The following is a 144179-nucleotide window of genomic DNA, read 5'->3' on the forward strand; positions in this document are numbered from 1 at the left end:
TTTGAGAGCCCAGGTGGTGGTGTGGTCTAGCGGGACGGCTGCAGTGCAAGCGATTTGGTGTCACGATATCACAGTAGCATGGGTTCGAATCCCGGGAGGGAAGAACCAAAAATTTGCGAAAGCAAATTTACAGATCTAACATTGTTGGGTTGATGTTTAGACGAGTTATATATATATATATTAGTAATAAAGTGTTCCGTTTTGATAAGTACTGAGGGCACTGAATAAGAACATGTTTTTCATCTTCAACTGCCGAGGAAGATTTGCATGCTTTACAAGAAGTCTGTTAGCCAGGGTTCCACTGTATCGTCCTTTTTCAATCTCCAATGTATATGTTCCACTTCTCATTCTAGCAATTGCAGAACGTTGTTGTCTTGACAACACTGACCTGACATACGATTGGGCTTCGCTTTGAGTGTAAAAGTTTAAATGTTCTTAACTTTGGCATATTGCTGACATTTCTTTTCCAATTTTTGAAGAAATTATCCATCATCACATTTTCGGCAAAATTAGCTAAGAATTTTGTGCTTAGTCCATCAGTTGTACTAGTATGATTATTTAGTTCACAATTTGCCATCAACTGTTTTAGATCGTTATATCAAGTGTTTTGGAAAAAAGCAGAGTCCCATACAAATATTTGGTGTGGCAATCTATTGGAATTCATACTCATGATTCGAAGTCTAATGATATTACACCGCCTACGAATATAGGGAGGTGTCACCACAAATTGCTGGATTCGGTTCACTTTTTCCGACACCAAGAAAAGTTCTAATAGCCCTGTTTTGAAGGGTTCTAGTTTATCATATATCTTGTAGCCCCACACTCCCGATGAATAGTCCATGACTTGGGTCACCATACTACTGAAAAGCTTAGTAAACGTTTCATAAGTCTAATAATATTACACCGCCTACGAAAATAGGGAGGTGTCCAACCCATGTCACCACAAATTGCTGGATTCGGTGCACTTTTTCCGACACCAAGAAAAGTTCTAATAGCCCTGTTTTGAAGGGTTCTAGTTTATCATATATCTTGTAGCCCCACACTCCCGATGAATAGTCCATGACTAGGGTCACCATACTACTGAAAAGCTTAGTAAACGTTTCATAATCTAGTCCATCCATCTGGTAATATTTTGATGTTAGGGCGCCAAGAGCTCTGCTACTTGCAGTAACCAATTCGTTTGCACTGTCTGAATAGCCTATCGTTTCTGTTATCGTAAATCCTAAGTACCTGTATCTCGACGTGTAGTCAACAGTTGTATTGCCAAGGACAAACTTGTAATTTGACCGTTCATTTCGAGCATGCATTATTTTCGTTTTATCGCAGTTCACAAATAGATTCCATTTAGCGGACCATTCCATAAGCTTCGACAATTGACACTGTAGACTTTCCTCTGTGTCAGAAATCAAGACAATGTCATCCGCATACATAAAAATACTGATCTCTAAGTTTTCATTAAGTTTGACACCGCAATGTAATGAGTTAATATCAAGCGATAAGTCATTTATAAACAGGGCAAACAGTGTAGGTGCCATATTGTCCCCTTGTCGTATCCCCGAATCTACGGAGAACCAATCTGTCACATTTACGTTCAATCTTATGCAACTCTGCAAGTATGCATACATACTTTCGATAGTCTATCCCTCTTAATCATATTCCCATGTATCCCTGCGCAAAGAAGCTGTTGTGCCATAAAAATGTGTGATTGACAGAGTCAATATGCCTTACTAAAAGTCTACGAAACAAAGGTAAGTATCTAGTTTCATAGTTTTTCTATTCTTAGAATAGTACAAAGCGTGTATATATGTTCAAGACACGAACGAAGTTTTCTGAATCAGTTTCTGTTTTTCACAAAGAGTGTTGTTACGGTCAAAAAATGTTACAAGTCTTTTGTTGAGGATAAAGCAGAACATTTTTGCAACTGTCGACATCAAACTTATACAACAGTAACCCAAGGGATCTCTGTAGTCTTTTCCGTCTTTTAATATTGGGTGAATTATACTACTGCACCACATTGATGGTACTATACCGTTTATAAAGTACACCTTGAATAACGTTTGAAGCACGCTTAATAAACTTGTGTTTCGCAATACTTCATTTGGCAAGTTGTCAATACCTACAGCTTTTCGTAGTTTGGCGTGTTTCATAGCTGATTCAATTTCTTCTAAGGAGATGTTACCTTTCATATCGTCCGGTATTGATATTTCGTCATGAGTCGTTAAATTTTTATATTCACTTTCCAACTTGCGGTTGTATATTTTTAATGAAAGCATCGTCAATTAGTGTTGTATCTGATTTGAAGAGCTTTGAGTATTCCTCTTTCCATCGTTCTCGTATAACTTCTTGGTCGTAGCTGATATCACCATCCTCTTTTATAATACTGTCAATATTTGTAATTGATTTTTCCGGACCTAGCTTGTTAATTTCACTCCAAAATACTTTCGGATTCGAACTATTTAGCATTTTAATTTTGTTCCTTATTGATGCATTATATGTACGTTAACAGCGTCTTAAATGTTTGTCAAATTGATTTCTATTTTCTGTGAAAGTGCGACGCAGATATGCTCGCGTCCGTTCATTACCCTTGAAACTAAGATATACTTTTTTCCGATTAATTCACTTTCTTGAGCGATTCCGCCATCTCGTTATTCCAATACGGTCTATTCGAGTTTATATCTATGCCAAATTTCCCTTCTGATTCAAAAATTTCTATGCAGTTCATGATGAAACCTTTGTGTAACAAGAAATTTGGTATTGTTAATGTTATTGTAACTGGATTTTCGACGAAAATGTTGGTTATTGATTTGGGGATGTATGGCTGTCGGGCAGGGGTCAATCAAATGTCCATGCATTTACTCATGAACCAAAGCTTTTAGAATTTAATATTTTGTTACTGATGACAAAATGGAGGTCAAGTTCTATTATGACTAATTTGACTTTTACTGTTCAAGAGTTATGGTTCTTGAAAGATTAAAAAATGGTCTTTCCAGTCATGTCCGTGCTTTAACTCGTGAACTGTTAAACTAAGCTTTTCAATTTTTATTATATTGTTACTGTAATTGATAACAAAATGGAAGTCAAGTGTGATATTGACGATTTCGTTTTCACCGTTCAGGAATTATGGTTCTTGTGATATTGAAAAATGCCAAAACACAAATAAATGTTAATAAATCCGGTTAGCTGTCGTTCTGACAGCCTCTTGTTTAACGTCCATTGTTGCCTTATCTGAACTAGATGCGCCTGTTGTCAGGTTCGGCTTAAAGGATTATCTTAGTAGCCATTCAGACCAGACCTGTTTATGTTTAGTATATTGATTGCTTGTGTGACATACATCTCATCTGTGTCATTGTGAAGTTTTTGCTCTGACTTATTTAATTTACGTCATACCCCTAATTTCTCTTAATTTATAATAATAGACCTAGACAAACATATTTCATATCTGGATAAGATGCAAAGACCATTTTCCCTAACATGTCATATGGTCTTTTTTTCCAATGGTAAGGTTAAATTTTAGGATGAAGTCTCTTCCCCAGTGATAATTCCGATGTGGTATGTCTTTTGGGAGTATATATTGGTCTGATATATGTTAAAGGACCATGAAATTATTTTGTCTAAAATCTTATATTTAAGCTGATTCAGTGTGTCAAATCATGCGCTATGTTGATTTATTTCAAACCTATTCTGTGTATCATGCACAATGTCGGGTTTTTACATTAGCCTATAATTGTTGGAAAATTTGTGTTCTGCCTCCCACACATCTACATACATACAGTAGATCATGATTCAATACTTGCCAATCAGATTAAGACAGGTAAAAATTATATTTTTGGTTTTATCTGTCAAATTTAAATTGATCGGCACAGTCAAACACTGATTGATTTTGGAATCATGACATCTTTCCTTAATTTCACAAAGAGTTTACAATTAATCTATAACCAACATGCTACCATCATTATATTGCAGTCTATTTTACCCTAAATCATAGTTTGACAAACTGGGATCTGTATCATGTAAACGCTGTTTGGGGATTGAGGGTGAAGATAAATAAAGACAACAATATACATCCTATAATGGACGACGTGGCAGTATATACGTCACTTCCTGCCATGGTATACCGTTGTTCAATAGTCATTAAAGTTTATTATCACAACCGATGGAAAACTTTACAAGCAAATCATTTGTTTGGTCTGTTCCTGCTTTTGATTTTGCCGTTTGATAATAAACTCTTTATAGATACCAGGATTGAAACTTTGTATTTGTACATGAAAAATAAATAACAAAATAAGGTACAAAGTTTGAGAGCATTGCGGACCGAGCATTCCTAAACGTTTTTCCAAATACAGCTAAAGTAATCTATTCATGGGGTAGAAAAGAATGAGAAATTAAAAAAAGGAGTGTCTGATTTGAAATTTCCTTGGATTTTGGTGCATTTGTTATTTTACTTTTTTCATTTTCGAATTGAATTGTGCAATAGAAAATCTGACAATAATTTCAATTAAAAAAGATATATAGATCTACAAGGTTTTAATTTTAAGACACACATAGGCCAAAACAATTAGTTCTGTATAGTAATTACAAATATCACAGAAACCGAAGTACAGAGGGGGGAAATCCTAAAAAAATGCCTGGTCATGAAATTTATTCGAAAACAGTTGTCCAATGTTTCAATACCCATATTATAACAAAAGATTAACACAACCCGTTACTATTTTTGTTATAATAACAACAATTGTGTTCAGAAACAAAATTGTCACATTTAAAAGGCTTTTTTCAATATATTACTGATTTAATATTGTAAGTAAAATAATAAGATCAGAATATGTAATATTTCATCAATTTTACAGATTTTGTTTGGAGAAAAAAAAATCAGGGTAGAGGATACTCTTGTGCATTCTGCAAGACGGAGAATATAAGCTGCAGAACAATCTTAGATATTATATTTTATAATATAGTCCAGTCAATCTAGCATAAATTTGACCCTAGCCTGAAAGTAATTGCAACAGAAGATCTTATTTGAGGAAGACTAAAAAAATCACCATTTAAAATTCCTATGGAGATTTGCATTGAAAAGGGAGATAACTCTTGCAAAAAAGGCAGAAATATCAATTCAAAATGATACAAAATTATAACTTTACCGCTTCTATTCATCAGAATGTATTGATTCTTGTTTTTTAGCAGTCTTTAGGGTATAACAAACAACTCTAAAGGTGTTTGCATATCTTTTATCAATAGTTATCAAAGGTAACAGGATTATAATTATTTAGTACGCCAGACAATCAAGCTATAATCTAGATTTCGTAATTCATTAGTTGACCATTTATTGAATTTTTCAACATGTCAAGGTAAGAATCTCAAATTTGATAATTAGGCATGTATTCTTTTTGTGGTTTAAAGTTCTTTAGACAATTAGATGCTGAAAAAATATAATATACAGATATAAACAATACCAAATTGTTACATTATTTTTTCAAAATGACCACAAAGCTTCAAATTTGCGATTTCTTTAATGAAAAATGCACACACAAAAAAAATTACCCATAACACATCAGTTTTGTACATTTCCATAGGAAATTAAAAATGCTGATTTTGAGTTTTCCTCAAGTTAGATTTTATGCGATTTTTATCTGTGCATATTAAGGGCATAATGCTTTAGAACTCAAACATTTTCTGTTGCAATTATTTTGAGGTTAATTCTTAGATTGACTGGACTAATAGGCAATTCAAATCTAAAACAACAAGAGACAGTTTCTAAATAATAAAATGAAATTTTTCTGTCAAATGTGAATTTTAAAGATTATACATTGTAAATTAGTAATTATTGGTCCCTACAATTCAACATAGTTCCATCGAACGTTTAACAATTGACATTTTATCGTTAGACATACCGACAGATATAAGTACGGTAATACTCTATAAAGATCTAAATGAAACAACAAAATGTCTATCTTCATATAGGAGGATTCTTACAGATTTATATTTCGAAAACTACTGCACATAAAAAATGCAAGTTCTCAAACAAAATTTGACATTTCTATAAATGTATGAAAAATATTGTTAGAAATCCGCATTTACGAGAAATATTGGAAAGGTTATTTACTTATGTATAATAAATCCCAGGAGAATTTCAGATGTCACAAACTGATTATATCCGGCATATTACAACACTGAGCATTGATACAGACAATAACCTAATAAAGCGCATTAAATGTATGGAGTGGCTCTCTAACCTCTATGATTATTTTTTTAGTTTTAAAAATTACAATTCAGTCCTAACATGAAAAGCTGAAATTTGTCCAGTTATCAGACTACCCCAAACAGCACTGGAACATATTCAAAGCTTGCTTAAAAAGCTTTGTGTTATTTATGGTCAGAACGCATAATTGCTATTTGTTTGAAATTCGCTTTCTACATATAAAAGGTGGTTTAATCTACCAATTCTACAAAAAGTCAGGAATATGACAGCTATTCTTTTAATGTGTTTTGATTTTGCTATTTGCTTAAGTCGTATGAAATGAGTGACCGATGAAAAATAATGTTTATCCAGTTCTTGATCCAATGCATGTATATGTTGTGTACAAGTTATCATTTTGTACAAATTATAATTTGTACAAAAATATTGTACAAATTATAATTTGTATTTTGACTTTGTACAAATTATAATTTGTACAAAACGTGCCTGTACAAATTACAATTTGTACACAATTTGACCAAAATTCCCTTATAACTTGTACAAGTTTTAAATATGAATTTTTGGTGAAAAATGCATTGATTCACGCGATAGAATTGTAATTAACTGACCACACACTTAACCTAATTAACAAAATACACCGTTTTTAACTACTAAAGGCAGATTGATCTTCGAAATAATTAAAAGATAAAAAAGTAAACAAACAGGATTTTTTTTTCAAATTTTTAATACATATACTACTTTTTCTTAAAAAAAATATCATTCAATAGTAGTGTTTGATTAGCAAATGATTAGTTCTTATCGTTATTTTGAGGAATTTTTTTATTCATAAACTTTGCAAAAACGATTATATTTGTTAAATTTGATATTTTGTATTGTGAAAGATCGTGTACAGCATTTTGATGATTGTGAAAAGGATCTCAAAAGATTTGTTGCCACTTATTCGTTATTTCATAAAGTCATGAAAACAATCAAATATTTATTGATAATTTCTTGATTGACAATTTAGTGATAATTTAAATTTGTAATTGGTACATCAAAAGATTGGATTTAGATGAATAATTCCGCTTCACTTTTGTTTGTGAAAAGATTGATGGTTCAATGCCGTTGGGTCTGATGTTTTTATAATACTACACCAACTAGTTTTCTTATAAAATAAAAGTCTGTCTGTTCTGCATAAGTTTTATGTTGTTTTTAAAGTTTAGATCGTCTCAACTGATTTCTGTTAAGTTTTATGCACAGTCATAGATATTTATAAAACAAAGATCCTTGTTGAAAAAAAACAGTGAAAATAAAACGGCAGAAAAACAACTGACATATTTCTAACTTTAGCATAGTCATATTCCTAACCAAATGGGGTGTTAAATCTCGCTTTCTGTCTGTGATATTTATTTGACTAAAAGTCTAACTGAAGCAGTGAAATACACACATGTTTATTCACAGCAACAGTTCCTGAGCTTCAACGTTCGCTATGTGAAGCAGTTAAAATGCTTGTAAAACAGGTCGTCATCGATTTGAGAGTCAAAAGATGGTTTGCAATACCCGATTCCATAAATCACTAGATCACCTGCCCTAACTAATGATAAAGAACTATGATTAAAAATTGTGTAACCTAGGTGTACTATGTTACAGGTCATTTAATAGAAATTCAATAATGGGTATCAATGCTTTTTGCACCAAAATCCATATGATAAATTATTGTACAAGTTACAAGTGAATTTTTGTCCATTTTTGTACAAATTGTAATTTGTACGTCAAGCACTTTTTGTACAAATTACAATTTGTACAAAGTCAAAATACAAATAATAATTTGTACAGTATTTTTGTACAAATTATAATTTGTACAAAATGATAACTTGTACACAACATATATATCATAAACTCTTCTGTGCATGATTTTTTTTATCATTTTTTTAATTCACAAATACTGTTTAATTGTAATTTGTTTTTATCATTTCGGTCTGTTATGCTGTTAAAATATGGCAACTAATTAATTATCGTGTTTTAAAGAAGTAGTTGGTGATTGTCACCTTAGTAAACAATCAACACAGAGGAATGCATATTTAGCACGTGTATAACATGTACATATGATAATAGTTTATTTCAATAACAGATCTATGCGTATTGCGATCACCGGACTTTTACAAGAAAGATCACGTTGAGTTCACTGCATACAGAAAACGTATCGGCGAATTGTTTACTGGAAATTAAAAGCAAACAATTGAAAAAAGGAAATTTCTTCTAATTTGTACAAACTATATAATTTTCTAGAGAAAAAAGTATATGAACATAAGTTTTATAATAAAAACTAGCCATTTAGTTATAAAAATGCATTAATTTTTTTAATCTGAAGTTTCATATGACTTTAAGGGACTTTCCGTTTTGAATTTTGAAATTCTGTAATTTACCTATTTTCCCTTTTTTTGACGAAACAGACATATCCAGAATAAAAATTTTCACACAAAAAATAATTATATTGTAAACAACTGTGTTTTATCAATAGCAATAATATGATTTAAATTGGTATTTTGTATAATCTAACGATGATATTATTAATAAATTTTCATAACTGCACATTTACCTATTGTGTCTGTTTGTTTTGTTCACGCATCGGTGACGATATAATGGAATTTGATACGACTGTCATACAAGTGAGAGGTTTAGCTAGCTATAAAACCAGGTTCAATCCACCATTTTCTACATTTGAAAATGCCTGTACCCAGTCAGGAATATGACAGTTCTTGTCCATTCGTTTTTGATGCGTTTTGTTAAATGATTTTGCCATGTGATTATGGACTTTCCGAATTGATTTTCCTCTGAGTTCAGAATTTTTGTGCTTTTACTTTTTAGGGCAGATAAAGTCTCGTGGTTTAAACATAGGACGAGTAACGACTCTTTCTGTGGTAATCACAAATCAAATTTCCAGAATCCAACATCAAATGTCGTAAGAAGATTCAATTTTCGCTTTTTGGATTCCCTAAAGATCAAAATGCAATAAGAACTCCTACACAATTAGTCATGTCTTGATGTGACTTTTGGTTCCAGTTTTAAACCCAAATGCGTTGTAGCTCAAAAGTTCACTTACGTTTCGATTATTATATCGCAATTCCAAAACATTTGATTCTATAATGTGACTTGTGAATCGTGCAAGTGTCGTTTTCATTAATAGCTTTCTAGCAAAAAGTGAATTAAAATTAAAGACAACAGTAGTTTACACATGTTGAAATCTAATAAATCCATTTAAAAAGTATAAAAAAAAAGGGAAACAACATAAATTCTAAAGTTAGCGAGACCATATTCGTCGAGAGAGTAAGCGACCGCTGCTATCTTTGCATCACCTGCAATGTAAGTCCACAATTAGCTAAAATGTCATAGGACACATTTGGAAAGTTTGCAGTTCAGACGACAATTCTAGTGACTAAAGAAATACGACAGAAACATGTCGTTTATATATACGTCGAGATACAGACAAATTGTATTTCAACCAATTTGTGAAATGTTATTTTCAGTCATTCGTTCTCATAACCATATATTAAATTAAGTTCATATAAACTGACCATTCACGCGCGTAAGCAGGTATGAAATCAGAGATCGTCAAGGTCAGATGATTCTGCCAAACGGACATGTACACCTTACAATCTTTCCAAACACCAAATATCTTTGCCATTTTGTATATGAAAAACAATAACAATCAAAACCAAGGAGTAAGCAAAGACTCACAAAATCAAGGGACATCATCATTAACAGTTATAAATAATAAATAAGAAACGACACGAACTCCACAAAAAAAAACGGGAGTGAAATCAGGTGCTCCAGAAGGGTAAGCATTTCCTGAACCGTATACGTATATTTCTTTGTTCAGTTCGGTAATGATGAAAGGTTATTATAACTGAGGAAGAATATCTGATATGATTTTTGACACACTTTTGTCAAAAAGGCCAATCAGCTCATGATGGCGACCGTAAAATTTCTCGAGTGATGACCTTAATTTGATTGATTCATAGCCCCGTCTTAGCAACTTTTGTCATTGAGATAGCAGTATTCCTCGTTCAACAAAATCAACGTACTTTGAGCTAGCTTTAGAGTAACGTATCAATTGAGACACATATACTCCATATGCTGGTGCCGCTGGGATGTTGCTACACAGAAATGGAAAGTTAACAATAGAAAAATTTAAATCATCGCGTTTGTCATAAATTTTGGTATTCAACCTACCATCAGTAGTCATTTCGAGAAAAAGTCTAAATATGAAGCAGATAAAATAAAAAAAAAAAATAACACTGGCCAATAAACTTTTAAAATAAGGTCAAGGGCAGCTGAAATGTGCTATTCTGACGTGTTCGTGTTACAATATTTTGTTACACCAAATCTAGTTGACCTGCTGCTTATTGTATCTAATTTAAGACTTGACTACGTAAACTAAACATTGACCACTGATACATTAAATGAGGTCGCGTTCAAGGGAAACATGTGTGACGAACACATAGACGCCTTACTCATAATAAATAAGGTGATGAAAAACACATGTATTAAACGCGCGTCTGGCGTACAAATTTTTAGCCTGGCATTTCTATTTTTCTTCATTTGACTGTGATTTCATCGAATGAAATTTATCATCAGATTTGTACTTATCATTATCATAAACAACATGTCGGGTTTCCTAATGGAGCAGGGTCTGCTAACACGTCAGAAGAACCTGATTTTTTCTTAGTTTTTGATTGGGTTCTAGTTGTCCTATCTATAGCGTTATATGTTTGTTTTTTTGTGTTTTTTGTCGTATTACTTTCCTTGAAGTAGTCATGTCAGTTTTCCTTCGAAATACTTATGAGAATGTCTCAATGATATTTTTCGGTTTTTTATATTTTAAAAATTGTGAGGCAAGGATTCCATGTATAGTTGGGGAAAAAAAGAATTATTTAGACCTCTCAAACTATCATAGAAAGAAATTTGATACAGTTGTTTATTCCTGTCTTGATGTTTGCCTTCGTAGGAGAGAGAAAGACGAAATGGTATTTCAAGTTATCCAATATAGAAGTTGACAGGATATGAAGTTGATATTCGAATCAAAGCTTAATTTACATTTTAGAATTTAATTTAATTTTTGGTACACACCTGAGGACATTATCTCTATGGGGTAGATATATACCAACTTCACCTGCATATGGGATATATATTTCTCCACTTATTCGGTATTCAAGAGCTTGCAGCTGCTACTCAGACTTTTTAAAACATCACCAGTGTCTGTGTAGCAAGTTGACGAACTAGGGGTATGGAAAAAAATATCATCAAAAGGTACCAAGACATTGCTGCTATAGATACACCGTATCAACTTCACAAATAATACACGATGGTCTTGAAGTATAGATTCTTGGTACTGAAAGTTGTTCGTCATCTTAAAGAAGTGTTGTAGTATTCTTTTACTTGTCTTTATGAATATTACTTTTACTGTTTTGGTCTATTTTTTTGTGATATCCGTTTGACGTTGCTATCTACTTATGATTCCTGTCATTGTGTTAACGGCGATGGTAAATTATCATCATAATTACGTGTTACTAAGTATAGTATTTTTTATTTGTTCTTATGAATATTGGGTTTTGTTTTGTGTTATCCATTTGACGTGGCTCTCTAATTATACATCCCATCATTGTGTTAGTATGCTATGGTAAATTTTTGTCTTCTTGTCTTTCATTTTTACTAATGTGTTGTTGTCTATTTACAGATTTTTTTTTTACAGTGATTAAGATTATAACACAATACTGACTGATGTACCCATATTTTTGACATTTCTACCTAATATGTCTGTTTGTTTTGTTCGCACATCGATTCGTTGTCAATGTAATTGATGCGAAAGTCATACAAGTGAGGGGTTTAGCTAACTTTATTAATATCTTCAAAAAAATGTTAACCGTATTGATAGATCAGGTATGATATACAGATAAATGCTTTTATCCTCCAATCAGCCAACTGTTGTACAAATAACAGGTGCACAAATAAATTTTTGCTTTAATTGTACTTGTACACAATGCAGTTTAATTTTTCTGCGCTTCCATGTTGAGGTAACGGCAATATGATTAATTAATTTTGCGTGACAGTTCACTATAAGGTCCTCTTCGCGGTCCGCAATTCAACTATGACGATTTCTTATAAAAATCAGACATTTTTGGAGATTTTTTAAACATCTTAACCTTCAATTGCGGTTGTAAATTACAGTATGAAATAGTATAGGTATGTACATTGTCAGAAAACATAAAATTTATTTGTACTCGATACGAAAAATGAGAAAAGCTCTGTGAGACACGCCTTTCTTCTTGTTTCTAAAGCTCATACAAATATATTATATATTTTCCAACAATCTTGCATATAATAATATTGCATATTTATTTCCATCGACAGAAATAAAATGCATATTCCTCATATCTTAAACGAGTACTGGTCAATAAAGCAATCGAAAGAGAATCTATCTAAGATCTTAGAGCTATTTAATGTCAGTTACTTTTAAGTGAAAAATATGTTGTCTTTTGCTCTTTAGGTTGCCTGATATCCATACTTGTTTATGTGAGTTTGTATTGCAAATTAGTAAGTTTAAGCAGTTAGTTTTAGTCCTATTACTAGTACTTGGTCATGATTTGCAAACTTGCAAAGACATGGTTTAAGTTCTATTCCGGTATTTTCCTATGAACTTTGATAATCTTTTACTATTATAATTGCAGTTATCTTCAATTATATGTCAACATGGTCGGTTCCTGGATCAAATCTCTTGTCGTCTCCCTCACACAATAATCCATCAGATATACTACAGTAATAATTCTCAATTATTTTTTTTGCTCCTTCCATCTGATTTCTCCGTCGAAAGAACAACGTGTTCCTTAAAGACAATGTAATGCAATGAAGGGTTAAGAAAAATATCATTATAAAGGTCATCAACATTTATATAAAACAATGTCAGATAAGTATTTTTAAGCCTACTAATCAGTGTTGTATAACAGTATTTGTCCAGATGCATGACTTAACAAAATTAAAAATTTAGTCCTTAACATCAAATCAAAATTAAAGGGGATTATATAAAGGGATCATATAAGGGGCAGAAATCAACAAACCAAATTAAGTTTATTCTTTACTTAAGTAAAATACCTGATTTTGTATAAACAAACATAAGGTCTCAAATGTAACCTATTTGTCTTGGAACCATATCATTTTTTCTTTCATTCCTCTACATGTTCTTATGAAGTTAATGAATGATAAATGACAAAACATTGATAATTTTTCTGACCGGTGTCAAGTTTTAAAAGATGACAATAATTGATGCTTTTTAGTCTATGTCCTGTGTTAAAAGTTAACAATACATATGATTCTATTTTAGTCCCAAACGTTTCTTTTCCTTTTCCTTTTTTCGTACAATGTCTATATTTCTATCTTTCCAGTTACTTTTTCTGAGCTTGATAGGTCTATTTCCAACGTATTTTCCTGAAATATAAATTAATAAGAATATGATCTATTCATCCGACAGATAATCAAGGAGTGTATTCTATTTTTTATACTGTTTAAACTTGTATGTATCTACAAAATGAAGCAAAATGTTCTTGATAGGTTTACTCATAAAAAAAATACACATTATTTTGTTCGACCAATTTTTGAATATTCAGACGTCGTATGGGACTTCAAAATGTGAATACCACCCACTTGATAATTTCCAGCTTGATTTTGAGCGAATTGTCACGGGGTTACTTAACTCGATATTACTAATATACGATATAATGAATCTCAAAAGGAAACATTGTCCGAGAGGCGTCGCAACCTCTATAGATAAACTATTTTTCATTTAATCTTAAATAACAAAACTCTAGAGTATTTTAAAGACTGAATGCCTGATTCAGTGGGTGATAGATAAGATCATGAAACTTGACAGAGAATTAATGTTGACTAGAACTTTCTAATATACGTGATTTAAACATCAAAAATGTAAAGCTAAAGAATGGCCTCGGGTTCGTTGAATTCTCCACCTAGACTCCCCCAAACTGTCGTTGTGGTGATTTAAAACAAATATTTTACTTCCTGTTATCTTATTTATGATAAATTAAAAAAAATACGCGTAACAGGAATAAAAAAAAAACAACGTTTTAGCCCTTGATGTTATAGACACATCATCCCAAAAAAATCCTATCATTATATTTGTATACATTAGTTTAATTTTAATTTTATTTGATTAAGGCTGAACTCAGAAATTAAGTATGATTCAGGATATCATACAATATAATAACGAAGTGTCAATTCGTCTGGCTAGCCGAATGAATAGTTAAAAATCTTTATTTGTCCGGCCTTCCGTTTGCGGATGCACAAATCTTTAATATCAATAAAAGTGTCATGTAGCGCTGAAAATGTCCCGGATGAGGTGTCGGATAACAAACGCGTGTATGCAATGGACGTTTGGAGATCGTGATTTATATTTAAAGATGCTTAAAGAAAACTAGATAGAATGTGATTGCTTTAAAACATTTTTTTTTATATATTAGTGAATACAGAACAATAGTGTACATAGTATACATGTAAACTGAGAGGAATAAAGCCTGACATCAAACTGAAATTGCTCAATTATCCCATGGAGCGGGCAAAACGCATTTCGGATAATAACTAAATCAAATGTGCTTGGATGCATTATTTTTAAGTTCTACTACAACGGAGATCTATGAACATGCACTGATATAGCTTGACTCGGAATATGATACCAGGGTTGGGGTAACCCCCCTTTTTTAATTCTATTTGTAAAACTTAATAAACATTATTTTCTTCTTTTTTGGGGAAGGTTGCATGTGCCAACCGTTTTCTCTTATTTTCTGAGTTAAAAATCCCTGAGCATTTTAAATTAAAAACAAGAATGTGTCCAAAGTACACAGATGCCCAACTTGCACTATAATTTTCCATGTTCAGTGAACCGTAACATTCGGTAAAAAATATAATTTGGCATTAAAATTAGAAAGATCGTACCATAGGGAACATGTGTACTAAGTTTCAAGTTGATTGGACTTCAACTTCATCAAAAACTACCTTGACCGAAAACTTTAAGATGAAACTGGCACTTCCATTTTCTATGTTCAGTGGACTGTGAAATTGGGGTCAAAAGTCTAATTTGGCTTTAAAATTGGAAAGTTCATATCATAAGGAACATGTGTACTAAGTTTTAAGTTGATTTGACTGCAGCTTCTTCAAAAACCACCTTGACTAAAAACTTTAACCTGAAGCGGGACAGACGAACGAACGAACAGACGGACGAACGAACGGACGGACGCACAGACCAGAAAACATAATGCCCCTCTACTATCGTAGGTGGGGCATAAAAATCGTGTCTGAAAATCATTTGACGACCTGATTTGAACCAAACTTCAAGAAACAATAAATTCAGAATCTTCTTTTGACATCATAGATGTTTATTGATGCCAATAATCAGTGGTCAGACTCTTGACCTTACATGAAATAAAGGAATTGTATATATAAAAGGTAGAACAAATAAAAAGATGAGTCTTTTTTCTCCTTTAGAATAAAACAAATCTGAATAAAAATTTTACTTTGTAGTATATGCATTTGCATTTTGATTTGTTTTAGTGAATGAATGGAAATATTTTGCACAATTTTTTGCCAAGACTATAGGTAACTAATTCCGGATGAATAGACATTTTTGACTATTTGTCCGGCTAGGCGGACGAATAGCCACTGCCATAAAATAATCGATCCCCCTTTTTATCGATAAAACACCGATGCTACATAATTCACTAATTTTTGTTCGACAAAAACGAAGACCAGTCTACAGAACTGTATGATACAGACACGATATCAGGAAGAAAGAGCACATGGGGTTAATAGACCATAATCATCAGCTAAGACCACCAAGTTTGATTTTAATGGAGTTTTTATTATGTCTGATAATGTCCTAATCTACTATCCATTATGATACATTCCCCTAGGATGATACCCTAATCATCTGACATACAGCTATTAAGTAGTTTGTAATACTACCTAACCGATGAATGTATAAGACTGGAAATTTAATTTGTAAAGCACTATTCATATGATCTGTTTATTAATAACTTTGCCTTCCCATTCCGAATATTGGAAATTACATTTAAAAGTACCGACGAACTGATTAATTTGAACGTGTTATCCAAGACAAATATCAAAAAAGCAAAGATATTGTGGTGTCCTCCGACGCAACATATAATTACTGTCACAGCGTCTACATTCGACGTTAATTCTTAAAATCAATGTCAGTTTACTCATATATTCGTTAATTACATGTGAATGATGCTATATAAAAACGCTTTCCAGTAATTGATATATTTCAATCTATTGTTGGTACCTTAATGTTACCAAATTTAAGAAATGAAGGCTTCATAATGAACTAATTTTGCAAATTGTTTTATCCTTAGAACAACTTATATGTCTTTGGTGTACGACAATTTTTAGGATAATGCAATAGCGTTATAAGCACAGAGACTTCTCTTTGCAAAGATCACAAGGAAAAAAGATCAAGGTCATGTGATGCCTGACAGACAGACATGTAGAGCTTATAGCGGTTTTATAGGTCAAATAAAGATTAATATATTGAACCATTAAAATGAGGGCTAAGGAACATGAACATTTTATCCACATAAAATCCTTATATCATGTCTTGTCATTCTGGTGGAAAGGGTTCATTAACAGACACCGGTGACTGTGCATTTTTGGCAAGTTTGCATTTCACGAGGCCGCAAATCTTCGTGTGATAAAAACACAAATATTTGGCGAGAGACTTCAAGAACTTATGATTGATATCTGCAAAATTTAATAGCATGTGGATATCCGAAAGATAACTGATTCATCATAACACTGAAATGAGACTAAAACGAGGGCTGGTCATAATTCCTTTGTTTAAAACGAAATACGGATATAATGAAAGTGTGCACTCGTATCATTATAAATACTGATTTTTTTTGTCTATTCGTGTTTCATATCTCGCTATTTCTCACATGTTTATGAATCAATATGTTCTAGACATTTTTCATTTTGAAATCTTGAGATAATGAACTTAATATTCGGATCTTCGTTAATGTTCCTTTAATACTGAGACATACATCGATTCATGATGGTAGACGGTAAACTTGTGAAGTAAATTTGTCAAAGCAGTTCTTGCTGTACACACGTCTCTTTCTTCTTTCCCATCGCCCTAATGAGAGCTTGCTTTGGCAAGTCAAAGGAACTGAGAAACGTATGCACTCTTGGATGGGGAGATGTTATTTCATTCATCGAAAATAAGAATTTTGGGAAAAAATCATATCGTAGTGATCGTCATAGAACATTGTTTTAAATCGTCCTCATTGTCAATAAATACATTTGATTTTACAATAAAGGCAGATGTCTCGACACTGCAACATTACTGGAATCAGTTAGTTTCAAATATAGTAAATTTCAATGATTAAGTTTTCTTGGAATATCAATATGTCTATCAGTGTTTTAAGATCATAGACAAAAGGGAAGTCCTATTGAAATTAGTCCATTTTTTACAAGAAGAGAAGCGCTTTGAAAAAAATTATTGATACGCATGTAAGAAATATAACGATTCTATATAGCATTCAATAACAATGTTGGCAATTGTTCTCCATAATGATTAAGATTTTAACACAATGTTGACTGTTGTACCCCTATTTTGACATTTTTACCTATCATGTCTGTTTGTTTTGTTCACAGATCGTTGTTCATATAATGGAATTGTATGCGACTGTCATACAAGTGAAAGGTTTAATCCACCATTTTCTACATAAGAAAATGCCTGTACAGGAATATAAAAGTTGTTATCCATTCGTTTGATTAAATTGAGCTTTTGAATACATCATTTGACAAAGGTCTTTCCGTTTTGAATTTTTCCTAGGAGTTCAGTATGTTGTTTCTACATGCCATATCTATAATTATCAGTTCAATGAATAAACTATTCACTCCACAAAGTTGCCTCAGAGCTAAAGTCAACGGGTTTTCAAATATATTTTCAATTATTAAATATCACTGACCCATTATCTTCTTGTCATAACACCATCACTATGTTATAACTTCGACAATGGTAAAGCCGGTTGTAATGAAATGAACTAATATACACATGGGACTTGTCATTTGACATCTCAGCTTATTGTTTTTCATTTCTGTTCACAAAAACTGACCACAATTGAAAAAACAATCTTAACTACAGAAATTAGTAAGTATGGTTAAAAAGATGTGCTGTTTTTTTATATATATATGAATATCGAAACAATTTCGATGTCACTCATGTATACAAAATATACATATATATTTTTAAAGATTAATAAATATGAATATCTGAACTTATATTTGGCTTATTTGTCATAAAAGAATGCTAATATATTTTGGATGACTATTCATTTTTCTTCGTCAAAGTCTTAATCAACATGGCTATCAACATTTGCAAAGTTTAAATGGAACCTGATTTTATATAATTGATAAAGAAAATAACTTGATAGGCGTCAAAATCGGAGAAAAACCAAAAAAAGACCAAATTCACTTAATATTTACAAAAGATACATATATGAAAATCTTAGGGACAACATTAAATTGTGACGATTTCAAATATATACATAATAAATAAACAAGAGAAAAAAATTCAGATGACAAAAATAAATTGTGACAACTCATATAAACAAACATGACGGACAGACAGACATACACATAATGTCATGTTTGCAAGATTTGAAATCATAAAGTTAGTACAAAATTCAAAAGTCAATATAAAAAGAATGTCAAAATAGAACAAATTACAAAAAGATGCAGTATCAAAAGAAAACTGTACCAACTAGCATCATAAGGAAACAAGAGGTCTGCAAAAACGTCAGAAAACGTTAGAAATCCAGGTCTACAAAAATAAATGTCACTCGAAATAAGTTATAGTTTTTCAGCAATCTAGACCACGACTTTCTAAACTAAACAGAGAAACAGCCAATTACAATATTCAATCTTAGATAAACTTACAACAACAAAAACGTCAAAATCAGTAATTTAGGGTAAAAGATACAAAGTGAAACGAAGATTGAAAAATATTAAAAATGGAAATAAAATACATTTACAAAACTGAGACCATCACAATAAATAATGAGAGATAAACACCATGCATTATTTTCAGAAGTCACTGTATAAACCATAACGTCGTCTGGTTAAGACTTCTCGGAATATCTAGCCAACTAGAATAAAATATTTTGTTTTCCAGGTAATGTAACCATTCCTTCAAGAGAGAAAAAAACAGAGGATGGTTACAAAAATCATCAGAAAGGTATTTGTAAAAGCGTTTTCTGTAATTCATCATGTTTATAAAAAAAAAAAAAAAAAAAAAGTACTTTCTTCAATTTATAACAGCAAAATTGGTTAAGAATAATAACATATTTTATTTCATAATGTTGCAATAATGCGTAACGCTGAATATCAATTCAATTTTTAGAAATATACACTATGTTAAAAAGAATCTGTATTTTTTATTATGCTCAGGTCCAATCCACCATTTCCTACATTATAAAATGCCTGTAACAAATCAGAAATAAGACAGTAATTATCAATTCGTTTGATGTGTTTGAGCTTTTGATTTTGCCAGGACTTTCCGTTTCAAAGGATCCTCGGCTTTCGGTATTTTTATTAATTATCTTTTTGGACTATTTAACATTGAATTTCCAGGAAGTTTTCTACGACCTCCTATCTTTGAATCTTTTAACACTGAATTGTTTTTTTAGTTATCAAATGATTTATATGACATGATAGTTTAGATAAATGTATGTAGTGCGCAATTTAAAATTCGAACATTAAAGGCCAACTTAAAACTATACAGAAATTTATGGAACTATTGTTAGTGCAGGTTTTCTGGCATACATTTAGTAAGTCGATCAACTAAAGTTTATCTGAACTTTGCAGTGATAGTATTCTTCCCATAAATTATTTTGATTTGACATATTTTATAATCATTTATAAAAGGTTTCTTATTCTTGACTATATAAGACCTGAAGCGGATTCTACTCCTCTTAATTTCTTTCTCAATTTTATTTTTATAAAATCGCTTTTGAGATCAGGATGTTCCTGATGAAAGGTGAGCTAAGAAAATATATCCAACGCAACAGTTCGGATATCGGACGATTTATAGAAGTTGTGTGAACAAATATTGTATATGAGTTTTGCCTTCCAAACTGTTAGCCTCTAACGCAGAATAAGTTCATATAGGAACAAGTCATGACAGAGTAAATATAAACCTTCTATATATTACTGCATATGATTCCAGTTTTAAAAGAAGCCTAGCAAATTAATAATGTCCTATCAGTAGTGTGTTTTAGTGTTACCATTTCCTGTTTTCGAAAGATTCTAAATATAAAAAAATTAAATACATGCAACACAAATCAGGAATATGACAGTTGTTTTTTCGTTCATTAGATGTGTTTCAGTTATGATTTTGACAATTGATTAGGGACTTTCAATTTTGAATTTTTACTTAGAGCTTGGTATTTTTGTTATTTTTCTTTTTTACCTACATGCATGTACCCTAACATAGCATTAAATATTTCCTGGATAAGGTACGGAAATTTGCTCGACACATTGTTTATGAAAAGATTTCAATTATTAATAAAAAAAAAATAATAACTATTATAAAAATACCAATAAAAATTAGTTATTACATTAATAAAATTATTAATATAATTATAATATTTGATATCATATTGTATGTAATTGTTGTTGTTGATCAAAGTAAATCTTTCTAGAACTAAGAAGAAGTAATGTAAAGGTTAACCATTTGACGATTGGTATACTTTAAAATCGCTTTTATCACTTATTGCTAGTTTAACGTTCCGCTAACTACCAATATCAAATGGATACAGGAAAAGTAAACGATTTTTGTTAATTGCTGTATTTATATATAATTGATTATAGAATTATTTAAGTAATAATTAGTGGTTTTAAATGTTGTTGACAGTCGTATCAGCCTACACAAATAAAGTCATATAAAGATGTTCACTGATCTAATACATTAGCTTCAGCTTGCATCTTTCAGGAGTTTATTACAAACGTTTTCAGGTAAGTAATCGTTAAAGAAAATAATTTATTACTGGTAATACGGGTTTATACTTTATATGCTTTTGATTTTGCCATTTGAATAGGGACTTTTCTTTTTTAATTTTCCTCCGAGTTCTCTCAGTATTTTTGTGATTTTACTTTCAAAACAATTTGTAATATTTTACAAAACTTAATGTTCCGGTACTTTATGGTAATTGTTTTCTTGATTTTCAAATATTTTATTCGTGAGTCCGTCAGAATTTTGTTTGATGCAATAAATCATTATTGCTAACTCCTCCGTATATGTTTCAATTACTGCATAAAAATCGGAAAGCTGTATATTTCTTCGTGTTTTTGTAATATATTGTACCGGAGGAAAAGTAAATCTCTCTGAGATATATTTTGAATAAATATTATTATTTTACCAACATGTATCAAAATTGAGCTATCTTCAGGAATTTTTAATTAATTATATGTGTAGAAATAGGCCATAATCTGATAGAAACTTAAAAGTTTGCACAATCAGCTGTAAGTTTTAGTCATTACATAGCAAAAAAAAAACTTTTTGGAGCAAATTCGGGTGATACTGGTTTTAACTCTTTAATGTCTTGTTTTCATTAAATAACAAAGTTAGTTTTTTTTTCTTTCAATTTAATCGTCATTGTCAAACTTATATTTAGATATTGCAATTAATAATGTTTAAAATTGTATAAAGTCTTTTCATTCGAGCGTCACTGGTAAGTCATTTGTAGACGAAATGCGCGTGTGGCGTACAACATTTGGGATGAATTATGTCCCCTTTTTCACTCACAAAGTCAAAATTAAAATGTTGATGACACCAAAGTGAGGTCGAAATTTGAAGAGTCTACATAAAAATTAATATTCTTTAACAGGCCTTCATCCATTCACAAATGTCCATATCATTTAAATGATATTCATTACCGAACATTACTGTCGAAGACAATATAATGTATACGGTTGATACATTACTATTCGTTGGATACCAATTTTCGTGGATTTCGGGGGTATATATGAACCAAGAAATTAAATATCCACGAACATGCTAGTTTTCCTTAAAGTTATTCCACGAAAATAAATGAATCCTCAGTAAATTGTTTCATCTAAGGACATCTATAACCAAATTACGATAACTTATATCTGTAAAACAGTTTGAGTTTTGGTTTGAAAACATTTTTTTAACCAAATTACGTCAACTTGTACCTGTAAAACAGTTTGAGTTTTGGTTTGAAAACTATTTTTTAACCAAATTACGACAACTTGTATCTGTAAAACATTTTGAGTTTTAGTTTGGATTTTTTTTAACCAAATTACGAAATCTTGTATCTGTAAAACAGTTGGAGGTTTTGGTTTGAAAATTCATTTTTTATACACATACTTTTTTTCTAAAGAATTACTTAAAGTAGCAATGTCTGAAAACTGCAGCATTTACAATTTTGTCACGTGTTCACGAACACAGCTAACTGTAAGTGAACCCTGGAAGTACACATTTGAATATATGATACTTTGAATTTTTAGTAAAGTAAAAAGAGGAAAGTACGTTTGGTAAATCTATCTGCTTTGGAATAAATTCAGAGCAAATAAGCCATTATAAGTCCTTCATCCAGTCTGCATGCAAAAGTCCTCGTATCAAATCCATGTTGTGTATGGACATGCCAGACTGTGCTTGAAAGTTTATACTTTTACTTTTTACATTAATTTAATACGAGGATCTGACAAAATAATTGAAAATTGTGATAAATATATAAAATATGCACAAAAATATGCGTTGAAGAAGGCACTACCGCGTCAATTCATTTTCAAAATGTGCGTATTTTTACTGACCACATATGTATCATTTCCCAAAAAGTATAATACGTTGATCCTGTTATTTATGTTTCTTTTCTTTTATCTGTCAAGGCTTTTAATTTAAAAATATTTACTAACGAAAGTGACAATTGTTAGGTATATTAACTTGCTTATTAATTATAGTAAATCTTTAGAACAATGGTAAGCATCCATTCATTGTTTCCTGGATATTTTTGTGTGTACGTTCACGAAATATTCCAACATAGATCAGCTCTTCGGACGACGACATTTAGAAAGTGTTAAATATCACGTAAATCACATTTTTCTTTCATTGTCTTTGATGATAAATTTTGTAGGTTCTATTTGCTTTATAGGCTGTAAGATTTTACATATAATAAAGTAGAATGCCTATAAGTCAACGCCTTTTCAAATGAACTTTTATAACTAACTGTGGAACTATTATCATAAACTAATTAGTACAACATTCAAGAATACAGCTGTTGGCAGTTTGATCCTTTCTATTATTTCAATATAGGGTGACGTTCATAGATTAAAAATTTATGATTTGCCAAGAAACTCTACACTATCGTAAATCAAAGAGATGAAAAGTTTCCGTGATTTCTTAACGTCAGAACCTTCAAGAGGTTATTCTCAAAAGTCATTTTATTTATTCGATACTGTCTCAAACGTACAATTAAGGAGCAAACATTTAGGCGTGCAACGACATGAACACAGAATTGACCAAAGGGTTGAATACAGAATTCCAAATCATCACTGAATAACGAGCATTCCAGTATTGCTTGTCTACAGGGTATAGTGCTTCTAATATTTGGTATGATTTGGTTTATAAGCTTTCAGCAAATATCAATTTAAAACATTTTTATTGTATTTTTAAAAACACACAGTCCGTGATCGGTAAGAACAGGGAAAAAAACAAACTTTAAAAATAAATTTAATCATAATACTGATGGTTTATCGAAAAACCTAAGCAATCAACTAGCAAAACTACTTCAAAAGTATGAGGCCCTTATGTTCTCTGTGAAGCAAAACTACTTCAAAAGTATGAGGCCCTTATGTTCTCTGTGAAGCAAAACTACATCAAAAGTATGAGGCCCTTATGTTCTCTGTGAAGCAAAACTACTTCAAAAGTATGAGGCCCTTATGTTCTCTGTGAAGCAAAACTACTTCAAAAGTATGAGGCCCTTATGTTCTCTGTGAAGCAAAACTAATTCAAAAGTATGAGGCCCTTATGTTCTCTGTGAAGCAAAACTACTTCAAAAGTATGAGGCCCTTATGTTCTCTATGAAGCAAAACTACTTCAAAAGTATGAGGCCCTTATGTTCTCTGTGAAGCAAAACTACTTCAAAAGTATGAGGCCCTTATGTTCTCTGTGAAGCAAAACTACTTCAAAAGTATGAGGCCCTTATGTTCTCTGTGAAGCAAAACTACTTCAAAAGTATGAGGCCCTTATGTTCTCTGTGAAGCAAAACTACTTCAAAAGTATGAGGCCCTCATCTTTTCTATGAAGCAAAACTACTTCAAAAGTATGAGGCCCTTATGTTCTCTGTGAAATATGGTATCAATTCATAAGTGACATATATCAAAGACAGTGACACTTTCTTGTAATTAAAAATACACCTGACCGACTTTCAATTTTCCATTTTTATGTTGGTTAGTAGATCAATTATATAAGAAATCCAATGTCAATTATTTCATAATTACTAGTATTGATCTGATATTTCAAACATAATTAACCAATCATACATGTCTTCTACTGAATCCAAGTGCTGGATAGCACTTGTGGAAAGTTTGCAACGGTAGATTGTAATATTTCAAATAGATTGTAAATGTGTGGATTGCATGGTTAATTTTTGTTTCCTACTTAAAAAAGAAAAAAAATTATTAAGAAATAATTGTAACAGGATGTACTACGAAGTCTCCAAAACAAATCTCTCAAAATTAGTCGTTCCCATGGTTGCCTGACATTAAGCAAAGTCCAATACAAATTGGTCTGGTCTAGTAAAGTGATATGCACAAGTGACGTCTAGGTTTTACACCTGTATGTCATTCAAATCTTCTTGAAATCATGAACAGTAATATTCATGATTTAGGGGTGGGGATCTAGACATTTTACAAGTTCTCAAACAGGTAGGAGGTAGGGGTAAGAGTGACCCTAGCGGACTAGCCTTTTATTTCATCTGATTTGTTTTATTATTCCGTACCAGAATATATATTGTGTTTTAGTGTGGGGATTTCGACAGTTTTCAAGTTTTCGAAAAGAAGGGGGTGGATCTTGACTGTTTACAAGTTCTCAAAACAGGATGGGGTGGGGTAACACCAGGGGACTCTCCTTATATTTCATTTTATTCGTTTTATTGTCCAATACAAGAATATTTATGGTTAAGGGTTGGGGATCTCAACCGTTTAAAAGTTTTCAAACATGAGGGGTTGGAAATGACCCAAAGAAACTCCCACTATATTTCATTTGTTTTGTGTTGTTACCCAATATAAGAATATGTATGGTTTAGGGGTGGGGATCTCGACCGTTTACAAGTTTTCAAAAAGAAGGGGGTCAACCCTGTGGACTTCTTCTATATTTCATTTGATTTATTTGATGGTCCCATACAAAAATATATATGGTTTGTGGGTGGGGATCTCAACCGTTTACAAGTTCTCAATCAACAAGGGGTGGGAGTGACCCCTGGGGACTCGCCTTCTTTTGCATTTGATTTGTTTTATTGTCCAGTACAAGAATATATATGGTTAAGGGGTGGGGATCTTGACCAGTTCCAAGTTGTCAAACAGGGGATGGGCTGACCCAAAGGGACTTTATTTCGTGGATTTCGGGGGTATATATATTTATTTCATTTAAATTGTTTTGTTGCCCCATACAACCAGGAGTAGTAGGGAGTGAGGAGTTTTAGTCCCCCCAAAAACGAAGGGCGCTAGGGCGCTGACGTCATATGCCCATGCCCCGCCTCCAATATGATATATGGGCATATACTAGCCCTAATGACGTCAGCGGAAGTAAGAAAGATGAATCACGACGAATGGACGCCGGTCATATTTGGTCATGACGCAACCATGAATCATCAGGATGCAAGATCAGGACATGACTCACTACATGACAATACCATAATGTACGTATGAAAATTCGAGAAGTATTTTTTCTGTTCGTTATGATGTTTTATGCAACCACAAAAACGCATGGCGCTAAGGCGCTGACGTTATATGAACAGTATGACTCACGTAGATCTTTGCCAATTCTAGTATGAAGGGCTATATATCAAAACGGAAGCACCAGATGTCGGATTATGACTCTTGGACCACCATATGATGAATTCCATATATGGAAAGCGACCACAATACCATATGACCATATATGGAAATTATGACCAAATTTGGTAAGAACCTTATTTTCACTCAAAATAAACATACATGATCATATATGGAAATCGACAAAACAACCTATGACCATATATGGAAATCATGACCAAATTTGGTAAAAACCTTATTTCCGTTGGAAAATCAAAATAAAATACATGACCATATATGGAAACCGACCAGATACCCTATGATCATATATGGAAATGATGACAAAATTTGGAAAAAAACTTTTATTTTCACTCAAAAATCAAAATAAACATATATGACCATATATGGACAGCAGGTCACGTGATCGTATCGAGGAACGTTAACTCTGGTACAAAACAAGGGAAGCAACTCTGTATATATATCTCTCGTGGAGTGACAATTCAACGAGGCAAGGTCATGTGATCGTATCGAGGAACTCTGATACAAAAAAGGGAAACAACTCTTCATGATGTGAACATCAATCACCGATTAATCGTATCGTGTTCGGGGCAATTAGAAAAAATACCAACGCAGATGTCAGTTTCATATATATTTATTACATTCATTCGTACAATGCAAGCAGTTTGTCGTCGTTACTCATCAAGTCTCTAGACGAAAAATCTTTCACAATGTCTTCCATGCTAATGTTTCTATATCTCATCTTCACAATAGAGTCCGCACGTATCGGATGATCGCGGTTGCACTTGAGTCGTACTGAATCTGTATTGCGGTCCATTGGCGATGAGCACGTTCCTGAAGCGACGAAGGTAATTCTCCGAGTGAATCGAAAAATTCGACGGGTCCCTCTCGCGGGAAGTGGAACGCCACCCAGTGAATGCCCTTGCCGTCGCAGTCGTCCGTGTTGACGACGAAACTGCGGGTTCTGTTCGAGACTTCATCCGGCAGTTCATAGACACAACACACGGTCGCCGGCAGGTCTTCGAAATAACACTCCAGGTCGTATCCGTAGGTTCCCTCCACGCCGTCGTCTTGCGGTGTTGGCGGTGGCGGCGGTGGCGGTGACGATCACGTGACCTGCTGTCCATATATGGTCATATATGTTTATTTTGATTTTTGAGTGAAAATAAAAGTTGTTTTTTTTTAAATTTGGTCATCATGTATTTTATTTTGATTTTCCAACGGAAATAAGGTTTTTACCAAATTTGGTCATGATTTCCATATATGGTCATAGGTTGTTTTGTCGATTTCCATGTATGATCATGTATGTTTATTTTGAGTGAAAATAAGGTTCTTACCAAATTTGGTCATAATTTCCATATATGGTCATATGGTATTGTGGTCGCTTTCCATATATGGAATTCATCAAATGGTGGTCCAAGAGTCATAATCCGACATCTGGTGCTTCCGTTTTGATATATAGCCCTTCATACTAGAATTGGCAAAGATAATTAAATTATTACACGTGTCTAAACCAATCCAAGGAGTAATCAAGCATTTCTATAATGTTTTTGTTTTTGGGAAGACGTTTTGCAGTTTTCTGATCATTATAATTTGTAATGCGGGCTTAATTTTGACATTCGTAGTGTGTTCCCAAGTGTATTGGTGTCATGTAATTATTTAAGTATTCTTTCTATTGTGTTGGATTAAGTGTTTTATTGTTTTCATTCCGCATGGTGTTTCGGATATCAATTTAGGTCACACTCGGACCAAGGCCGATCATCCTCATCAGGTGCTCTGGCCAATATTTAGATTATTTATTTGATCTATTAATATGCTTGCTTTTTATATCGGATGCGATTATCTTAAAGAGCAAAACAACCTATGACCATATATGGAAATCATGACCAAATTTGGTAAAAACCTTATTCCCGTTGAAAAATCTAAATAAAATACATGACCATATATGGAAACCGACCAGATACCCTATGATCATATATGGAAATGATGACCAAATTTGAAAAAAAACTTTTATTTTCACTTTTATTTTATGGTCATATATGTTTATTTTGATTTTTGAGTGAAAATAAACGTTTTTTTCCAAATTTGGTCATCATTTCCATATATGATCATAGGGTATCTGGTCGGTTTCCATATATGGTCATGTATTTTATTTTGATTTTTCAACGGGAATAAGGTTTTTACCAAATTTGGTCATGATTTCCATATATGGTCATAGGGTATTGTGGTCGCTTTCCATATATGGAATTCATCAAATGGTGGTCCAAGAGTCATAATCCGACATCTGGTGCTTCCGTTTTTATATATAGCCCTTCATACTAGAATTGGCGAGGATCTACGTGAGTCATACTGTTCATATGACGTCAGCGCCTTAGCACCTTGCGTTTTTGTGGTTGCATAAAACATCAAAACGAACAGAAAAAATACTTCTCGAATTTTCATACGTACATCATGGTATTGTCATGTAGTGAGTCATGTCCTGATCTTGCATCCTGATGATTCATGGTTGCGTCATGACCAAATATGACCTGCGTCCATCCGTCGTGATTCATCTTCCTTACTTCCGCTGACGTCATTAGGGCTAGTATATGCCCATATATCATATTGGGGGCGGGGCATGGGCATATGACGTCAGCGCCCTAGCGCCCTGCGTTTTTGGGGGACTTAAACTCCTCACTCCCTACTACTACCAGGTGCTCCGCAGGGCGCAGCTTTATACGCCCCCAGTGTTTGAACCCTGAACAGTTGGGGCAAATTTGGTCACAATATTCAAGCTTGATTCTGTCTGAATTTGAATTGTGATCAAATTTTTGATTTAATATAGGTTTTTGTCACAAAATTAATGTGGTCAAAGATCTAACAAATATATTGCACAATACATGCAATACGTGCAATACTGTGCAATTCATGATTGGAGATTTCTTGAAAAAGGAAGCCCTTCTTATTGTCATGATTGTTTAGAAACTAGAAACATGCTTCTTTTTGGCCCTTTTTTTGGCCCCTAATTCCTACATATTTTGGGCAATTAACCCAAAACTCAATCCCAGCCTCCCATAACATTATACAATTACAGACAAGTTATTGTCTTGAAACAAGAAAAATGCTTGTTTTGACCCCTTTTTGGCCCTTAATTCCTAAACTTTGGCCCGATAACCCCTAAAATGAATCCAAACCTTCTACTTGTGGTTTTAAATATTGCGATATAATTTCAGAGCAATTGAAATACTTCTACACAAGTTATTATCCTGAAACTACAAAAACGCTTGTTTTGGGCCCTTTTGGGCCCTTAATTCCTAATCGGTTGGGACCTTCGTCCCTAAAATCAATCCCAACCTTCTTTTTGTGGTATTGAACCTTCTGAAAAAAATTCATGAAGATCTATTCACTTTAACTAAAGTTATTATCCGGAAACAAATGTGTCTTCGGACGACGACGACGCAGACGACGCAGACGACGACATCATACCATTATACGATCCCATGAAAAATTTAGGGTCGTATAAAAATATATATGGTTTAAGGGTGGGGATCTCGACCGTTTACAAGTTCTCAAACATGAGGGGGTGGGGCTGACCCAAAGGGACTCCCACTTTATTTTATTTGTTTTGTTGCCCCATACAAAAATATATATGGTTTATGGGTGGGGATCTTGACCGTTTCTAAGTTCACAAACATGAGGGGGTGGGGATGACCCAAACGGACACCCACTTTATTTCGTTTGATTTGTTTTGCTGCCACATACAAAAATATATATGGTTTAGGGGTGGGGATCTCGTTTACAAGTTTTGAAAAAGAATTCAAGCTGTATGCTATAAAAATAGAAGAGCTCAAAATTTCAAAAGCATCTTTCTATTATTAGTTTTCAAACACCTGGGGCCTGGTTTTCGAAAGTATCTTATGACTAAGACATGTCTTATGGTGGTCTTATGACATGTCATAGTCGCAAGATATGTTTTCGAAAGTGTCCCAAGTTACGATTTGTCATAACTTTTGCCGTAAACTTAAGACCCTTCGCGACATGACTTATGATGGTCTTATGATTGTCAACTAAAATTTTAATTACTTTTCATGTATAATATCATGTTAATTGCAATAAAATATTTGTTGTGTTTCTCAGAAAGCTAAATAGTAAAGATTTTATTTTTCTCAACTACGTGAATTAAAATTCTAATCTCCTGCGACATACAATTTGGAATTCTTTTCTAACTTTTGTATAATAAATATACATATTATTTCGTTTCTAGTATATTTGATAGTACTATTAAAATCAACGTATGTGCATGGGCATTTCGTTAAGCGGGTACTCGATGTACCGAATCTAAAAAGTATTTACAGTTAAATAACAATGCATGTATGATAATACACGAGAGCGAAGTTCAAGATTTATTATATATTACCAACTAAATTCAAACAAATTATCAACCCATATTTCAATTCCTTTTTGTATAAAATTTCATGTTCATTACAATGAGAGAAAAAAAATCGTTAATATCAAAAATGGTAATAATTATTATGTTCATACTTTTCATTTCCATTTTTATATTTATCACTTTTTAATCATTATTTAAAATAATAGAAAATAATGTTCACTTATGACAGTCATAAGAGCATCATAGCTATGACTCTCTTCAGACAGCTTTGATTTACATCCTATGACATATCATATGATAGTCATAAGATGATCATAAAATATGTCCTACGATATATCTTATGACATGTCTTATGATACTTTCGAAAACCAGGCCCCAGTATTACTCAATCTATTTCACTTGACTGGGCGGAGTTTGGCCGGTTCGCTCATAATAAACCAGTCCATCTAAAGATAGGTGTTTAAGGATAAACTCATCAATGGAGTGTCCAGTAACTATTTTGTAAACATCTTTGATGACACTGATAGGTGATAATAAATCAGTTATAATTATAACGGCAATCATCCTTATCACAAACATCCTCAGATAGACTGTCCTTATGTAAATTAAAACGTAAGCTCCGCCCGATCAGTTGAAATAACATTGGTAATACTACAATATCTAGAAGTAGGACACACTCCCTAAAGTAAGATAGTCTGTCTCTTTTCCGGTTAGAGGCCGATGCCTTAAGAAAGTTTATTGCTATAGCAAGATATAGCAAACTTTCCAAAAACCAAATTAAAAAAATAATACAATATCATTGTCAGTAGTATCCATTCAAATTCCGGGAGTTGTGGGAGTGACATTATCCAACAATAATAATAATGAAATCACTTCCAGAAAATAAGAAGCTTTAATTAAACATAGTACAATAACCTTTCAGACAACTTCAAAACGAAAACCACAACTTCTGAAATTCTAACGGAAATACACAAAAGTTATTCCTACAATAACTTTTTTAACATCCTTCCTTAATTCTAATATCCTGTTTCTTCATGATGGGTTTGACGTCTATGAAAGCAAACAAAAACATTCTGTGTAGTGTGATTTCAATGAAATAATTTCGATTAATTGTATCTTCCTGTCTTTAACCCTTTGACTTATAACCATTCAAACCATTTGAAGCAATTAGTTGTCGATTACATCTTAACTTTAAAATATTTTTTTGGAATTCCTCCGAAAGCAAAAAGACCAACATTTTGTGCGTGATGTCAACAGTTACTTTTAGGAATCTTAGATTATAATTAGAAAAAGGATTAATGGAAGGACTAATTGAGGTTTATGACCTTATACTCTTTAGAACATTTTACATAGTTTCCTTTGAAGATGACTGATATATAGTTAGTAGCCAATAAAAATAGCGAGGTTCTAAAAGGAAAATAAATTACCTGGATTATCTAACCTCTATCGGTTCTTACGTGTAAGTAGATAAAACATACGATGAATTTATGAAAATATCTTAAAAATTTTATATTCAAAGAATGTTCAGTTTTAAGATGTGCTGAAAGTTTACATATCTTGCTCTTTGAATGCGAACCCCTTCTCTGTTATATAATGATTCCCCCTTATCAAGAAATACTTTAATTGCATGACTTGATGACATTCCTGAAAATGTCATATAGTTTATTCCAATAGTAACAAGGACTAGCGCTTTATTGCATATCATTGTTGAGGTCATAAAGCTACTTTAATGTTTCCGTCCTTAAAGGTGTTTTAATTATAAGTTCTTTGTCAAACTAAATAAAATAGTGAAGCATTTAAAACGGAAAGTTATAAAATAAAGAACATTGTCGTACCGTTACTAAACGTGCAATTTATGGTCAGAACAGTAGTGACAATAAAAATGTATCAATAATATCATTACCCAATAAAATGTAACAGAGCGGACCCATGCACTTTTATTTTACATTGAACTCAAAATAATTTAAGTAAATGGATGAAAATGGGTGTTTGGTTCCTGCGAAAATATGTTTAATATGCAAATTAGATATTATCAATTATGACGATAACTTGGATCTTGCTTGTTCGTTATCTGTTAAACAGCAAAAAATCTTGTTCCTTAGATCAAACAATAATTAATTCTAGACCTCTTCAAGCATTTAACTTATTGTAGTTGTTTTTTAAAACCTAATTTTTTTTTAAAATACTTTTTTTCTAAAACACCTTAATTTTTTCCAGAACACCTTACTTTTTTAAGAATACTTTTTCATTAACTTCATCCGCGATTTATGTTGGCATTTGTGTTGCTCAATCTTTAGATTCGGGTCGAGTGATTTAGACTTATTTCAGTCTATTTCGCTAATGGACACGATATTAGTAGTGTGTTTTTCTTCAAAATATTTTATTTGGTCCCCTTGATTACTTCTTACCCAGCTGCCATTCAAACCTAACCGAAAGAAGACGATGTTCAATAGGGTTAAACTAGTGATTTCTAATATTTTCTTTTAGAAAAGAGGTAGCGAAACCCTTATCGATAATTATAAATATCAATGAGAAATATGCGTGTTGTCGTTTAAATTATTTGTGAGTTTATTGACAGTCCGTCAAAAACAGATTTGGCTGGTGAATTGAAGGTCAAATACAGTGAATATGTGAATGAAAGGAGATATGGTATATACGTCAGTGTTACAATATATCACATGGAAAGCAGAAAGGCATCCTACGGAGGAATTTAATTATCAAAGATCCATGGAAATCCAGTCTGTTTACTGATAAACGCATATTTATTATTAGAAAAGCCAGCGTTTCTTAACAGTTCAACTTTTCTACACAAAAAAAGATTTTCGATTTTCTTCCCCTTTTGAAAAAAAGATACATTGTTATTTCATATACCAAAAATATTGATTACATTTAATAGGAGTAATCATAAAAACTTCATGTTAAACAATGAACAGTGAGAACGAGGTTAAGGTCAGATGAACATTGCAAGGTAGACATGCGAGTACACCTTAAAGTAATTCCATAAACGAATTATAGTTGGGATGTCTATGTACCTCTTTAAGGTTAGATAAAAAGTAAATAACAAAAAAACTCCGACATAAATTCACATTTAAAAGTTCCTTATATCATTATTTTCATCCAGTATAATCAATAGCTCAAACACATCAAACGGTATACTAGTATTTCTGACTTGGTAAGGCATTAATATTGGATAAATTATTCATAATCCTTTTTTGTTTCTGATTTCAGATATTGATGTTTAACATGAAAAGTATACTGCTGATAGTGATAACAATTGTACAATATACCGAATCATTACAAACTGTAAAACGACAAGGAATATTTGGACTATGCCAAGGATGGGGAGCAGGATGTGCAATGGATTTTCGCTCACCGATTTTACCTCAAAAAACAATTAAACAAAAGCTTTACCAACCCATTCCTAAATCTAAACCGGATGTTAGTTTTAGACCGCATTCATTTTTCTTCACATCAGGTAAGATTTCTCTAAGGAGGTTAATAAACCCACTTGATAACTATGCTAAACACCAGAGTTAGTGACCGAATGATATTTACATTATGATGCATTATAAGTATACATTTCTGTAAAACGAAATATTACTTTTGTTTTGCATATGAGTTAAATAAAAGTTGAAACTCTGATTAGAATGTTTGCGAGTAACACTTTGGTGAATATAATAATTTGGCTATTATTCTTAGTTCAAGGCGATCGACAATACTTTGTCAGTCAGACCTCTTTGTTCGTGCGCGTAACATACCGAAGTATGAAAAAGAGTAAAATCCCCATGAATAAAGGTATGCTTACTCGTCCCATTATTATGAAAAGATAATTATGCCGTTTGCAATAAGAACTACTAACTTGCCCACTTATGAAAAGGAGTTAATTCCGATTAATGAAGGTCTGCCAACTAGTCATATACAAGACAAAAAGAATAAAATCTTACTGCATTAAAGACTACCAAGTATATAGCCCAACTTAAATGTGCTTGGGCTTTTGATTTTGCCATTTGATAAGGGACTTTCCGTTTTGAATTTACATTGGAGTTCAGTATTTCTGTCATTTAACTTTTCATAAAAAAAACTGTTGGTAGAGCTCCTAGTGGAGAACAAGTTCCCGAAGGTACTCTCATCAGATCTTTGGTCCGTGCCCAGAAATGGCATGCGTCATGACATACTTTTCTTAAATACTCCGTTGATAAATTGACAATTTGATTTTTTTTTTTAATCTAAACCTAGTTCAATTGTTTGCACCCGTCCTAAGTCAGGCATCTAATGTTCAGTAGTTGTCGTTTGTTGATGTTGATCATAAGTCTTTCTCGTTTCTCGTTTTTATATAAATTAGACCGATTGTTTTCCCGTTTGAACAGTTTTACATTAGTCATTTCTTTGGGGCCCCTTTATATGTGAGCCAATTCTCCGTGTTGAAGACCAAACTTTGACCTATAATGGTTTACTTTACATATTGTGACTTGGATGGAGAGGCGTTTCATTGGCACTCATAATAAATCTTCTTATATCTAGTTGGCGTCAATGATTAAATAATTTACATTATAACTATGCATGACGTCAAGGACACAAGTTAACGGCAATCAACTGGTTCAATTTGTAGCATTTAATTGTTTACATACACAAACGTAACTTTTAAATCAAGTGTAAATTGTACATACAAACGTGACTGAATTAAGTGAAAATCATCTAAGTAGAACTATAAATAAATGTATTAGTGCAATGGTTCGAATGTGAATGTTTAACATCAATACATAAGCACATTTCATATCGAATCTTCTTTTATCAAATTCGGCGCATTTTGTCGAACACCTGCTTAGAGTTCTAATTAGGCAGGCTGATATAATCAACAGATATATTTTGAACAAGAAGCTACGCTTTTCATTTATGCAAACAAAAACACCAAAAAAAGCATTTGCAAGTATATGCTTACTTCCAATAAGATTGCAATCAAATCCCACCCCAGTTAGTCTAAATTTTTTGCAAATTTTTACCACGTCAACATTATCTTTTGAGAAGAATAAAACATATGAAAAAACCTCTTAATTTCCTTATAATGACAAACGATTGGAAACGGATTGTTCTGCATTATTAGAATCAGAGACATATCATACAAAAGATTGGCAACTACATCAATGGTCATATGATCTATCGAAATGGATCATACGGGTCTCTCATTACTTTTCAAACTAGCTATTTCCTGAGCAGGTAAAAGCATCTTCCTAATCATTTTCACGCTCATTTTAAGCAATGCAAGATATTGTTTAAAATGTGAGAAACATATATTTCAAAATACATATTTTTAACAATTAAAGTCAAAATTGGAAATATTGAGGAATTCAAAAAAGGATGGAAATATGAAATCGTAAAACTCGAAAGTCTTAATTATTTCTTGATAGGGTATATAAGATTGTTTAATATGTAAGTGTTTATTACAAATACATTTCAGGCGAGTCGTGGAATCCTATTGGAAAACGCACTGCCTGGTTTACAGATATACCATTTTTAAGAAATCCTTTATTAAAGTACCCATCTGTACAGAAGCTTCCAGGTTAGTGTGTATTATTAAAAGAGAAAGGCAACCCAAGTATTAGATTGTTTCATGCACATTAGTTTTTATTAATCTTCATTACTCATACTTACACACATATCAATTTATTCATTCAAATATCATGAAGTATTTATACATGGAAATATTTAAAGTTGACTGTAGAAATTAAACATTATAAGTGCAAATTTGCCCGCAGGCAATTCCATTGCTAAATAACGGTTATTAAGGTTTTGATATCTTCAGCCACGGTAGGGATTATCAGTTATTTGATCGTAGTAATCAACAAGACGTTATAGAACCACTTATTCCTACCGATACACAACTAAATAAAGAGAACATTGAGTCAAATGATCGTCATGGAAATGAGATGTACCAATGATAACATATATAAGACATATAAATCCCATTCTTTAACATTTATTGATGTTGGCAACACCGCGGGAAACAGCAATAAGAGTAGTTTCTTTTCCCCCGACATGAGTCATTGTTGTCGGTATAGCAGAAATTATTTCTCAAAACAGTACATAAAAAAACCAAAGACAGTAAAAAAATAGATGAATTGATGAGACCTAAAGAATCAAATCCTAATATACCAATGGAATAAAACACATGCAACAACACACTATGCCAAGTGACGTATTTTAACTTCTAGTAGCTAATATGCTAATTCAAATCATTACCTTTTTTTTACAGTCAGGAATCCATTATCATTGCGTTATCCACTTGTATACCGCTCAACATTAGCGAAGTTTTTCCCAAGAAACTTCGTGGTAGAGTGAAGAACTTGATGCGATGAATGGATTCATATAATGCTTAAAGTTGAGGCTTAAAGTGTCAGTGTAAACGCTATAGGACATTACTATCAAATAGTGTTGATTTCAATTATTTTTAAGAGAGATTCACTTTAAAAATTTAATTTTTTATACTTTTCACACTTTAAAAAAAGCTTCTTTATTAAATGTGTAAAAAGTTTCCATCGTCTATTAATTCGGAAATGCATATTTGAATTGTACATTTTAGATCATTATGTTACCTTAAAGATAGTGAAGGCTGTCATGATATTTATTAAAACCTGTATATTTTCTGAAATAAAATGCTATGTAGCAATTGTTTATTTTTTTTAACAAGAAATAATAGCATAACAATCAATGAAACTGCAACTGTATCCATATATATATTAAACAACTTTACAATCAATGTATGTGTAAAAAGAGGGAGAAGACATTCATGAAATAAGAACCGAATAGCACATTTAGATACCTCAAAGACAATACATAAGTTCATTTCTAATATCTATTAACATCGAAAAGCTCCATGGGGATTTTTAAGGTTTGTAATAGGGAAAACACAATAATGCGCAATGTCAGCAATGATATATACCAGTATGAATCAAGTTCATTTTACTAACCAACTGATTTGGTGACTGACTCTAACGGCTCCTCTTCAAACTACTTTTCCATACTATACAGTACTAAAGACTGCAATCCCAATTATCAATGACCCAAAAGAGCTTAAGAAATCAAAACATACAAATAGAAAAGAAATCACTGATCTATAAAACGAGGTCAATATAAAAAAGAAGATGTGGTATGATTGCCAATGAGACAACTGTCCACAAGAGACCAAATGACACAAACATTAACAACTATATGTCACCGTACGGCCTTCAACAATGAGCAAAGCCCATACCGCATAGTCAGCTATAAAAGGCCATGATATGAAAACGAAAAAAAAAATCAGACGAGAAAACTAACAGCCTTATTTATATAAAAAAAAATGAACGAAAACAAATATGTAACACAAACAAACGACAACCAATGAATTACTCCTGACTTGGGAAAGGCACATACATAAATAATGTGGCATGGTTAAACATGTTAGCGGGATCCCAACCCTCTTCCAAACCTGGGACAGTGGTGTAACAGTACAACATAAGAACGAACTATAAAAATCAGTTAAAAAAGGCTTAACTCATCAGATGGAAAAAATACAAATGAATGTGGCCGGGAACTTTTACATCCCACCAACAAAAAGACACTAGGAACACTTGAGAGTACTCGCAGTTATTTGACAGCTAGTTCAAAGCCACAAACAACTAATAAAAAAAATCATGCATCAAGGTTATTTGAACCATGACTGACAGATATTAATATCCTTGTAGTGATTCCAAATACCAAATATAGCTGTTTTATTCCTCATTATGACTAGAGAAAAAAAATAATGGTATACTAGTAGTAAACCTATAGTTTTTAAGCAGTACACTTAAAATGAGGTCATGGAAAACATACATAAACCAAAAGGCATACCGTATATATGTATTCAAGATATCAGGAACCCTGGGCGTCACTGGTAAGTCTTGTGTGGACGAGGCGCGGTTTTGACGTATTGAATTTTAAACCTGATGCCTTTTGTTATCTATTATTCATGTTTTTCTTTGCCTAATACGTTTTCCTATCCTATTTATTTGTATTGAAGTCCTGTATTATTATGTTGTCATTTTAATGTTATATTTAACAATGCCATTAAAGTGCGAGGTTTGGCATGCCACAAAACCAGGTTCAACCCACCATTTTTTTCTTTAAAAATGTCCTGTACCAAGTCAGGAAAATGGCCATTGTTGTAAAATAATTCGTTTCTGTGTGTGTAACATTTTTACGTTGTGTCGTTTGTTTTCTCCTATATTTGAGTGTGAATTCACATTACTATAAGACGTGTCACGGTACTTTTCTATCCCAAATTCATGTATTTGGTTTTGATGTTATATTGGTTATTCTCATCGGATTTTGTCTAATGCTTAGTCCGTTGCTATGTGTGTTACATTTGAATGTTGTGTCGTTGTTCTCCTCTAATATTTAATGCGTTTCCCTCAGTTTTAGTTTGTTTTCCTCGATTTTGTTTTTTATCCATAGATTTACGATTTTTGAACAGTGGTATACTACTGTTGCCTTTATTTATCTACTACTTCCTGAAACACAAAGCTTCATAAAGTAAACTCAATTGAAATGAACTAATCACAAACTAAAACAATTGATGATCCCAGCAGCGATGCATGGAACAGCATGCTGAAGTCTCAACTTCAAGACTTTGTTGAAGCGAGACAAAAACGAAAATAAAAACATAGGTTCATAAAACACTACCAAAAAAACTCAAGTGATATCAACATAGTGTGACATGAAGTGCAATGGGTCAACAACTCAAATTTATTTTTTACGTAAAACATAACAAAAAAAAGTATATGTTGATGTCGCTGCAAATTTGTATCACTAATGTCTTGCCTTTTGCAACATTTGAGGAAGGCAAGACAATAGTTGTTCCCATTTTGAAATTATACACTTTTATTGTTTCATTTCGAAATAAAAATACCTGATGGGTATAGGTTTATGAAAATCAAAACTTATATAAAATCAAAAACATAGTGCTTGTAAGTAGATCAGGATTACTCTCCTTATTCATTGTGATATATGCAAGTTTAACATTGCATTGAATTCAGCAAAAAAAACATATTATTTAGCCAATAATTTGAATTGATCATAAACCTTTGTCCACCATTTGAGAAAAGATTACATAGATCCATACAACATGTGTAATTTTTATTATAAAATGATTTTCTAGACAAGTATGATAATACTCATCATTGCGTAAAGTTTATAAATGAGTATATTTCATTAATAAATTGCTTAAAATTGACATATTTATGGTCATCTTACTGCACTATGTTGGCCAGTTGGGTGCACTCACAAACATAGGTAGAGAAGATGGCTGAAATATGTCTAACCAACAAGTGATTATATGTCATGTTTACAACCAATAAATCTAGGAAAAGGCATCTTTAGGGACTGGATAACATACAACTTAATACAAAGTGGCAGAAATATGTCATTTTACAAATGCTCTGAGTCAAATCTCATTTGTGCATTACGTTTATTTTGCTGTCCTTTATAACCCTTAATCTGTTTAAATAAAGGAAATGTATAGAATTCAAAAGTTTATATCATGTTTGAACTCTTATACTGTGACAAATAACCAATTTGAAATTGTTATAATGTTAGATATAACATGTTAATCCAATGTATTTTATGGCAGAGTTCTTTAAAATTTCTTCATCTCATCAGATTTATAAATTAATTGTCAATAACCACTGCAGCAATAACAAGTTATTGTTGGAAATTTAATCACCAATTCATTTGATCAGCAAAGGTTAAATGCATATGATGAGTTTTGTAGACTGTAACATATTTTACAATATTCCCCACGTAAGCAAACAGGTTTTAATGAAATTACTTTCAGGTATTTGTATGGGCATCTCCATTTTTTTATTTTTCTATCTAATGACCCTTTTATACCAATCTAATTAAAATCAGATCTTTCACATTGCTGTGTTAGATGTGTTTGTTGTTTGTGTTAGTTCTGAAAACATTCAAATAAGAAGTCTTGTATAGAGGATCTTGTATGAAAAATTTTAATCAACCAATCATATCAACTGACAGGATGACAGCTTGAATACCATTATACACCAAACATAAATTGATACAGAGAATTAATATTTTATCGTTATATAAATTCCATGTTTAACCAACTTAAAAGGTATAATATACATTGTACACAAGACTAAACACATTTAGATGTCTTGCCTACTCTACTAATCATTTAAAGTATATTTTAAACATTCATTAACCAAATATATTTGACGTACTGACTGGCCCACTAATGAATATTGCATCTAACAAACATACCAAAACACAAAAAACTTTGGCCAATGAACCATGAAAAATTAGGCCAGTTTGAGGATTTTGCTGCTTATATTGATATAGGAAGATGTGGATATAGGAAGATGTGCTGTGAGTGCCAATGAGACAACTCTCCATCCAAATAACAATTTTAAAAAAATAAACCATTATAGGTCAATAGTTTGATTTAGGTAAAACAAAATTAAAATTCTTTAAATGAGGAGTAAAAGAGTAAAATAATAACTATTTGAAACTCTTACATTCTTTAAATACATTGAAAAAATGGCTCTGGTGGCTCACAAAATGACTTTTGATAATAGGTCCTATATTATGACCTTAGATAAACTTGGTTTTTCCATTTAAGATATTTCTTCAGTACCACAAGTTACACATTCCTTGCAAAATGTGTTGAGAAATTCATGTGATATATGTTATGTACATCCTTGTTAAATTTCTCCAAGAGCTATCATGATTTTAACAACTTAAATACCTAATGTGTTTCAATACTGGCCTTGTCTACTAAGCAAAATAATGGGTTATTCCGTCAAAAAAAACTTCAGGAGCATCAGCCATCTGATATTACTACTATTTTGTAAGTTTGTATTGCAATTCCTATACACCTGTTGTTTGTCCATCCGGAATTGCTACATATCATTCACTTGCACTGTACTAACCTCTAGATTTTGATTTTCTAATTTTCAGGTTGGTGAGGTATCTTTTGAAAAACTTTTCACAAAACTTTGAATATTTCAAGAAATACTAAGTATATTCTACACCCAGGAATTCAACTGATTTCCTTAACTTTATTTGGCAAAATCTTCTTTAATTTTTGGTACTCAATGCTCTTTGACTACATACTATATTTAGCATTTTTAACTGATTGGTTCAAGTGTCACTGGTGAGCCTTTTGTAGACAAATCATACATCAGAGTACAAATTTTTAATCCTGGTATCTATGAGTTTATTTACCATTTATTCACTATTTCTTCTACATGGTAAACTTCCAGTTTGAATTATAGCTAATGTTACAACTCCCTTTCTCGCAGCTGGGAAGTAGCCTTAAGGTGGTACCTAACACTACAGGGAGATAACTCTGTAAAGTCAGCTTAACGTTTTAATTACGTTGTGTTGTAAAGGGAATATTAAGCTTCTCAATGATCAAAATTGATGTTTGTCAAACTGCCGGTACCTGTTAACCACGGGTGGCAAAAATCCGAGTTAAATGAGTATTGCCAAGCCCAGTTGGAAATACTGGAAAAAAACTGGTTTTACCGGGTAATACTGGGAAATACTGGGTAAAATGAAATACTGGCCTTAATGTTATACAATATTAAACACAAATGCAATATATTTAAGATATGAATAAACACATTTTGATTTATACATTTTAGAATGTATTATTCTAGCAACTCTGAGACAAGTGTACAAGAAGACACATTAGACAAATATAAATACTCAAAAGCCTTTCTGTCTGGATTGGTCAAACTATTAACATTCATGTAAAGCCAAAGAATTCATTTATTTCAAATATGTATAACTAATATAAAGAATTAAGAATTGCAGGGAAGGAAAAGTCCTTTTAAATAATATCTATGTACATCACTAATTAGTAAGTAATTGTTCATATTAGAACACAGATATGTTTAAATAAAAATAATCAGCCTTTTCATTTCTATAAGTGTTAATGACATGAGCCCGTACAGTGATTATTTAGCAATATGATTGTATTTATATTTAAATTTACCACATTGCAATAAAATGTTGTTTTTTAGTATGAATTATTGAAACAATGCTAGGAAATTTTAAAATAAGGTATCCTAAAATGTGCAAATCTTGTAATCTGCCTAATTAGAATTAGTGGAGAAGAGAATGAAATTGAATTTTAGCAATGACTCTCAATGGTTATCTGTATAAAATGTAAATATTTAGCTATAACACTATGAAACTACCACTAGTCTTTACTCCTTTGTGTTGAAATAAGCTTAAAAATCATATTGCCCAGTATTGCCCAGTAATACCCATTCCAGGGAGTATTGCCCAACCTTGGAAAACCCGGTGGGTTTTACCTGGCAGGAAATACTTTGCCAATCCTGCTGTAAACATTATTAAAATTTGTATTGCAAGTAAGGCCAAACACCAAAACTTTCAACACATCACACTTCTATTAAAACATTCTCCTTATTTTGAAGTTGACTAAAACAGTTCCTACTTCTCTATTGTTAAGTAAAGACAAAAAACTGAAACAGTATAAATATTATATTTCTTATACTTTCATTAAGAGAAAAACGGGTGAAAATGTGTGTGTGACAACTTTGCTGAAAACTACAATAACATACATTTTGTACCAAAAAAATTTACCAACCATTCTAAAAGTATAAATCTTAAAGATCAATGAAATAGATGGCAATACATTGCTTAACAAATTAGAATGGAACAAATTATCAAGTCAATATGCTGGTTTGCACACCTTCTGTATCATTCATCTGTACCTGAGGCATCAGTGAAATCTCTTCACCATGTCATGTCTTCTTGCTGTTTGACTGCCAAGAATTTTCCTATCATTTAGGCAGTGTACCCAATACTCTTTCTGACCAACAAAATGTCAGACAAAAATTCCTTCTGTCAGATAGAATTTTTTAAGTTGAAAAAATAGTAGAAAAGGTCAAAATTCTATTTGGTCAGACAAACTCTACAACACTTTGGCACAGACTGATTTAGGAATATTGAAATAGCTAATACAAACTTTTGTTTATAAATGTAAATATGTACATACCATTCATCTCTCGCATTGCTCTTGCAAAATCTTGGGGGTCCCTGAAACTGACAAATCCATAACCTTTTGTCTTATTTGTTCTTTTGTCTCGTAACACCCTGGCCTTGACAAATGTAGGATATTTACTGAATGCTCTAGCCAAACATTCATCTGTTACTTCATTTCCTAAATCTCCACAAAACATACGAAAATCATCTGAAACAAAAAAGTTCTGTAATCATTACAACAGTTTTTTCCCCAGAATTTTCAAATGGCACCATGGAAATTAACATAGCACTAGTTTTCCAAAAAAAAAAATAGCACCATGGCTCCTTTACTTTCTATTGTAAAATCATCCAAGATAGCATCATGGTAGAAATTATAGCACCAGGGTACCACATTTCTTAACGGCTCTGTGGAGAACTGGACATGGAGTTCTCCACAGAGCCTTTAAACACTGTGGTACCCTGCATTAAACTGAAATGCAAACTATAATGGACTGAGTTTTTGCATTCATAACTCCTTTCATTCAAGTTTTTGTTCAGTTTTACAATAAGCTTTACAGTAAATATGAATAAAAGAGTATATGTGCCCATATGAAACAATGCCTAACAGCATTATCACATTACCGAGTTCTGTGAATTGCAAAATCAGGATTAAACCTTTATTTCCCTTATATTTTAAAAAAGTTTAAATCATAAGGAATAAAGAAAATTTCCACTTGAGGTGACAGCTGAGACCACAACTTCAAGGTAAACTACCTCCAACCAAAACTTTATTGGATGGACACAATGGTGGCTGATTGGATGAAGTGGACTATAGTAGTATGTATAGAAAATATATTATTTATTGAACATTCAAATTCATTGTTCACCTTCACCTACCAAATCCACAAAAAATGTCATCACACAAATTGTACAATTTTGTTCACAAATTGGAATTTTGTGAACGTAGTTACACTTACCTGATATCCTTACATTATGGATTATCTTTCCGGTATTTGGTCACATCTCGCTCAAAACGCTTGACTGATCAAGAATTCAAACCTCTCGGTGAATCAGTCCAAGCGTGAGAACCCCTTCAGTATTCTCCGGCGAAATCCAAACAGATTGCCAAAAGAATTACTAATGGGGAGGAGGTGGGTAGTATATCAGGTAAGTGTAACTACGTTCACAAAATTCCAATTTGTGAACAAAATTGTACAATTTTAATATTACTTGTTACACTTACCTGATATCCTTACATTATGGATATCCATAGATTCTAAAGCAGTCCCAACTCAAGCGGTGGACTGTAATTCTTTTGTTCAAATAATGTACACTATATTACACTATATACAAAGTCTAAAATGTTTGACTGTAAACACATTAAATAGATGTCTTTTTCATCTCACACACAAAGGTTTAAAAACTTGCATCGCATCTCGTCGGATATTATTAGTTACATAGTGTACTAGTGACCTAATACGGTATATATGGGGTCAGTAAATTCCATATGGGGTGAGAGCGAAGCTCGAATCCCCATATGGAATTTACTGACCCCATATATACCGTATTACGTCACTAGCACACTATGTAACGAATTTATCTTACCGACTATCTTTACGCGTGAAATTAAGACTAGTGATTCTCAAAATGAGCAAGTCTTCAATACTGTTAGCACTAAGAAAATACTTCCATTGATCCTACAAAAGCAGACGCCAATAATAACGACTTGTAAGGGTTAAATGTGTTTTATGAATTTATATCAATCTTAATCATCAATTTATTCGTCTGTTGGAACTTTTAAAAAATTTTCTCAGTACCGTTTTGTTTTTTATAAAGGGACATTACACCATTACTAACCGTGTATGAAAGAAGCCCAGCCCCTTCTTACCTAATAAGGAATATAAAGGGACGTAACTCCACTACTAACCGTGTATGAGATAAGCCCCGCCTCCCTACTAACCTAATATCAAATATACACGGTTTGCACGCGGACGCTTTTAACCAATCATATTCCTGGAAATGTATAGGAGGTAAGATAAGAACAGTTCCAACACTGTACAAACTATATTACAAGTTAAAAACTGTACACATTTTTCTTCTTTTTTTTTTTTATTTTATGTATTTTTTTTTTATTTTTTTTTTTTTTTACTTCGATAAAACATGAGGGTCTATGTGACGTAAGTAAAATTTGGTGAATGTGGATTCCCTGCTCCAATCAGCAGCTTCCATGATGTTCTTCATTGATGCACCTTTATAAAGAGCCCAAGAAGGACCAATAGCTCTTGTCGAATGAGCTTTAACAGATTTCTTTTTGTCGTTATATGCCATCTGAATGGTACTCACAATCCATGATGAAATTGTTTGACTTGAAATTGGCTTATGTGGATTACCAATTGCTAAAAACAATTTACTATCTTGTCTGTTTTCACCACGAAAATTGTCAGTGCTCTTTAAATAGTAAGTTAATGCCCTTTTAGGGTCAAGAAGCTTTTCTGCCTCAAAGGCAGGTACAAAAATCTTAGCACCAAAATGTCCAGGACGGTCTTGTTTTGACAATCCTTCTCTAATAAATAAACTCCTCTGCTATGTACAGATATATTTCCATCTCCCAAACGTAAGGCCTGTATATCACTGCAACGCCTGAAAGTAGTGATAGCAATTAAAAATACAGTTTTCCATGTGATAAACTTGAGTTCAGCCTTTTTCATTGGTTCAAAAGGCTTTTTCTTTAACATCTCAAGTATTTTATCTAAATTCCATTCAGGAAGTAGTTTGACCCTGGGAGGCCTTGAATTGAAAACACCCTTCAATAAGCGAATAATGTATGGGTGTTGACCTACTGGTATTTTTTCGACTGGTGGTAAAACACTTGATAGCATAGATCTGTAGCCCCCAATCGTACTATACTGGAGACCACTGGTATACAGACTTGTAAGAAAATCTGCAGTTTCTGTTAAAGAGACAGAATAGGGATCAATTTCCCTTTCACTACACCAGCCACAGAATTTTTTGAACTTACTAGAATAGTCTTTTTGAGTTCCTGTTCTCCAAGAAGCTGACATGAGTTGTCTAGTTTCTTTAGAAAAGCCTCTCTTTTTGAAAATTCTGTTGATAGAGGCCATGCAACCAGACTGAATATTTCTGGGCTTGGATGGTATATTTTTGTTCTTGGTTGATGTAGTAGATTTTTTTGAACTGGTATTTTTATGGGATAATCTGATATCATTTTTAGCAGTTCTGGGTACCAGTGTCTCCTCGGCCAATGAGGAGCTACTAGAATTAGCTGGCAATTGTACCGATTCATGTGTTGAAGCACTTTCGGTACTAGACAGATCGGAGGAAATGCATACCCAATTACATTGTCCCACGGTATGGACAGAGCATCTATTGCATATGCTTCCGGTTGTGGAAACCATGAACAAAATATTTTCACTTTGCGATTTTCCGCTGACGCAAACAAATCTATCATTGGTCTGCCTAACCTGACAAAAATTTGTTGAGCTACAGTCTCCTGAAGAGACCACTCTGTGTGTCTTATTTTTGTCCGTGATAGAAGATCTGCTAACACATTCGCTTTGCCTGCTATATGTGCTGCTTTTATCTGAATTTTGTGTTCTATTAGGAGTTTCAACAAATCCCAAGTTTTTTGACAAAGCTGAATTGATTTGGTGCCCCCCTGTTTGTTTATGTATTGTACAACAGTCGAGTTGTCGCATCGCAGAAGTACATTTTTCCCTTTCAACTGAGGAAGAAAATGTTGTATTGTTTTCAGTACAGCTTCTAACTCTAGACAATTGATGTGTTGAGTTTTCTGTATATCTGACCAGGTCCCTTGGACTATCTGGGAATCCATGTGACCACCCCAACCGTTCGATGTAGAAGCATCTGTTGTTATGGTCACATGAGTTTCCCAGTGTTGTAAAGATCTGCCCTTTGTAATGTTGGCTGTATCTGACCACCAAATCAGATGAGATTTTAGATATTGTGTAATTGGAACATTCAGTTCCAGATTTTGAGAAGTGGGGCGCCAATGACTCAGCAAATAAATTTGAATTGGTCTCATATGAAGTCTTGCATAGGGAATCATCTCTATGCAAGAAGCCATAATTCCAAGTAGATGTAAAAAATCTCTGGCTGTTGCATGTTTTTTCAAGTTCATTACTTTGACTGTTTTTAGTAATTTCAACACTCTTTCTTGTGTTGGGATTACCATTCCTAAATCCAGATGGAATAATGCACCTATATATGTTATTTTCTGTGTTGGAGTTAAAGAGGATTTTTTTAGATTGATTATGAAACCCAACTTTACCAGAAGATTCAACACTATCTCTCGATCCTGGACTAACATGAGAGATGATTGATTTACTAGAAACCAGTCGTCCAGGTATACTACTAGTCTGATGCCTTGTGCTCGTAAATGTGCATCTACTACCGATACTACTTTGGTAAAAACTCGAGGAGCTGATGTTGGACCAAACGGTAGAGCTGAAAATTGTAAGCAAGGGCTGTTTTTCACACAAAACCTCAGATACTGTCTGTGTTTTTGAAATACAGGGATATGCATATATGCGTCCTTTAGATCGAGAGATATTGCCCAATCCCCTTGTTTTACTACATTCAAAACTGTTGATAGAGAGTCCATTTTGAATTGTTGTTTTCGGAGATACCTGTTGAGGGGTTTTAAATTTATAACGGGTCTCATGTCCCCTGTTTTTTTCGGAACTAGGAAAAATGTGCTGTAGAAACCGTTCAAAATGTCCGCCTGCGGAACATATTCTACAGCGCTTTTTTCCATAAGTTCTTTTACTTCTAAATGTAAAATTTCTAAATCTTTTGCAGGAACAGAAGTTATTTTTACTCCTGTTTTTGGAGGAAACTGTTGAAATTCCAGTTTGTAGCCCTCTTTTATAATTGATAAAACCCACTGATCGTTTGTTATTTTTGTCCATTCCTTTAGAAATAGGCTTAAACGACCCCCTACAGGTATCTCTGGAAGCAACATTTGCACATGAAAGTTGCTTACCTTGATCTGATAGTCATTTCTTTTGTTGCCCCTTGGCATGAAATGGGTTGTTAAAGCGACGAAAATTGTTCGTTGTACCAGAACTCTTGTCGTCTTTATCTGGTCTTGTTACTGTACTAGTTCTTTGCACTGTACGCTGTGTATTAGACTTTGCACCTGTGAAAGTAGAACCTTGTGCATTGTCAAATTTTGGTTTCTTAGACCAATCATTCGAAAATTGATTGCCTGTAGCTTTCCTTTTCACTGAAAAAGTTTTATTCACATGTAATTCAGGCAGTAACTCTTTTAATTGTTTATTTTTGTCAACCCTGTCTTTAAGAGTTTGTTCCATATTGTCACCAATGACACCTGACTTTGTCAAAGGTAATGATACAAGTGGATGCTTAAGCTCTTTAATATCATTAAGACCTGTGTCCTCTAAAGTAGCTTTTCTACGAATTAAGTGGTGAAATGCACCAGCCCGTGCCACTTGGTCCAAAGATTTTGTAGACATTGCAAATATGTCTCTTACAAGTTGGATAGATTTGTCTAGATTAACTTCATTTTCTGACAAAGTATTTAACAAATTGCCCAAAGCTTGTTGGGTGTATGCTGTAGTAATTATCCCCATGCGTGCAGCTACCTGGCCTTGATACGCCAACTTTTCAAGGGATTTTAAACAAGGATTGTATAAATTGCTTTTCTGGCTTACTGAATAAGCTTTAGCACCATGTTTTTTCACTAATAAATCAGGTACCATATTATCTAGACTAGGTACTTCTAAAATATCACTAGTTTTCTCGTGAACAGGAAAACTGTGTCTATATTCATCATTATAGGCTGTTAACCTTTCTGGATTTTTACACCTCCAAGAACCAGATAAAATATCAATTTGACTTTTGTCAAGAATAAGACCTCCAGAGCTTGTCTCTTTTTTAGTCTTAACATCATCCCCAAATAAAGATTTTAAGTGATCATTATTGTTCTCATCTGAGTCACTTTCATTACCCTTCACATATTTACTGAATCTTGATGAAGATTTTTGAGGATTATCAGTTTCACTTTTTAAAGAAGACTCATCTTCTGATAGTAAACCTATGTCATGTCTTTCTCTATGGCCTGGTGCCAAAGATACAACATCATCATTTTCCCTTTCACGAACTGAATCTGTTGGAAAATGTTCATGGTTAGAATCCTCAACAAGTCTGTGCGCTCCTGAAGAGCCACTATCTTGTTCAGATTGATTCTTACAAGGTCTCTGCTCACCTGACGTGACAGTATCCTTGTTTATATTTATACCATCGTTTGAACTAAATAAATCGAAAAATTTATCAAACCTGGTTTCTATCTGTGAGAAACGGCTTTCCCATTTCTTATTCAGTTCCTCGACCTCGTCCTTTTTCTTGGACCTACGGGAACTGGTCTTTCTCGAGGCTTTTGGCTCCGCCATTTTATCCCGAGCATCCCCTGCCACTGATGATTTTGGACTGCTGGCAGTAGAAAATACCTCGTCTTCACTGAGCGTGTGATGAACGGTAGCTTCCGTCATCCTTCCACGCATACGAAAAACTTAATTTGCAAAATCTTGTGTCTTAGACACGTTAATTCTGACGAATAAAGAAACGTGACCGCTTTGGATTTCGCCGGAAAGAATACTGAAGGGGTTCTCACGCTTGGACTGATTCACCGAGAGGTTTGAATTCTTGATCAGTCAAGCGTTTTGAGCGAGATGTGACCAAATACCGGAAAGATAATCCATAATGTAAGGATATCAGGTAAGTGTAACAAGTAATATTAAAATAATAATGAATTCCAAATAAGTGAAATAAGGGCTTTTTAGTTAAACCTAGTTTTTCAATAAAAATTAAAAAAAATGGACAGGATTTCAACTCTGATATTAAGTAAAATTGCAGCTGTATTATTTACATATTAAATAAGTAAAAACAGTTATTGAAGGACAATTATTCTCATTAGCAGTTGACTGATGGTTTGAGCCATATTGACTGATTTTTATAGCTTGTGTCACTGCTAACTCTGTTGTGTTAAATTTCCCTCTATCTATTATAAATGAAGACAAGAGTGCACACGCTGAAATGTCTCGCCTTCTATACTAATCATTGATATTATGTTGATAGTCCTAAGTATAAAGCTTAGTTTTATTACAACTGTCTCATAAACTGAACATTAACCAAGATAACTAAACAAAGACCAATGAACCTTGAAAATGAGGTCAAGGTCAGATGAACCATGCCAGGCAGACATGTACAGCTAACAATGCTTCTATACAACACAGGGCTCACGCTACCAGGCGACTTGGGCGAAGAAGTCGCCTTCCCGACCGTCACTTCGCTTTCCCCAAACCCCAAAAGCGAAAACAAGTCGCCCTGTTCTTGACGACAGTCGCTTTCAGTCGCTTCCGTCATCGGACATTTTCAATTTTTACTAAGTTGATGAAACATCAAATTTTTATTGATAATTAAAGAAATTCAGACATAAACGATTCATTATCTTTTGAAAAGAGGTTGAAGCATTGTCTTCGAGTGTGTAGAAGGTTATTTGATAAAAATACAACTTTTTATCACTTCGTGCATTTCCGCAAGTACCGGTGCTTGTTACTCGAAAACGTACATCAACCTCAATTTCGGCGGCAAAATAAGTTTGTTACTTCATTTAAACGTGACAAAAGTTGCCTCCAGTAAATTTTAATCCATTTATTGCATTAAAAACGTCATGTTCCTTTCCAAATAACTTGTCAAACATCGTTTATTTTTGTAAATTTTCTTGCATTCGTCCGCCATTGACCGATTTCTAATCTCCGGATCTGAACCGGACGAGCTATGACCGAAATCCGTACTTTTACAATAATTACTACGGACGCACGGATGGAACAGCTGACAGAAGAATATTGATCCCAAAGGGAAAAATTACGCATTCCACACGCATTAAGGAACTTTTGGTTACATCTAGTTGATTGGTGTATATAATTCCTTATATTTTTTATGGATTGTTTCAAACTATTGATTAAAGTTGCTTAACTCTGAGACTATTATACCAGAGACATATATATGTCTCTGATTATACTAATATCAATATATTATGGCCCAGCTTAATAACTTTTATATTTTTTTATGAGAAACACTGAATGTCATACACAAGATAATTTTTAATTAAATTGTAATTGATATATTATAATTTCTTTACATTTTTTTAAAAATATTTTTTATTTTTTTAGTGCTAGATATTTAGTTGGTAGTTTCTCACAAGCTTAAACAACTTTTAATTTCAAATGTTACTTTAATTGTAATTTTTTTACTCAGATATGAATTGAATAGTATAAAAAGAACATTATTTACATATGGCCCTTTATACTATTGTAAAATCCAAACATTGTATCGCACCGCGCGGATGAGCACTTCTCTTTCAAATCTCACCACTTCTCCCTATCAGTTTCAAAAAGAGAAGTCACTTCTCCCTATAATTCTGAAGTAGTGTGAGCCCTGCTGAACATATATAGTTGACCCATTACTTATAGTTTAAGAAAAATAGACCAAACAAAAAAACTTAACACTGTGCAATGAACCATGAAAATGAGGTCACCGTCAAATAAAACCTGCGCGACTGACATAAAGATCATAAAATATTTCCATACACCAAATATAGTTGACCTATGGCATACAGTATTAGTTAAAAAGACCAAAACTCAAAAACTTAACTTTGACCACTGAACCATGAAAATGAGGTCAAGGTCACATGACATCTGCCCGCTAGACATGTACACCTTACCATCATTCCATACAACAAATATAGTAGACCTATTGCACTATAGTATGAGAAAAACAGACCAAAACACAAAAATTTAGCTATAACCACTGAACCATGAAAATGAGGTCAAGGTCAGATGACACCTGCCAGTTGGACATGTACACCTTACAGTCCTTCCATACACCGAATATACTAGCCCTATTGCTTATAGTATCTGAGATATGGACTTGACCACCAAAACTTAACCTTGATCACTGATCCATGAAATGAGGTCGAGGTCAAGTGAAAACTGTCTGACAGACATGAGGACCTTGCAAGGTACGCACATACCAAATATAGTTATCCTATTACTTATAATAAGAGAGAATTCAACATTACAAAAAATTTGAACTTTTTTTTCAAGTGGTCACTGAACCATGAAAATGAGGTCAAGGACATTGGACATGTGACTGACGGAAACTTCGTAACATGAAGCATCTATATACAAAGTATGAAGCATCCAGGTCTTCCACCTTCTGAAATATAAAGCTTTTAAGAAGTGAGCTAACACCGCCGCCGTAGCCGCCGTAGACGCCGTAGCCGCCGCCGCCACCGGATCACTATCCCTATGTCGAGCTTTCTGCAACAAAAGTTGCAGGCTCGACAAAAATGGTGTAAAATGTAATTTAAAGACATTAACTCCCATAAGGAGATGACTGACATGTTCCATTGTAGGAAGTATTCCTAGATATAAATGTTTCTTTCTATCTACTGTGAATTCAGCCAAAATCCAAAAAAGTTAAAAAAAAAAAAGTAAAAAGTCTCATTAAACAACTAAATACTATAAGGCATAATAAAAATGTATGTGTGGTTCCAGTAACCCTACCTTCCCTACTTTTTCACCTCAAAAATAGCCTACCCTAAAGATTTTATTGTCCTTTTTCATTAAGCACTGTTAAAGTCAGAATGTTGCTCCCATGGACTCAATGTAAAAAAAAACATAAAATAAAAACAAATCCCTACCTACCTACCCTAATGTTTTTTCAAATGTAACTGGAACCACACATACTTTTCTATTTGGCCTTAGGAGTCAACTGATGAAATCAACCATGCAGACTTATCTTTATATCTTGTCTTGCTGATTTTTGTTTTGCTGTAAAAATTTCTCTCTATCATTAAAGTTTTCACGATAATAGCCAAAAATGCAAACAAATCATCAACAATTCTTATTAAGGAAAATTTTGGTAGATCTTGGTTTTATGAATATTTTGCCACTTCCAGAGATTTTCGATAACATTTTTTGAAGCATTTACTCATACATTACCCTTATGCTCTATTTTAAGCAAAGGCTGCCATATTGGTTGGCAATGCAGACTCATTCAACACTAGGGGTTACCACACTCCAGAATCATAGGGAAAAGTGACTTCTCCCTAGAAGTCAAACAAGTAAAAACCCAACAAGGACACATTTAACAGCAATTATATTACTAAAGAATATGAGTGGCCAAGTTCAGTAAAAAAATACTTGATCACTGTTTTCAAAACTAGGATTTCCCCAAAATAAATACTTTTTACATACCTGGATCCCATTCCTCTAAACTTGGATCTTCCCATATCTGTCCTGCAGCTGTTCTTATAAACTTTTTCTTTTTGTCTTTCTTCTTTTTACCAGTGCTATCTTCCACTTCTGTTTCCATAGAAATAGCTTCTTCCCCCATAAGTTCTACAGGCATTGTTGGACCAGCTACAACTTTGGGCCCTGTGTCTACAGGTGTAACTATTGTGGTTGTTTCTGTTACTGTTGTCTCCAATTTTGCTTTCTTGTTTTTCTTCTTTTTTTCTGACTTTGGCTTATTTATAACTGGAGCTGCTGAAATAACCATTTTAGGTTTTTCCTCTTTAGGTGGTCCTGTAGGACCACTACTAATACTATTACCACTGCCTTCATTGGCCATCATATGCTGGACACCATCACTGAATCCATAACCTGGTCCAATTGGACCCGGAGGGGCTGGTCCACCCATTGGTCCAGGTCCTCTATAAGGAGGCATGGGCCCAGGACCTGGCCCATGTGGTCCAGGACCATAGGGTCCAGGGCCATGTGGTCCAGGGAAACCATGAGGTCCAGGTCCTCCTGGAGGTCCATAATACTGTCCTGGGCCTGGTGGTCCAAACCTGTGAGGTGGTGGCCTAGGTGGAGGGGGTCGATGTCTGACTTGATGGGGAACAAATGCAGGTCTGATAGCTGGTGGAGGGGGAGGAGGCGGGGCTAATGGTGGCATGTCTGATTTATCCTTTGGTTTTGGTAGTAAGGCAGGAGGCGGTGGTGGCGGTGCTGCCAACACTGAAAAATAAATGTAAAGCAATGTGAATAATCCGGTCCACAAATATAAACATTTCAATAAAAAAAATATTTGCAATTTTCTAAAACTGTAATTCTGTGAACTTCCTTAATGTTAATGATGATTGCACTTCTCGGGACTCTATGAAATAAAATTTATTCTTTTTCCCAGGCTATTCATTGAATATTTACATGTTATAGAGATATAATTAAATTATGGATGTAACACATCTTCTGATTGGCTGAAGTTGTTTTGTTTATCAGCTCATAGACATAATTTTGTCATGTGACCGTAGCATCATCAACGTTTTTTCATGGTTTACTCTGGTTAAAAATTGAATTTAGAATTAAATTAGAAGAAATGACTGTAATATTTTTTCTTTTTATTCGAAATAACATAAAAAGTTCACACTATAAAATAACCTGTGTATATTCAGTGTGCACCACATTTTTTTAAAGTTATTTCTTCAAAGACAGAAAAAATATTACAGTAATTCCTTAAATAGCTATTAACCTTAATTATATACATGTATGTATATTTGACCTGTTACAGTAGCAACCGAGCAGGAATGAATAAGTTAAACAAGACCATTTGTAATTGCATATACCCTTATATAAACAGAATCCAAAATAAGCATAAAATACAATCAGGAATACATGTTGAAGAGGTACAGAACGGTAAAGTATACATACCTGAAGCTGGCAAGGAAACTGATGGTGGTCCTGCAGGCTTACTACCAGGTGGAGCTGTGGGTGGTTTTCTCAAGGGTGGAGGAGGGGGTTGCCCAACAGAAGGAGGATCTGATGATATCCTGGCTTGAACATTGGTGAATGTTCTTGATCCTATTATCATAGGATGCGGCTTAGAACCCTGACCTTTTGGAGCCAATATTTCTTGTTCAAATCTGTAAAAGACAACTTAAGTGTGTCAACTTAAAGTCAAATATCATATTCAGAATTGTTGAACTGAATTCATTGCACTGTAGGGGAATTTCATATAAAAAAAACACTATTTATGCAAAAAGAATAGAAATGTTTACTCAACAAATCACAAAGCTGTACAAGTCATCACAAATCAAAAGCCTCATATTATTTGAAGGATGTGTATAGTGCTATACACAAATCTTTGGTATGCATAACATTTTTTTTGTTTTTTTTGTTTTTTAATATACATTCGACTGTTGTTATCTCAAAGTCAGCTAGACCAGAAAAATATTTACAGATACATGTAGTTAATTTAAAACAAAGACTTGAAGTTTAACAGACAAAAGTACATAAAACCTTGCTTACATTGTAGCTTGTTAAGGCTAAAATAAATCTGGATGAATATAGGTAGGGGATGGATATTCTGGTCACAGATTGATGTATTTGAATGTGATAGTATTTTCTATTATTATAACATTTTTATTTTGGCAGTGTCTGCCCAACCCCACATGAGAGCACCAGTAGTCAAATTGGCATTAGTAGACTACATGTCCCCACATCCAAAATGCCATCTAATGGCACATGAAACATGAAATATACACAGAAATCATCGCAATAAGGGAATAAATGGATTGAATCCAGACTCTCAAGTTTTTATAAATAATTATATAGTAAGTGAACAGTTTTTTTCTCTGTTAAATAAATATTCTTAAAATGGAATATTGTGATATATGTATATGAGGGGAAGACATTTAAAACTTATAATTTATTGAAATTATTCTTTAAAAACTTATACCAGAATCAAATTTTATCAGTCAAATAACTACATACATTTGTATAAAGGAAACTGAATCAATTGTGCATTAAAACAAAAAAAATCCAAAGAAAAATCATAGTTTGAGAGACTTAATTTCTTTTTAGGTAGAAAATTCCAGACAAATTTGGAGAGGAAAAGGGTATATTTTTTTATTTATAATTTTAAATTGGATTTGCTGCTTTTCATTCCTTAGTCAAGTTTTTTATTTAATTTCTGTTGAATACTCTTTTTTCTAGTGTAAATCATTCATGGAATCATGATATAAAGGAGATCTATATCAACTTTAATACTAATAGCTTCTTTAATTTATGAATACATTCAAGCTTTATTTTCCCTCCTTTTAGATATTTTAAAATTTCAGTTTCTTTTTTTTCATTTTTCTAAAAAAAATATTTTCGTAATGTACATGTTATTTTCTTTTCCAAATTCATAGATACCATATTTATTCCAGACGTTCCTTATTAGCAGATGAAGTATAAAAAAAATCACAATATACTTGGTGAGACTAGTATTGTAACAGCAACTATGTAATATGAAGGAAACAGCTTCCTAAAAGGGTCTCAGCATCATCATGATCATGATTTATGAAGTCAACCATGTAAAATTGTGCCAAAAGAATTGAAATATATTTTTACTGAAACTTGAATTTAAAAGAATGCAAAATAAAAGTTATGTGTTAATTAATTATTAGGCTAAAATAATTGCCTTTTTTTCAGTGACATTAATTAACATGAAAAATTGCACTTTTTCAATGACATTTGCACGTAAAATTGCCCTTTTTCTTACTAGCACCCTGCCCTTTTCAAATCCTGGCTAGAACACTGTATATCATGAATGATGGTTCATTATGTTTGTGGGGTAATCAGTTATACCGCATGTTGCTATATTACAATAGGAAAACACCCGGACGTCCCAAAAATATATAGGTGCTCCTATCATTGGAGGAAACACTACACAGTTGTGTACACACACATGGCAACATGAAACATGATCGGAAATCCATTTGATGATATCTAAACATATTGAAACAAAGTGAAAAATATTGTGTGTCACATGGGCGCTTACATTTGTCACTCTATGCGCCATTTCTGGTTGATAAGCTAAATTGGCACATGGCCCACATCCTTTCTGATCTGACAGTGCTTTACCATTAATTCCCATGAATATTTTATGTTACATTCCTGATCTTATGACATTTTATTATAAAACCAGATGTGGACATGTAGCCTAGGAATGCCAATAAACGTATTTACACTTTTGGTATTTAGCTGTATTTTGCCTCTGAATGACCTAATATCACCTCCGAAATAACCTTCTGACGTCAAACAACAATCACTTTTTAGTTGTGACGTCAAATGTTTTGAATTATGATGTCAAAGTTTACAGGAACCTGTGTGGTTTAATGTAATGGCGGACAAATTTGCATACAAGTGTAAATACGTCTATTTGACTACTCACACAGAAACTGCATTTTAAATTAGTCTCTAACATTAACAGCGTTAACTACTTGAACTAGGGATGTAGATCAGAACATTATGAGCGAGGGTGGAGGGTTCTTTTTTACCCGAAAGGCGTAGTAGAAAAACCAGTTCGTTCAGTATCTGGTAGAAGTAGAAGTAGACTGTGTACATGACATTGTGGTTCTGTATAAAATGTACTACGTATGTAGGGATATTATGACATTTTTTTTATTTTGGTTATTACCGACTCATTTCCTCTTCCATCTCTTTCAATCTCTGGTCTGTTATCATGGCCATTTTGTCTCTTGTTTTATTAGAAATCAACTATATATTTTTTTACAAATTAAACGTTTTGGTTGGTTCGATGTCAAATTTTATCTATGAATATGGAACGTTCATGTGCCCGTTAAAACACTCTAATGACGAAGAATTTCATTTTTCCGAACTGACTAAATACCATAATAAAATGTTTATACAATGTAGGATAATACAGACCCTATTTAAAACATTTTTTTAACGCATATAATGATATATTCTGTGTTTATAGGGCACTACCTGACAAATTCTCATATTTGATTATAACAATGTAAAACATGATACAAATTATAAAAAGTATAAAATTTTACAATTTTACAGGGCTTGGGCTCAATTATATAGCTTCGTTTCAATTGTAGTTTACGCCGGGTCTACTGAGACGTCATCTACTATCGAGTTGACCATCGACATCCTCTGATGACCATATAAGCCATATAAACATAATTATAGATATAAATAGATATTGTGATTAAAAATGATTCAATGATGTCGATTATGCACTTGCAACAGTGGCGGATCCAGAGGGGGGGGGGGGGGGTTCCGGGGGTCCGCACCCCCCCTTTATTTTGGCCGATCAATGCATTTGAATCGGGACATATGTTTGCACCCCCCCTGCACCCCCCCCCCCCCCCCTTTTGCCCTGGGCTAGCACCCCCCTTTCGAAAATTCCTGCATCCGCCACTGTGCAAGTGCATAATTCATCATCAATGTTTCTTAGCTTATTTTGAAAAATGAACCATACTGACTGTCAAAAGCGAATTATTATTTCACTATTTCAGTTTCATTAATGATTAAACACCAAAAAAAATCATAGTTCATTTTTTTATATATCCCGTAGCTAGACAGTGTCCCTTTAGTATTAGTGATTTAAGCGGGCAAATTGCATCTTTCTTTACAATTTAATGAATGGTCCGTATAATTTATCATACATACATGTAACAGTATGCCAACATTTAAACGATGCATTGTAAAACCAAACGACTTCATATGGCTATACAATAATCTAATTTTATGAATTGAATGATTCCTTTCGTACTTTTAAAGGTAATAAACGCGTTGGACGTGCTCATATTTTTTGCTCATCAAAAACGTGTCTTACATATGTAGAAGAGATCAATCAGTATGTTCTTCAATCTAATTTGTTAGTTAGCATTCTACAACTGGACCACGATTTTCCGAGAATTCCCAAAAAAATAAATATTACCGAGGCCTGATATTACATGAAAACTTCATTTTATATGGTGATATACTGCTTCTGCAGATTTTGTTTTCTCTTTCGATGACTTGGTGTACAAGGGCACACTATAATTTTATCATATGACACGGGAGTTCGATTGTTGAAACATGTTTTAAACAAGATTGAGACATTGAATCTCTTCATCATCATCAGGGCTAAGTATCTTAATTTCAATTTACCCTGCTTAACTTTTCAAGTTAAAAGATATTCAGAACTTGCACTTGTATCATGGAATGTATATACCATAGAGTAATATAATGCAGAATACCATTACTGGTAAAACCGAGAGTTGTCCTGCATTAAAGATTCAAATATTTACCTTCTAAAAAGCATTATTTTCAGTAGTGATACGTAAATTCTTAGCGAAAAAAAACTGATCCGAACTTTGCTCAAGCTTTATTACGTTTAAAGGGGCATAGCTTGGACACATGATCTGTCGGCATTTTACTAGTAAATTATCAGATTGTGAAACTGGTGAATCATTTTTTTTGTCCGGTTATAGAGTATAAAAACTTATGTTCCTCTTACTTTTATCTGTTTAATTTAACGTGCACCAAACCAATGACACAGAAATGGCTCCTGACTTAATTAGTACGGGCACATACATATATGCTAGTCGATTGATCTGTGGCATGTTAATACGCAAAATGATAAACATTATTTAGCCTTTGGCTGTAATTGTTCTTTGGTGGGGTTTTTGTCTCTGACATATTCCCCATTTCAGGGACTGTCTATAAATATTAGTATAGAAAGTCCCTGCCATTTCCATTCTCTATTTTATACATATATACAACAACAAAAACAAAAACAAATACTACTATAAAAATCATTCTAATGAGTTCAGTGGAACTGTCATGCAATGTGTTTTAAAAATGAAATGTAATATGATTGTGTTGTACGATTTCCTGCAGTATTGGTCGTTTGGAAAAAGTGATACTCACTAGAGCCACAATGTCAGCTAGCCAACCATTATCAAAGCATTACTCCATGTACCATATTTCGTATGAGTTAAAAAAAAACTACAGAAGTTTTAGAACACCCCACCATCAGCCGAATACGCTTTCATTCGTGTCTAATATACTAGTCAGCTAACAAAACCTTTAAACAGACTTTTTAAAAAGGGCTATAGTAACTACGATACTGTTGTCAAGGTGATTAAAGACTGCGAATTTTGGCTTTAATATTGATTCACTTATAGGGTCTTTGCATCGGCATTAAACACATATTCTAAAACCAGTTGTTGGCATAACACGGGTTATGTTCTTCTCATATATTTCATGATGGTATAAATTGGTCTCTTGTGGAGAGTTGTCTCAACATGGCAATGAGACAACTCTCCACAAGAGACCAATATGACACAGAAATTAACAACTATAGGTCACCGTACGACCTTCAACAACGAGCAAAGCCCATACCGCATACTCAGCTTCAAAAGGCCCCGAACTGACAATGTAAAACAATTCAAACCAGAAAACTAGCGGCCTTATTTATGTACAAAAAGTGAACGAAAAACAAATATGTAACACATAAACAAACGACAACCACTGAATTACAGGCTCCTTACTTAAATGTTCATAATATACTAAATGAAAACTATGTTCATATTGAAATTGATAGAAAACCAAAAATTGGGAATTTTGGAAATAAAGGAGGAGGGATAAAAAAAAAAGTATTTTCCTGTCCCAAATAACCTATCATATATGATATATGATACTTTTGCTGAAATTCTCCAGTCATTCAATATTTTACAAAATTCTTCCAACAACACTTTACATACTTTAAACTACGCTCTGAATGCCCGCGATTTCGCGGGTGTGTTCTAGTATGAACTTATTTGTAGATCGTACTTTGCTGGACATTTTTGCTGCATGTTTACAGTTCATCTTTATCATTAATACTATTCAAAAAAATAACAAAAAACTGCAAAATTTCCTTAAAATTACCAATTTAGTGGCAACCCCAACAATGTTCTTAGATTCATCTGAAAATTTCAGGGCTGATAGAACGTTACCGTAAGAACACTTTTACCTCCTGTCAGATTTGCTCTAACTGCTTTGGTTTTTGAGATATAAGCCAAAAACAGCATTTTACGACTATGTTCTATTTTTAGACATGGCGGACATGTTTTTTGACGAAACAGAAAATAAAACACATTTTTATTCTAGATACCCTAAGGATCATTCAGCTAAAGTTTGGTTTGAATTTGTTTGGTAGATTCAGAGGAGAAGATGTTTGAAATAAGTTTACACCAGACGGATGAAGAAACCAACAAAGGACATCGACGGATGCCAAGTGATGGCTAAAGCTCACAATTGGAACGGTGAGCTAAAAATGATCTGAAGATTTTTGTCAATTGTAATAGATCATAGAAGTAGATCTCGTCTTGCAAAAAAGTTTTGCTCTCAAAGTTTCTCTTTAACTACAGTATAATTTTCAAGATAGTTTTGGTGTAGATGAACAATTAGTAGGTCTAATCATTTTGAACATTTTTCCCCGTCAGTTTTTGTTTACTTACAGTGGTTTTCACGATAATAGATTAAACTTGCTTTTTAACCCTATATTCTTTTTCAGCCATTTTGGCCATTTTGTTTGGCAGGTGGGGGTCATCAGACTGATATATCAAAACAAGATACTTTAATGCTGATAGTGGCCGAGTTTGTCACAAAGTTAAATTCGGCAAATCAGTTTGTAAACGTTAATGATGACAAGTCATGATAAAAGGTCAATCTGTCCCTTGGACCAGGGGAGATAACTACAGGCTCTTAATACAGGCTCTTAAGAGCCTGTGTCACTCACCTTGGTTCATGAGCATATTAAACAAAGGACACAGATGGATTCATGACAAAATTGTGTTTTGGTGATGGTGACGTGTTTGTAGATCTTACTTTATTGAATATTCTTGCTTCTTACAATTATCTCAATTTTAAATGAACTTGGCCCATTAGTTACAGTTAAAATTTACAAAAACTTACAAAATTTACAAAATTATTAAAAATTGACTATAAAGGACAATAACTCCTTAAGGGGTCAACTGACCTTTTTGGTGTTGTTGACTTATTTGTGGATCTTACTTTGCTGAACATTATTGCTGTTTACAGTTTATCTCTATCTATAATAATATTCAAGAATAGATAATAACCAAAAAAACAGCAAAATTTCCTTAAAAATTTCCAATTCAGGGGCAGCAACCCAACAACCAGTTGTCGGATTCATCTAAAAATTTCAGGGCAGATAGATCTTGACTTGCAAAACAATTTAACCACATGTCTGAATTGCTCTTAATGCTTTGGTTTCAGAGTTATAAACCAAAATCTACATTTTACCCCTATGTTCTATTTTTAGCCATGGTGGCCATCTGGGTTGGTTGGAAGGTTCCCCGCACACATTTTTAAAACTAGATACCTCAATGATGATTATGGTCAAGTATGGTTAAATTTGGCGCAGTACTTTTAGAGGAGAAGATTTTTATTTATGAAATCTGAAATGATAAAAATTTAACCCCCCCCCCCCCCACCCATTTTTTTTCACATCCCCCTTTCCCTTTTTCCAAAACTGATCTCAATTCAAATTTCTAATGGAGTTTGCAACAATAACTACTCATTTAAATACATCATAAAATATTAAAATGTAAAATAAAGTGCTTGTTATCACTGAATGGTAAAGATTGTTTTAATTTATCAGTTGGTAGTAATAGTGAATATACATTGTATATTGTATAAAACAATGATTTAAGTTGATTCAACTACTATTCTGGACAAAGAAAGATAACTCCAATTGAAAATTTCTTGCTATTGCGCAATACTGTGCAATTGAAAATATTTGCTATTGCACAATACTGTGCAATTGAAGATTTCTTGCTATTGCGCAATACTGTGCAATTGAAAATTTCTTGCTATTGCACAATACTGTGCAATTGAAGATTTCTTGCTATTGCTGAATACTGTGCAATTGAAAATTTCTTGCTATTGCATAATACTTAATATAATAATTTTGGATCCTGATTTGAACCAACTTGAAAACTGGGCCAATAATCATAAATCTAAGTACATGTTTAGATGAAGCATATCAAAAAAGCCCAAGAATTCAATTTTGTTAAAATCAAACTTAGTTTAATTTTGGACCCTTTGGACTTTAATGTAGACCAATTTGAAAACGGGACCAAAAATTAAGAATCTACATACACAGTTAGATTTGGCATACCAAAGAACCCCAATTATTCAATTTTTGATGAAATCAAACAAAGTTTAATTTTGGACCCCGATTTGGACCAACTTGAAAACTGGGCCAATAATAAAAAATCTAAGTACATTTTTAGATTCAGCATATCAAAGAACCCCAAGGATTCATTTTTTGTTAAAATCAAACTAAGTTTAATTTTGGACCCTTTGGACCTTAATGTAGACCAATTTGAAAACGGGACCAAAAATTAAGAATCTACATACACAGTTAGATTCGGCATATCAAAGAACCCCAATTATTCAATTTTGATGAAATCAAACAAAGTTTAATTTTGAACCCTTTGGACCCCTTATTCCTAAACTGTTGGGACCAAAACTCCCAAAATCAATCCCAACCTTCCTTTTGTGGTCATAAACCTTGTGATTAAATTTCATTGATTTCTATTTACTTATACTAGAGTTATTGTGCGAATACCAAGAATAATGCTTATTTTGGGCCCTTTTTTGGTCCCTAATTCCTAAACTGTTGGAACCAAAACTCCCAAAATCGATCCCAACCTTCTTTTTGTGGTCATGAACCTTGTTTCAAAATTTCACAGATTTCTATTCACTTAAACTAAAGTTATTGTGCGAAAACCAAGAAAATGCTTATTTGGACCCTTTTTGGCCCCTAATTCCTAAAATGTTGGGACCAAAACTCCCAAAATCAATCCCAACCTTCCTTTTGTGGTCATAAACCTTATGTTAAAATTTCATAGATTTCTATTCACTTTTACTTAAGTTAGAGTGCGAAAACTAAACGACGACGTCAACGTGATACCAATATACGACCAAAAAATTGTCAATTTTTGCGGTCGTATAAAAACGGTATAATTTCCTTAAAATTGCCAATTCAGGAGCAGCAACCCAACATCCAGTTGTCAGATTCGTCTGAAAATTTTAGGGCAGATAGATCTTTACCTGATAAACAATTTTATCCCATGTCAGATTTACTCTAAATGCTTTGGTTTCAGAGTTATAAGCCAAAATCTACATTTTACCTCTATGTTCTATTTTTAGCCATGGCGGCCATCTTGGTTGGTTGGCCGGGTCACGCCACACATTTTTTAAACTAAATACCCCAATGATGACTGTGGCAAAGTTTGGTCTAATTTGGCCCAGTAGTTTCAGAGGAGAAGATTTTTGTAAAAGCTAACGACGGGCAACGACGACGGACGGACGCAAAGTGATGAGAAAAGCTCACTTGGCCCTTTGGGCCAGGTGAGCTTAAAAAAGTAATTGCTTTTTTATGCTTGTGTATATAGGAATGTATTTATTCCACTAGCTGTAATCTGAATCATATAGAGCAGGCCTTTCCAGTAAAGTCAACCTTTAATAATGTTTTTTTTACAGCAAAATGTCCCAATAGGAATGGCCACTTCAATCTATTTCCTCAACTAATAAAACATGCAAAATTTATTTAATATAGATTTATGAAATAAGAAGTTTCAGTGGGATGGAAACCATGGAATAGAAATACAACAAAGGTTCATGAACAGGTTTCAAAATAGAGTTAGTAGATATAGGAATATGTGGTGTGAGTGCCAATGAGACAACTCTCTATCCAAATAACAACTTAAAAAAAGTAAACCATTATAGGTCAATGTACGGCCTTCAACACGGAGCCCTGGCTCGCATTGAACAACAAGCTATAAAGGGTCCCAAAATTACTAGTGTTAAACCATTCAAACGGGAAAACCAACAGTCTAATCTATATACAATCTAAAAAAACGAGAGAAACACATATAAATTACATAAACAAACGACAACTACTGTATATCAGACTAGGTATATTGTTAATTTTTTTGGACTAGTCTTGCACCGAAATCAATTATTTTCAATTCTATATGTAAGATTACAACTCCCTGGTTCAATATCTCTTTTGATTATTTTTTTTACACTTTTTCATGCTTCGACCTTTTCTAGCTTGCTACATGCTGTGGTATAGTTGGCTCATTCTTAATGTCTGTAGGGATGGATATAAGTTGAAACATCTATCGCCTTTGGTCTCTAGTGGATAGTTGTCTTATAAGCAATCATACCACATCTCCTCAAACTCAACATTACAATATGGTGATGGTTTGAGTAAAATACAAACAAAACTGAATGCTTTCAAATTGTTATTTATTAATAACAAATAGTATATGTACATAACTATTATGTATTGAACACTAGGTAAATTAACTGACCAATCTATACTATAATAATAATTATAATTTTGCTCAATATATTTTTCACATAGAAAAGTTGTTCTTCCTATTACTCTATGGGTGAATATCACAATAAAATACTTGATCATTTTAGATTTACAAACACACAAAATTTAAACATGATTTTTTTTATGAAATGTGATTTACATGTTGCACCAAATTGATAAGCCTAAAAATAAATACTTGTATTTCTGTTAAAGCAACCTCCTCATAAATTTTCATTAGAAATTTTGAAACTTGAATTGTTGAAAATTGAGGTTTTGAGCCTATTAACTGTCAGACAAATATTTCTATTTGACATGTTTAAAGATATACATTTATTGAAAAAAAGATATAATTATTTACCTTATACATGCTGGTACATGCAGTGAGATTTTCACTCTAAAGTAAAGTGAAGCAAAGAAGGGTACAGGAAACAAAATCATTGTAAGATCTCCATATACATGTGTGTAAAGGTAGATAACAAACTTATACTTATTTAATTCCTATTTTTTATAAACTTAAATTAGATGGCATTTGTGTAGTCTATATTGCAGCAGCATTTACATAAACCTAGTAGCGATTTAATGTAAAAGAATGGTCATTTTAAACTATGAGTATGGTTCCTAATACTAATCTCAGACTAATTCCTTTTAAGAAAATGAAGCATAGCCATTGTGCTTTATAAAAATGATTTATTGCCAAAGGCTGACATTAGGAGCACAAAACATGTAATATCCATGATTATTAAAATCTAGCTCAGATAACACTCTAAATGGCCTTTTTTATTCTAAATAAACACACTTTTCAGAGAAAAGTATGAAAACAAATATTTATTGACCCATAATAGAATGCATAGTTCATATTTGTACAATTCTATCTAAAGCTTACATCTTAAATGGGTTAACAGGTGTTTTATGTTCTGAATCTGGTATTTGATGGACCAGACATTTTTCTCAGGTTGTTTTGCTACTCTTTTCGTTACATTGAAAACCAAATGCATGAACCATGTTTACCTTACTCTACTAATTTTCATGTAGGCATAAATGTCATCACAAAAAGAGAGCTGTATCAGCACTAATTTAGAACTTTGGCAATGTATACTATAAGATAATTTTTGGAAAGGGTAACATATTGAACTTTTATAAAAAGTTCAACAACACATAAGTTCGCTTATGTATTAGAAATTAAACATTATTTATACATCAAGTTTTTCATGTAACAATTAGTTTACATCTTGTATTTACATATATAACAGTAAACATAATATAACAAACAAACCAACAGGTGGGTGTGGTCTAATGTACACAGGTGGGCGTCAACATAAATTTTTATCAATTAATAATGAAGATAGTGAGGAAAGTCATGATAAGGCAAAATGAAAATAAAAAATAGAAAATCAATTTCTGACCAATCATCTGCTGTCTAAACTTTGTCACTTTATCTTTTCAGGGGAGACAATTTATATTTAATTTTCAGAAATTAAAATTATGAAAAGACCGAAAAACAAATTTCTTTCTTTCAAAATAACAATTGTAAAAACTAGTGAATCTCCATAAAGGGTAATAAAAAAGAAAAAAAAATGATATCATCTCTGTTCTGATAAGAAATATTTGTTTTTATTATGTAAAAAAAATGAAATTTGAAATGATAAGACATTTTTTATGAGACTGAAAAATTTTCATACCTATGTTAGAAATTAGAATCTATCTTATAAATTCATTTTGCCATAGCATAAAGATAAAATAAACATTTATGAGAAAGACTATTACAGTTTTCTTTTTTTAAATGCTTGTCAGAAAATAGAACATATCATACAATAGTTATATTCTATAGTGATACAATTGATACAGAAAGAAAATATACATCTAAATTGTGACATACTTTCTAGTGCCTGTAGGGTCCTGATCTTTTTGCAGCACTTGAAAAGGATAGTTTTTGTATACTATTTATATTCAAATCACAGCATTATTATTTATTATAATTTGAAAGAACAATTATTATCTATTTGGATTAATTTTGAACACATTAAAATCAAAAATAAACATAAAACACAAACTTCACTAGTTTTATAAATATGAATATTTACATCTTGTTATTTATAAATCACTGTTATCACCAAAGTGAGATGAAATTCCATACACATCAAATTATTATTACCCAGTCTCCTATGGAAAAATTGTAAAATGAAAACAAAACTAAAGCAAACCCTTCCAAAAGTTACATAAAAAGTTTTACATATTAAGGATCAAAACAAACTTGAAATGATTTAATGTTGAAATGAAGGATTAATGCTGTCTACATAGTGTGACTGAACACATTCTTTATCCAACACAAATGCAAATACTCAAAAGTGAAAATAAAATGCAAATAAACTATCGAATAAATGCTTGAATAAAAATTTCTGTAAATATTAGACTCTTTCGTATTTAAATTAAATGAAAGCCTCAAGTTACATTATCACAGCATGAAATATCTCTTAACTTGATTCAATGTAAAAAATTAGTATAATTGTTTTGTAGGTCTTTATAATTATGTATGCCCCTGTCAAATCTAACAAATTTTTTTTCTTATTTCTCTACATTACAGCTCAGGGATTGTACTTAATATTCTTTGCCAGGTGAGCATCCACTATCATTAATTATTACTTTTGAAATCAGACTTCTTTTGGAGGGAAGTGATCTGTAATTCTTTGGCATAGTAAAATATTTAGACAAAAATAATTTTCCTTTTAAAAGGACCACTTTGTCTGGCCAGAAAATAAATTGTGGACAATTCAAATGACTGCTTGACTAAAATTTTCAATGCCCTAGCTACCTTAAAAAATTTAATACATAATTTCAAAACATTGTAAAATGGAATAAGACAAGTTCTTAACATAATGACAGTCTAAGTTATTCGATATAATAAAGGATAAATCAATACTGTACATTTAAAGGTCTATTGTATTAACATTGATGTCCAGAAATATATAAGTAGCCATTTATGTATGCAAGATAAATCACTATCTTTTTATATCCAAAGTTGCCTTTCCCGAGGACTGTTCATCTATAGAAAATTTGGTCCCATTTCTTATGTATGAAACAGATGATAAAAACAAGTTTACCCTTTTTTAGGGCTCAACCATGAAGTATTGTAATAAAAATATCTTATGTGAGTTTCAAAATATTCATATGCTTGTCAAATGAAATGTGAAGTGGTATGAATTATTTCAAAAAATAATTCAAATCCTGGTAACTGTTTGCATTTAAGAATTTACCACTTTTAAAATATAAAACCTCCTTAATACTTCACCGATAACATTTTCCCTACATTAAAACACCCACCCTTATTCAATAGCATTAATGAGGTTCTAATTTTTAGCAGTGGTATATTATATTATAGCACTAAATCTACACATAATGAGGTAGTTCTAATTATCACATGGTTAATAAAGGCACATCAAACAGATCACATGCTCCTTCAGAATCGTCTAAATTGAAATAATAATCTTTATCACTTGGGGGTGGACTCAATCTCAAAAGTGGTGCAAATGCTGAAAATAATGAGAGAAAAATTATGAATAACATTTATCACATAATTTAATCAATTAGTTATCAAGCATTTTCACTGAATGCCATTTTCAAATTAATACAATAATTTCACTTTCCATGATCAAGTGTGAAAAGATAAATATGATATAACCCCTAATTTGTTTATTTATCAACGTGTCATCTAAAATTCATCAACCTACCTTCAATTAAGCAATCATTTTAAATGCAAACTAGCCAATGCACTCAATCCCTTTTTTATATAAACTGTACTTATGCAAGAATCTTGCTGAGCAATCAGCAAAATATTTTGAAAAGTGTTCTGTGAATGCGAAGGTCTCTTCTGAAGTATTGATACTAGTGGTTCATGTATCATTGGATTGTTTCTGAATTGAATACCTACATGGAAGGTTATGGTTGGATTGTTCCCAAATTCAACAAATGCAGGGAAGGTTATGCATCAAAATAGGGACAATTACAACCTCAAAAATATACATGTTTACAAAAAAAAAAAATAACACAAAACTCGCAAAGGCAGAAGGATTTTGAATCAGATTGCTGTAATGATTACAAAGAGAGTAAAGAGAGATAACTCTTACCTTCTGATGACATTAACTCTTCTATCAGGTCACCATCCATACCATCTAAAGATATAAAATACACAATAGTTTAATATAACCTATACATTTCTGAAACAGCACCACTATAAAATTCCATACTTTTAAAGTTACTGGTATTCTTGAAATGAAAGAGTTATTTTTATTTTAAATAAAATGACTGACATTTTTCATCTTGTGTTAACTTTATCTTATGGTATCAATAAAACCCTAAATTTCATAAGTAGCAATTGATCAGGGAAATTTCTTGGATGTAGAAGAGAAAATATCTTTTCTTTGTTTCCTAAATTTAAACTAATCTTGTTGTACATAAAACCTATTTAAGTCAATGTCATAAGTTTTTAACTTATTGTTCATAAAAAAGGACCCATTTTATTATTTTGAATAAATTTACATTTTGTGTTTTTAAATATATGTAGAATATTGGTTTTCCTGACTATTTACCTATTCATGCAACTAATATGAATTAATCTGATGAGTTTTTAGATACCTACAGTCTTATTATTGCGATACTCATCCAGTAGCATTATTTGCAGTAATAAAAACATTGCAATATTTTCTGAATTAATAGTATCATCTTGCACATTAAATTTTAATAAGTTATTGTCAGCCCCTGCTTCTGTATTGTATGAGTTAATTATTTGAATAATCAAATTTCAATCTACTAAATTTCTATTAATTTTGTATGCATATGTCTTACCTAGATCTGCTCTGGATGGATCAAACAGGTCATTGGGATCTAACAAGTTTGATGTAGAAACTACAAAAAATAAGTCATTCTTTTAGTTCATAACATAACATTCTAAATTACTTTTTACGTTCAAACACATACCCAGTCTTTATTTAATATTTCACATGGTTGACTCTTCAGCCATTAAATGCCAGTTACTAAAAAACTTTTTATATTTCTGCAGTTCAAAAAATAACAAACTTTATTGCTTTTTAATAATGTTAAAAAGAGTGATGGCTTTAATTAATATTGCACAGGGTTGACTTCTCAACCAGTAAATACCAGGTTTTTAAAACTTTATATATTTCTGCAACTCTTATTTAGAAAATAAAGAAATGAATGTTTCCTTACATGGAAGTGCTGATGATGTTGATGGCTGTGGTTGTGTTTTCCTTGGCGATGATCTAGTGGCCATTCTGGATGTATCAAAGTCTGCTGCTGGCTGAGACTGCCTTAATGGAGATTTCATGGGTGACCGCACATTCTACAAAAATACAGAAAATACAAATGTTTAATACTCAGATCTTGTTCAGTGTTCAATAAATAATTTAAAATATTCTTACAATCAAACATTGTTGGACTATTGTAAATAGAATCTAATGTTATAAAATTAATCAAATTTATATTCTTCCTTTTTGCAAGTTTTTTTTCTAAATTGAAAATGGTGCAAATTCACTAAGCTACCCTGTAGTGTTGCTAAATGTTCCAGAATATTCAGAGAATACTAGTATGAACATGTACATTTCACGGCCTATTGTTTTAACAGAAATACTGTTATTACTAATATTTATCATTGTGAAATCATACCATATAGTTTATCGCACCGTGGGTAAATTATCAAGTTGTGATTGGTTTAACGCCGTTACGTGGTGACCCCCTATGAGACCATAGGGGGTAAGTAGATTTCATAGGGGGTTCATGACGTCATCTATTAATGTAGTTGTGTTTCATTGTTAATTTTTCACACGCAACAGAAAATGTCGAGCGTGCGATAAATTCGTTATATGGTTTACTACTGACCCCCTACAGATCTATTGAGGGTGAATAAAATCCATAGGGGATTCGGCCTCCGGTCTCATCCTCTATGGATTTTACTAACCCTCTATGGATCTGTAGCGAACCATATAACTTATAATATAGGAAATGTCAAATTTTTAAACAACAAAAACCAATCATTTCAATTTTCTAAAAACTATATTAATCACACGCATGACATGGCCTTGTGTGAACTTTTTTTTTCTTAAAGTCAAGCTTATATCTGTGGGGTAGGTGCGCGGATTTAGTTCATAATTCTTAATAACGGAAAGTTATTTTTAAACGAAAAAAAGCATGCAAGGAGAATTTCAGGGGGCAAGTTGAAACGAAAATCGATCAAAGAATAAGTCTATATATGAGTCCTATAATCCTGACAAACAGTACATGTTCTTGGAGATCTAAGAGAACACTGCAATTACAGCAAGGCTAACGTCCTCTTTCTTCACAAAACAGTTTTAGATCATTTCTTGGTATTTAATAACGTTAAGAAAACTTTTTGATTATGTCAATAAGCCTTCATGGTGTAATTAGGTCACTCATACAAATCTATTTACTTACCTTTCCCTGTTTATTTGTATTTTTAGGATCAGGATCGACATTTTGATTCTGTGGATCTTCCTGAGGAGGGGGTACCTGTACAACCACAGGACTGGTTTCCTCTGTGTCTTTATTTACTAACAGAACATTTATGGCACCGGAGGTACTTTTGAGATGAATCTGATAATTCTTTTTATAATTCAGACCCTGAAAAGACAATAAGATTCTTAAAACCCTCTCATAAATCCTAGATGATTAATGAAAATATAATTTATTTAAACATGGCAATTTTGATAGACCGTAATTATTTATTGATTGACCTACTTAAATGGCAAGTTACGAAGGATTTAATAATTTCAAGAACCGATATATAATACATCATTTTGTAGATCACTTTTATTATAAAATGTTACATGTTTCAGTGGCACAGACAACAGCAGAAACGAAATATAATGGAATTTTCATCTGAGTGTTATTTTTCAAAAATGTGAGTTAGGCACTTTTTGTTATGTTTGAAAATATGACTTTAATATTGTAACAGGTAACTTTTTCGTGAGCCATGTGCTGTACACAAAACTATTAAGGAATTATTTAATGCCAAAATGTACATGGAGTACTTACCAACTCTGGAATAGGAACTTCTAGTTGTGTACCCGAGGGGGCTTGTATAGCCAGTAATGTATCACCTTTAAAGCACCGACAGATATCTTCATGTGTTACATAGGCTAATCTTGTCATTGTTAAGGAAATTATGTTAATCACAGATATCCTACTAACCTATTCAGTGTCTATTAATCATTAAATATTAAATTAACTTAACCACATTTAGAAATATGTAATGTGTTTTAATCTAGATCCCGTCCATTTCTGTAATGAATACCAGAACTGTATTTTTTTGTGGTTTTTATGTATGTATTGGTAATCTTTCATATCTCCTGCTTTTATATATGGGTGTGATTGTTTCCAACTTATCATTTGTAAAGTTTTATTATAGCTTCAAATATCTATTTATGATTTGTTATTGTGACTACAATCCATAAGATTACTTTGCATGATGATGGATGCAGAAATAAAGTTTACTGTTGACCATCAGAAAGGTGAAATATGGTGGAATATCCCACTTAATGCAGTGGTGAAATCTTAATATGAATATACATGTAACAGTAATCAGTTTTGCATTAATTGAATCAATGAACAAGTAAGAATTAAATTATCAACTATTGTCTCTGCTTTTCTCATCATTTGAACTGAAAATGAGGAAATGAGAAGCTTCATCATTTTCTCTAACGAAAGGTGGAGGTTTCAAACCCCCTGTAAACTTCTACCATTCTGTCATTGAAGAGATCTGCCACTAATAGTTAGAAAGGATACCGAGTATTTGTGACTTCATCTGTAACATTTTTTATACTTTGTTGAACCCACAACTTGTGTTGATCTAATTCTTTTTCCTGTCTGTCTAAATCACTGATTTCGTTCTTCAAGGTCAGTAGTCTTTCTGATACTTCTGTTCCAGTTGACTGACTGTAAATGTAGAAATGTAATTATTTAATCTTAGTGTTCTACATAGGACCTATGGAAATACTATTGTTCAACTACAATTATAGACTATTCAATCTTAGTGTTCTACATAGGACCTATGGAAATACTATTGTTCAACTACAATTATAGACTAGGGAAGATAACTATAATTTGATAAAAAAAAAATATTACTTAAACATAACAATGACATCATCAATATTTTTAGAACAATATTCATGAAACATGTACTGTCATGACTGTACAATCTATGTAATTTCTAGACAAGTATGGTTATACACATTATTTTGTACCTTGGATATTGTTGTTTAGATTTCATTGGTAATTCTCTTGAAATCTTTATTAATAGGATATATATACATATAAATGTATAGAAAGATGTGTTTAATGCCCTGTTGGTTTTTTTTAAATCTCGAAAGTAGTGATAAGTCTGAATAATTGTTCAAGACAACCCCATCAGGAATGAATGTTGTATTTTGTTGTGACTTCATCTGTAACATCAGGTTGTCAGAAAACTAATCCTTTAAAGACTTTAATGCATGCTCTTTTTTTTATATAAATGTTCATATATAAGATATGTCATATCACTGTTGTATGTAAATATAGATCTTACTTTTCACAGGACACTGATGTATCTGTAGGGTACCCTGGACATGCTCCTCTGTAAAAATCAAATTCTTGCATATGAATGTGTATACAATTATAAGCATGGTAATACTGTATACATTGTATTAAGAACAAACACAACATTTTTTTTTCAGCAGTTGTTATCAACTTTAATGGATAGAAAAAATGATTAACATAAATTACAATCACAACATATTAATATTGTTACACATGAAATTATAAACTATGCTGTATTTCTTTCTAATAAATTCACTAAGCACCTACTACATGTACAACACTTAATTATTCAACTCTTTAATATAGCTAATCCTTCCAGTGTTTCCCCCAGAAAATTATCACATTAGGCGTAAAATAAAATTGTATATTTTTTTTAAGTCATTTGTTGTGGTGCATTGTTGCTCTATTTCTTTGAAGTAATGTTGATTTTCTTCTATGCATAAGCTCAGAATACAATTAAAATATTATAGTTGTTTAAATGTATGTCTTCAATATTCATTTATAGTTAAGGAGCTACCATTTGATTTATAGGGGGAGTGGGGCTAGGATGGAATTTTTGTCCTGACTTTTTTTATTAGTTTATCCTGCCTTTTTTTCATAAAATGTCATCCTGCCTCTTTTTTTTGGCAAAGTTGCTCATCATGCCTTTTTTCAAATTTCATCCTAGCTCCACAATAAAATGTCATGGTTAATTATCTTCTTCTAAAAATCTTATTAGATTAATCTATAAATTACAAAATGTATTAGTATTTCTATTATATAGAGAAAATTATGCAGTACATGTACTTACTTCCACTGAATGCTATTTTTAGATTTCTTTTCAATCAGACCAATACCCTCTAACACATTTGTTATGTCATAAATTCTTCTCTTTTGTCTGACTGCTAATTGGTCCGCTGCCTGTAAATCAAAAATAGATCATAAGATGTTATATATAATGATATATATCCATTCATACATGTTTTGTATATTTGTAAAATTTTTGTAACGAGGACCAGTTTTTTTGTGTGTTGCAAATTGATATTATTAATCATTTAAAATTAGAAAATTATCAAGTGAAAATGGCTGTGCAGGTGTTTAAAGCAGGGCTTCCAAAACGGTCATATATTCCGGACAAGTCAAATAAATTATATAAATGACTTGTTGTGCAAAGACTGAAACGGTCATTTTCAAATATAGTTTAGAAAAAAAACGGACATTTTAAAATGAAAGAAAAAAATCGAAGTTTATTCAAACTTTTTGACCTGACCTTTTGCCTTAAACAGCTACACATTACCTGTCATATAAGTGACATGATTATAATTACCATCAAAACAAACCCTACTATAATCACGGACTATAACGCTGTATGGAGTTTGAACCGTTGTTCGACTTAGTACACTCGTGCACATGTGCGCAGGTGTGAGATTAAATTATGCATCCGAATTTTCAAAAATGCTAAAAATATCATTGATACATGTACCTATACCTAATGTTCTTGTTGAGTTTAATCCTGTAGAAAAAAACGTGGAAAGATACTTTAAAAACTCAATCGTGCTTTAAATCGTACACGGATTTTATGTATCCGTCTCTGGTCTGTGTTTTACCATTGTCAACATCCGGTTAAAGTACTTTTTAAAAACGAAAGTGAAGTTATTGACATCATAATTTTGCAAAAATAAAGAGTCTTAGACAGATATTAATACTCTAATGTTGCACACTGCGGATAGTGCACTGCCAATTTATCAGTCAGAACCAGAACATCGAATTTATATTAAAAATCAAGTCAAATTTAATCACTACATATGTTCTCTGCACCGCTCTGTATATAACTTAGATTTTAACTAATTTTAAATAAATAGGCCACGTATGCACCAGTTATTAATCATCTTTATCCAGATGGAAAACTGGAAAACTTTAAGAAATATCTTTGTGTGTCAATCATAATAATGATAATTCTTATGATACTATGATTGCCTTTTGTTACTTAGTCGTATGGGGTAAAAATCGAGGAAAAGACAAAAATGTACGGCTGGCTCAAATATTTTTTGGAAGCCCTGGACTTTAAAGGTATGGAATCGTTGCTTTGTTCACAAAAAAGGAAAATATGCAGTTTAAACACACAAAAAAAACCACATTGTGTACGTCAATAAAAGGTTGATCAAAAATCTCCAGTGATGAAGTCAAAACTCCAGTTGAAAATTTCCAAATCTCCAGTTGTGGCTGGACAACTCTGTCACATATATCTTATTGAACAATTATCTCTCACTGTCAGTGTGAGGTAAAAATATAAGCAATGTGACATGTGAAATGTATGGGAAATAGCTAGCTTCTTAATATGACAAGAATCCTATATCTATGGTAAAATTGATTGTTTTGTATTAAATTATAACAATTGCTATTTCAAAATTAACATTCCCATCGGGGGAAATCCTCCACAAATAGTGACAGTTGGCACAGCTGGAATCTTTTCATAGAAAGAATTTAAGACATTTTCAATCTCTTCCTCAACGCACGGCTATAGCTGCAATATTTCTTTTAATTGGTGGATTGCCAATAGAGGCTGAACTACACAAAAAGCAACTGTCTTTCCTACATAATTTACTGTCTTCAAATGTTCAAAGAGTTGACGATATCATCATCAGACAAATGTCGGTCAACTATGACAACCCGAACAGCTTCTTCTCAAAAATTCGAGAAATCCTGTTAAAGTATGGACTGCCTCCAATTCATCTTCTCCAAGAAACTCTTCCCTCAAAATTGAAATGGAAATCTCTTGTGACGAAGCATCTGAACACATACTGGCAAAATACACTAAGGGACGACGCAGAATCTAAATCAACTCTAAAACATATGGATACTGAACATCTTCTTGTTGGCAAAAATCATCCAGTATGGACTATATTTGACAAGACAAAAGCCGAAGTTCGGAAAGCTATTATTAAAGCTAGAATAGTTTCAGGAACCTTTATTCTGAATTCTGATCGAGCGAAATTTAATCAAGCACCTTCTTAAGTCTGCCAACTATGTAATCTTTCTGAGGAAAATATCTCTCATTTTCTCCTGGAGTGTCCAATTTTATCAAATACTAGAATTACATACTTTCAACCAATCAAGACATATGTTACTCAACATATAACAGCTGAAGTCTGGCACAGTGTCTTTCAATCTAAATCAAATATCATCAGGCTAATTATAGACTGTAGGCATTTCTCACAAACACTAAGAGACGACAAGATAATGAATATGATAGAAACCAAAACAAGGGAGATGTGTTATAAACTGTATATCAAACGCTTAAAGTTGCTTGAGGCAATGGATGGTTGACGGTCTGAAACAAACAGTTTTTATTCCGTATAAGTTGTGTTTTAACGTTTATAAAAGACACTCGGATTTTATGTGTAAATAGAAAGAGTTTTCTTTTACTGTGTATTATACTGGTGGATATTAACTTTTAAAATATATATAACATACATATATTTTAATGTGTAAATAATACTTTTACTTGGAGATAATCCTTGGTGTTCCTTATAAAGGAAGCTTATACGGAGAGAAGAAGAAGAAGGCAGGAATCCTTATTACTTAGTTTCAATGACTAATTTATTGAATATGTCAGAAATTATTATGATAATAGCGAGTATGTATTCTACAAATGTGCATTAACTTGGAACACAAAACAAACATTCAAATGCAAAAATAAAGGGAGATAACAATTTGACAGTGATTGAATATTACAAAGATAAAGGAAATGTTGCCAACTAGTTTCTGAATAAATTCGAAAGGTGTTCTAAAAAATATTTTATGTGAACATTTTTGTCTGTGATCACGTGCTTTATTTTTCCCTATCATTAAAAACCTATACAAAAATTGAATTCCTTTCAAATGACATGGAAAAAAAATCAATTCTTTGAGCTGACTTTCGAAGAGCACTTATTTCAAACTCACAACTTTGAGATCAAGCACTCCATCTTTTGCTTCTTGTAGCAAAGAAACAAATTTGGTAGTCAGCAGTCCAAGGCTTTTTTCGTGACGGCTTGGAGTATTATCTGCCATCAGACCCTGAAACTCCATGGTTCTTTCATGTGTAACAACGCGTGAAAATATCTAGGTCATGCCGAGATGTCAGAAAACCCAAAACCAAAGTCGGTGAAAATTTTCTCTTTTCGGACATGTCAAACTTTACTAATAAATAAACTATTTTTAGAGATCGATTACAAATAAATCTAAGCGAAAAATAAATTTTGTTGACGGTTAAAATATCCAAAAACTATTGCTTAGGAATTGCAGGAACATTTTTCAAGGATCGGAGATGTTAAGACATACTGAATAAATTTTTCGAACGCAACAATTTCTTCATCCTTCAAGCGTTTAATTCTATAACAGATACGATTTGCCAGCATGTCAACAGACCATACGGGTTAATGGTATTTATTCTGACAGGTATTATAAAATTTCAGATCTTTAAATAGTTTTAATTTTTACCTGTCATTACAATAACACATGCCATTACGTATGCACTACCCCCCCCCCCCCCCCCCAGCTTGCATTGATCATTTACAAAACATGATATTTTGTACTATAAAGCAGCAGACACTGACACTGTGACTGATAGGTACACGTATGTAACACAGGGATCTCCATGGCCTGTTTAACGATGGTGCCCCGCCATCGTTCAAATGTCTTGCGCCATCGTTAAATTGTCTTGCGCCATCGTTAAATTGTCTTGCGCCATCGTTCAAAACTTTATCGTTTTTTGTAGCCCGACGCCATTTTTTATCAATTATAATCAAATGCATGTAATTGCATAACATTTAGGCTTTTTATGTTATAATCCAATACAGTTCTAACGCCTGAGGGATATCCGGATTAAGATCGCTAATCACTTGTACCTGAGCTTGTATACAGGTAGATCAACAAACCAGACAGAATACTATCTGAGGATAGACGATCCATTTGTCGAATTAATCAACTAAGTTTCAGCAAATGATTATGATAATTTAGATTAAATAAATAAATTAATAATCCAGTTGCAAAGAAAACAGTTTAACAAGTCGAACACATGCTTTATTTTGACTTACGCAATCAGCATCCCCCTTTTCTTAAGAAGTACAAAATAAGACGCAAAACAGTAAATATTATTTCATCGCAAATAACTCGAGTACTGATGTAACGATATTTTAGAATTACTTTAAAAGTTTAAAAGTAAAAACTTAAATATTTCCTGTAAAGAAATATCGTATCGTAATTCCGAATTCAATTCGTAAATTACAATCAAATTGATACATCCGCGTTTCCGGTTTTCTATTCAGACTCGAAAGATGCATGTTGCACAGCATCAATTTGCCAGATAAAGTCATTAAAAACCTGTTCATTTGTCAATGTTTGCTTTACAAATCTCTTTAACCTTTTACATAACCCGTACGAATCGTTTTGTTGTTGCTGCAAATCAGCCATACCGGTAATGGGTTCTGAATTTGACAGTGTCCATGAAAAATAAGCTCCACATCATATGATTTTTAACCCTCATACCAATTACCAAAAATACAAGAAATCTACATGACTTTCATGACAGCTTTTGGTCATTCTCGACTAAGAGGGGACCATGAAGACTTGGCATTTGAATGGTTAAAAACGGCAATAAATGAAAATATTGATACTTCTAATTCTCATAGTATAATGAAAATTCAAATAAATATAATTTAAATAAGCAATGAATTAGCATGTTCACCATTCCTTGTATGGAGGGATAAAATACTTCCGATCGCGCTACACTGTACAGCGTAGACACGGTTTGTAGTGGTGAAAGTTCCTCCATCGTTCAATTTTCATCCATGGAGATCCCTGTAACAGCCATCCTTTGACCTGTTGACTATGTTGAAGTGCAGTCAAATAAAGCAAGAATAATAAAATAGATACAACACTATGCCTTCTTTTTGATGCCAATATCACATACAAAATGTGTGTGTGTGGGTGGGTTAAGGGCATACGATACAGTTACAGGGGAGGTAATGACGTTGTTAATGTAAAATGTTATTTTCGCGACGTCAAACTGTGACATATCGGGAAAAGATGCATTTTTCGACTGATTTTTATCATTCAAACTGATTTAATTTGAAAAAGAGTGCATGGACCCCCATTTTTTAAAACGACATTTTGTTTCATTTTGCAGGGAGATTATGTGGACCAAATTTTATAAAGCTGTAAATAGTGCAATTTTTTTAATTTAAAAAAAATACAGCAAAAAATGACGTTTTTTTCTCAATTCTTGACCATTTAATAAATATGAGTCATTTCTGAACAAAAAATGCATAAATTTTTAGAATTCTTATACAATACAGAAATTACAAATTATTTAACAAAAAACAATTTGTGTTCAAAAACAAAAAAGTTATGGTTTTCTTTCGAAAGGAAAAATACGGCCACAAATCCGAATTTTGAGCAAATATACAAAATTTCGACCTCATTTAACTTAAAAAGTAGCACATGAAGGTATATTTTTTATTACATATTTGATTTAATCAGGTAAAAAATACCCTATATGCAAATTTTCATCAACTTGTAAATACGGGATCAAAACTGTATCGTATGCCCTTAATCAAGTGAGGGAAGGAATGATCTTTGCAGCTAAATTTTAACTGTCATGTATGTCTACCTTGAGTGATGGTAGGAACCCCCCTTATTTCATGTGTCAAACAGTAATTTTCCACTACCGTTAGCTTCAAACTGATTAATATGTTACTGTGATCGGTGATTCATCAAAATATCTGTATCATAGTTTGTCAAATTAATACTTGAACGGTAAAATTACAGATATTTTTGGAAAAAATTACACATGATTTGTCAAAGTCAATCAAATTTTTTATCATCTCAAAGAAAGTGTACATTTTATCATCATGCACTTAAAATATAAACTGTTGACAAGAAATTAAACCTTTATTCGTCATGAACATGAAGATATTCCCATTACGATCCTCTTTAAAAGTGTCAAATTGGTTGAAATTTAAACCTGATTTGTTGAAATTTCCTTGTCATTATTCTTCAGAGGTCTCAAATAATTATGTGTTACCATTAGTTTTGGAAAGAACTTAACTGTAATTAGTCAAAATCAGTCGATATTTTTATCTTCATTAAAAAAATGTACATCTTATTATCCTGCAACAAAAAATTACATTTTCCCTGTATTTGTCATGAGGTACTCCATCATGTCCAGTAGGAATCTCTTTTAAAGTGTTTACCTTGACTTTCTGTCTGTCTCTCCATCCATCTACCCATTTGTTCTATTTTCTTTTCCATATTCTAACTCAAAGGTTACCTCATGAAAATTTAAGGAACCTCAAACACAATGCTAAGAGCCTAAACTTGTAGACAGAGTTCTTTATGTTCAAACATTGTTTAAGCTATTAGATACTTTACATGCTTTAGGTGCAGAAATGAAAAAATGTAAAACAATTGCAACAAAACAATAAATGGCCTAGGCCTGATTTATGATAAATCAATACATAAAAACAAATATTACAGACAACAACCTAAGACAAGCAGGGATAAGGCTTGTGACAGTGATCAATAGAATGTGACTGGGTTAAATATGTCTCAACCCTCTAACCTGGGGAAATTGTGTAGCAACACAAGAAAGCATGTTTTTAAAAAATCTTTCAGCCACTTTCATTTTTTATTTCCAGATTGAATGACATTTAAGTACATTAACTAGAGACAATGGGTTATATTACATGTATTAGGTTCCATGATTATAATTGGACATTTTTTATTTCCAGATTGAATGAAGTAACTAGAGACAATGGGTTCTATTAAGGTTCCACGATTAGATTTGGAGGATTTTGGACACCAAGTTGACAATTCCACGTCTACCATTCAACGTCTCTACCAACTATACTGTGATCCTGTGTTAAGTGACTTGCAGCTTATTGTCGGACAGAAATCATATTTTGCCCATAAATTAATATTGAGTATAAGTAGTGATGTTTTTAAGACAATGTTAACAAATCCTACTTGGCCAGAAGCATATACTGATAAAATTTATTTGGAAGAGGAACCTCATTGTGGACTTGTTTTTGAAGATTTTCTACAGTATTTGTACACAGGAAAGGTTCATCTGAGTCATACAAGCGTTTTACCTGTAATCATTCTGGCCGATAAATATAATATTAGTGACTTATCAGCCGTTTGTGTAGAATACATGTGTAATCATTTAATTGTACCAAGGACAGAAAGTTGTGTGTTATCTTGGCTGAATTACTCTGTCATGTGTAACCATAGAAACTTGGAGAAAGTATGTGAAAGTTATATCACAGCAAATTTTCAGTATGTGATGGAAACCGATGAATTTTTAACAATATCTTCTGATTTGTTATTGAAGTTTTTGAAATCATCAGACATTGTAATAACAAGTGAAATATTCCTTTACCAGTATGCCATGAAATGGGTTGAGAAAAACATTCTACCTTCCATTAAACCAGAGACTTATTTACCTGAAAACCTGAGCTTGTTGATGCAAATAGTTTCATCAATAAGGCAATGTCTTATGTCGAGGGAAGATCTGTTATTATTTCAGAGTGGTACGAGGCAGATAGCTGAATATTTACATAAAGTAACGGGAGTTAGCTGCTTTCCAGAAACCAAAAGCGAGCAATACCAAAATTTAACATCATCTGTCTCGACATTGATTAAAACAACACAGAGCAATACTTCCCCAAGGATATATACTTGTGATGCATGGTGTACTGAAATAAGCGTACCAAATGTTAATGAGGTACAACCAGGGGAAATTTTGGGAGCATTCTACTCTACACCATGTTCTTTTAATGCTGAAAGTGATGAAAGCTGGGATTGGCATATTGATCTTTATCCCAGGGGTGTTTTATTTCGTGGTTGCATGATGATAGGTCACTATGGTAACCATAGTATTGATGAGGTGATTTATGAAAGAGTCCGTCTGGCTATTTCGTCAAATTCATCAGATTGCAGATCTGTGAAAGTGACCGTCTTAGTTTATGGCCTTCAGAATGGTGTTGAATATGTTGTAAAGGCAATAACAAAAACATGTCTTTTCACTTCAGAACATGTAATCCATCATGTTAATGACCTTGTGGCTTTTAGTGACCTTGAATCTAAACAGTCTCCATTCCTTTTAGGTGAAGATCATAACGAATTTAAAATCAAAATAATTATCAGGCCTTTCAGTTCTCTAGTTACATGAGAACAATTAGTGGTTTAAGGCAAAGTTATGTTAACAAAACTGTTCAGTTTGATTAATGTTTTTATTCTTTTTGAGGATGTTACCATGTGTTACTGTAAGTTGCCAAATTTGTATAATAACAGTGGCCCAAGTAATAATTTGAAGTTTGATATTTTTGTTACATTGTTTCTTAACCTTGTTTACCAGAGCATTTGTTTATATATGTATTATAACAGTGGCACAAGTAATAGTATATAAAGTTTAATATTTGTTATGTTGTTTCTTAACCTTGTTTACCAGAGCATTTGTTTATATATGTATTATAACAGTGGCACAAGTAATAGTATATAAAGTTTAATATTTGTTATGTTGTTTCTTAACCTTGTTTACCAGAGCATTTGTTTATATATGTATTATAACAGTGGCACAAGTAATAGTATATAAAGTTTAATGTTTGTTATGTTGTTTCTTAACCTTGTTTACCAGAGCATTTGTTTATATATGTATTATAACAGTGGCACAAGTAATAGTATATAAAGTTTAATATTTGTTATGTTGTTTCTTAACCTTGTTTACCAGAGCCTTTGTTTACATTGTATTATAACAGAGGCACAATTAATTGTTTTTACCATGTTTACCAAAGCATTTGTTTATATCTTATATCTTATTATTTTTAGATTACATTGTACATCCATTGACATGTGATCTTCAGTAATGTCGGTGTTCATACCCGTAGCCCCTTGAAACCAAATTAGCACTGTTAAAGTCAAGGTTCTGTCCAAATTGTGACTGTTAAAGTCAAGTTCATGAGTCCAAATACCCCCCTTGGAAATTCCTGGCTATGGGCCTGGTGTTAACGTTTATTAAAATGATTTATTTGTATGTTACTTTTATACTTGTCATGATGATAGAATTAGTTGGCATGAATGAAAAAGATATCAGCAGGAACAATATTAAATTTAATTCAAACTTTCAGATCTGTCTAGCAGCATTGTTTGACAGAAATTTTCTTGTACCCTATAGCTAGCCTTTGAGCAGGGAAATTTTCATCAGTGTCTAATATCATGAACATGAATTGTGTTATACTCTGTCATTGTTTGTAAGGCATATCATGCAACTTTGTTTTGTACTTTTCAGATGTCATTTTCTTTTAAGAGAAATATTTGAGAACTAGCGTGTTTCAATGGCCAGTATTATTTAAATTATTATATTTTTGTTGAATTACTTGTTATTTAAAGATTGGTATTTCTGAAAAAAAAAGCATATAGGGCAGCAATGGGATAAATAAAATGTATCAGAAAATAAGCTTATTTTTGTATTAGCTGAAATGAAGGTCATAGTACATGTATATGAAATCTTTTCAAGGTCGACATGTCCTTCATGTGCTATGATTGCAAAGGAGACATTCTGCAAGAGACACATGTAGGTCAATTATTTTTATTGTATGCAATGAAAGTAAGGTGTACAGGTCAGCCTGGCAGGTATCATCTGACCTTGACCTATTTTTTATGGTTAATTGGTCATTGTTAACATTGTTAAGGTGGTATGGGTGTTTTCCGCCATCTTGGATTGAAAGACAACAGAATCTAAGGTCCAGATTTTCTATCAAGTTAACAAACTTTGATGCAGAATGCAGATATTTAATGTGAGTTTTCATAAAGAAACAATTTATAAGAATATAACTTATAAATATTAATATTTTTAAAAGTGTAGATTATTTTTGGTTGTTTTTAAATTTTTTAAATTGGCATTTTAAGGGGAGATAACTCTAAAACAGTGCATTTTCTGAAGAAATCTACATAGAATTTTCCTATTTTGTATTTTATCCAGAAAAAAATGTACGGTGACCCTTTCTTTTCTTTTGATATACTCAAAGCATTGTCTGAAAGCTATCTTTACCTGATTTATTTTACAATTCTATTATTTAGTTTAGTTTCTAATCACAAAATGGTGTTTTTTCCTGTATAATCCATACAAAATATGTCATTTTGTCACAACCCGTAACTTGAGAACATGCACGGTGACCTATCATTTTTATTATATTTTGGAACATATATCAATAGATATTACATTTTGGCAAAGTATGAACAAATTCTATCATTTTTATTTTAGACTCCCATACCACCTTAAGTTTCAATATTATGTCTGTTTTTCAGACACTGTTTGCAATATGTTATTAATAGACTCGCAATGTTTTGTGTATAGAATGATTCTAAGGTGTATATGTCCATCTCACAAATGGAAGTTTTTAATGACCTTGACTGGCTATGTCCATCTGACAAGGTTCATCTGACTTTGACCTCATTGTCATGGATCATTGATATTGTTAAGTTTTTGTTTATATATTTGTGTACGAGAAATGTTATATAATGCAACTTTTGTAAAGTTAAAAATGGTATGTCTTGGTATTTGGATGAACCAGAATTAATTCTTCATGGTTTATGAGAATCAGAATATGGTGTAAAAACATTGCAAAAAATTGGTAATAAATGATGCATGAACAATCATTTTGTTCCCTGCATGTAGAAATTGTATTCTAACACATGCATATATACATGTTAGAGTGCATGCAGCAGTTTACTGTAAAGAATATTTTAACAAGGGGAGGTAATTTGTGTTGTAAATAAAATAAAAATATTGCATGTATTTTTTTTATGCATTTGGGATGATTGATGGATCAAAATAGTAAGATTATTTAATAATTGCAGTATGTGCTGTACACTAATTATATGATAAGAATTTAATATATGAGTTAATATAAGTTTTTGGCTTGTTACATTTACAAAAGAAAGCAGTATTATCTTACAACAATTTTGATATTTATAAAGGGTGTGTGAGCGTCATAGCAAGCTAGAACTATTAAAACAATGTGGAACTCATTCATTTTCTTTTTTGTTTCAAATGTGATATTATCTATGAAAAAAGAAAGTTAGAAATAAAGAAACAACTTTTTCATTTAATTAAAAAAAGGATTATAGACATTTAGAACAATATGTTTAGTTTTCGATCATTTGAAATTTAAAAAAAATTGAAACAGTTGTACAATTTTTTTATTTTTTTGTAAGTCTGTGTTCTTTGTGTTATCATTGTGTGTCAACAGAATTAACAATATCTCTAGAAATTATAAGTGTATAAACTGTAAATTAATCTCCATCCTAGATTTTTAAAGAGAAAAAAGCTAGCTATGATCAGATGTTTTTTTTGTTTTTTTTTAATATATTTAAAACTACTGTGAAAGTACTTTTATTCGTGGGGTACCAATTTTCGTGGTTTTCGTGGATGACTCTATCCACGAATTTAAGTGTCCAACGAAATAAAACAACCATTGTCCAAATCGAGACATGGAAAGATCCCCATCGGTAGGTTTGACTACTGATATGATCTAGATAATATATTAAATAACGCAAAATCTAAGAATACTTTAATAGCAGTCACAGAACTACAATTGCATGCAGGATTATACCCATTTAATCTTTTATAACCTAAATTGTACAACTTTTGATCTTTTAATTCTCATAAAAAATATTTTTGATCGATGAAAGTCAGATTTCCGGTATTGATATGCTAGTATGATAAAGTGTTCATTTTAATTCTCATAATTCTCGTACATATGGGAAATAATAATTTCATGCTGGGCTTGATTTTGGTAAGAATTATTTGACAACTCAAGATATGTTTATAGCATTTGTTTATGTCACTGTTTTCTTTAGGTGACATGTTTATGGCCTAATTAACACCTTTGATGGTCTCACTTTACCATGGGTTAATTAGTGTTATCACTACGATTTACACGGGTCTATGTTTACTTTGCAATTACCCTCAATCCAGACTATTTGTAACCTTCTTTCTAAAAGCTTTAATTTTTCAATATTTTTTTTTTTAGAAAACTAAAATCCACGAATTTAAAAACCCACGAACATGTAAATATTGCTCAAACCACGAAAATTGATACCCACGAATTAAAGTACTTTCACAGTATTTGATTTTTGAAACATTGTTATTATATTGCCTGACAGTTCTATGTTTAGTTATCATTTTGATTTTACCACGGAAGGCAGCATTTGACTGCAATGTTCTGTTTTGTTATTACTTGTTCAAATTTTAATCCAATCAAACTGATTGATATTAATTAAAGATGGGAAATATTTGAATTTGTTGTTCAATTTTTTATTTTTTTTTTATGGCCCATTAATGGGCATTATGTTTTTGGGTCTGTGCGTCCGTTCGATTGTTTGTCCGTCCATCTGTCTGTCCGTTAGACAGTCTGTCCTGCTTCAGGTTAAAGTCTTTTAAACTTGAAACTTGGTGCACATGTTCCTTATGATATGATCTTTCTAAGTTTAATGCCAAATTAGAGTTTTGACCCCAATTTCACGGTTCACTTAACATTGTAAATGATAGTGTGAGTGGGGCATCCATGTACTATGGACACATTCTTGTTTAACATTACTTCATTTTCTTTAGGACTTTAAGCAAGCATCAATCAATTACTTTTATATATTAATTTTCAAAGACTGAAAGAGATTGAAGAATGAAGGATTTATTATCATTTTCATATTCTTGTGGAAAACAGAAGTTAAAATGGTTTAGTGACATCACTGTTGTTTGTTTGTTTGTGTGTCTGTTCATTCTTTCATTTAATATGAAAATAATGTGATTGCCAATCAGCAACTATCCACCAGAGATTAAATGGTGTGGCTGTAATAAGCTACTATAGTTCACTGCATGGCCTTTAACAATGAGCAAATCCCAATCTGTATAGCAATGTATATTGTATAGTAAGCTATGGAAATTGGAACATAACAAAATGTACAACGAGAAAACAGATTTCCTACCCTACAATATTAAGATACTGAAGTTATAAACATTAAAAAAAGTTTACAAAAATGTTCAGACAATGTTTGTTATGTTAATAGGAAGGTATCTTTCAAGGACGGTAATTTGCAGATTGATTGTTCCAGAATTATGGGACTTAAAATTGTAGTTCATCTCTTATAGTAAATCTTCACTGGATCATATTTTCCCACAATGCACCAAGAGATATGTGACTTGATTATTTTAAAGAAAAGACAGTTTTGAGCATATTTCCGGAGACCAAATGTCGTACAATTGTGTGTCTGTGGACTGTTACTTAGAAAAAAGATAAAATTTGAAACTTATGTTCCATAAGCTGGAACCAATAGACAACTTTCGAGTTCGATGCATTTCCGTCAAAAACTCTGGTTTTAGTGAACGTCATTTGTGCGTTTAGGGCACTTCCATTCCAATGTTGAGCGAGTGGTTGGAAAACTATAATTCTATATTGTACGAATTATACGACAAATTGAATTCTCAAAATTGACAATCAGCATTGATGTCATTAGGGAATTGTCATTAAGTACCTACAGAACAACCATTATTTCTAGTTTATCCTGCACAATGACGATCACCAAGACGCTTGATGAACGTAAATAGTGCAGGGATACAAGCGACCCCCTCTATCTGGTAAATGACGTCATAAAGGCGCGTATAATTGACGAGTTTTTTCCGGTGACGGATGAACTCGAAAGTGGTCTATTAATTAATACCTTTAGGTCCATCATTCACAATTCTACATGTTGCCTAAATTTAATACTACAGTGCTTTTCTTTTTAATTTTAGGCTCACAACGAAAACCGAATGTATTCTTTACCCCTTCAGTTCTCACAAGCACTTTGATAAGTTTTGAAGAATCTCCTCCCTTTAACAACATGGAATCAGAGATAAACAATAAGCCATATAAAGACAAATGCCCTTGTGTTTTGGGCAAAAACTGTAAGACCATAGAGTGAAACAGTTACAGAAAATTGGTCAACATTACAAGTTCAACAAAAACAGATTTTAATCATAAACTATATATATAGACCTATGTGTTGACTGGCTCTTTATAGCCTCTTGTTTATAATGATAAGAAGGGAAAGAATCCGGTTTATCTATAAAAATTGACCATAAGAAATTGAAAGTTACAGTGAGTGTTTATAGGTAAAGTTTTATTTTAAAGTAGTGAAAAGTGTTAATGCGGTGCTCCTTGAAAGGATCCGATTTATTAACCTTAGTGGGGATGAACGAAGACAAAATAAAACGCACCATTTCTGCAAGCGTCTAACAAACGTCGACCAGGTCGTTGAAATATTTTTTTGAGAAACATGGCTGGCATTGGAGAGTAAGTTTATTCTTTTATTATTGACATGAGGCTACAAATGAACAAACACACACTCACTGACAAGTTTAAAAATCGCAAGTAAGGGTTTAAACCACGAACATTTGTCTAATGAGTAATGTACGTAGTTAAAACTTCATTTATAAAAAAGAAGGATACGATTTTTCAACAGAAGGCAGAAAGGCAGTTTATAATACAAATTATCGCTAATGTCCGCAATTACTGGGTATCACACAGGTTCCCGTAAAATTTTGACGTCATAAAACAAAATATCTGACGACACAATGGAAAAGTGATTGTTGTTTGCGTCAAAAGTTCAAGCGGCCTGATTACACGTTCGCCCTAGGTTCGTTCACACTGAGTTTGTTCGCCCTCGTAATCCATTCGCCCTGAGTTTCAATTGGCCATTTCAGAATCTAAAGTATCATGGGTAATTTCATTGTTCGTACCCCAAAGTGAAAATAACGTTACGTCATTGGTTGAATTTCCATTGTTTATAACGTTTTAAACTAATCAAAACGCTTTGGTGTAGGCTTTTGTAAATATTACCCAGGGTGCATTAGATGCTGAAATGGCCAATTATGATATGTACAATGTATACCTTACATTAATGAAAAAAATATATATTTATTTATATTAAAATTTATGTATATCTATTAAAAGTTAAATACAGAATATTTATGAAAAAAAATTCTTGGCTGCATTAATTGTTACACTTTATTTTATAATTACTTTTAATTACTGTTGATTGAATTTTGATATCTGATAATTTGAAATCTTTGATATCACTGATTGTTATATGAATTGTCTTTGATGGATTAATAATGAAAATAACATTTTTCTCAAATAAAATTTTTACAAAGTTATTGTCAAACTGTACAAGCCGTCCGACAACCCACTAGACAACGTTCAGCCGCTGCAGTAAAGAATTTTAGATCGATTAACACTTTAAGGATGTGTGATAGTGATTTCCTAGTAATTTAATTACATACAGATACTAACTTGGTTCTCAATAGTTCGTAAATATTCGGCCAAATTGTAAACTGACTTCAACATATTCAATTAAATACACACAACACAACACTATAATAAAAAATAAAAATCAGGGCGAACAGGTATCAGGGCGAAGCGGAACTAGGGCGAACAGTAACTAGGGCGAACAGAAATCAGGGCGGACGGACCCGGATTCGATTAGCGAGAAGGTGTATACTCTTGTGTCAAGTTGTGGTAAAACTGTGTAGTATGCCAGGTACATCATATGCTCAAAAGTCTGTACTATTCAATAGATTTATGTTTCCGAAATATAAATGAATATTTACAAAACATTTGAAATTTATTTCCTGTGGGTAATCAAACTGCTTTTCAACGTAGTCCAATACAGAAAAATGCTGTTATCATTGTTAGATAGGATATTCAGTGTTCCAGCTTGATTGTTTTCACAGGGCAGTTAGCCTTGGCTTTTCCGACTGCTACACTGTGCACTTTTTCGCAAGTCCATACCTGTAATGCACTATACTGATGAAAAAGATATAATTGTACCAGTACCTGTCTTTATGTTTCTGACAAGTTTACATTCCTCTGCTAATTAACATTTACAGCAGGTTAATATGTTTATAACTTATCTGTTAATTAATAAACCTCATAATCATGATAATTGACCATAATAATTATTTTCCCAGTATTGGTTAATTAGTCAGTCAACATTTCAATTTCAATATTTCTTGAAAAACCACAATTTGCAGCTGGTATATCCATTTATGTTTAAGTAGTTTTGTCAATTATTTTCCCCCTTAGAGTAGTTCAGTTTAATTTCAAAATTTCTGAAAGTCTATGATTTGCAGCTTGTTTGACGTAGTTTCGTCATACAAACCTTTTTTCGTCACATTTAATCTAAATCCTTGTTCTAACAATCACATCCCATATTTGAACGTTATGTAACATTGTAATATATATCTTGTAATTTTTCATTAATAAATACTGTTTAAACTAACAATCACATCAGTCAAATCTTGCAATAACAGCCTACACTTGTAGCATACCTAAGGCCTTTAAAGGTCCCTGCTCTTTTAAAATCCTAGCTGGAACAATGTTATTTTCTTTGTAAATGGGAAAAGATCAGATTTTTTATACCAGCTTTAACATATGTGTTCAAGTTTTTATATAAATAGACAAAAATTCAATTTTTTGATAAACTGGCTGTTTCTGGATTGGCCGTGGTAAAGAGTCAAGATCAGCCCTTTTGAGTCTTGAGGTCAACACAACTTACCTTGAATCTATGCTAGTCCAATACAGCTATAGTCAGTTAAGTACAATGTATAAAAGAACAATTGATCTTATCATGTATATTGTAGTGACAGAAAGATTAAGGATGCTCAGATGAGGGCAACTATCAACCAGAAGTTGGTGGAAACAGGAGAAAGAGAAAGGTATAATATTATATCAGTCACATTTATTACATTGTACAGAAAAAGTCAGTACCATAAGCAAATGGAAAAGTTTCTTTTCATTTAAAAAATGAAAACTACTAAACCATGCTCTACCCCATGTGTACATACATCTTTCGTTCATTTAAAAATATGTTATCTATAATTTTATTTGTAATCATCTGGAAACAGGAGTAACAGCTCACTATTGAGTTATTTCTCTTTAATTAATGACTAAAACATGGTGTTTTGTGTAAAAGTAAAGCCTGCATGTACCTCATTTCTTTAAAATGTTGTGATTGTAACAACTTACAAGGACAGTGTATAACATATTTCCAAAACTATTGTCTCATTCTTAAATTGAATTAAAAAATATCGTCTGTTCCTTGACAGCAATGAACAGTTCTTACAACCCCATACATGTCATTTATATACATTAACCACTAATGCGCTATAGGCTCAGATTGCAATATCAAACAAAAGCTATCTTATAAAAATGGTGGTAAAATAATCAAAAAAAGTATAATTTAGATAAGATAAACATAACCATAATTGATAAAGTGATGTGAATTCAAAATTTGTAACACAATTGAAATAATTATGGACTATCACAGCAAAGATATTTTATCCTAAAACATACACAATTTAATAAGCATACTGTAGTTGGGTATGACTGCTAAATTCATCTTTGTTGCCATATGTATGTTTTCCGGATGTTCTGTTATACATGTATAATTTCAGTGTGGTAAAGATTGTTTAAAGTAACAGTGTATATTGTGATATTGTTTCTATTATAGATTAAAAGAATTGCTGAGGACCCGACTTGTTGAATGTGGGTGGAGAGACCAACTTAAACAGTATTGTAAAGGTTGGTTGGTATTTAACTATTTATATAACATGTAGTATGAAAGAACATTTGTCAATAATCATGATAATATCAACATTTTGTACATCCAATGAATATGAATACATGTATACAGTACAGATAAAGATAAAGATATTTTATTTCCTAATCATAGGGCTCATAACAAGCATGTAATCACATAAAGTGAAAATAAAAAGCCTTTCTCTCCCACTCCCATACACTCACACATACAACTATAGTTCTGATAAATGATTACAATTTCAACCATGTTGAAATTGTTATCATTTATCATTCAAGTTTAGATTGTTTGAAAACTTAAAAAAAGTATTTGAAGATAAAAAATAATAACCCTAACAACTGTCAACTGACAATTTTGACTCTTCTCTTTTTCTTTTTTCTTATTTTCATAATTATTGATTATAGAGGTGGTAAAACAGAAAGGATTAGAACATATCACAGTAGACGATTTAGTGGCTGAAATAACACCCAAAGGAAGATGTGAGTATTCTACTTATCATTAACAAATTTTGAATTGAAGTCTTCATGCTTAACCACAAGACCACCAGCCTAGGTTTGTAAAATTGCTTTCAGGCTTGTAAAATTCTTCTCTACAAGCCAACAGACAAAAACTGAAGTTATTGCGAAACCTGCAAATTATCTTCTCACAACAATTTATTACAATTCATATGATAAGCAATAACATGCAGCCTCTGCATCATAGGATAATCAAACAAGTAGTTTAGTCCAACCTGTAAACCTCCCACTGTGTCTTAGGTAGAAAATATATATGTTTGAGATGTTGATGTAACCTTTCACAGTTATTATAGATGAAAAGTGATATTCAGTACCACATACACAACACAATCTATAAGAAAATAATTTCAGATAGGATCACATTCAAACAATATAGTATCACGCTACCATGATGATGCTAAAAGGCCCTGCATGAAAACAGAATTCATAAAATTTCTTTGGAAATATTAAATGAAATACATATTCACAAATCAAATTTTCCAGTCACCAAAACTGGTACCAAGTTAAATTTATTAAGATCTCATAGCCTAAACATAAACACTTTAAAAATTAGTTTTAATACTTAATATTTTTTAGCATTGGTTCCAGATAATGTAAAGAGAGAATTATTACAGAGAATAAGAACATTCCTGGCTCAGCAGTCTAATATATAAAGTATATACCTCAGCGATTGTCAGAGGAGAGTGGACTGTTCACACATCATTCCTTTAGAAGTGTATTGGACTAGATATAGCCACAATCTAATAAGCAATAATGTTTATAATGTTAACTAAACGAAAGGTCCAAGACTTTGTACTTGACCTTTATTTTTTATATATCACTTGTATACTGTGTATGGAATGATAGTTTGTATCTCATTTGGCAAACTGATGAGGGAAGGATAAAATGTTCCTCTATTTGCAAATCGTCTATTTTGACACTCATGTAAAAAATACTTTGAGAGGGTGCTATAAAAGCAATTTTTGTGATTCAGTAATATATTCACTGTTACAGTTGGGAGTTAGACATTTTTTTTACTAAAAGAATACTATATCAAATACATGTAACCCTTTGAAAAAGAAATGCACATGTTAAATTTACATTGCTTGGAAAATATTCCAAAAAAATATATGAGAATAGAATGTTCAAAAATTTCAAACCAATATGAATTTTAAAGATCTCATTTCCACAATTTTTTTTAATAAGAAAACTAGAAATTAAAAAAAAGATTTTCTTTTAGTATTAGCCACATTTCAGATTAGATTTGGTCATGTTTTGAACAAATAGTGTGCTAATTGAGACCCTAACCCTATTTTTAAACAGCATTATATATTATGTATTTTTTTACTATGTAGAGTTGTACTTCTTAAACATTCAGTTCCTTGTCTTTATCATTCTCTAAATACCTTTTAGTACTTTATTTGTAAGAGTGAATGTTTGAGAAGGTAAAAAAAAAATGAAATGCTTACTGATACTTAGACATGTATGTCATGTGATTATTGTCTTATTATTTGAATTATTGACATAATGATAAGTAGAAAATACTTATATTTGTTTATATATATATATACATTATTTAGCTCAATATATATACTTCTAGTCTGTTATTCCATATTATCTTAAGAGGCCAAAATAAACATATCTTGGGTTCCCATCCATTCTATCGTGCAAAGATAAACACTTTCCCGTCCTCCTGTTGTCTTCTGATATTAATTGTGCAATCATACATGTACCACACTTCCATATAACCCATTCAGGTGAGAAATTTTCCAGATTCATGAACTTTATTTTTAAATTCTTGATTATATATGATTGATACCTCTTGTCTGGTAGAAGAACTGCTTTTAAGCGATGAAGCTGTCCAAAGAGTCAATGATTAGAGGATTATAATATTTAGTTACACGAATTAATAAGGGTCTTTAGTCTTCCAACATACTTGTTATCAAACTTGATTGTAAATCTGGAAAAGTTGGTAAATTTAAGTTATACATTGTTCTCTATTTACTTCTTACCATGGCTCTGGACTGCAACAAACCAGTATTATACCAGTTTACTTCCCAACAAGGGAGATAATTTGTATTCAATTGTAATTTTAAATCAGATTTCAGGCTTAATGAGTGAAGTTATAATTTTTTTGTTGCTTGTGTGATATAATACTCAATAAACAATGATCAATAGAAATGTATTGTTACAATTTATTCTGTTTACAATTACATCATAGATTTGTACATCAGGTCTTCCAATGTAACATAAATAAGGGTAATAAATTGTACATTTTGCCATTGTTTGGATTATTTTTATTATGGATGGGCCATATATATGTAAAATGTTATCCTTTATCATTTACATTCCAGTGGAAGTAGATATTTAATTAATGAAAGCTTTATCATTAACAAATCATAGACTGCCGCTAATTATTTCTTAAACATAGCATGAGCCAGAACATTGTTTTTTGTCTTTTCATGTCAAAATTGAAATGGATGCAACATCAAATGTTTATTTTGGCCTTGTTTTAAGGGTATATATCTATAAATAATAGATTTAGTGTCATATCATTTAATTTCATTTCATTGTTAATAAAAAATACAAAATTGGAAAATATTAACGATTTAATTTTGTCTTTAACAAACAATTGTTGGTTACAGTATTTGAGACATAGTTGTTTAATATACTAAATGTTTGTGAACTTTATCTTGTTCTCTGTTGAGATTATATAAATCTGAAAAGTTTAAGTGAATATATTTTTTCTATTCAATCACATTCCCTTATGTGAGATGTATCTCAATTTGTTAATCCCCCCTTTGGTATTATATTTTTGCATTTTTACAACATAAAAAACAAAGCAACTTTAAAGTTAAAGGACAGCAATACAATCACAGGTTTTTTTTAGATAGTGTTTAAAACATAGTTTGACACATACTTTGCTTCCTGTCCAGCCACCCTTTTTCCTTTGAAATTTTAGAATTTTTTATTTAAAAGTTGTTGTCTCCCTTTGTGCAGTTTGACTCAACTGTTGATATAGCTATACATGATGATGTATACTGGATTGTCATACATAAATTTATAATCAATTAAACAGCATTATTTTCTATTATTATACGACCGCAAATTTTGAAAAAATTTTCGTCGTATATTGCTATCACGTTGGCGTCGGCGTCGTCGTCGTCGTCGTCGTCGTCGTCGTCGTCGTCCGGCGTCCGAATACTTTTAGTTTTCGCACTCTAACTTTAGTAAAAGTGAATGGAAATCTATGAAATTTTAACACAAGGTTTATGACCACAAAAGGAAGGTTGGTATTGATTTTGGGAGTTTTGGTCCCAACATTTTAGGAATTAGGGGCCAAAAAGGGCCCAAATAAGCATTTTCTTGGTTTTCGCACTATAACTTTAGTTTAAGTTAATAGAAATCTATGAAATTTTGACACAAGGTTTATGACCACAAAAGAACGGTTGGGATTGATTTTGGGAGTTTTGGTCTCAACAGTTTAGGAATTAGGGGCCAAAAAAGGGCCCAAATAAGCATTATTCTTGGTTTTCGCACAATAACTTTAGTTTAAGTAAATAGAAATCAATGAAATTTAAACACAATGTTAATGACTACAAAAGGAAGGTTGGTATTGATTTTGGGAGTTTAGGTCCCAACAGTTTAGGAATTAGGGGCCAAAAAGGGACCCAAATAAGCATTTTTCTTGGTTTTCGCACCATAACGTTAGTATAAGTAAATAGAAATCTATGAAATTTAAACCCAAGGTTTATGACCATAAAAGAAAGGTTGGGTTTGATTTTGGGAGTTTTGGTCCCAACATAATAAGGGGCCCAAAGGGTCCAAAATTAAACTTTTGTTTGATTTCATCAAAATTGAATAATTGGGGTTCTTTGATATGCTGAATCTAACTGTCATGACTGTGTATGTAGATTCTTAACTTTTGGTCCCGTTTTCAAATTGGTCTACATTAAGGTCCAAAGGGTCCAAAATTAAACTTAGTTTGATTTTGACAAAAAATGAATCAGTTAGGTTCTTTGATATGCTGAATCTAAAAATGTACTTAGATTCTTGATTATTGGCCCAGTTTTCAAGTTGGTCCAAATCGGGGTCCAAAATTAAACTTTGTTTGATTTCATCAAAAATTGAATAAATGGGGTTCTTTGATATACCAAATCTAACTGTGTATGTAGATTCTTCATTTTTGGTCCTGTTTTCAAATTGGTCTACACTAAAGTCCAAAGGGTCCAAAATTAAACTTTGTCTGATTTTAACAAAAATTGAAATCTTGAAGTTCTTTGATATGCTGAATCCAAAAATGTACTTAGATTTTTTATTATGGGCCCAGTTTTCAAGTTGGTCCAAATCAGGATCTAAAATTATTATATTAAGTATTGTGCAATAGCAAGTCTTTTCAATTGCACAGTATTGCGCAATGGCAAGAAATATCTAATTGCACAATATTGTGAAATATCAATTTTTTTTTTAATTAGAGTTATCTTTCTTTGTCCAGAATAGTAAGCAAGAAATATCTAATTGCAAAATATTGTGCAATAGCAAGATTTTTTTTTAATTGGAGTTATCTTTCTTTGTCCAGAATCAACTTAAATCTTTGTTATATACAATATACAATGTATATTCACTTTTTACTACCAACTGATAAATTAAAATAATCTTTACCATTCAGTGATAACAAGCATTTTTTTTTTACATCATAATATTTTATGATGTATTTAAATGAGTAGTTATTGTTGCAAACTCCATTAGAAATTTTAATTGAGATTAGTTTTGGAATAAGGGAAAGGGGGATGTGATTAAAAAAATTGGGTTCAATTTTTCTCATTTGAAATTTCATAAATAAAAAAGAAAATTTCTTCAAACATTTTTTTGAGAGGATTAATATTCAACAGCATAGTGAATTGCTCTAAGAGAAACAAAAATTTTAAGTTCATTAGAACACATTCATTCTGTGTCAGAAACCTATGCTGTGTCAACTATTTAATCACAATCCAAATTTAGAGCTGAATCCAGCTTGAATGTTGTGTCCATACTTGCCCTAACTGTTCAGGGTTCAACCTCTGCGGTCGTATAAAGCTACGCCCTACGGAGCATCTGGTTGTTAAGGGCTGTCATAAATTTTAATTGCACAGAGGTAAGGAATTTAAAGTTTGATTTTAATTGGTGCAAAATTTACAATTTCATTTTCATTGTACATTTTTACTCATCTAATTCACAGAACTGAACAATGTAAATAAAATATTTATTGTTTATATAAATTTTTGTTTTTTTATGCCCATCAAGGAGTGTACATTTTATGGTATACCTATGTCTGTCCATTTGGTCCTCTGTCAACATTTCTTGTGTGATCTTAGTACAACATGAAGATTGACAGAAGAAAGCTTTTATTATACGACCACAAAAAAAATTGCAGTTGTATATTGGTAACATGTTGTCTTCAGCGTTGTCCAAAGACATTTGGTTTCCAGACAATTACTGTAGTATAAGTGAATAGAAATTAATGAAATTTAAACAAGGTTTATAACCACAAAAAGAAGGTTGGGATTGATTTTGGGGGTTGAGGTCCAAACAACTTAGGAATTTGGGGCCAAAATGGGGTCTAAATAAGCATTTTTCTAGTTTCCAGACAAAATCTTGTGGAACAATGTATGGATCTGTCTAAAATTATACCACAATGTTCCATACCAGAAAGGGATGGTTAGAATTAGCTATTGGGGGTTATGGCTCAAACCGTTTAGGAATTAGGTTTTTGGGGGGAAATGCAAAAACAGAGCTATGTGGAAGATATCAAAGGGATATACAAAGTTGAACCCAACAAACAAACAAAAGACAACCAAAAGACAAATAGAAAATACAACATAATTAAGATTGAGCAATACGAATCTCACCAAAAACCAGGATGGTACAAACAGAATGATCTGTGAATAATACCAATTAATGTTATTTCATTACATGGCAAATTTTTGCGTCTTGACCTAAAAATATGTCTTGCTGTCAATTTCAAAACTTTCACTACAAAATACGCCAAAAAAAAGGAGTGCCAATTGAATTACCTAAGTTGGATAGTGAACTGATATCTGAAATATTTTACTCAACTGAGGACCAAATTTAATCAGTAATTGGCTAGTACACTGAAATATTGATGATGAAAACTTAAGTTAAGAGTGCAAGAAATTGGTACAGAACTATTCTAATTAGATAAAATCAACACAAATTTGTAAATAACTGGTACAAAGTTATTCTTAATAGATTGAATTTATTTTTCCTAATCTGAATTAGAATATATCAACAAATAACTGGTGCATAGTTACTCTTACTAGATTTATTAAAAATTAATTATCAACTATTAAACTGGTCAGAATTATTCAACTATTAAACTGGTCAGAATTATTCTGACTGGACATAATTTGAAAAAATAAGAAACATATTTTTACTTGATTGAATCAAAACAAACTAGCAAGTAACTGGTTCTGAGTTATACTAATTAGTTAGTAACATGAATCTTTGAAGTGTTATTCTTTTTAGACAGAATCAAATTGTATCCTTAATGAATGTTACAAAGTAATTCTTAATAGCTTAATTCAAATTGATCCACAAGATGTGAAGTTACTGGTGCAGAGTTCTTACTAGACCAAATCAAAATGTATACATAAGCGACTGGTACAGAGTTATTCTACCTCCAAAGATTCAAAATGATTTAGCAATTAACTGGTTCAGAGTTATTCTTTCAGACTGAATAAGCAAGTTATTTTTGCCAGAAAGAATAAAAATGAATCGTAAAATTATTCTTATTAGACTAAATTAAAGTGAATCAGCAAATTATATAAAGTGACTGTTTTAAGTAAATTAAAAGTAACTGGTACAGACTTATTCTAACTGAATAAATATGAATCAGTTAGAAACTGGTACAGATCTATTCTAACTAGATATAATCATAATTAACTAGCAATCTATTTTAACTAGACTGAGTTAAGACGAATGGATTATCCACATGTAACATGTGTTTTTCTAGACATAATCAAAATGAATCCTTATGTAACTTGTATTTGGTTAATATTCCTTTGCCAGACTTATTTCAAAATGAATCCACAAGTACAGAGCAATTATTTCTGGATTGAATCAAAATTAAGTAACTGATATATATAGGTTTTCAACTAGACATTGGATTGAACTGGAATAATTTCCAACTTATAGAGATTCATTACATACTTGGATTAAAAAGGAACAATCAAAACAAATGACTCAGAAGTATTTTTCTGCTCTTTGGTAGGTTTGTTGTTTCCTTGACACATTTCCCATTTTCAATTAGATTACTAGATGAAGATAAATAGCACCCGCACCCTCAGTGCTATAACATCTTATTTTTGATAACTTATTTTAACAAAATAATACCATTCTTCGGTATAAGGACATCATTCGTAAATATAGCTCAACTACAGACTTCTTATACGTTCAGGTATTTCACATCCAATATTTTATGGAAATATTCTTTATAAAGCACAAAAATGTCAGTATTTACCCCAGAAGCTATCAAAACCTTTAAATAGACTTATTAAGAAGGGATATAGTTACGATACTGTTGTCAGGTCATTAAAGATTGCATATTTTGGCGTTAATATTGATTCACTTATAGGGTCTTTGCATCGGAACTAAACACATTTATTCTTAATAAACCAGTTGTTGGCATGACACGGGTTATGTTCTTTTCATATATGTTATGATGGTATGATACTAAACCCCTCACAGAGAGGATTGTGACTGATATTCATATGATGAAGACATAATTTTGCAATCAGTTTAATTGAGGTCCGGAGCTGGCATGTCAGTTAACTGCTAGTAGTCTGATGTTATTTATGTATTATTGTTATTTTGTTTATTTTCTTTGGTTACATCTTCTGACATCAGACTCGGACTTCTCTTGAACTGAATTTTAATATGCATATTGTTATGCGTTTACTTTTCTGCATTGGCTAGAGGTATAGGGGAGGGTTAAGATCTCACAAACATGTTAAACCCCGCTGCATTTTTGCGCCTGTCCCAAGTCAGGAGCCTCTGGCCTTTGTTAGTCTTGTATCATTTTAACTTTTAGTTTCTTGTGTACAATTTGGAGTTTAGTATTGTGTTTATTATCACTGAACCAGTATATTTTTGTTTAGGGGCCAGCTGAAGGACGCCTCCGGGTGCGAGAATTTCTGGTTGCATTGAAGACCTGTTGGTGACCTTCTGCTGTTGTCTACTCTATGGTCGGGTTGTTGTCTCTTTGGCACATTCCCCATTTCCATTCTCAATTTTATTGTTCATTTTAGTTTTGAAATTTCTGTTCAGATAGTTGTCTCACTGGCAATTATATCATAATTATTTGATTTTATATGTTTCCTATTACAGAGGGTCTGAATTGGGGGGGGGGGGGGGGGGGGGGGTCTGTTATTCTGTAAACATTTAATCTTTACCCCTTTTTTCTCTAATCTTCAAAAAATTAACCCCTTTTTTCTCTTATCTTCAAAAAATTAACCCCTTTTTTCTCTAATCTTCTTTTTTTTTTGCTTGTTTAATGTTATTCTCTAATCTTGATTTTTTTAAGGGCATTATTCTTTTATCATTTAACCCCATCCAAACCCTTATTACAGATTCCAAATATACTGAAAAAAAATGAAAATTATTTAATGTTTTCCTGTTTTTAATCAAATAATATCGAACAGACAGCTACCGGCATGTTAAATTATAAAATTATTATTATTATTTGCTCTGATAACTGTTTATTTATCTTTACGAAACATACACGTGTTAGGTCAAAGTGAAAGTGAAAGTTACCGGATATTCACTTTCAACTTAGTTACAGTGACGTCACTTATAAACACATGGCTTTCCGCGGCATTGTTCAGATTTGTTAGCCTTTCATTTAATCCATTATAGTAAAAATGTGAATGCTTTTGTAACAAGGCTGTTTTATTTTGTACCTTTTTCAGATAAATTCACGAGATGTTATGGAAACACAACGGAACAGTGGTAAGACCATAATTTGGCATAAATTCATAAAAATGGGATTTTTTTTTTTAAATATTGATAGGTAACTTGCAGACGAAATTTAGACTTTAATCATTGAATTAGAGGATTTAAAAAGGTTTTTGACTTGTGATCACTTGTACAAGTTACACCAAATCGATTTAAAATTATTTGAAATTTAAATAAATGTGTAAATTGGATGTATTATTCAATAATTTTGACAAGTATCTGAAATAAAGGTTTATTAGATTTTTATCTCAACAAAATGAAATGTCACAAATCTTGGTTTTTAAATTAAATATTTAACGCACTTGGAGCGATAAATAAATATATTTATTTCAACATGGATACATATGAACAATTCCTTTCAAGCAAAATAATAGAAGGTGGTATTCTATGTGATAGTTTTCATTTTGTTTTTATATCTGCTTCATTTCACTAGAGTGATTTATACAATACTATCGCTTAAAACTTGTTATTTATAGTGAGTTAGGTAGATGTAAATGTCAAAAAACTTATCTTAAAGTTAATTTTAAAATAAACTGTTTAAACGTCGTCTGACATTATCGTACATGATATAAATTTGAAAAGCGTAAACTTTTGAATTTCAATGCTTTTTTATTTTGATTCTACATGTACATATATGCTAGTCTTTAATGCTTTTTTGATTCAGCATAAATAGTCATAAAAGCATAATCTTTTGTTTGGTGTCACCAGAAATCTGACATAATTTAAATTATAAAAACAGTTTTAAAATACTAAGGTTCTGGGTTTTTTTTATGCCTCACCTAAGGGCATTATGTTTTTTCGCTCTGTGTGTCAGTTCTTTCGTCTGTCCTTCTTTAGGATAAAGTTTTTTGGTGAAGGTAGTTTTTGCTGAAGCTGAATTTTTAGTCCATAAACTTGAAACTTAATTAGTACACATGTTCTCTATGATATGATCTTTATAATTTTAATACCAAATTAGTGTTTTTTGTCCCCAATTTCAAGGTTCACTGAACATGGAAAATGATGGTGCGAATGGGACATCGATGTGCTGTAGACACATTCTTGTTTCAAAAAACCAAATGGCAGGATATCTTATTACTATTTCTTCAAAACCAGAAGTTAGCACATGCATGCACGTAACGTAATAATGTGGTTTTCTACAGTAAGTGGTTTAAAATTTCTGACCAGATGAACAATTTGATTTAATAAAACAATTAAATTGATATTTGGTCAGAATTTTGAATGAACTACAATATAAGGTGAAGAGCAACACTCAGTCATTTGAATTCACAGTAAAGTCAGACAAATTGCCAAAAAAAAAAATGCCAAATTAAAAATCTCCAGAAAAATGTTCCAAAAAATTAAAAAGATTCTTTTAAAGATCTGCTTCAATAGGAATTTTTCCTGATTGTCATTAGACTTTACCTAACCTACAAACATGTACTGTAAATTCAGAAATTAATGCGAGGTTTTTATTATTGCGAAAAATGCAACAGAGTTGTAAACGCAATAATTTAAACTCGCATTTTGAAATACTTTGTATGAATTAACCAGAATTTTTCTCAAAATAGTAAAAATTAAATTCGTATTTCAGTCAAAAATGACAAAATCACAATTATTAATAAATGCACGCAATAATTTCTGAATTTACCATGTTTACAGTACATATACAATATATTTCACTACTTTGGGATTTCATGTTTTTAAAAATAAGTAGTTATAATTTGTCAAAGATTATTTACTAACTACAATCACGACAATGTATGCGTAGCAATTCTCGCTACTGACCTCTAAACTTTAAGGCTCTTCAACAAATATTTTGGAGTTTAACTGTCTTGGTGTACAGTAGTGTACATTAAAAACAAACTGTAAAAGTTAAAATTCAAATTGAAATCTTCATTCCTTTATATGTATATTATCTTATGATTTTTTATCAGTCCATTCCAACATTAGGATGAACAAAAAACTGATAAGACACGTACACAATCTTAGTCTTAACAATATCTTTCTGCATAACATTAGGATCATACAAATTTAACAAGTTTTGAAACATTTTTACTTTTTTATGAATTTTCAAATTTTCTTTGAATTCAGTCTTAAGTTTTGAAACATTTTTACTTTTTTATGAATTTTCAAATTTTCTTTGAATTCAGTCTTAACTAATTTCAAATGGTAAGCTCTAACTTATTCCTTGCATGATATAAAAAGAAGATGTGGTATGATTGCCAATGAGACAACTATGCTCAAGAGACCAAAATGACACAGAAATTAACAACTATAGATCATGATATGTGTATTTCTTTTCGATTTATTTCATGTCATCTTAGAAAGATTCTGCTTTGTCTTCTCTACCTGAAATACTTATTTATTTATGTAAACATAGCCTTCAACCTTCATAAACTACATGAGAATTGAAAATTCCTAAACATTTATTTGTCCATGCATAAATGCATGAATATTTTATTCATCATTTTTGTGTTTATGTTATTAGATTGATTTTAAATCCATATTGAAAAGATTTTGATACAATATGCAGAATTAAAAAAGATTGTGTATGGAGGAAGGAATGCTCATAAAAATGAAATTCAACATTTTATAAGAAATTTGCTTCAAGGGCATTGGGTTATTCCTAATCTTTGAGAATTCAACTTTTTATGTAAGATACAAAAAATGTACAGTATATAAACAATTAGATAATTTTGTGGATTCATAGCGAATTTTTAATGGTAGATGTTCGGGCTACAGAGAGAGTTTTCAAGAAAGTAGTGTATCCAGGTCTAGAAACCCTGCGAGTAGTAGACAGAAATGGAATCCCTCTTACTTACCCCGCATACAATTCTGTCCATTCTAAATCATTTGTACTGAGTCCACGAGGAGTGCCAATGAGAAAATCCAATCATGTCTACAGTGGAAGTCATTCACATCCAGCAAAACTTACAGACTTGGTAAGTATGAAATAAAGGGATGATCATTCAACTTCTAAAAGGGGTTTGGGTTTCCAATTCAATGTTAGAAATAATGGGTCAAGCAGATGACCAAAAAAATTTCTGACGCCCAAATTTTCCCCATACCTTAGGCCAAATAAAAAAGTATGTGTGGTTCCAGTTACATCTGAAAAAAAGTTAGGGTAGGTAGGTAGGGATTTTTTTTTATTTTAGGTTTTTTTTTACATTGAGTCTATGGGAGCAACATTCTGACTTTAACAGTGCTTAATGAAAAATGACAATAAAATCAATAAAATCTTTAGGGTAGGCTATTTTTAAGCCGAAAAAGTAGGGACGGTGGGGTTACTGGAACCACACATATATTTTTATTTGGCCTTTTAGTGTTAGATTTAAAAAATGCTTGACAGCATTCAAAAACTAAAAAGGAAATGAAGTTAAATGTTGGGCCATAAACTTTTCTTTCTTTCCCCCCTTCTACATCATTGATTGATTGATTGATTGTTGGTTGCTTAATGTCCAGTGGCAAATATTTCATGCATGTTCAGGACGATCTTCTGTATCATTATTTGCTGTTGAGAAAAACTGCACCATTTTTAATTTGATTCTCTTGATAATGTTTTAAGTGGAAATTTGAAATTGAATGAAGTTAAAACTGGCATTTCTCAAGGTACACAATCTTAAAATCAAATACTAAAATTAAAATCAATCACAGATAATGTCAGAAGAGAATACTAGTACCTTATTTGTGCCAACTCTTTTGTATTATTTTAAGAATTTTACCCCCCCCCCCCTTTTTCCTACACACACACACACACACACACACACACACATAACAAATATATAATAAAACAAATTGAAAATAAGAAACAATGCATACATCAAAACAAACTTAATATAGTAAAATGGAACAAAATAACTCAATTCAGAAAAAAAAAGTAAAAACATGATTCTGACACTGAGCAGTAGTAGTGTTTACATTTGAATGTGATCTTTAATGTCCTTGTATACTGGTATTTTTCTTTAAAAGGTTGATAATACATCATCGCCTGACAACTATTATGGACCAGAGAAGACCTTCTTAACACAAGGGTAAGTCCAACTGTTTATATCTGGCTTTGAAGTATGTCCTTGATTCAAAGACGATGTTTAAATGTCAAGTTCGGGTTTGTTTGGTAAGATTGTAAGTTAAGTGTTAAAAATTTACCAAGATTTTATAGGTCGTTACATTTGCCTCTGATTGGAGGAAAGACAGGATATTTTGAAAATTTAAAGTAATTGTAATAATGTTACATGGCAAAAGCTAATCTGCTGAAAGTTTTAACATCCTTGTTATATAATTAAACCATTTTTGAGATGTTTCAGCCACTGGCCTTTTTCAGTTTCCTTGTTATCCTTCTAAACTGGGGTGAACATGTCACTTTCACAATCATTAAGAATTTTTAGTTCAATGCATAAGCTTTTTATACAGGCATATGAAAGCTTGAAGAAAGGCACTGATAATTTATTCTTTGCGTAATTGTCTCCCCTTTAATTTTGACCTAAAACTGAAAGTTCATTGTAGTCTCAATGCCCTGATAGTGGTTTAAACAAATATGGTGACCTGTGTATGTGAATGTTTTCCAATAACAAATCATCTCAACATTTAGAAGGGTTTTTCATGGAACTTTACCAACTTAAAGTTTGTGAGACTTACAGTAATTTAATTTATTCATCTTCTCTCTCAGTGAATGCTTATTGTGCTTTTGCTTCACAATAATTGTTCATTATTATGTATTAACTGATTTTAATTGGACATATTTCAGTTCTATAATTGATTTTACCTAGTTTGTTTAAAAAAAAAATCATTATTGCTATTCATTATCATTATATTGTCCTTAAATATGTATGAAATATTTGCCACTTGACCTTCAGCAAAGGACAATCAATTAATATAGTAATTGAACCTCCAATTAAACCCCAGTGGTGGATCCAGGGGGGAGGGTTCCGGGGTTGGAACCCCCCTTTTTTTGTACCATCAATGCATTTGAATGGGGACATATAGTTGAAACACCCCCCCCCCCCTTTTTGTCCTGGGTTAAGAACCCCTCTTTTTTAAAATGGCTGGATCTGCCCCTGAACCCTATGTTATGTTGCTATTGTACAAATAATGGTTCAAATAGACCCTTTTACAGTTAGTGCAGCCATATTGAATAAGGGGCAGATTTTCATAATGGAGGTGAAAAATATGGAAAAACTTTGAAACAGAACAGTTATCTAAAAACATGCATAGGATTTATGGTACTTTAATTCTTTTCTCACCTCTATCCCTAAATTCTACCCCTATTCAATATGGCTGCAATAACTGAGAAGTGACCTGTGGACATGAGAATAATATGATTAACAAGTTTGTAAATTGAGCAATTGATATTCTATGATAGATACTATTCACCAATTTTTTAGGAAATAACCCTTTGTTGTGCATTTTTTTGGTGCTCTGAAACATATAAAACCCTACCAGCCATTTATACTTTTCAACAGGTTAATAAGGACTTTAATACAAAAGTGTATTAACTCCCAGCATTTGAATCTCAGTGGATTATAAGTTGGCTCATTGGGAAATATACCACATCTTTTTTTCTTATTCATACAGTATGGAAATTTATAGATTATTATGCAAGCAAATTTTAGTTTATGTCATTTTTTGCATTTAAACCATTACCTGCAATTGTTTTACAAATTATTTGCAATTCAAGTTTGTAATTTAGTTATTTTAAGTTAATTTATTTTATTCAACATTTTTATAAATTATTTTTTTGGGGGGGAAAATGAATTATCATTACTTAATGTCTTTCTCATGTTGGTGTTCAAATATTCAGCAATGGTGCAAGATATCTTGTTACCTATATTGTGCAAGAAACTTTTTCATGAGTGCTTTTTCGTGTATCAACGATCAATGTCAATAAGTTTGAAAAAAAATTAATTGGAGTTATTTTATCTGTGACTTTTTTTCCCTTCACGATTAATGACTTAAGTCATTGCAATATATATTGAAAAATTGATCAACATTTATATCTGCTTTACATCTGTTAAAAAGCCATTTAAATTTCTTATTGGTATTTTAAATTCAAACATTTACCATTGTCTGGCCGAGGCTTATTGGCAGCAGTCGTATTAAACCGACTTCTAATATCCCCCATGCTTGTGACTATGAGGCTTGTTTACATACGCTGTAAATAGATAGGATTAACATTTACATAATGTAAGTTATAATTTTTATCATTTATAACATGAGAATATTTTACAGATATTTATGAAAAAAGAAATCTAACACCATTCTTAATTGTTAAGTAGTTCTTTTTAATGTATGAAGCATGTAAGGGAAGAATAATTATAAATGGTTTAACTGATTATAACATGGGGTATTGAAAAACAGAATTAATATAATTGTTAAAGTCATGCTATTTGGAGAATAGGTTGTAATCTTATTTTCTTTTGGTGTTTTTTGGCAATGTTAACTTAACATAGAAATAAAAGGTTAAAAAGAAATTTAATGCTCTTGTTGAAAGAGGCAGTCTGTACTTTAGAATAAGAATTTTAAAATATTAGTCAAGTACAATTCCTTTTGTATATTATTTTAATCACTTTATATATTGCAAGGATTTGTAATGTCCCTATAGTATAGGCTTCACATACAAATCCTGGTATATTGTAACATTTTATGAATCAAATATCAATAGCATGGTGAAAAGAGGGCCACAAGTATACATTGAAAGCAAATTTACCAGTAGCCACTGAACAATATATGGAACGAAGTATTTGAAAATCATGGATTTTTGATGTAAAAAGACAATTTTGTGACATTCAGATTTACTTTCATATAGTTTTCTTGCAATAAAAAGATTCATAATAAAACTACAAACTGAAAGTTGTCTTTGTTGTATTACAAAGAACTATAATTTCCATGTGATTGAATGAAATATAATCTCTAAAGCAAAATAATTTTTTTAAAGTTTGATATGAAACCAAAGCAAACCATGTGACTTAATATATACCAATTGACATATATGTATAACCCATTCAGTTTTTTTTTTGTTTTTTTTTTAATCATCAAGACCTTTTATATAAATAATCGGAGTCAGATAACAGTGATTTTACGATAGTAATCTGTAAACATTGGGAATAAACCAATTAGTTTGAATACACTAAAAAATTATTTAATTAACTTCCTTTGTCCATGATAAACACTGAATAATTTTTTTAAATTTAGATTGTCTGGGAATTACCTTTAAACTCCTGTCAAACTTTGATGTTTTGTACTTTGTCTATTTAACAGCCATATGGCTTTACAATTTTTATGTTACTGGTATTTTCTATGTAAATGTCATGGCTTATAAGATCTTATAATACCAAGACTGAAGTGATTGCTAGATTGTCAACTTTCAAATTACTGTTATAATTTGTACCTAGCTTGTGGTGAGGTGTGTTTGATTCTGATCTACTTGACAAGGATTACTTGTTTTCCTGTTGAAGGTTGTTGGTTCTCTCCACGTGAGCTTTCTACAAAAATAAAACCAGCTGCCATGATATACTGTCAAGAGTGATGAAACTGGCATTAAACACAAACAAATCAAAACAAACAAAACAAAAGACTGAACTTCTTTCTGTAGAATAAAAAGTGATAAATATGTTGAATTTTAAAGTCCTTGCACCATGAAGGGATTTTGAAGTGTCCTGGAAGCTTTCATTACAAATTGTTGCATAAATATAAAATTTTCTGGTGGGATTCTAGAGCATTCCAAACTGTCTGACCAACAAAATGTCAGACAAAAAAAAATCATCAGACAGAAATTTAAGAATTTTTTGGTTGAATATATATAGTAGAAAAATTCAAATTTCTTTTGGTAAAACAACTCAGACAAACCCTAAAACAGCTATGCAGTAGTGCAGGTTGGTACAGACTGGGATTCTTGATCAATTTATTGAAAGTTTATAATGGTTATGATTGTGACAGAGTGAGTGTCTGTTTAACATGAAATACTAGTTTTATTATACCCCACGCAATGCAGTTGCGGAGGGTATAATGTTTTTGACCATCCGTCAGTCCTGTTTTTGTCATCATAATTCCTCTAAAACCTCACAACAGAATTTCATGAAACCATTTTAGATAATTAGGACATACTATGTAAATGTGCATATTGACAGGAAATTAGGAATCATTTTTTTCTAGGAGTTATTTGGACTTATTTGCTTCAATAAAGTACTGCAACAATTTGTCATCGCATCTCCTCTGAAACCACACTACAGAATTTCATGAAACTTTACCGATAATAAGAATACACTATGTAGATATGAATATCGACAGGAAATTATGATACAATTTTTTTTCCTTACAGTTATTTTATTTGTCCAGTGGGGGAGTGGGGTTTGTGAGCGCGCTCACTTAGGTTCTTTAATTATGCCAGCTTCAAGGATTTGATTCTAACAGCCTGTCTGCTATTTCTCTTTAAGTTTGAGTAGGACTGGTATACAATTTTGGCTGCCATTTTCGAATTGTAATATCCAAAAAGCTTGCAATTGGATTGAACGAAATTTAATATCTATGCAGAACATGATATCCATAATTAATTACTGTGTCAAAATTAATTATTTGTCAGCCAATCTTTGACAAACTACATAATCATTCAAAGTTCTCAGATTTCACCAAAATTTGATATCTAGGTAGAAAATATGATATGAATTTTTACTGGTGTCAAAATAAACTGTCTGATCAAATTTTCTAAATACACTTCACCATGTATCTGTAACTGTTGCTCCCAATTTGAATAAACTTTTGGCACAGAGCATTGTCATGCCTTTATGTTATTTTGATAGAATAAATGTGCATGTAATTATAAAATTACTATGGTAATACTTTTAAAACATGTAAACTATGCTAAACATTCAAGTCACTGAATTGTATCTTTTAAAAAAGAACAGGCCAAATATTTGCCATTGAAATAAGAAATGCCTTTGCTTATGCAACTGCATACATAATACCATTGACCTATCATAAGTGTTTCCCCTTAAACTGACCTCATCACAAACTTAGACATGTAACGTGAGCAAAATATACCAGGACATGGTGTAGGGCGGCTACTAGGCCTATTCTCCATTGAAATAAGATTTGAGAATGCTGATATACAACAGCATTGGAATTGATTGAAAAAAAGAAATTTTATAAGAACAAAATTACATGTTTTGCTAGGAACACGAAATTCACCAAAATGAACAGACCCCTGGGTACATAGAAATAAGAAGATGTGGTATGAGTGCCATTGAGACAATTCTCCATTATTGCTTGTTTTGTTTTGTTTGCATAAGTATTTATTAAAATGTTTCTGTGCCTCAGACAAAAATGTGTAAACATGGTCCTTGCTGACATGTCAGTTTTGTTTAGTCCCTATACTGACATGATCTCATAAGACGACTTTTGACCTTTAACTTATGACATTAAGGGTGGATACCTGAACAGGTTAACTGTTAACACCTGATTATACATAACATACTTAGTTTACCTATATTGGTTTGGTATTTTAAATGACTTATATAAACAACTTAGTTGGTATCTAAATCAGGGCATTATTTACTCTGATCTTATCTATCTTGTCATTAAAATCTTATTTTTGTTTTCTTTGAGTATATATTTAAAAGATTTGTTCTTCAAGGACAAGGTTATCCCCTTTTTGCTAATGATTCACACTTTATCTTGATTTGTAAAGAAATGTATATATTCAAGGACTGTCATTAACATGTTTATTTTAGTGATTTTTTTACCTAAACATGTTACTGAGACAGTCAAAGGAGTTTTTATGCTGTTGGGTTTATTATTTTTTTCTATATTATATAACAGAAATGTCGTTATAAAAAATTTAAAAAAAAAGCTGAGTCTTCTGTGATATCACTGGTTGTTTCATGAAATGTAATTAACTCTTGTAAATTTTTCATTACAGGAGCTATTCTGCAAAATTACCTAGAAATAGAAATGAAAGTCCACTGCAGCAAAAGCAAAGAGCTATCACAAGCCAGTCAATGGCGCCAAAACACACGTCAAAAAGTATTTCATCAGACCATTATTTAGTAAGTAATCCTAGTTGCTGGACACAAGAAGTGCCAACATAATAAGAAAGTTGATACTATCAGAAATTTTTTAGCATCCATTCATGTTTATCATACTGTGGATTCATTTATTTTCATTGGTACCAATTTTTTGTGGATTGAGAAAAACTTGTTCCTGGATATTTGATTTCGAAGTTTTGTCCAATGTCTGCATACAACCCTTTGAAATTTGTCATTCGTTGAACATTTAATTTCCTGGTTCACCCATAGCCACAAAATCCATGAAAATTGGTATCCAACGAATAATAATGAATCCACAGTTAATCCCACTGCATGTCATACAGGACAGTTCATCGGTCAGTATTAGTATTGATTATATATATATATATAGACCTAATGTTTGACTTAATGGAACCTAATACATACATGTACAATAAGTAATAGAAATAACATTACTTTTGTTTTGTTGGTAATACTATAAACAATTTACTCTAGAATCCAATACTTGGCCAGTTTTTAATGCATTGTTATCCGATATTATCATTAGAATTGGTAGTTCCAAAATAAATACCTATCGAGGGCTTTCCAGCCAGTCAAGGTCATTAAACACCACCAGTTAGTTCAAAAAAATAAGCATATATACCTTACACACAGAGTATCCTTACTATGGGCAATTGCAATGACTAAATGTAAAGATAAAAATAAGTATCAATTTTTTCCTGCAGTTACTTGGCTGAATTAATAAAATGTGTTACTGTAAATATTTATTAAACAATGCTTTGGTAGCACAGACACTTGTAAATGTTTGATCTGACCCCTAGTAATTGGAATGGAAAATACTTTTTTTTTTAAGTGAAAAAGGTCAATTTGATTTTAATAAGAAACGCTTAATCAGAAGCAAATGTATCTTGTGACCATGATCTATTTAATTTGTCTTTTGTGGATTAGTCTTTCATTATGAGGAACTTAGTTGTACTTAAGCCCTGAACTGAAGGAAAAAATTCTCTAAAAACTAAATCAAAAGAAAATGTTTCCCATTTGAATGGTTTCAATTTTTCGGGGCCTTTATAGCTTGTTGTTCAGTGTGAGGCAAGGCTCTGTGTTGAAGGCAGTACTTTGACCTATAATGATTCATTTTTACAAATTGTGACTTGGATGAGAGAGTTGTCTCATTAGCACTCATACCACATCTTCTTATATCTATGTTATAATGAAATAATTTGTAAGGTGTTCATGGTGTTGACTAAGAGGTTGTACCAATATGCCAATCATTAAATCCAATAGTTGACTAAGTAGTTCAACTTCAATGCAGAAAGGTCTTGTCTGTAGCAAATATCCACCCCTTTTTCCTCCCAACCAAAAAATTCCAGCATTATTAGAATTAATGAACCATATGCATTCTTTCAGGTTTTGTAGTACATTTGTACCAAAGCTTTTATACATTGAAAATCAAAATCGAAATAAACAGACCAGATGTGGGATAAATGTTGAGTATTGTCATTGTCAACTTTTTGATGAGATGTTTTAAAGTTTTTAATTTTAGCTAGTGCTGAGATGGTTTTTTTATTTAAGTGGGAGGTTAGACCTAGACAAGTTTTATACCAATTGATCTCTGTATTTATCAGCTCAAGACAAATTCCCATTCTGATTCACTATGTCGATTGTTTATACCTTGGATTTCCCATTTTATTTACATACTTATTTAATTGAAAGTATTTTATATTAACTCTTTCTCAGCAAGTACTTATTGATATTCAAACATGATAAAAAAAAAAATCAGTACCACAGTTCAATGGTTTATAAAATTAAAATTTTAAATTCTTATTTAATAGGCACCATTAACGTTTAATAGAAACGCTTCAAAGAGAATATTGAACTATATATTAAATTTTTTTATTTGTTAGGACTGCTGTTAAAGGAATTTGATATTCCATTTTCCAAGGTTGTCTTTATAATGAGATTTAGCAAGGATATTTTAACCATTTATATGAAGTGTGTAGTATTATTTTTGTACTGTTTTTAATGGATACAATTTTGCTCTTAAGTTTAGGGAATACCTTTGCCACATTATTGCTTATGTGATTTCTGAAATGTAGAATTTGATCTCTAACTTAACAAGAATCCTCAATTTTCACATTAAATCTCAATAGGATCATTATATACTGATACCCCTCACTAGTAGGTATTTATTTCTTTATCTATTAACTCTCTATTTTCACAACCCCTCCAGACTGAATTTTGAAGAAACTTGAAGAAATATGAGAAATGCAATGGCATTCTTTGTGAACCACCAGTTGTGTTTTTTAAGGAGAAAGTTTTTATGAGTTTCTCATAGCAAAACAACTATCATATACTGTGGATTAAATTATTTTCGTTGGTACCAATTTTTGTGGATTTAGGAAAACTTACAAGTTCATGGATTTATAATTTCATGGTTTTGCTGAAGTTTGCACAAAAGCCTATAGAAAATTTGTAATTTCTTGAACATTTTTAATTTCACCTGTAACCACAAAATCCATGTCAAATGGTATCCAACAACAATAATAATGATTCAACAGTATATCTTTTTCATTATCTAAATATGAATGTGCTGAAAAGTTTTTTTCTGATTTTGTTTTGTGTTTACTGTATTTGCTGATTTATGACAGAAATACCACAGATCTCATATGAGAATTAGTTAAAAACTTAAAATAAGGAAATAAGATTGCAAGTGAAGCATACTTAGTCACACACAAAAGCTGAACCCGCCTCTGGATGTGTGATTTTCGCGCTGCATTGAAGGCCCATTGGTGGCCTTCAGCTGTTATCTGCTCGTTGATCAGGTTGTTGTCTCTTTGACACATTCTGCATTTCCATTCTCAATTTTACTCTATAGCTGCAGATCTATGGTCCCAAAATTATCAAAAAATATCATAAGGACCTAAGAGCTAAGATTCTGCAGCTAACTACCATACATCATATATAGAAACATAACCCTATCCTTATATGTCCTTTTTTTTTTTTTTTTATAAATTTAAGAATTGATTCATTTAAATAGCTTCCAAATGTAAGCATAAACTGTTTAACCTATGTTAGTTGATAAATGTTTGTTTGGTTAATTTTCACATTAAATCTCAAGTGTTAGCATTACAATGTAATTTTTCTCCACCCATTTACTTTTATATAAAATCTATATTTTCTTTTTATTTGGTATCCACTTGTTAATAGACAGCCCATTTACAGCAATAATGACGTTACGTCTAGATCTCCCAGACACATTCTCAAAGCTCTCAGATAACTACACCTTCAGTTATTACAGTGCATTTAGAATTGTAATTGAATTACATATTTGGTATTTAATAGATCTTTAAACTCCAAATACTCTTAGCATACAATAGCTTCATTTATGATTCATATTCAAGTATTTCATAGCAGTATTGTTAAGTCTCCAAATGTTTTGTTATCGTTTGAAAAATTGAAAGTTGGTAAGATTTGAATTACATAATTCAAAGCTGGTATATAAGGTGATATGATTTAAATCAATTGTAAAGTATTGCCATATTGTTCTGTTATCATTAAAGATCAATTTTAAGAACAGCAATACATCAGAGAGTTACCATAGATGTGATGGGATTTTCCAATAATCTTGTTTCATGATGTATACTTGTATATTTTAGTAGATAATAACAGAGTTGTATCACTTGAAAAAAAAAATCCTATTAATTTGAGGCTTTGAAGTAAGCTGATAGATATATAGTCTTTAATACTGGGTATCATGATAAACATGTAGACTCAATGTTAGATTTATATGATACATATGTGGTCTCAATATTAGGTTTGAACAAAGTATTCCCTAGAACTTACCATTGGAAAGTGTAAAATTAATTTTGATTTCTCACAATGGAAAATTTTTTAAGTAAAAATACTTCTAAGTCATACACATTTCAGTATAACTTAAAATCAATTTTAATCATAAGTTTTTTTTGTGAAAAAGAGTGGCTAGTTTGACAAATTCTCATCCTTTTCATTTTGTATTCCAATTACAACAATAATCAGCACTAAGGATTTGAAGAAAAAAAATTACGTCAGAAAATTTTCATCTAGATATCTTATGTTTGATTGTGTTGTTGGGTTACTGATATTGATGTATTACCCACATGGCATGTAATTCATTATTTATGTAGTGTATTTATCAAATCTGAAAACTAGTTATTCATTGAAAAAGGAGAAACTAACACCAGGCATGAAGGAATAATAGGTAATGTGGGGAATACTTCAACTATACAGCTACCATCAATAACATAATCAAAAGACTAGAGAACTAGAGGACCTGATTATTATGGAAGCCTGTCTGGCCTCGGAGTATGAAAGCATCATACAAGATATACAAATATTCATTTTCATATAGCTAAGAGATCCTTTTACTGAACAAAGAACTAACAAAACAATGTTAATAGAAATGCAGACAATAAGTCCTAATAAACAGCAGCTTTTAGTTCATATGATTCAAAGAGTTGTTTGGTAAAGAGGGGGAGGACAGGGGTAAGGGAGACAGGGAGAAAGGGGGTAGGATAAAGGAGAAAGGGGGTGGGAGAAAGGAGAAAGGGGGTAGGAGAAAGGAGAAGAAGGCTGGGAGAAAGGAGAAAAAGTTGGAGAAAGGAGAAAAAATAAAATATCTCTCCTTTTAAATTTTTTTCTAATATTTCAAGAAAAAATTTCTCAAAAGGAGATGTTTTATTCTAATGGGAGAAAGGAGAACGGGGGTAGGAGAAAGGAGAAGAGGGGTGGGAGAAGGGAGACGGGTACCCCCCTGTCCTCCCCCTAGGTAAAGTATCTATGAAACAGCAACCAAATGATACAAAAACCATATAAAGACACCTACAGTCTGACATCTAAGCCCAAGAATTTGCATCAAAATTATTTTCAATAAAAAGTGAACTTATCTCCTGCACAAGAAAAAAACACCATATTTTCAAATTAACCCGATGTATGCCTGTGCATTTTCCTAAAACTTTTAAAGTTTAAGAATGTTGTGTTTTAAACATTTGTTTGTTGAGGAATATTATCGGTCACCTTATCAGTATGAAATGACAGATTTATAGCCCTTCTTAACCATTTTATAATTTTATAAATGAGAGAAGATATGAAATTTTCACTTTCTTGGGCATGGATGTAGGACTGTATAGTGGACAACATACATTCTTCAAAAAAATAGACACATATCTTGATCAGCATATATTGAAAGATAATGAGTAGATTTAACTGGCACTTTCAAAGATTTGGCATCAAAACGGAATTAACTAAATTAGTTGTCAGTTTTTCTGTTAAAGTAACACAGCCAGAAATTAGTAGTGCTTTTGCTAATTAATATTCATAATATGTAAATGAGAATTGTACCACGGGATTATAGTTTGAACTAGACTGGCTTGATATTGTTAAAATCTTTAAAACACGTATATTATAAGTTGCCCGTCACAGAGTCCTTGTTTATAATCACTCTGATATTTCCGTAAAGTTGTCAGTCGGTCAAAATAAAAACAATGAACGTGAATTAAGTGAATTTTTCGTGTTCTCGTGAGTTTATACTTCTTAAAATATTGGCATTTTAACTTTACGTGGGAACCTAGAGTTCAACGACTACACATACAAGGTTTGGACTTGCTTATTCTTTGGACATCAAGTTTCAAGTTTCACCCCGGCAACTTGTTTTTCTAAAGACCTTGTTAGCTACTTTTTCAACACGAAGTTTGCAAATTTGACGTTTCAGCCATTTTAGCCTGTATTTTATACTGCAATGATAAAAGCCTCTCGCTTCGATTTTCAAAATAGCTCAGGAACCTTGATTTTTGCAACGACAGTCATTATGTTTCGTTTAAATGGTGTATATTGTTGTGTATATTTATTTTCTGCCCCGGCAACCTGTCTATCACTTAAAGTAAAGTTAAAATAGACCATTTTTCAAAAATCCCTATCATTTCAATATAATTTCCGTGACCCGTATCCGATTTCATTAGTATAATATTAAAATGAGCAAAGTGGCGTTGATTTCTGGATATGATTAAGTAATATCCAGCGGCAGATATTTGAAGAAAATTCCTCTCAAGAACACATTTAAAAAGAAATTTTATAATGGGAAAGGCAGATTTTATTTGAAATGAGTCACCATAGACCCCTAAAATAAGTGTTTCAACAGTGAGACTTTCTTTAATATGCTAAGTGTGGAGCACTCTCTAAATATTTGAGTATCAGAGCAGCCATCCAATCCAAACCAGATACAGTACATTGAAAAAATAAAATGTCATGTTAGAATCATGGAAGGTTTTTAGCATTTGCAAATATTCTAGTACCCTAAATTTCAAGATACTATTCAAGTTGTAAGGCTTCTACTTAAATACCAACAGGTGGCAATGTAATCTTTACTTTTCTTTCTTATTAACTTCAGTATTTTATATTTGAAAGTCCAACGTGCCAAACTTATTTGTTCATGTTTTTTAATGCCAATCAGAATGTTTTTGTTGTTAAAAAGTCTTGAGAAATTAAACAAACACGGTTTCATACTTCAATAAGATGTGTCACTTTAAAGAAAAATGACTAGTTAAGTTTAATCCTAGTGATTAAAACATTCAATACATAGTAGATTATTTTGAGACTTGTACCTATTTGATTTATAAACATTTTAACACTACATTAGTAAAATCAATTCTAAAAACTCATTTCTTGTAGGTAAGTCTATTTTTTTTTCTTTTTCAAACATATTTTTGAATCTACAGTAGTTGAAATAATTACATATTGATTTTTGCTTTTAAATGATATTTTGACAATGTAAAACTTTTAATAAAGGACTTTCATTTTGATATTTAAAAAAGGGTATACTTGTACCTGTCTCGTAGTATGCAAGATACCAGGTTCCTTAACGAGGACTGTTCATGTTCAAATTTAATTTTTCGTATTTTATTTTTGTGTTATTATAAAAGTATGCAATCCTTACAACCTAAAAAAATCACCTGACATCTGCCAAATCCTATCTCAATAAACCGTACATAAACACATGTTATTATGTTCTTAGGAAAAAAATATACTGTTCTCATAAAAAAAAAAAAAAAAAAAAGAAGATGTGTTATAATTGCAACACTCCACAAGAGACCAAAATGACACAGAAATTAACAATTAATAGGCAACTGTACAGCCTTCAACAATGAGTAAAGCCCACACCAAGATAAAATTTTAGAAACAGTTCTATAAGTATATATAAACAAATGGTTTGGTTTTTATTGGTTTTATTCTAGGTTTTATTGATTGTTCGTAACATTTTCTCAGCGATTAAGGTGTCAGTGTATTTTGTCAAATATAGGTCTTATATTAGATTTGTTGGTAATAGATATAAATCTTCCATATACATGATATATAAAGCTCAATTAAGTTATCTTGGAATTTTTCATGCTGTAACATTTGTTGAAAACTCCAACATGCAAACCTAAAGCAAATAAACCATATATCTTGATTTCCTCATAGGACAACTTGACACTTTTAATCCAACAACCTTATGTATGGTAAAAATACATAGATTTCCTTCATAATCTAACTAATAGATAATTCTGTTATAAATTACATTTTAATGCAAGCATAAATTATAAGATATCTTTAAGTATTTGGATATCTGATGTGTGATTGGACTCTCCAAGGTAAATAAATCATTAGTCTTTACATTGCATTCCTTTCTTGTTCTTGTTTTGTCAGCATTAGATATGGAATTTTGGCATGTTCGGTGTGAGCCAAGGCTGTACTTTGACTTGTGATAGTTTCCTTTTACAAATTGTGACTTAGATGGCGAGTATTCCTGTTGTTGTTGTCTAAGGTTAATGTTAACAAAGATTTATGCCTCTGAAACTATTAGCCAAATTAAATAAAACTTGGCAGCAATCATCATTGGGGTATCTAATTTAAAAGATGTGTCAATCCCTGTCTGTCTACCAACATGGTTGATATGACTAAAGTAGAACAATAATAGGGGTAAAATGCAAATTAACAGGAGTAAGATTTCATCATTTTAAACATTCATGAACATCTGATTTTCTTGCTTGAGACGGTACGGCGAAAGCAAGAAAAGCAATCCAGTTGAGATGACCAATAATAGTCTGTTTATCGCTGTTTTACCTATGACGAGGTTGTCAATTTCATTAGCAACGCCACATGCCTCCTTAGTTTCTAGCGATAATTTTCCATCTTAAGCGAGTAGCATGATATGAACAATTATCACAAAAAAAGATCAAAGGAAAAATGCACAAAATAGCAATAATAGACAAATCTCGACTCTTTAAGTTTCCTCTTACAGTATATAATTTCATAACTGAAAATTTACCATATATTGAGCAGACTTTTAGTAATAAAAATTTAATAGAACCTTTTAATAACTTTGTTTATGTATAAATTATATTTGACAAACACTTCTAAAAATCAACAAAAGTTTGGTTTCTAATATTGAAGATTGAAACTTTAAAAAAGTTCAAGTACAAGATAAACAAAATAAGGAAATAAAATAAATATATGCCAGTTTTCTTGTTTGATTTAAGGGTGACATAGCCTGTCAAGTGTCTGTTAAAGTGATAGTTTCGCAGTAAATGTTTTTACATAAGAGACACCTCAGCATAAAACATTAGAGTATATTGTTTAAATTATATTTCACTATCAGTGGTTGCCTAGAACAGGGTTGGCAAAAACCCGGGTTTTATGAGTATTGCCCAGCCCAGTGGGAAATACTGGGAAAACCCGGGTTTTACTGGGTTTTACTGGGTAATACTGGGCAATACTGGGTAATATAAGATACTGGACTGAATTTTAAAAAGGATTCAGTAATCAAACGCAAATACAATACATTTAAGATATATACATGATATATAAACCTATTTTTAATTTAAAAATAAGTTTACTTGTTTGAGTCTTATGATACATGTATGTACGAATGTATACATTTGAGAAAGAATTATTCTAACAACTATGAGATTTTTTTTCTTCAACTCAATACAGCTAGTATAAAGTATTTAACAATTACATGTAAGAAAGTACAAATGTACAAAACTCATTAATAAGTAATTATTCAGATTAGAACACAGATATGTTTATATAACAATTATCAGCCTTTTCATTTCTATAAGAGTTAATGACAAGACCCTCTAGGGTGTTTGTTTAGCAATCATAATTGCGTATATAGCAATTTAATTTACATTCCTCATAAACACTGCAATAAAATGTTTAGATTATTGAAACAAACCTTCAAAATTAACAAGAAATTTTGCCTACATAGAATTTAAGTGGAGAAGGAATGAACTTGAATTTTTCATCTGCTAGAAATGACTCTCAATGGTTATCTGTATAAAATGTATATATTTAGCTATAATACTATGAAACTACAACAAGTCTTTACTATTTTGTGTTGAAATAAGCTTAAAAAATCATATTGCCCAGTATTGCCCAGTATTACCTGTTTCTGGGAGTATTGCCCAGCCCGGGAAAACCCGGGTTTTCCCGCCCAGTAAAACCCGGGCGGGTAATACTTTGCCAACCCTGGCCTAGAATGGTTTTTAGTGTTTCGTTTATAGTTAGAAAACAAAATATTACAACAAAAGATCATTTTTTTGCAGTAATTTTAATATTACCAATTTTATCTGTATCATGACATTGGTGTTTGTAAAAATCTTTTGATGTAGAATGATACAATGAAATATAGCTTGAAGGTATTATGGAATATAAATTATACCAAATCTTCAATAAATTTGTTACATGTACAATGCTTAAGTAATGAATAAGCTATTCTAAATAGTACTACATAGTATAGAGAATGCTGTAGTTGGCCTCAGTGAATATTATATATCTCTGGGGTTGATAAATCATTGTATATACCTCATCAAAAGTCAATAATTGTATAATATCACTTTTTTTAACATGTAAGTTACAACTGATCTTGACACCTACACAAATGACAATTACTACTATATATATATATAATATATATATGTTTATTACGGGGTATTTATGATATATTATGCATTATTCTCTCAATTGTATGCTGCCATATACATACAGTACGAAATATATATTATTATATATCTATGTTATTTTCAGACAGGAGAGCCAAATGAAAGAAGAATTCTACAAGCAGCCAACAACAATTACTTTAACCTGAGTAACCAAGGTCTAAGATTACAAAGAGAATGGACTAGTTTGTCAAATACACGGTCCATGAGGAGGGCTTCAGAGGTAAGTTTAAATCTGAGCATAAAATGGGTAATTATGAGTAAGAGTCAGCATTTCAACTGAAGTTAATTCAAATATGGTTTATAATAGCATCAATGGATCAAATACTTGTTGAAAAACGCTATATAATTTTAACAGATTTTCTTTGTCTTTTGTCAAGCCTGTGACTTTAGTCACAAAATCGAAACACAGCCCTCCTACATTCCATTGGCACCATCCACATAGTATCTGAAGGAAAACTTTTAATAATTTTTTCCCTATTTTTGTTGAGCCTGTGACTAACAGCAAAAGTAGGCAAGACACTGGGTGCTGTGGAACCCTTACAAATTTATCCTTTACTATCTGTTCATCAATGGTTGTCTCTTATTGTCAAAAGTCATAAACTAGTCTGATAGTTGTCTAACCTTGGTTCATATGTAGGTCTATATCCCGAGAAACAAGTGGAGTAAATTGTCATGGGTTATGATTGGAAAAAATAAATCATAACAGTTCTCCATTTACAAAAGCGCACAGAAATAATAAATAGTGAATTGTCTCCCTTTTGCACAACAGAAATTATTTTGAGCTGCCTTACTTTACAGATTGTGAACCACAGAGTGGACAGAATGTATTTTATGAATGGTAATTCCATCAAGTTAAAACCAAAGTATGATGTTGACGAGGAAGAACTAAATAGAATGAAAGAAGAGGCACACAAACGGTAAGATTTCTTTTTATATTTTTATACTTGAAACTAGATAAATATTTTGCACAATTTTAAAAATCATAATTTTACATCGCACAAAAAATTGCATTATCATTAAAATTAAAGAGCCTCAGAATATTTGTTATACTATGGATTCTGAAGGGGCTGTTAACAGTGATTATTGAATGAGTTCATGTGTACTTTGTATGCACAGACATTCTATATCCTGTGTTTTTGTTCTTTCTATTTAACATACATTGAAATATCTGCTCTCATAATCTTCATTTCTAACATCTTTCATTATTTTTTCTGTTTCTATCTTGTTCATTAAGTAATAACAGCATAGAGGGTACCTTCAAAAGTCACACATCAATGCAACCAAAGGGAGATAATCCAGATTCTAATTGTATACTGGAAGAAACTTTCAGCAGTCATGAGTTGAAGGATATTTGTGATAGAAGTCATGTGGATTATGAAAGTTATGTGACAGAAGATGATGAAATTAAACATGAAGAGGAAAGACCCAAATCTCAATGTAGAATAAATGAGAATGAAGAGGAAAGACCAAAATCTCAGTGCAGAATAGATGAAAACAAAGAGGAAAAACCAAAATCTCAAAGTATAGTAGATGAACTTGAAGAGGAAAGACCCCAATCTCCGTGTAGAGTAGATGAAAATGAAGAGGAAAACCCCATATCTCAGTGCATTATAGATGAAAATGAAGAGGAAAGACCTGAATCTCAGTGCAGGGTAGATGAAAATGAAGAGGAAATACACATATCTCAGTGCAAAATAGATGAAAATGAAGAGGAAAGACCTAAATCTCAATGCCAAATATGTGACCATGTAGTAGAAGTCCGCCTTACTGTCAGTATAGAGACAGGGATTCCTGACACAGATTTTAAAGCTGGTGAAATAAATTATGGCGTAGATGACATTGAAATCGATCATGACCATTGTGTTGATGGATCACTTGACGTTGTAGATATACTTTCACATGAAGACCAACATGCTATTGGGAAATGCATGATTGAGTTGATGACAAATTACTCTAATGAGAAACGGGAGACAAAGTTTCAGAAAAAGAAACCTAAATTTGTGTCTTCTGGTCTCAAGAAAAGCAGGAAACGACCAAAGAAGACGTCACAAAAGTTTCAGATTAATTATGATGCATTTAATGCCAAATATCCTCATGTGAAGAGTTTTCCCTTGACAAAACAAGCAAAAGCGAAGCCAATACAAAAACCAGTTGACTGTGTTTGTAGAAAATTTGGGGAACCTCCATGTCCTTGTTTAACCATTACTGGACAACAGGTTCCTGCTTATAATTATAGTGTTTGGATGAAAGATGCATCTGTTACTGAAGATGGATGATAAAACTCAACAGGCCAGGGAGGTAGCTCTGTATTTAACAACTACAAGATCGAGTTGGAATTAAGAAAGGAACAAGGCCACATTGACAGAGCTTCAAAACTGCTTGAATTTGTCTCTCCTGTCTTAAAGAAAACAACATAAGAAAAAGCTCTTGACAGTGAATCTATTTCAAGTGGCTTGCCCTTTGTTAAACTCTGCTATAGATCTTTTCAAAATTCATACTATTCTCTGTAGCACCAAACTTTTTAGTATAGTTTCAGTCTGTTATTCTTACATTATAAGTAAGCTTCCTTTCCACTTAATTATTCCTTAGATTGCTGTGTTGAATTAGATAATCAAGATTCCATTACTTTTCTTTCTATTGTTTGCTGCCCTTTGAGGATATCAATTTTAATGTTTATATCATTCAAATAGAATAGATTTTTTTTTAATTCTTTAGATTGAGAAATTTTTGCAATGTTATATTATATCTAAAAATCTTATGGTTAATAAGTGTAGCATTGTAAATTTTGATTGCATTTTGAATCAATTCATGAATAAATGTAATATCAAAATTTATTGTACTTGAATTTCTGGTTAAACTATCATGGTACTTTGTTGGCACCTAATTAAGTATTTATGAAATATGTATATATACTATTGTTGAAGTTATATTTCTTAAACTTAACTATCTATGAAGGGAGATAATTTGTGAATGAAAGTACTTCCTGCATGGAGGTGATCATCACCAAAGATTGTTTATTTCAGCAACAACAAAAAACAAAAAAACAAGCAGAAAAGAAGAAAAATGGGGATTGGAAAACCCATTTGATTTATTAACTACAATATTATCAATTGCTCTCTGTTGAAAAACGTAATAGTGAGAAAAGGATTGCTTATTAACTCATCTAGTAAAGTTTCAATATTTAAAAAAAAATGATTGATTGTTGGTTGCAGACTTGCTTAACGTCCAGCAAATGTTTCTTGCATGTTCAGGATGATATTAGAACAGAATCATAACAGATATTAGTAATAAGTGCAATTAATTCATAGTGCATTTACTATTTAATTATGTTTTAAACAAGACACTCAAATTAAATTTATTTTTTATTTTTTTATTTTCCTTCTCTTTTCTTCACATCGTACATTTCATTTTATGTTGCAATTCTGAATTGAAATATAAAATGGAATCTGTTTCCCTTTTGTCTTTCCTACTCTTCTGTCACTCTAAACTACACAGGGGCAGCAGGACTTCCAGTAGAAATTCAATGAAATCTGGACCAAAGAAGGTAAGTAATACATGTATTTTTTTTTTTAGGAATGAGTACAATTACTTGTTACATGATAATGAACATTTGAAAAAGCAAGTTGTAAAAGCAAATTTGAAGACAACTTATGACAAAGTTAATTTTTTTGAAAAAAACATATTTATTCTCCTTGCTTGCGTTATTGTAATGATGTCAAATATTCATTGACAATGTACGAACACACTTTATTGGTCATAAATGCACATCGGAGGAAAACTAATGTTTTGACAAATTGGTTATTCTGATAAGGGATTTTATAGCATATACAATATTTATGGTTGCTTAAAGAAGTTCTTTAATATAAAGTTTGAATAGATTAATTAAGAATATTATGCATAAAGCAAATACTGTTTATGAAATCTGCAGTGAATCTTTACCCAGTTCTAGTTTTAAGGATCAATTGAAGTGTGCTTTATTGCAGGTTTTGTAATGCACCTTATTTGTAATTTTCAGAAGGACCCAATAGATTTGAAAAAGACCATTGGAACTGGTGAGTTTATGTATCATATTACATTTGCCTTGAATGTGTTGTAGGATTTTCATTGTGGTGTAAATACCAAAGAAATAACATCAATAATGAAAAAAACCAAGGAGACAACTTAGAGGTCGTTTGAAGTGTGTATACATAAATATGTTCAGCCCTTACATTCCTTTTCCCCGAAATGTTGTAAATAGATAAATGGATATAAAAAGAAGATGTGGTATGATTGCCAATGAGACAACATTCCACAAGAGACCAAATGACTTAGAGGTTAACAACTAAAGGTCACTCACTTTAAGACCTTTAACAATGATTAAAACCCATACCACATAATCAGCTATATAAAGACTATCCAAGACAAAATAAATATTCATTCATGTTTTGTGTCTACCCATTTACAATGTATTTAATTTCACTGTTTATAATTTTTGGTTTTGAAATAATTTTGGTTAACAGCATAACATTCTATATTGTTTGGAAAAAAGGGAGTATTATCATAACTCATTTTTAAAAAAGTCCATCGTCTCATACTAATCTTTTGAGTTATGTAGATTGCAACTGACTTTTACAGTTCGTTGTCAAGTTGATGTTCTAACACCACTGTCATATGTTAGGGGATGTCCACCATTATTCATAGTGTCCGGGATAATGCTGATATTAACCTACAGTATTAGTTTTATGAAAATCTGGCAAGAATTGTCCCGTGAGAGCACTTACTACGGTAGACCATTTTCCATAAATTTAGATTTCCAAGGGTCATAACTTAAAAAAAAAAAATGATAATCCACCATTATAGAACAGAATATTGCTGATTAAGCTATAAACCCCATAGTATTAGTTTTATATAAAAAAAAAGGCAATAATTGTACCAGTGAGAGAGCTTACAAGACCAGACAGACTGACGACTACATCACTTTATGTGCAGGCACAATAAGAAGATGTGGTATGATTGCCAATGAGACAACTCTTCACCAGATACCAAATGAAGAAGAAGTTAACATACCGCTTTCAACAATGAGCAAAACCCATACTACCCTTTATTGAATTGATAGAATTAAAAAAAAAGTTGTGGACAATAAATTTTACAGAAAATATTGGTCATTTGGACATTTCAGTATATGTCTTCTCCAACTTTTTTTTTTAGAATCGGAAGGAGGAACTGGAGACGTGACTGTAAGTTTTATTTATTTAATTTTTTTATTAATGCAAATATAATGATATTTAGTTTTAAAAAACAAATCTTTAAAAACAAAAATAGTCCAGCCAAACTAAAGATTTAACCTCAAACTAATTGCAACAGAAAATATTTTAGTTCTAATCTATAGCTCTAAGCCCTTAATATACACAGAAAAGAGTCCCATAAAATCTAACTTGAGGAAAACTCAAAATCATCATTTTTAATTTTTAATTTTCTATAGAAATTAACATTGGAAGGGGAGATAACTCTTTTTTTGGTACGTTTTTTGTTGATTTTCTCAAAATTTATGTAAAGTATGATACTTTGATGGGGTTATAAGTTTTTATTTGACTAAATTATATAATCTTCCCCTCATGAAATGTACAAAACCGAAGTGTTATGGGTAGTTTTATTTTTTTGTGCATTTTTCATTAAAGAAATTGCAAATTTGTGGCTTTGTGACCATTTTTAATGTGAAAATTTGGTAATGTTAATATCTGTATACTATATTTTTTCAGCATCTTACTTGTCTAAAGAAACTTTAGACCACAAAAAGAAGAATACAGGCTTAATTATCAATATTAAATTTGAGATTTTTTTACCTTGACATGTTGAAAAATTCAATAAATGGTCAACTAATGAATTACGAAATCTAGGTTATAGCTTGAAAAAAGATATGAAAACACCTTAAGAGTTGTTCGTTATACCTTAAAGACGGCTAAATCAATACATTCTGATGAATAAAAGCCATAAAGTTATAATTTTGTATCAATTTTTATTGATATTTTCTGCCTTTTTTGCAGAGTTATCTCCCTTTTCAATGCAAATCTCCATAGGTATTTTGAATGGTGATTTTTTTTTAGTCTTCCTCAAGTAAGATTTTATGGGACTTTTTTCTGTGTATATTTGGGGTGTAATGCTAAAGATTAAAACTTAAAAATCTTCTGTTGCAATCAGTTCAAGGTTAGGATCAAATTTATGCTAGATTGACTGGACTAAAAGCAAGGTTAATAGATTGCAATTGAAAAGAATTGAAGAATTGCAAGGTAAAGTGATAGAGGAAAATTATTATTGGGAAATAAGTAAAACTTTTTCCTGAAAGTCATTTGGTGTTTATTCAATGGCTAAATTTGCATAAGTTTAAATGGACAGGTAAACTCTAAATAATTCTTAGGTAAAAGTCTCATTTCTTTCAAAATAAATTTTAGTTAAAATTGTCAATGTCAAAAAGAGCTGTGAAATGATATCAAATCAAGGTTAGATCCATGATATTTTCAATGTTTTTCTTATGCAGACAAGTAGTGAAGTAAATTTAAAGAAACCAAATGGAAGACTTAGTCCAATAAATGGATGGGAAGGCAAGGAAAAAGTTGTAGAAGAAGAAAATGACTTATTACGACAAAACACATTACATGAGGGCAATGATGCTGAAAAAACGGAAGAAGTCGTAGAAAATGGTGATACATCTGAAAACAAAGAAGAGGAAAGTGATGGGTTACAAGGAATGAGAGCTGATGGAAGAATTGACAGTAGTGCCTTAAATAATGATACTGAAAAAGAGGAAGAAGTAAAGGAAAATGATGTGACTGTTAATGGCAAAGAGGAGATAACTCAAGAGACTGATGAACAACAAGGGGAGACAAATGATGAAAATATTGCTCAAGAAAACACATAATGAATTGGAATTTTATGTAATATTTAGAACCCTGTGATAAATCTGTTATCATTATTACCTATCTGTGATATACATGGTGCCATAGCATCTGTGATCAATTCTTTTGAACTGTGATAAAATAAATCAATTTAAAAAATTTAATATTTATACATGTATAAGATTTTTCAGTTAGAAACACAATTGGGTTATGAATCCTCATTTTTATCAACACTTTAATTTAAAGAAACAATAAGTTTTTTTAATGGCACCTTAGTTTTATGAAGTTGGTCTATGATGATCGTTAAGCTGTTTTGTATGTTAGTAGATAGTGATAATCCCATATGTGTATTTAAACATATGCTAATTTATGGCAGTACTTGTCATTAGTTTAGAATTATCCTTAACATCTATATGCTTTCTAAGAATATCCTATACATTGTATTCCTTTTAGACAATATTGCGAAAAGTTGGTTTTAATCTTTACACATTTGAACTAATTGTGTATTTTCTTCTATTGCCATGAATTTTATTTGACAATATGTTTATTTTATCAAATACATGCACAGTTGTACTGTGAAAAAGTAGACATGAAACTATTTAATTTATTTTGTCTCACATTGGAAATGAATAAAACATTTATATATGATTTGCCAAAGCTTAATCATCCATGACATAGTCTTTTAAGATATCATTAATTTAGACATTCAGACATTATAAGGATAGGATGGTTATTCATAAGTATTCTTAATCAATGTACAAAGCATAATTAATTTGTTTTCAGATTTTTAAAATCATGAAGTTCAATATTTCAAAACGATTCGATAATTTTTTCAGTCCAATTAAAGGTTTTATCCAAATATTTCTGAAAATTTCAAATTATTTATTGGTCAAGACTAAAGAATTGAAATTTAAAGACTATACATGTAATATTTATAGATTTGCAATATATTCAAGTTAAACTTCAAAGAATATTTTGGTTGTGTCACTTTAACTGTTCATTTAAATACAGAAAAATGCTGATTTTTTGGTTTCTAATATCCAAGTTAAACTTGTCTCTGCCAAATATTATGAAACTTATACACAATGCTTATTACCAAAAAACACAGACCAAGTACATATGTGGGTAGTGACACTTTTACCAGTTATGTCCCTTTATATCTCTATATGGCAAGCAGGGCATCATCATCTGTGTACCATGGACACATTCCCCATTTATTTTTAAATAAGATTGTATTATGAGAATTTTTATAGATTAAGTATAGAAAATACACAAGTTTTGTAGTGTTATTATTTTATGATTTTGTAATACATAAATATTGTCATTGTCTGTATGATATGGTAGTTAAATGTTCACACAGTGATGATAATGGTAAAAATCATCAAATCTTCGTGTTTTTGGTATGGATATTAAATGTGCATGTCGGCTTATACATTGTATTGGCATTTTAGAAGCTATATCTTTTCCTGAAGCCTTTTTGTACTCTACTTAGTCTAACAGAAAGGATACTTATAATTCTGTATACTTTTGCAATTCCAAGAAATGAAAGTACACGATTACATTTTGTGAGTTTGGGTACCTAAAAAGACTAAACTGCATTGAAATACAAAAATGAGGCATAATCTTTGAGCATATACAGACCTACACAGCAGTCTCATGCGATAGATATTTTAAAAGAATATTACATGAAAACTGTCAAAATCTATTAATGAAATTTTGTAATGCAAGTATTTTTTTTTTGTATGGATAGCTTTAAATTTATTTATTTAAATATTCATTGTGTCTAAAACCGTTATGACAGGAGACAAGTTGTTTTGAAGAATGTTAATCTTATGCTTTGGAAAAGTTTGACCAATTACAAAAAAAATAAACAAAAATAGACACATGAAGAGAAAATAAATATCTTTACAGCATACTTTTATATCAATAAAATGAAGCATAGAAAAGGCAACACATAATGTCTTGATCACCAATCAGAATAATTCAAAGTTTTATTTATTTTTTTCATATATATAATATATGTTAGAAAAAGCCAATGCAGTGTACTGCAATATTTATGAAAAATATTTTTGGGCACATGTGTCTAGCGTTCAGTTTTCCTATTCCCTAGCACACAAGTTTTGATGGATATGTAGCACATTAGAAAGATAGTTTTGATAGTAGATATGCATTCCATTTATTTATTATATTATCATGTTATTCATTTTAATGTGAATTAAATCATTATAAAAATTTATTTAACAATGTTTTCATTTGAATTTTTATATACAAGTTGCTCTGTTCACAGCAAAGTGTGTTACATATTTTATCAAACATATTCCTATATGTGTTGATAGTTTACCCAAAGAAATCGCCTTACTATAAAATGGGAGTTTGATCAAAAAGGTATAGGTGACCATTTATATAAAGGAGATGTGGTAAGATTTACAATGAGACAACTATTCACCACTGTGTGACCAGAGACCAAATAACATAGATGTTACCAACTATAGGTCACTGTAGCAATGAGCAAAATTCATACCTACCACATATTAGACAAACATGACTAATGTACCAAAAAAATAAACACTTTTAAAATAATTACAGGCTTTCAACTTGGAACAGACACATACAGAATATTACAGAGTGAAACATGTTTGTGGGGGCAAAAAAAAAGAGGTCAAGGGCAGATGAACCATGACAGACAACATGTACACCATACAGTTGAATTATTGCTTATAGTATCTTAAAATTAGACAAACCCAGAGAATTTAAGATTGTCAAGTGAACCATGAAAAAAGTCAAATAAAACCTACCAGACAAACAGATAAAGCTTACAATCATTCAAAGTGACTGCATTGCTTTTGGTACCTGTAAAACAGACCAATCCACAAAAATATAACATAAACCAATGATTTACGAAAAATGAGGCCAGTGACTGTCAGATCATGGGAACCCTGCAGGTGTATAATTCCATACACCGAATATTGTTGACCCTTTTCTTTTAGTTATGTAAATTGACAAAAGCATGAAAGCTTGATCAATTAACAATGAAAATGAGGTCCAAGTCATGTAAATGCAGTTTCCAGACACATTTACACATTAGTCATTCTATACACCAAATATAGTGGCCATATTGCGAATAGTATAAGAGAAATAAGACGAAACCACAATACTTGTTTCATAAACCATGAAAATAAGGTAACGGTAAGATGAAACCTTACCATCATTTCATACACCAAATATGGTTGACCCCATGCAATGATCCTCACGTTTACCAAATACAGTTTTCCTATTACTCATGATACTTGAGTATTCCACATGAAAAAACAAATCAAGCCGTTACCTCCTTAACCATCAAAATTGAGGTAAAATACAATGGACATATGGCGGTTTGAAGTTTGTAACACAAGGTTTCTCTGCATCAAGGTCTTTAACTTTATGAAGTATAAATAGTTTTCAACCTTCTGAAATATGCTTTAAACAAAGTTTGTTCTGTTGCTGCTGGGTGTTATTCTTATCTTGCATCCTAGGACTAGTCACAAGCTAGAGAAAATTTTAAACAAGGGAACTGCATCAGTAAACTTGTGGTAGAATACTTGCCTCAAGAGCAGACTCGATCCCAATAATAGTCATTTCATTTCAGACTTTTAATGGGTTTTTGCTACTTCTCCATCAAGCATTTGACATTTATTAGAAGCAAAATCTTGAAGGCTCCAAGTCAGAATATGTGTCTAGGCATGATATTGTCTTCCTGTGTTACCTTGTCATCTAGTCATTTGAATCAAATGTATGTTTGTCTAGTACAAAACAAAGTGTTTGTCTATATAGAACAAAACTATTTTAACATTACATTTCCAAGTAATCTATTAGCCAATAGACACAAGTTTAACAGGTCTCTTGTAAGGCTTTCATATCATAAAGCAGCACCTTTTTCTTCTAAAACTTTCCTCCTCTAAGTATTTATACTAAACAGAACTTTCTAATCTAGTGAATACCACTTTGTTGTAAATGATCAAATTAACACAAACTTCTTTTGTATGGGTAGTGCACAACATTTTTCTGGTAAGATCATCATCATGTCTACTTTACTGTTCTTTACCAGGATTGATTGATTGGTGTTCAATGCTACTTTCAGTACCATGGCTATTTTGTGTCAATCAGTTTTTATAGTTGGACAAAAGTGATGTGCCTGGAGAGAACCATCAACTTTAAGCATAAAACTAACAAGCTTGGTCAATTCAGATTAGATTCCAGCATACCTACTGGGTGTGGTACTTGAACTCCCAACCTCAGTGTTGACAGGCTAGTTTTACAAAAGTTGGATAACTTAGACAACTTGACCAAGAAGATTAACCAGAAACTATACTGTAAACCAATTTTTCGCGTTTGACCCTTTCTAATCCTCTACATGGCTATTTAATTTGGGATTTTCGAATTTACTTAGTTTAATAGGGAAAAATTTGAGTTTTACAAATTAGCTATGATTTTCTATTCGTGTCATTTTTCTACTAGCGAAAAATTAATGGCTCACGAAAATAAGTTGGTTTACAGTATGTGAGCAGTTATTCCTCACACATTTTTGTTCAATTTGAATGGTTGTGATTAGCATTTCAAATGACCGTGACATTAAGATATAAGTTCTAACAAAAACACAGAAATAATTTATTTATATACAAAAGAGATACAAATATTATACAGTACAAACAGACACACACATAAAGAATAATGATCAACTCTGACAATTACATTACCATTCAATTGGAAATTTAAATGTTATAAAATAAAACTTGCTAAGAAATGATTTTTTTTAGGGTAAAGACATTCTTGTTGGCCTGATATAGCGTTCTCTCCTTTACCTAAAACTTTCAAGAAACCAATTTCCCAATTTATAAGTTTGTTTCTTTTTTAGTTTCTAAGACAATTGTTTCAATAACAGGTGTTTGCTTTGGAAAATCTAGGAATGAAATAAAGTTTTAATAGGCAATGTAATTTGTTTGAAATTGAGCAATCTTTCAGTCGATTAAACTGACTTAACTTTCCATGTACTACTTTCTATGAACAAGAATGTCCCATCAATATATACATATATTTTTTTTGTACTTAAAACTCATAAAAATTGCTGTAGTTTCTGTTTATAGCATTAGAAATAAAAACATTAATTAAGTTAAAACATAAAATATAAATGAACAAAGAATTTCATAGCTCAAATTTTTTAATTTTTTTTTATTAAGTTAATCAATATTTCTCCTGCAGATTGTTTTGTGAAACTATGTAGTTTGAAATTATTTTAAACATCAAGAAGATTCATAAATAAAATGGCCATTTCTTTTTAATCAAGCAGTCATAAATGTTATGCTTCTCTTTATCGGAATGAAAAATGTGTGAAATTATTATTTTATTCCTGATTTCCTGAAAATAAAATAAGTCATGCAAATTTTTCCAAAATTTCAAAAAAGAATCGGTTTTAAAAACTACAACCAAAAAAAAGAATGTCCATTGAGATTTTGATGACTTATTTTAGAGTTCAGCCTATAAATGTGTATTACATTTGATTCCAAGTATAAAATAATGTTACCAAAATAATTCATAATAGAAATACATTTGAAAAGACAAATTACAAAATAACATCTTAAATTTGCATTATTTTCCTTTTTTTATTCATAAAAAGCTTGTTTATTTAAAAAAAAAAAAAGAAATTCTACTGACTGACCATGCCAATTACAAGTATTAAATGGTAACACAATATATTTCACCGGTCTAAACAATCAAAATCATAATTGAAAGTTTTCAGAGAACAAGTTGAGTAGCATATTTTACATTAAAGTACAGAAGTGGTTCTAGTAAAAAGATCAGATAGCAAAAAAATAATCTCAAAAAGAGACCAGAATTAGGAAAAAGAAAAATATGAAAACAAGAAATTTGTGAATTAAAACTTGGTGAAATTAACTTCTTCAAAGTAGTATCAATGACCTTTTGAAAATATTCTCAAGAAAAAATTTACTAATTCATTACATCATTAGTTCACCTTAGAAAACAGTGTACAAATTATCTATGATTAGTAATTCACAATCATCGTCTAACATATTGCACATTAAGACATAATATATCAACATATATGTCTACGACTCTTTTTTCGTCACTTCCTGTTCATATTTCTCCAGTAACACTTTCTTGTAGCCTTCCTGATTTTTCCATAAGTCTGCTGCTTGCACATTCAAGGGACTGTCTATATTTGGTTCTGTAAATACAAACCAGATTATGATTTTAGTGGGATATAAAATGAAAATTTAAAAATCACCAATATCACCATTTTCCCAAAAGGAAAAGTCTTATTTTCTCTTGGGACATAAACAGGCACTATAAATAATAGCAGATCATATGAGAAAGCCTTAATATTCTACCTGTTTCTTAGCTTTTATGATTTTTAACAGATGAACAGACAATGTTATAAACATGATAAAGAATAGTAAATTCATAAGTGCACATTTAAAGCTGATGGATTGCAAATATATCTGAAATGGTCCCAGACCAATAGTGACCATCCAGATTTCTTGGCCACCAAAATACCTTTAGTATATATATTATTACCTCCTAGTAAACTCTGTAATGACAACAATATTGTCCTGACATCATACAGAGCTGACCATTTCTCCTTTAGGATGTCCAGACAAATATTTCCATGTTTGTCTACATTAGGATGGTAGCATGGTGTATCAAATCTGACTGTAGGAGCCTGGTAAGGATATCCACTTGGGAAGTCAAAGGTCAACTTGTATTGCAGTCCTTCATATACCTGAAAGTACAAAAAAAAACTATGTGATGAGGCAGATGTGTGATTTTATGACATATTAAAAATCATTTATTGTATTTTTCAATTCTATTCTATTCCAAAATTGATAATAGAACCTACCAGTAGTTCCAATCTCTTCTGCATTTCACATATACTATTTGTCCACAGCAATGACTAAATAAATACATGGTGAGTACAGTCCTAGTTCTATTAACAGCAATAAGTTTAAACTTGTCAATATCATTGAAAAGGAAATAACACCTTTGCACTGAATTAGTTGGGTGTTTATCAGGCTATTTATTTCTTTGCAAGTTACCAACAAATATTGAACTGATACAATTAAATTAACTAGTGTTCCTTTTATTTTTAGTTCCAGCTACAAATTTGCAAATGATTGATTTCGAGTTGATACACATTCACTGGAGGGATTAAATTGCATGATAAATCTTTGCTCATCAGATCACTTTCAGCCTTCTGAATAAGTATGAGGTCAAACTGTTCAATTGTATAATGTACCAAATTATTTTCAAATTTGTGTAAAACATGACAGACTAAATTTATAGTACATACAATGTACCAAAATTACTGTAAAATAGAGTACATCAATTGTATTAACCCGAATAATTCAGTCGTTATATTCCGCTGATCTACGAAGGCTACATTACCGCCTGAACGTCTTCCTCAATCAAGACCGTCAACCGGAAAATTTAAACCGCTATGCAATATGGGAATTTTGATTTAAATTGGCAGCTTAAGAAGGAGGAGTTCCGGATGTTAAATGATGTAAACTGATGTTAATTGGTGTTAATTAATTATTATCGGATTTGTGTTAATTGAACACACGTGTTTGGTAAGACAATTACAAGACAGTTGCGCAGACTCATTATCCTCGTCACCGCCGATTGGCTCTCTCTCACAGAGAGCAGGCGACGCGGCCAATGATCATAAGGAGTTCAAGCCCTCTTGTGGGAGAAAATCGGACACGGAAAGGGCTTGAATTATTCGAGTTACAATTGTATAGACTTACTGTTCCTTTGGCACCATTCACTGTCGCTATCCATTTAAACAAATTATCATTATCTGGGAAAGCTGAGATACCTGGATCACCAGATGTCTAAAATTATAAAACAAATTAATTTATCATTATCTGGGAAAGCTGAGATACCGGGATCACCAGATGTCTAAAATTATAAAACAAATTCTCATTATCTGGGAAAGCTGAGATACCTGGATCAACAGATGTCTAAAATTATAAAACAAATTATCATTATCTGGGAAAGCTGAGATAACTGGATCACCAGTTTCTAGCAATAATTTTTCATATCACTTGACTCCGCTGAGAAAGGAAATTATTAGTCAGCAAGATCATTTAGGAAATTTCTTAAAATAGAGATAAAAGAGGTTGTGTGTAATGTATGTATGTAGGTTATGAGGTTGTGTGTAGGTATGTGAAACCAGCTACAGAAACAATTATAGTTATTTCTACTAATGAACCTAAAATACAGTTTATCAATACACGTATAGTAAAAAATCAATTCTATGTTTGTACCAGAACACTTAATAACATCTTTTGTAAAATATTTGTTGCTTTTCAAAAATTTGTTATTTTCTTTTTCAACATATATACATGTAGTGTGACTGTTAAAGACTTCTTTGATCCATTATCTGAATTTTAAAGGAAATCTAGCAAGACAAATTATTTGAAGAAATCTGAACTTAATATTTTTACATATTCAAAAGGCCTGCAAGGTAAACTGAAAGTTCAACATTCAAACTGACCATTATCATGAAGCCTGCTAGTTACCTAAATTCAGTCCTCTCAGAAAAGACTTTGTAAATCTGATTCATTTAAACATGGGAAAACAATTATAAACATATGTATACAGAAACATGTTGCAGTCAAGTTGCAATCTTTATTTTTACTTTCAAAAAGAAATTTTAACATGGTAAAATTACTTACAAGTAAAGTCATTAATTCTTGCTGCAACCTAGAATAGAAAATAAAATATTTGATAACTTCAACTGACAAATAAATATCTATTATCATATGATTGGATTACATTTTTTGTACAACCAGAAGAAAATTTATTTTCATTTTGGATGCTCTAAACATACTTTAAAAAATATATATATTCACTGACAGTGATGGAAAAGCAATTTACTTTCTTATTTATACCAGTGTATCTTGTTTTGAGCAATACCTAATGTTGCAATACATCATGTATCTGAAAGATCATTTAACACTCTTGCTGCTGGAGGGACACATATGTCCACACAAACTGTGCCTTGGGACACACACATGTATGTCCATCTTTTAATCTATGCAAGCTTCACATCATTGCTTCTCCTCTTTCAAATAAAAGACTAAAGATAATCATTGTTATATTTTTCTTCAATGGCTCCCAAATGTAACAGTTATTATGACATGACGTCATTGTTGGGCATTTGATGTCACAAACATTGAGCAGTCATATTTTCTGACACATTGACACTAATTTGCAACCTTGAAAACCGATGCAGAGCAAAAATTATTTAAATCTGTTAACATTTGACTTAAAATTATAATAATAAATGAAAACAAATTTCGTCTGATTATGTAATTTTTTAATAGTAATTGGCTAAATATGCCTAATGGTTAATCATCGGGTATAAATTGACTCTTGAACTTATTAATTTTAATCTTTTCTGTCACTTTGGAATACTAAAACAATAACATGAACGATTATATTTGTGTATCTTTACCAATTTGAAGAAATCAGGTTATGTGAGATTTCACTGGCTGAAAGAAACCAGGGACCCCACTGTAAATACAGCCATATTTTTCAATTCTTTAAGACCTTTTAAAAATTATTTACAATAATTTTCGACAATTGAGGACCATATGGTCGGCAAATTGTCAACATATCTCACAAGGACCTTTGAGCTTCTGTTTAACAGCTAGCCTTAAAAAAAACATGTACATGTACATTTGTACGGTGCAGTTCGGTGTATGCACACCCAAAACTTTTGACTTCATTTTATTAAACTGATAAAATAATTGATTGTATAATATTGTGTGATCAAATTCATAACATACTTTTATTTCATAAAATCTTCTGTAGTGTATACATAGTAACATATGGTTTCTCCCGATTTTGTGTACAGTCGATTTCAGGTTATTCTGGTTGGGCTAAAACGCTTCGTACGTAAAAATTACTTACCGCGTTTATTCAAAATTATGTTTTCCTAACGCATAATTTTTGGTATTGACTTAATCCAATAATAATTTCCCCCTTATTGCTCACATATCTGGTACCGTGTGCAAAATTGCTTCCGATAGGTTATCTCACCATTGGAAGTCGGCCATTGTTTTTACCGGAAGTGTTGCCTGGGAGTACGGTGACGTATGTAAACAATATTTTTTCGGAATTCTCGGTAAGGACGATAAAAGAAAAGACGTTTATAAATAGCAGACGAACTTCTGTTTACATACAGCAGACTTACGCAAATTACGCAACTTACTGTAGAGATTGATTTACAGAATACAGAATTGATTTATATGCCATGGGAAGAAAGAAAGTTAGAACTACGATCAAGAGTGTTGAGGTATAACAACCTGTGTGTAAAACAAGAATGATGTTTTCTGAAACTCATGAATGTGAATCACTGACAATGCCTTTGGGGAATATCATGTTTTCAGTTGTCAAGTTGTGTTATTGAGTTGTCCCTTTTTATATATCAAAGTCAGAAATACTGTACAGTGATTACCCATGCGATTCAGAAAACACCATTCACAGCTTTTCCCTTCATTGATAAACAACAAACGATCCTCATAGAAACAAAGATGGCGACCAATCAATGCAAACTTGTCATAGGGAAAGTCAAGGTCGGAATTTCAACCGTCCAATACACAAGGGCTGCCGTAAAACATTTGAAAATGTCAACACCAAAAATTATGCGTTAGGAAAACATAATTTTGAATAAACGCGGTAATTCATTTTTACGTACGAAGCGTTTTAGCCCAACCAGAATAACCTGAAATCGACTGTAATTGGTGCTCAAAATTCATATGAAATTAGTGAACACCTGTTTTGAGTGGCTGGTGATATTGTGCATGCCTTCCAAAATTAGCTTATTTTGAATAAAGGAAAGATTTAATACTAAGAAGTATAGTTGAATTTGAACCAAACACACTGCCAAGATTGCAGAGCTAAAATTATTTCAATCTGATCTATTTTTTTTAATGGAATTAAGCCAAATCTGGTAAGTCACAGGATTGTTGTATTATAATCAACTCTTGAACGCAATATCACCGGCAGCGCAGACCACTGTTCACCTGGGACTCCACTAGTACTGTACTCTTGAACTTATCAATTCTGATCATTTCTGGGCTTTCGGAAGACTAAAATAATGACAAAACTGTCAAAAGAGTACAATAAGTGTGTGACATGGCAGTTATGATGAAATAAGGTAATACACATTATCACCTGCGGCATGGACACTGCAGAGTGCAGACTTCACTGTATATCCAAACTTGTTGAAGTGAACCAAACAAAGGAAAAAGAAGTTGATGCGGATAAACAGACAGGCTGAACTCTTCATATCTGTATTATCTCCCTCTTTGACGTCAAACGAAGGTTCATCAGGGCGTAATGAATATTAAATCATTTGATACAAGTAACATCTACCCAATATAATTAATTTGTTTATGGAACCTAAATAATTCATGTCAATAATGTTTTAACGAAATCTGGGTCCGAGTAGGACGGAAGACTCCTCGACAAACAGGAGGACACACTATTCATCATAACTAAGTACCTTTTGCTGACTGAATGGTTATCTTTAGAGGATGAACCGTGTTTCTTGACATCTTTACTTCTAGGGGAGGCAACGACCGGGTTTGTGTTTTGTGAATGAGATGCCATCGTTGTTATTTCTTCCAGGTTTTGAATATTGTGCGACTTGCTTCTATTGACCAATGGGAAGACAGCTTTCTAACAATCATGTCATTTGAGCGCTTTCTTGTTGCAGTTAAGCGCCTCAATGAAAAATAAGTAAACTGTCCACAAAAACGGTGATAACAATAGATATCCGGAATTATATTTTACTGCAACCTAGTAGTCCTTGCTGCAACCAAGAATCTGTATATAACTATTTCACTATTAAAACCTTGATACAACTTTAAAAATTTCAATTTGTATTTCATGTTGTTTTGTTTTAAAGAACTGTTGAAGTACAGAAACATATATATTGTTCAATATATTTCCCCAGTGTAGTATTAATTTAAATGCTTATTTTTACAAATAGCTAAATCAAAATGTGTGTCTCTTATTATTGAGAAAATGTGTCTCTGTATATTTGTCTTGGTTTATTTTTGTATTTGTATTTGTAAATGTCAGCTGGTATCTTAATTGATATTATTTTGAATTTACACTATTGACTAATTAAATTATTTAATTTGATTTGAATTGATTTATACCCAATTTTCGGTAATTATTTTTTGTTTTATTTTTTTACTTTTCAGATACTGTCATATGTCTTTTTTCATGATTTTAAATGAAATTTGTATTTTTTTTTTCTGGTTTAAGGTAGATCATAAGTAAATGTTTTTTGAGACAGAATTTTCTTATAATTTGCCAAAATGAAGATTTTAATATGCTTTTTTCAAAAATATAATAAAAAGTATGGGTCACCGTGCTAATTTTCAAGCTATGAGTCGTTGAAAAGTGCCTAAATTTGGTTAGTTTGTTCATGAAAAAACACATAAGAGTGCATAAAAAAATTTCTATGAGATAGAATTTTGAAATAAATTTTGAGAAGATAGGTTTCATAATATGTTTTAAGAAAATAAAAAGAAAACATGGTGTCACCGAACTTGTTTTATTGCCACAGGTAAAAATAAAAAAATTCCCTATTAGTCCAGTATAAATTTTGTACTAAAAGAGTTATCTCCCCTTAAATGGCTCATTTGGAAAAAAAAGGTTTTCAAAACCAAAAAGGTTTGATATTTGTTAAAATGTTTTGAATAATACAATAAATTAACAAGTTTATCTTATATGAATAAACAGTCTAACCATTAAATTGCAAATCTGTTTCCACATTTGCTGATTTGGGCAAATAACTAGACCGATTTTGTACTGTGATTGTACAATCCAAGATGGCGGTATACCATGAATCTACCTTAAATTTTATATACCAAAGTTGGATAATAGCGCTTCATATATGATATATAAATTGATGTTTTTACAAGTATTGCTCCAAATATTGGCTTGTATGGGGACCCCATTTTCAAAATCCTTGTTCTGCACCTGTATCCTATACCTTGGGGGATATCTGAAAATTATGAGTGAGGCACCTCATGGGAGTGTCCCAGTAATCAAATATTCAATCACAAATTATTGTCTTATATAATCACATAAGTTTGTGCTTAAAAAGACTTATTGGTGACTTCATTGCTTCTAGCAAAAAAGGCAGTATTTGCAAGACATAGAGTTTCTTTATGATTTCTAAAGTGAAACTTAATTCCATCTAACGTATTTCTTTCCAAAGATCTTTTATCTTCCACTACAGATATATATACATCTGGTATACCATGTATCAGTTTAGTAACACATTTTATATGAAGTTGATCCACTGAAGAACAAAAAAGTACCACTAAACATTTCCATCTTACTTATTATTAAACACAATTAGTCCTTTATTATAACAGAATTAACACTGACTTATTTCACCAAAAAAAATCTAATATATTTGAAAACATCAACTGTTGTACAAAACATCCTGGTCTGAACATCCCAGATGAATTTAACTTATAGTCACAGGGTGAAAATTATTTTTATAACCACTGATTATTTTTGTAAAGGTTGTCATCCTAAATATGAATGAGCTTTACCTTTTATTTCATTCTGGTAAGAATATTTGACACTCCAGTGGACATTTATTCATTTGGTGCTCCTTCTTTTTGTTGTACATCGTGTGTTTTTGTAAAATGTTTATCATGACATTTATTTCAACATCATGAAATTAAATCTCACTGTGTTTCAAAGACAAGTAAACCATAAAACAGATCATTCCTAAATTGCTTAAATTCTTTGCTCTACAATTTTTTGGTGTCATTAAAACTCTGACGGAGAATTGTCTCATTGGCAATTAATCATATCACATCTCCTTATGTCATTGTCTAATGCATGAGGATTTGGTATGACTAGATGTTATTGGGTGATTTGGTTGGTATCATCATGAAGTGACTTGTGCAATAAATGTTTGATCTTGAAAAAAGAGATCATCTTCTCGTGATTATTATTATCCGTATCAATATTGATGAGGTTGCTTATGTTGTTTGAAGTGAATTGCATTAATCGAGACCTTTGACCTCTACCTAAGAAAATTACTTTGGTTAAGTGTACCTTTTATGACAACTAATTGTAAAGTTTGGTGAGGTTTTCTGTATGAATATAGTTTTTTTGGTGTAGACAACTTATATCTGCAGATACAGATGAACATGACACTCAGTGGCAGATCTAGGGGGGTTGGTTTCTAGGGGTCGAAACCCCCCCCCTTTTTTTGAACAATCAATGCATTTGAATATGACATATGGTTGGGCTCTTCCCTTATCCTGGGTCGAGATCCCTCCCTTTTAAAAATGGCTGGATCTGCCCCTGACACTCATAGATACACAGAACCATACTAAATCCCCTTCTGCAATTAAAATTAGAATAATATTTTGAAACATTTTATTTTTCTGGCATTTTTACTCTATGATTGTTCTTAACAAAACTTCTTTTTTTCCTAATTGTGTGTAAGTCAATGCATTCT

At 31.8% G+C, this 144179-nt stretch overlaps 8 protein-coding genes across 12 annotated transcripts; 4 read left to right on the forward strand and 4 right to left on the reverse strand.

Annotated features, from left to right (window-relative positions):
- Positions 1–13288: 13288 nt before the first annotated feature.
- LOC139524520 (RNA-binding protein 42-like) lies at positions 13289–58402 on the reverse strand. Its single transcript, XM_071319346.1, has 5 exons — positions 58245–58402; positions 55493–55704; positions 54038–54802; positions 43750–43944; positions 13289–13651 (listed from the first exon to the last, which is right to left on the reverse strand). The coding sequence occupies exons 1-5, from the start codon at positions 58295–58297 to the stop codon at positions 13539–13541; spliced, it is 1338 nt and encodes a 445-aa protein (XP_071175447.1). The 5' UTR covers positions 58298–58402; the 3' UTR covers positions 13289–13538.
- LOC139524519 (uncharacterized) lies at positions 21142–37354 on the forward strand. Of its 2 annotated transcripts, none has more exons than XM_071319344.1 (4): positions 21142–21265; positions 33921–34167; positions 36148–36249; positions 36943–37354. In XM_071319344.1, exons 2-4 carry the CDS (start codon positions 33927–33929, stop codon positions 37026–37028), a joined length of 429 nt encoding a protein of 142 aa, XP_071175445.1. In that variant the 5' UTR covers positions 21142–21265; positions 33921–33926; the 3' UTR covers positions 37029–37354. The 2 variants fall into 2 exon arrangements, with proteins under 2 accessions (XP_071175445.1, XP_071175446.1); XM_071319345.1 differs by lacking the exon at positions 21142–21265 and adding an exon at positions 31898–32151.
- Positions 45823–50266, reverse strand: LOC139522616 (uncharacterized). Its single transcript, XM_071316083.1, has 2 exons — positions 48739–50266; positions 45823–46355 (listed from the first exon to the last, which is right to left on the reverse strand). The coding sequence occupies exon 1, from the start codon at positions 50264–50266 to the stop codon at positions 48752–48754; it is 1515 nt and encodes a 504-aa protein (XP_071172184.1). The 3' UTR covers positions 45823–46355; positions 48739–48751.
- Positions 58403–65876: 7474 nt separating the features above from the next.
- LOC139525469 (transcription factor E2F5-like) lies at positions 65877–78686 on the reverse strand. The gene is made up of 10 exons (XM_071320823.1): positions 78492–78686; positions 75358–75467; positions 74557–74604; positions 73779–73928; positions 73029–73137; positions 72429–72614; positions 71187–71319; positions 70806–70865; positions 70088–70132; positions 65877–69493 (listed from the first exon to the last, which is right to left on the reverse strand). The coding sequence occupies exons 1-10, from the start codon at positions 78615–78617 to the stop codon at positions 69378–69380; spliced, it is 1083 nt and encodes a 360-aa protein (XP_071176924.1). The 5' UTR covers positions 78618–78686; the 3' UTR covers positions 65877–69377.
- Positions 78687–78897: 211 nt separating this feature from the next.
- LOC139525470 (BTB/POZ domain-containing protein 17-like) lies at positions 78898–84187 on the forward strand. Of its 2 annotated transcripts, none has more exons than XM_071320824.1 (2): positions 78898–78986; positions 82319–84187. In XM_071320824.1, exon 2 carries the CDS (start codon positions 82342–82344, stop codon positions 83758–83760), a length of 1419 nt encoding a protein of 472 aa, XP_071176925.1. In that variant the 5' UTR covers positions 78898–78986; positions 82319–82341; the 3' UTR covers positions 83761–84187. The 2 variants fall into 2 exon arrangements, with proteins under 2 accessions (XP_071176925.1, XP_071176926.1); XM_071320825.1 differs by having other exon boundaries at positions 78918–78970.
- A 5617-nt stretch (positions 84188–89804) lies between these two features.
- LOC139525479 (transcription and mRNA export factor ENY2) lies at positions 89805–94920 on the forward strand. Its single transcript, XM_071320852.1, has 5 exons — positions 89805–89920; positions 92269–92343; positions 93138–93208; positions 93629–93703; positions 94316–94920. Exons 1-5 carry the CDS (start codon positions 89904–89906, stop codon positions 94390–94392), a joined length of 315 nt encoding a protein of 104 aa, XP_071176953.1. The 5' UTR covers positions 89805–89903; the 3' UTR covers positions 94393–94920.
- Positions 94921–102544: 7624 nt separating this feature from the next.
- Positions 102545–131849, forward strand: LOC139525476 (probable serine/threonine-protein kinase kinX). Of its 3 annotated transcripts, XM_071320849.1 has the most exons (10): positions 102545–102724; positions 105440–105654; positions 106682–106743; positions 112623–112749; positions 122827–122961; positions 123540–123658; positions 126237–126285; positions 126757–126793; positions 127929–127957; positions 129256–131849. In XM_071320849.1, exons 1-10 carry the CDS (start codon positions 102703–102705, stop codon positions 129634–129636), a joined length of 1176 nt encoding a protein of 391 aa, XP_071176950.1. In that variant the 5' UTR covers positions 102545–102702; the 3' UTR covers positions 129637–131849. The 3 variants fall into 3 exon arrangements, with proteins under 3 accessions (XP_071176950.1, XP_071176948.1, XP_071176949.1); XM_071320847.1 differs by lacking the exons at positions 126237–126285; positions 126757–126793; positions 127929–127957; positions 129256–131849 and adding an exon at positions 123976–125571 and having other exon boundaries at positions 102562–102724; XM_071320848.1 differs by lacking the exons at positions 102545–102724; positions 105440–105654; positions 106682–106743; ... (2 more) ...; positions 127929–127957; positions 129256–131849 and adding exons at positions 108807–108892; positions 123976–125148.
- Positions 131850–134243: 2394 nt separating this feature from the next.
- Positions 134244–141353, reverse strand: LOC139525478 (ubiquitin-conjugating enzyme E2 C-like). Its single transcript, XM_071320851.1, has 5 exons — positions 141183–141353; positions 138346–138373; positions 137413–137499; positions 136184–136388; positions 134244–135833 (listed from the first exon to the last, which is right to left on the reverse strand). The coding sequence occupies exons 1-5, from the start codon at positions 141287–141289 to the stop codon at positions 135715–135717; spliced, it is 546 nt and encodes a 181-aa protein (XP_071176952.1). The 5' UTR covers positions 141290–141353; the 3' UTR covers positions 134244–135714.
- Positions 141354–144179: the final 2826 nt, after the last annotated feature.

Source organism: Mytilus edulis, chromosome 5 (assembly GCF_963676685.1).
Source record: "Mytilus edulis chromosome 5, xbMytEdul2.2, whole genome shotgun sequence".
Taxonomy (NCBI): Eukaryota; Metazoa; Mollusca; class Bivalvia; order Mytilida; family Mytilidae; genus Mytilus; species Mytilus edulis.

Excerpts from the sequence above, each read along its gene's own strand:
- LOC139524519 (XM_071319344.1), top strand. The coding sequence starts at position 33,927 with ATGTTTAACATGAAAAGTATACTGCTGATAGTGATAACAATTGTACAA. Across the intron at positions 34,168-36,147 it reads TTCATTTTTCTTCACATCAG|GCGAGTCGTGGAATCCTATT; the intron begins GTAAGATTTCTC and ends AATACATTTCAG. Across the intron at positions 36,250-36,942 it reads ATCTGTACAGAAGCTTCCAG|TCAGGAATCCATTATCATTG; the intron begins GTTAGTGTGTAT and ends TTTTTTTTACAG.
- LOC139522616 (XM_071316083.1), bottom strand. The coding sequence starts at position 50,266 with ATGACGGAAGCTACCGTTCATCACACGCTCAGTGAAGACGAGGTATTT.
- LOC139524520 (XM_071319346.1), bottom strand. The coding sequence starts at position 58,297 with ATGGCCATGATAACAGACCAGAGATTGAAAGAGATGGAAGAGGAAATG. Across the intron at positions 54,803-55,492 it reads AGTTTCCTTGCCAGCTTCAG|TGTTGGCAGCACCGCCACCA; the intron begins GTATGTATACTT and ends TTTATTTTTCAG. Across the intron at positions 43,945-54,037 it reads TTTAGAGGAATGGGATCCAG|ATGATTTTCGTATGTTTTGT; the intron begins GTATGTAAAAAG and ends TTTTTGTTTCAG.
- LOC139525469 (XM_071320823.1), bottom strand. The coding sequence starts at position 78,617 with ATGGAGTTTCAGGGTCTGATGGCAGATAATACTCCAAGCCGTCACGAA. Across the intron at positions 71,320-72,428 it reads ATACAAATAAACAGGGAAAG|AATGTGCGGTCACCCATGAA; the intron begins GTAAGTAAATAG and ends GTATTTTTGTAG. Across the intron at positions 70,866-71,186 it reads AACATCATCAGCACTTCCAT|TTTCTACATCAAACTTGTTA; the intron begins GTAAGGAAACAT and ends TATTTTTTGTAG.
- LOC139525470 (XM_071320824.1), top strand. The coding sequence starts at position 82,342 with ATGGGTTCTATTAAGGTTCCACGATTAGATTTGGAGGATTTTGGACAC.
- LOC139525479 (XM_071320852.1), top strand. Across the intron at positions 92,344-93,137 it reads GAAACAGGAGAAAGAGAAAG|ATTAAAAGAATTGCTGAGGA; the intron begins GTATAATATTAT and ends TTTCTATTATAG. Across the intron at positions 93,704-94,315 it reads AATAACACCCAAAGGAAGAT|CATTGGTTCCAGATAATGTA; the intron begins GTGAGTATTCTA and ends AATATTTTTTAG.
- LOC139525476 (XM_071320847.1), top strand. The coding sequence starts at position 102,703 with ATGGAAACACAACGGAACAGTG. Across the intron at positions 112,750-122,826 it reads TTTCATCAGACCATTATTTA|ACAGGAGAGCCAAATGAAAG; the intron begins GTAAGTAATCCT and ends TGTTATTTTCAG. Across the intron at positions 123,659-123,975 it reads AAAGAAGAGGCACACAAACG|TAATAACAGCATAGAGGGTA; the intron begins GTAAGATTTCTT and ends TTGTTCATTAAG.
- LOC139525478 (XM_071320851.1), bottom strand. The coding sequence starts at position 141,289 with ATGGCATCTCATTCACAAAACACAAACCCGGTCGTTGCCTCCCCTAGA. Across the intron at positions 136,389-137,412 it reads TGAATGGTGCCAAAGGAACA|GTATATGAAGGACTGCAATA; the intron begins GTAAGTCTATAC and ends TTGTACTTTCAG. Across the intron at positions 135,834-136,183 it reads ATTACAGAGTTTACTAGGAG|AACCAAATATAGACAGTCCC; the intron begins GTAATAATATAT and ends TTGTATTTACAG.